Source organism: Hevea brasiliensis, chromosome 5 (assembly GCF_030052815.1).
Source record: "Hevea brasiliensis isolate MT/VB/25A 57/8 chromosome 5, ASM3005281v1, whole genome shotgun sequence".
Taxonomy (NCBI): domain Eukaryota; kingdom Viridiplantae; phylum Streptophyta; class Magnoliopsida; order Malpighiales; family Euphorbiaceae; genus Hevea; species Hevea brasiliensis.
This window is the reverse complement of record NC_079497.1, coordinates 113,270,799-113,387,631: the sequence shown is the minus strand read 5'-3', so window position 1 is coordinate 113,387,631 and position 116,833 is coordinate 113,270,799. Positions and strand designations below refer to the sequence as shown.

Here is a 116,833-nt window from a genome sequence, read left to right as displayed (position 1 = left end):
TAGGATAAAATGGATATAAAGTTGAAAAAGCCACCAGAGAGAGAGAGAAATCTCAAGTCTCAATCAATTTGCATCTATTTTATAAATATCTAGGAACTGGATGGGAACCACATCATCTTTTATACAATATCTCTGAAGTGATGTTGAATACAATATCTACAATCATCAAAATACAATATCTACAATCATCAAACTACAATATCTACAATGATCAAACTTTCTTCTTCATTTTTTTTTTGTTTTTTCCTTATTGAAACAAATGAGAGTTTCCTTTTTCTAATGGAGAAAAGGTTCTTCCTTACCCATACACCTTGAAACATATATGCAATTTTTTAAATATAATATCAACTTGATGATATGGTTCTCTTATAAAAGATGCATACCTCAAGTTATGTTCTGGGCCTTGTGGTAACAGCTGCTGCCTCTACCTGAACTTTCTTCTCTCTTTTAAGTAAACAATAAAATTTTAACTTTGCCTTTTGAGTAAACAATATTCACTTACCCAAAGCAAAAGACAAAAGAACTCATTCTGTTTTCAAGTTAGTCTCCTGAGAAGTAATGTAAGGCACATTGAATATCCTGAGGTATTAGTGGTTAGGTTCCAAATGACATGAGAATTTCCCACTGGAGGTGTTCTGAATATATTCCTCATGCTCATTATCATGATATGGCGAAATCAGTTCCCCACACATACGTATATAATAAATTAAATAGATATACAAGGATAAATCTCCTGAGTGTTATTGTCAGTTTATTATAATTTGTAATTAGTTTTTCTAAATTATTCGGTTCAGGTTGATTAATGTAAATTTCAGTTGAATTAACAAATTGCACAGCCACAAAGCAAAAAAAGAAAAAAAGAAGCTATTGATATGTAAAATGGTTGTAGCAGAAATTAAGCTGGGAATTAATGTTGCAAGAATTGTTGAAAAACATAATGTACAGTTCCGTTTCCAGCAGAAGCTGATGTTAATTGAAAGAAAGCACAACTTATCGCTTGCTATAACATGGACGTAAGGACTATAATGTGAAAAGAAATCAAGCAGAACAGAGCAATAAAAATGGAAAAAAGACCACTGGCGGAGGGAGGTGACAATGGAGAACTGCTTCCTGAATAGTCATCAAAGTAATCATCGCCGGAATCTTGACCGGCACCACCTCCATTGGCTCCAGTGCTCCACATTCCCAGGTTGTTGTCCCTGCTCATCAATACATATTACTCATTTATATTTCACATAATATCCTCTTCTATCGTAAATACACAATGGTTTTTCTGCATTAGTTCTTTATGATTAACAAATAATAACCCATATTATTCTTGCAATCTTTAAATTTCACCAAATAAAATAAGAAGAATCATTATAAAAAAAATGGTGAAGTGGTCAAGTCCTACTACATATAATACATGAGATCAAGAATTTAAACTATCATGGAATTCACAAATGAAAACCATGGAATGAAAGAACTTGAATAGTATTGTGATTGTTGATGGATTCAAGCTCCTAAAAGAGAGATTGGGCCTTGGGTCTTGAATTAAAACTCATACTGGGAACTTTTCAAGCCTAACAAATGAGACTATTTTAATGCCTAAGGAAATGGCCATCTTGAAGTCCAGCAACACTAGCAAAGCCCAAAATCAAGGTCAAGCCAGTGGAAAATTTTTTAAGTTGACAGAGATGAGTTGGGAACATTGGATACTTGGATTTGATTAATTAATTGGGACCATTGGTGTCAATTAGTAGGGTAGAGAGGGTTCAGAGCAAAAGAAAAGGAGGGTAAAACTAAAGAGAAAAAGGGGAAAGAAGAAAGAGAGAGAGAGAGAGAGAGAGAGAGATATAATATTACCTTCCACCAACACCAAGAGCGCCTGCATGCATGGTGATTAGATCAATAAAAGCAGCAGACTTGGGCTCCACACTGTAGGCCTTCTCATACTTAACCTCTAATCCTTCCCCTGATGCTACAAAGAATGCTCCATTTACCATTATATCTCCTTCTGATCTCCAATTCCAGTCCTTCCAATCCCCTTCTGCTGTGTCCACTCTCTTTGTTACCTCTTTTGCATTGCGATCAGAAGGAGCAGTGTAGCGATTGGCTTGGCTGTTAATTGTAGGTTTCCCACTACCTCCAATAGCATACATTTCCCACCTTGTAAAATCATTATTCACCACATGAATATACCCTCTTCTACACCTTGGCATTCTCTGCACCAATTTCTCTCCAAAATGGTTAAATGCTATGGTCACCTGCATCCCAGAATCAGGCAAATAATCATCACTGTGACCCAGCAGCATCACCTCATTGTGATGGGAGAAATAATTGTTTGATATTGTGATTCCTGTTGATCCCATCACTGCATCAATCAAACCATCCTTGCAGTGAGAGAGTGAGCAGTGATCAATCCATAAATCCTTTGATCCAAATATGGAAATTCCATCACCGTCCGATTTTGTGCGGTACCCATAGTGGGTTGGGCTTGAACGCACATTAGTATTACCTGAGTAGTGAAACATAAAAGGATTAAGGGTAATTTTAGAAACATATAAGTTGTGTTTGGCAGGAAATTAAAAAATTAAGATTAAAGGTTATTTTTATAAGTTTTAATTTTTAATGAGATAGTTATTAATTTAAATTTTTAAAGTTAATATTTAAATATTAATAAATAAAAAATTAATATATTCTCTTTAAAATATTTAAATAATATTAAAATTATAAAAATAATAATTACTCTTTTGATCTCACATCAAATCCATTTTAAAATTTATAAAGTTAAAAAAAAAATTGAAATAATGTGAAATCTTGGACTTTCTTTTGGGATTTTTAAGGACCCCACCCAAGGAAAGCAACAAAAGATAGTGGGATTCTAATCTTATGTTGTGTCTTTTATGATTAATTTTTTTTAATTTATTTTATTCTTTTCATTTAATAGTAATTATTAAAAAAATAAAATTTATTTTATAAGAAAATAAAGTTATAGTAACTATAACATCTCAGCAACAAAATTACTGTTGTAGCTTTGCTTTTCCTTTTTGGGTGGAACTTGTAGCTCTGCTTTTGGACATAAAGCCACAGGCAAGTTTCTCAAACACAATGAGATTTAAGAGGAGATAATTTTTATTTATAAATATAATATTTTCAGTAAATTTTCTTAAATTTAAATTATTATAATAAACTTATTTTTATATCATTATAAGTTTTTAATAAATTATTCAAAAATTATGTCTTCTCAATTTTTTAATTAAAAATTTTAAATTCTTACATTGTAAAATAAATACTCAATAAACTATTTATTTAATGACTTTTAAAATCCCTAAATTTTATTCTATATATTGATAAAAGAGTCCACAATTCATAGAAAAAAATTGTACTCGTTTATTTTTATTTATTGTATTTAGATTTTTTTTAAATTATTTTTCATATTTAAAAAATTAAAAATTATTAATTTTTTTTAATTTTATCTTTATTTCTGTTAAATACAATAAATAAAATAAATAAAATAAAAAAGGCCAAAATCAACAGGATCTTACCTGAAGGAACACAATGGTGGATGTGAATATTGTGAATAATAACATTGCTTATATACTGCAGAGTAATGCAGCCACCACCCACAATGTGCACATTGGCCCCACGTCCATCAAGAGTCTTGTAGCTATTGAAAATGAGCTCCTGTGAGAGCCTAATGAGCATATTACTTGGAAACACAATCCATAAAGGCTCTTCCTGTATCACTGCATATCTTAGAGTGCCTGGTTTTGGGTTAACAGCATCATTGTCAGAGGAATCAGTGACTATGTAGTACTCACCATTCTTGCCTCCCATTGCATACTGGCCGAAACCTATGGCGCAGTCGGCTAGCCTCTGGCGGTTGTTGGCCCAGTCTGGATCACATTTCCAGCAATCGTCTATGGGGTTGCCAGTTAGGCATGTGGCTTGGTCATTTTCAGATATTTGCAACATATCCCTTCTTGACATGGAAGCATTTACTCTTCTGCAGTGTACACATTAGAGGAATAATTGAGAAACACAACAAAATAAAATCACTGTATATATTCACCCAACAACCAGCAAGATCATAAATGGCTGTCTGCTACAGAATGCTAGTAGCTAAGGTTGAATTATGTTGAATTAAAATCAAGAAAAAAAAAAGGAAAAATATAAGCAAGAAGAAATGAAATGCAGAAGAACCAAGATTTTGAAAAAAAAAAAAGCAAACTAAAGAGGATAAAGAAAGGGTAGATCATCTAATGTCTGGACCTCCAAGCGCCTAAATGAAGTAAAATTGTCGCACGCTTGAACTAGAAAACAGAGCATTTTGGAACATGGGGTTGAAATCAACTTATATGCAAGTAAAGAAAGGAAAATGCAGGCAGTTTCCAAGCAGCATTGTACCTTTGAACTTCTTGAGCAACTTCTTCAGGGTTGGGATGAGGAGTGGGAAAAGTGAGGTTGAGCATTGCCAATCCAGGTGGAGAAAATGAGCCCAGAAGAAGAATTAGGACAATACAGTTTATGTGCAGCATTTTTGCTCTAGAGAAGAGAGATGTGGGGTGGTGATTTCTACTCTTTAAGATTGAAGAAAGTGAGACTTTTATTTTCTATTACAGTTCTAAAGATACTGTTTTGTGATTAAGATGCATTTTGGGAGATGTTGAACTGGTGATTATTGAAGAGAAAATGCTAATCTGAATTGTAATTGTGGTTATATGAGTAGAGTAGAGAAGGATATCACTTGATCCTTCTCTCTCCGTCTCTCTCTGTCTCTCACTCACTGTTTTCTCTTAATAGACTTCAGTTCTTCACTATCCCTATTGGTTATTAGTCTCCTCATTTATAATCATGGTACTGGTAACTACAGACCTTTTGGGCTCCACTTCATTGGTGAGGGAGAGAGAGAAAGAGAGAGAGAGAGAGAGAAGTTTGTGTTTTTCACCGAGAGAAGGGAAAGAATCCGGCCCATCTCGAGGAAAAAGGTCTTGCAATTTTCTTTAAGGATGTAATAAGAAGATTTTAGCCATTTTTTTTTTAAAGTTCATTTTAAAAAAATAAAGGTACAGAAGGATCAAGTAATTGAGTTGAGCTTATGTATAGAGATATTCCTATAAACAATTATTTTTACCTATGACTATTGTTAAAGATGGAAATTATGAAACACAACATCCATAAGAGATTTCAAGCTTATCCCATTTGTTAGTACTCAGTATATCAGTGCATTCTCCATTAGCAGGTGAAAGGCCTCAAAAGTCAAATATCTAGAGTGGCAAACAATGGAGCCATGAAATGTCTACTCAGAAGTTCCCCTCATTTCAAGTTATACATTAAACACTCAAGACTCAAGAGTCATTGAATCAACTTTCTACACAGGAGCATACCAACACAAGCAGAAATTTTCTAGCCCTTTTCCATTTTATCCATTTCATTGGTCTTTCCTTTCTTTTCAGGAGCCTCAAACAGAACCTGAGAAGGTGGTGAAAGAAGCATATGAAGCCCCACCTGTAAGTACCGTAGAGCAAGTTAAGCATCAGCTGCCTTATTCCATTCATGAAAAAATCAATTAACTAGTGCAGGCAATATATTCAAAAAGCTACATTAATACAGAAACCATTATTGAGATTATAGCATGAACTGTGCTAGCTAGCCAGCGGCTGCTCTTATTTTCTGTTTTCCTTTCCTGCTTTGGGTCCCCTAATTCATGAATCTCTTTTGGGTTTTTCTGTTTACAGTTTATAACTTTAGTGGGAGGCCTTCATTTCTCTACTCTTTATTGTAACTTCAAAATCCTACATATCATTGCACTTTAAGCTTTATTTTTTTCAGTTCACTAGTTCTCATTTTGCAAAGCCTCTCTCTCTCTCTCTCTCTCTCTCTCTCTCTCTCTCTCTCTATATATATATATATATATATATATGTATGATGCTTTCAGTGGGAGCAAAATGAATCTCCATCTTTGAAATTTTCTTGAAAAGCACCTCTAGTGGGATGTGTATATTCCTTTCCTCTCCAACATGCAAAGCAGAATACTCAACCTTATACAAAAAAATAAAAAGATAAATGTATGTAATTATTTAAAAATACAAATAAATTAAAATAAAATAAAGCAAAAAGTCACTCTCTTTCTCTTTAACTAAACTGGGCCAGGTTTTTGGAACGTCTGCTAAAGGAGAAATTTGCTAGAGACACTGCGGAGGCAGAGCCCCGGCAGCATTTATTTTTAATAAAAACCCAACCAACAAATTATTTACAAGAAAATATTTTAATTAAATTCTCAAATAAAAAAATTTTTTAAGTTTAAAAAATTAAAATTTTTCATTTTAAATATAAAAATTAATAAAAAAATTATTTAAATTAATTTTTTAAAAAAATTTTAACTTTCGAATAAAGTGATAGTGTATTGAAAAATTAAATTGACATAAATTTATATTTGTTTTGTTTAATTAAGTTACTTATGAAATATAGAAATTATTTTCTCTTATTATCTTCTCTTATAGTGCATAAATTTATGTTGTTTTATTATTTTATGCATTATATAATTTCTCCTCTATTTATTATACATTTAACATAAAAAATAAAAAAAAATCAATTTATCATATTTTTTTACAATTCAGATGAATTATTATGAAATTTATAAATTTAGAGTTACAATAAATTTTTCAAAAAATTTAATGTTATGTTTGATTGAGGATTTGACTTTATGAATTTATATTTAAACTGAATATATTATTTAGATATTTTAAAAGACAACATATTTGAATTTATTCAAATTCCATATATTCATAAAGTTTAAAAATTAAAAATTTAAAATAACTATAATTAAAGTTTAAAAATAATTATTTCAAATGCATCACACTACACTGAAATATATCAACTATATATATATTATGTAACAACTTTTAGACAATTTCATGAAAATTTTTGTATTAGTTAAATAAAAAAAAATTTAAATTTATAAATTCATAAATCTATAAATTTTAAATTCTAAATCAAACATTTAAAATCTAAATTTTAAATTTAAATCCTAAAATCCAATCCTAATAGCTAAAGCATATAACTTAGGTGATAAATTCACGTTTGAATTTCACTTTCCCAATCTTCCTTCTAGAAAAAGTAAAAGTGATGTGTGCTCTTAAAGCTCCAATTAAAAGAGAAATGATAGACAATCTTTTATAAAATCGTAAATCAATAAAATTTAAAAACATAAATAAAAGGGAATTTTATAAATATAGAAAAATCACCATAATTATAATTATATTGATGTATATATTGAATTTTGAATGATTTATCATTTCAGATATTATTCTTATAACTATATATTATCTCTCACAAAATAATTTTTATAATAATGTAATTTAAAAAATTATTTACAAATATAGTGTGATTCTAAAATTATTTATCAAAATAATATTTGTTCAAGAAAACATTATTTGAAAAAGTATATTTAAATAATACCACATCACGTCGAAATGCTTAATAAATATCATTTCAAATGGCGTTTTCTGAAACAGTGGCAAATCACGTTATTGCTTAAGAAAATGTCATTTAAAATGATGTTTTCTGAAATATATCACGTCGTCACATTAAATAGTGTAAAAGATTACTCAAGAAAATACCATTTGAAATGATATTTTTTAAAATATTTATGTCAGTTTACTTGAAACTTTGAAAATTTATGAAGTTCAGATATTTTATTTTTTACTCATTGTATATCATTTATTGTGCAATCCAATTTAATTTTTTTTATAAACTTACCATAGACAATGATCTCTCTAATTATTAATAAAAATATTAGTAATATAAATGAAAATAATAATTTTTATTTTATTATTAATATATATTAATTTTTTTAATTATTTGAGAAAAAGTTTTTAATTAGAATTTGCTGTGTTATATATATATATAATAATTATTTTTCACATAAAATAAATATGATAATTTTTTTATATTGTTATTCTTTAAAATGAAAATTAGAAAATTAAAAAATGAAAGGAATAATTTCAAATAAATTTATTGTTTGTTAATTTTAATTATATTAAATTATATTTAAGTAATAAAAATACTAGTTATGTTAAAAAAAGTACTAGGAAGTATTTTTTTTAAGAAATTCATCATGTAAAAATTATATATAAAATTATATATAAAAAAAATTAGGTATATATAAAAATACATATATTAAGGTCTAAATTTTAACTTAGCTAAAATCTACATAAAATAAATTTATTTAGAATTATTCATTTCTTTTTTTAATTTTCATTCTAAGATATAAAAAATATTTTCAAGCTTATTTGATACGATAAATAATTATTAAATTAATAAATATAATACAAAAAATTTTAATTAAATTTTTTCTTAAATAATTAAAAAACTAATTTATAATAATAATAAAAAAATTATTATTTTCATTCATATTACTTACATTTTTATTAGTAGCTAGAGAAGTCATTGCTTATAGTAAATTTATAAAAAAAATAATTGAATTGTATAATAGAAAATCCAATGGGTAAATAATAAATTATTTAAATTTCACACATTCTCAAAATTTTAAATAAATTAAAATAAATACTTTAAAAAATATTACTTCATATGATATTTTCTTAAGTAATTTTTATATTTTCTTAAATGATGACATCATTCAAAAAATATTATTTAAAATAATATTTTTTAAATATTTGTAATGTGATGTTATTTAAAAAAAAATTAAGTGGCATTTTTGTAAATAAATATTATTTTAATAAATAATTTTAAAATTATATTATATTTATAAATAATTTTTTAAATTACATTATTTTAAAAATTAATCCATCTCTCACCCTGAAGAGTGACTTTTGACTCTAGAACAATGAGAGGCCCCACATGTCTGACGATTATACGGCGAAAATCGTGCTGCTGAAGGGTGATGGTAGGGTCACGTTAGCGCTCCTCAGGAGTATCTTAAGTCTCAGCCCTTTTGTCAAAGTTTACATGCCATTCCCAACAACACATAAGAATATACATTGCTCAATGCAAATTCTTTTAAGGGATTATTGGGTGGTGAGCGCATGCTCCCTCAGTATAAAAAAATATATATATTTTTTTTATTTTTTGTAAATAAAAAATTAAATATTTATATCTAAAAGAATATTATTTTTTCAGCCAAGTCAAGATTTCTTGGGTGGAGGTATCATCTTTTTCTCCTCCAAGAACTTATCCACATACCTCAACAACATACCATTGGCCAATATTAATTAATTATTCTCATTTTTTTTTATATAATTCTTCTGATATTTTTAGCTTATTGTGTTATCCTCCCCCAATCCATTTTTATTAAAAAAACAAAAGGGGGTCAGAAAGTCTGAAACTGCACTTGATTTCAAAGGGAGCTTCTTACTCGCAGTGGCCTCAAAAGTCAAGGCTCATAGTCTCCACCTGATCAAGATTAGCAGGACTTCTGCTCTCTTCACAGTAACGCATCACGTTCTTCAATTATGGTCTTCTTTTTCTCACTCCTTTTTTTAAATATTTCCTAATGGTAAATAAAAGAATTAAAGGTTATTGAGAATGTATATGTATTTATGCTATAGAGAATTTGGAGGGAAAAGGTAGTTTTAGTTCTGGCAGCAGTCATATCGTCCTCTATAATTACAAACTAAGGCATGCAATGAATAGCAGAGATTATATGAATAAAAATTTGGAAAAAAAAATAAAAATTAATATTAAATAATTTATAATTTTTTAATATATGTATAATTGATCTCATGTAAGAATCAATGGCAAAAAAAAAAAATTATATAACTGACTACAATTAGTTTGATATTAAATTTTAATTATTATCTTTAACTGAAAAATAAATGATATGCCAATTGAAGGGCTTAATTAGGTGAGAACATAATGGATTGGGCACTTCTAGGCAGCTGGATTGAGTTATCCAATAAATCATGTCACTTCTCCTGGAGTGATTATGGAATTCCAAAGGCACTTCACAACAATTGATTTTTAGCTCAACAAGTTGACATTTCCAGGTTAATTAACTCCAATGGATTGTGAAAGTGGCCATGCAAGATCCGAATGTGTTAGCTCATGAGTTTATTATATGTAAGTTTTCATAAAGACTGTCAAATTTATATTTAGAAAATGTTACGATTTTATATTTTTAAAAATAATTTTTGTAAGAATTTATTATTACAAGTCGATTTTTAAAAGTGATTTCTTATTTTTCATATGCTTCAAACTCAAAAAATTAAATTAATAAATATTGAATTAATATAGGTAAATAGAGTTAAAAATCATTATAAATGGCAAAGTTAAAAGAGTGAAAAAGGATAACAAACTCCCTTAATCAAAGTGTTTTCACCTCCCTCCATTCCGCAAATTATAATTAACTTTCTCATCATTATTATCAATGGTTTAAGCACATCCATCACTCTTCCCTTTTTTTAATCCCATATTTAATGAAAGTATGCTATCACTTTAGACAATATATAATTAATTATAATATGATTTTTTATTATGATTGGAATAATTACTTCAAAGCACGTTTAATTATTATTATTATTATTATTGTTGTTGTTTTTCAGTTTTAATTGAGTTGGCGGGTCATTTCTGTATCATTTAAAGCTTCTTTGTTCCAATAATTTGTTAAAAAAATTGAAAATGTTCACAATGACTTAATGAATTATGTGAATTAAAATATGAGATATGAATATTCAATTCATCTTGTATTTGTAGTGAATTAATAATTCAATGGTTAAGTATCTAACTCAAGTGATAATGGCTTAATATATTTAAGCCTCAATTGAGATATTATATAATTTTATGTGAGCATTTATCATGAAATGATAAATTAATTATGAAATGATAATTAAGTATAAAAAAGTAGTTATTATTTGAAAAAAAATTATGAAATCTATTATAATTTAATTATTACTCTGTTATTGATTTGTCATTCTATATATAATTGCCTATATGAAGTAACCGGTTTTTTTTTTACAATTTCTCCTCAATTACTCTTTTAAAAATTTTAAATAAAAAAATTTAAATATTATTAATTTTCATATGATTCTTTTCTTAACTTCCAATGTTGGCCCAATTTTAATGGGTAAAAGAAAAGTAGGCCCAATTTTTCCACAATATTTTACGGAAGACCAAAATGAAACGGGCTGAACACCCAAATTCATATATGGAGCATTAAGTAAAAGCCCTTAAATTCGACAATCATTCCTTTAATTTTCTTCAATAACCCAAGCCATACATGTAGAATACGAAAAGATTGAAAGATTTTTCTTGCCTATGTTGATCTATTATAAATTCAAAATAAATAAATAAACAAAGAAGTAAAATAAAATTAAAAAAAAAAAGGCAATTCATTATTTTTTCTGTACAATTCGCAGACATTCTTCACTAATACACTTGGCATACTTCCAAAAGGCAAACAAGCTGTACGCATTTACATGGCCTCAAGCATACAAGCCATGCAACCCTATTTTTTGAGGGTTGAATACCCTTATATATATATATATATATATATATATATATATCATACAATTCCTTATTCCTCTCGAAATATATAAACATAAAAGGTCCCCTGTTCAAGGAGTCCCCGGAGGTCCATCCACAAATGATTGCCTTGGAATGTTGTGGTGGTTATTTATTTCAGGATCACCGTCCATCTCTGAATTTTCCTTCACCTCCAAGTAGTTATAGTTTTGCTTGCTATGAATCACAGACGAAGACTTCTCACCTCCAGTCATCACCATCCTTCTGTTGATGGCAAAACTGAAGTCTGCCATGACAAGAAGAAACAAGAAGAAGGCTAAGAACTTCATGGAGAAAGAAAATAAATAAATTAATAAAGAGTCTTGTTCTGGCTGGCCTTTCTTTGAGGCCTAGAAGAAGATGTGGGGATACTTATAGAAGGGAAGACATCGAGTGGAAGGTTGGGAATTGAAGGATAGAAAAATCTGATTATGGACTTTCCAATAAGGTCAAGATCAAAATGATGGCGGCAGTGATATTTTTCTATGACAGTAATGGTGCTCTTACACGTATTTCAGAATAGGAAAAAACCACCTTGCCGCGGATGGAAGGGGGGGCCCACTCCAAAGTTATTGCAAATGTAATTATTATTAAAGCTAGGAGATCACATACATAATTCTTATTTATTTGGATTAAGGAGCACTTCAACAAATTGGCATCGATCGCTGAAACCAATGAGCTTTAGAGGGAGTTGGAAATAAATTAATGGGTTTGATGGACCTTTTAGAAAATGAATTAATTGGCATCATAGCAACGAGAGTTTGCAAAGGCCCTTGTCCTGATGTATCTGCATGGATAAATTTTAATAGTTATTCTTAAATTTATACAGTTATAATAATATAGTCTCTAAATTTAAAAACATAATATAAAATCCTCTCAATCTTAAATTTGTTAACAGTAAAATCCTTTTTACCTACAATCACCAGTTTTTAGGTAACAAGCTGACGTGGACAAAACCAGTTAGCAATGAGTCAGCATTTCTGTATTCTTTATGCCATGTGTGTAATTATTCTCTCCCCTCTTCCTTCACTCATCTGCATTATTTATTTGAAATCCTCTCATCAAATGTACAAACTCTCTAAACCTGCATCTCTCGCTTTCTCATCTTTTTTTCTTCTCCATTATTCCACAAACCAGATCTCCCTTCACTAAAGGCTCATCATGGAATGACAAAGAAGAAACATATTGTGAGTGGCTCTTAAAGGAGTATCAGAGACGAACCAACAAAGGAGCTCAATCGTGTTTGCATTCAAGAAGGTACTTGGCCTTGGCATTTTTTGACCCAGTTGAAGATGTCACATAGAAGGCTGCTCTCACCAAATGGGATTCCGTTGTGTCGTTGTGATGAAGAAGCCAAATTGATGACGTCTTGGACAAATGCTCATCCCGGAAGGAGGTTTTATGAGTGCAATAAGTATGGGGTAAGCATCTCAGAGCTATATGTTTTGATAGTGTTGTATCAAAGCTAGATTTGGACAAATTTGATTTTTTTTTTAAATTTTCCCTCAATGCCTATTGCAGAGAGGTGATTGTTGTAATTACTTTGATTGAACTGATCCAAAGTTCCCAAGCCAAGCTAATGCAGTGATTATTGGGTAGCTAAATCGACTAAGAAGAATGGAGAACGAAAGGGAAGCTGAAAAATTGAAGATGGAGAAAGGATGCAATATTTGGAAATGGCTATTTGTGTTTTTGCTTATTATAGTTGTTGTTAAAAATATGTGTAATTGATGTTTAGGGCAAATATGGTAGATTATTGATAGTGTTTGTGTTTTAGGAATGTGTTTTGATTTCAATGCAATGGAAATGGACTCTGTTTTGATTTGAAGTTCGGGAATATATTTGTTGTTTGAAGATTAGCCGAAAATCAATTTATTGTTGCCATAACAATTGTGTTAAGATTGTGTTATTGATCTACAGTTTAAGGATAATGGTGTTACAAATAATAAATTTTAGGGACTGTGGTGTTACAACTTGTAAAGTTGAAAGATTGTATTTTTAACTATAAACAAAAAAGAAACTGTGGTGATTGATGATACAGGAATGTACTTTTTTAGTTGAGATATATTAGATTTTCTCATTGACCTAAAAACAATGAAAATAATATCATCTTTTAACCTGAGATACATTGAAATAGTTTTTCTTTTTTATTAGATTCAACAAGATTTGTAAAATAAAAGCAATGAAAGATATTAATTTAATTTGAAAATTAAACTAAAATGATATCCTTAAAGTAATTAAAGCAAAACATAAACCTTATTTTAATGCCAGAGTTGCAAGTATATCTAATACCTGTAACAATGCATCTCCAATTTGACCAAACCGCTACTTATTCTTGCTAATAATGTATATCAAATGGAAAGGAGCCAAGAAAACAATATTCATATACAGTAAATCTCATATTATTAGCCACATTAAGATTTTAGTTCAAATTTGATTCATGTCTTTAAATATATTTTTTTCCCTGTTGAAATGCAAAACTTGACAAACCAATAAATCTCCAGGGAAGTTGTAAAACTGGTTTTGATAAATATCCATAAATTATTACAACCTGTCTAAAAAGTACCCGTGCTTAAAATTCATAAGTACAAAATAATACATTACAAATCATATGCCATTAACTGCCTTGTGTCATATTGCTTCAACATTGAATCAAAACAATCATAAATTGATTTAATACCTAAAGCACAAAAAAACTAATTGAATGACTTGAACCTATATAAAATCATAAAGGCCTGTGACAATATTTTCAAAGTCAAAATCATACCTATATCAAGACTATTGCCTTCACAGTAACCAATAATATATCTATCCTAAATACTTAGACATAATTTCAAACTAATACATGTCCAGTATTAACATGGCATATGCATAATAACAAAATCCAAAAGATCTTCAAAATCAAGCTTGGCCTTGTCCATCTCTTACTGACTTTGCAAACCTTCTATTCACCCTTTTGTAAACTGTATTAAACCTTTCTGTATCCTACATTGCAATAAAAAAAAAATTAGCAAACAATATTGGATCAAACCTATTTTGATTTAATACCATTTACGTACACTTTCTGAGTCTCTTGCAATAGATCCTTCAGGTGTTGAGATAGTTGGCACAATTTGACTTGTTCTCTATATACATTTTAGGTTTTCTAAAATTATTTTAAATAACAAGCTTAAAAATAATTGCAACCACAAGTAATATAAAAAAGAAAGCTTACATCCATCATCCATCTAATTGTAACACTACTATGCCCCTGAGATGGAGTTTGCTAGACTAATGCATCAGATGCTATCTCAAATCGTTGTTTTTCTCTGTCGTTATGATTCAACTAAGGAAAGTACATTTATGAAATTTGCATACACATAAACATGATTAGGAAGTAAGTAAACATTTACAATTATATATTAAAATGTATTACCTCTTCATTTCTATTTGTACTGTTATGAGCTTGGCTACTTCCCGCGTGAGTTCTAAATGATGACCCAATATTTCATTTTCCCTATATTAGGCACAAAAATTTTTTTTTTTAAAAAGTAATAATAAATTACATTTTTTTACAACAAATTTACTATGAATAATGTTAAATAATATATTTGAAGGACAATACCTTTCCTGATTGTGTTTGACTAGTTGTAGCATTCCGATGGAACCTTTTGTTATGGCCTGTCTGCCCACAAACACTGCACCTCATTGAAACAATACCTTTTTTACTCATTTTGCCTCTTTCTTGTGCATTTTCAATTTCCTCAGCCTCCTTACGCCTTGCCTTTTGTTTTCTTCCTCTTTTTTTCTGCAATGGTTCAGGAGGCAAAAATCTATTTACTGTGATAGCTTTAGGCCACATTTCCATACCATTTATAAGGTCTATGTAATAATTGTAGACCCTCGCATATGTATCAACATGGTAACATTTATGCACATACTGCTCAGGTTGCTCATTGTTGCCATAAATCACTGAGCAAGCATGAGCACAAGGTATACCATTTGCATCCCATCTCCTGCAACTACATGTTCTGTTTGCAATATTCATAACAAATTGACTACCACATCCAAACACTTGAACATTGGGTTCCCCAGAAAAATTAGGCTGAAACATGCATGCCAAAGCCTTCATTTCATCTAGTTTTTTTTTCTGTATCTTTGTATGACACCCCTTACCCGTCAACAGTGTAGCCGAGTAAGATATGCCACACAGTGTGTCAGAGCACCAATTCATATTTCCATTACAATTTACCCTTTTTAATTCATTTATTTACAATTTTTTATTAATCTGAATTTTTTGCAAATTTTATAGAAAATCCGACAAAGTGCTAGCTGTAAATTGGAAAAACAGTTCTTCTGAATCTGTTAAAAACACTTCCAATATAATCATATTATCAATCTCAGTCAACCGCTAACATCTTTTCAACAATTTATCAAATGACTTCAATATCTCAAATTTCAATTCATTTCATATCATACTCAATTCAATAAGAAATACTCAAATTTATTACTGAACATGGTTCATAAATAATTACATCAAAAGTATAATTACATGAGTTTATAATATACATTACAAAAGTTTACAAAGTACACAAGACCAAAAGTAGCCTAATGTCCTACCAATGCACTGCAAATGTGAGGTGACTCTGAACTCTGTGTGCAGATCTAAAAGTTCATCCAGTGTGAGGTCTGCTAGACTCCCTAGCTATGTCTCCAGTACCTGCGCATGGCAAAAGCGACGCGCTAAGCAATTTTACTTAGTGGTGACAATATAAAATAAAATAACTAAAATAAAGTGAATATGCAGAATGTATGTTTACATCTTTAGTAGACTTACTATCTGGCATTTATTGCAGTATTATTCAATTAAAATTTGGTAAGATTCATTATCATTGCCCGAGTAACCCATACTAGTCGACTAGACTGGATAAATGGGTAAACTGGTACTGTATACTAAGTACCTCGGACCATCACACCATCGGTCACATTGTGTCTCCCGGTGTGCAACAGAACAGCTAATAAGCTGTAATAATTATCAGGGATAAAACCCAAGTATAATAATTTAATCAACATAGCCAAAGGCTATTCTATCACAGAATGGCACGTGAGGGCATAAAACACAGAATGACATGAAGCCATATGCAGTACTGCTAACAGAACCCTATTGGCATGCCAACCTATCCAAACCAATCTTGCTAGGTGTACTAGGGCATGTTACATTCTTAAATTGTACAATTCTTGAAATTGAAGTTTATGTGTTACTATTCATTTCATTAGTCAACAAAAATATTGACTTTTACATAGACAATAGGTACATTAGTTTTAATACTCTCAACATACCACATTTTGCATTTTTAAATTGTTGGTATTAGTTGCTAATACCATTTCTAAGCTTAATGTTGGTTGTTCAAAATTTTTAGATTTCAAGCTTTATATTTACTGTTCCATTAGTCATTTTTGCAGTGGGAATTTGGCCAGGTTGTCAACATGAAAGTTGTTTCTTATTGTGTCTAGTTACATTTCTTTTTTTGAATCACTCCATTTGGAGTTTTGTAGCTCAAGTTATAGTCTAAATACCATAACTGGCCGGATTGCCAACTTCCCAGATTTTCTAGACTGACCAAATCTATAATATTTTTGTGCAGTGATTGCAGGTCACCTTTTGAACATGTTATGGTCACAATTTGGGTTAGGTTTCTTCATGAAAGTTGTAGGTATATGTTTCAGCTATTTACTAGTAAAATTTCAGATCAATTGGACCTTTCTACACTGAGTTATGATCAAATGAATAAATACTGTTTATTTAGTCATTTTGCCCAAACAGAATACAGGTCACCCGAATTAGGGCAATCTTTAGGTCAACTTGGTTTGATTTTCTGGGCATGGTTTCTTCATCAAAGTTGTGTCATTATGTGTCTAGTTTCATGATCAATTGGCTTTGTACCAATTGAACCTCTAAAACTCTAGTTATTGCTGCCCAAACCTGCTGAACTCATGGTCAGCCAAGGCAGCAACACTAACTTCAATTCTCACTACACAAACTACTTCATTTCTCATTCACACATAACCAAATGGTCACTAATTGACCATTAAAACTTACTTTCACCATTGCATGATTAAAGTCTCAATTTCATACCCAAACCCTAACCCATTCCATCTCAAATTATGCATTCACTTACCTTTCACCATCCTAAACAATAGGTTAGTGTTAAGGGCAGCTAGGGTACCATTTTAATTCAAGAAAATCTTCAAAACTCTACCAAGCCCAAGGCTACTGGAATTTTAAGAAAAGCTTATACATGGTATATTTTTAATTTTCATGCAAATTTACATTCCACTCCACTCCTTTAACATGAATCAAAAGAGAATGTGTGAGTTTAGTCACTAACCTTTAATGAAGTAAATTCCAATCTTGCAAGAGCTCTTCTTTTTCACTTCTTTTTGCTCCCAAAAGCTTCATTAAGATGAACTATCAAGTTTTTGTGATGGGAATTTATGGTTTAGTAGAAGAAAAACTAAGGAAACCAAGCTTTGAAAACTTGGCAATGGAGGACAATGGAATGGGTATGGGGCGGCTGATTTTTGGTGAAGGTGATGGCTGCTGAGTTTTTTGAGTTTTTGCTGTATTTTTATCTCATTTTATTTATTTTAAATGGGCTTGATTAATTGTAATTGGTGGTAAGTGTTTAATGACATCATGGTGATGTCATAATTTCAATTTCTTTCATTTTCTTGCCTACTTAATTTCAATTTAATTTTTAACAATATTTGTTCATATTTTGTGTCATAATAATTATTTATGTAATTGGACAAGTCAGCCAAAAATCACCTCTAGAGGCAAAATGACCAAAATGCCCTCCGTTTGGCTTAACAGACCAAAATTGTCTATACCGATTGAAAATTTTTTCTAAGCGTTTTCTTGGCATTCTAATGTCATAGGAACCTCAATGAACCTTCTCTGGAGTCCCAAAAATTATTTTATAAATTTTTCCTCTGGTCTAGGGCTCCTAGTTGCGAGAACCGCAACTTTCCACTGGGTTACCCATCGCTAGAGCACCGGCTCATTTAACTTGGTTGTATTTTATTTCTAAATTTTTTTCTAAATTTTTTTTATTAATATTTGAGTTAATTATGGTTTCTCACTTTAATTTAAATATTTTTTCGGACGTTCTAGCTGTCCGAACCGACATCGATCACCGGAACAATAGAATGTACTGAGTTGCTACAGTAAGGGTGTTACACTTTGGACATAAAGACCCCTTGAATTTGTCCATCTCTTTTTTCTTCCTATACATCCTCTTCATCAATTTGGTTCTAATAATTTCTAACATGGTAATGATGGGCTTATCCCTAGCATCCAATATGTACATGTTTCAGTACTCACACAAATTATTTGTCAGCATATCACATTTTGCTTCAGGTTTAAAACATGCCCGACTCCAATGTTCACATGGTATCTCTCGCATCCATTCCCTTGCTTCTACATTTTTTTCTTCAACATTTCCCAACCAGAAATCTAATTTGGCTATGTAAGAAGCCCTTGCAACATTCCATAAGAGGTCCTTCAATTCTTTACCTCTAAATAAAGCCCTAAAGTTGGTATATAAATGCCTCACACAGAATCAATGCTGTGAATTAGGGAACAAATCCTCAACAGCCCCAATTAAATCCTGTAACACCCCTGATTTTTTATATATTATTATGGGGCTTCGTGTAGGTATCCTCAATTCGCGGAAATTCGACAGTTGTCCGGATCTGTGAATTTCCGGCCAGACAGACCAGCTACCGGAAAAGTCTCCGAATTGGATCGAGGTTTTGGCTACCCCATCATTGTCAAGCATCCCGAGCGCGTTCCCGAAGTCGGAATCGGCAAAGGTAAACCCGAACCTTGCTTTTTCGTAATTTTCTAGTGCTTAAATAGGATTAAAAATCCATAAAATATTCGTGGTAGCTTAGAAAATTACGATTCTTTTTGCAATAGCTTAGTAATATTTCTAAGGACCGCAAGCGAGTTTTATAATTTTTAGAGCTTATTTGAGCAGTTTTTACAAAAATGATCAATTATAAGGACTAAATTGAAATTTTACATATTGTGATGAATGATTGATTTGATGGGCCCAGGAGAGGCTGTGTGATGTGATTGAGTTGTGTATATATGGATTGTGGATATAGAAGTGTGTTTTGAGCCCTTTTGCAGGTTGGGTAGGTCCTAGGTATAGGAGAGACTCTGCCGGATTTTCGGCACGACTTAGGACGTAATGGGTCTTTTCTTGATTTGTATTGGGTCATTTGTATTAAATAATTGTAATATAATTGTCGTGAGTCGATGACCTTCTTCCTCCGCCCAGCCGCCACAGTGATTGCCGTCAAGTCTGTGAGTAAAATATTAATTTTAATTGTAATTTCGGTATTATTATATGTTCAGCATGCCCATGCATCACTTATATGCATATATTTATGTAGTTAAACTCTAGGCACGATTTATGTTGCATTGATAACTGTTAAAGTGCCATGAGTGTTGTTGTGGTAATTTGGAGCAGTGTGCATGCGTGTGATGTGGTGTGGACTATGGATAGGACGGATAGTCACGGCTTGAGTTCTTCGCTGGGAACCGATCCTTCGGGGGGTAGTCACGGCTTGAGTTCTTCGCTGGGACCCCCGATTTGGTTATTAAGTGGAAGTCCGAGCTGAGTTCTTCGCTGGCACCAGGTTGGATTTAAGAGAGCTGTATAGGGGATCAGCTCCCATATATTATGATTGATGTTACAGGGTGCGTGAGTGCTCCAAATTACCTTTTTGATGTTATGATGTGAAAATGTTGTTGATGTTGCATTTCACTCTACAAGGTGCATTAGTTCTAGATAGTTATAGAGATTATGGTTAAAATTGATATTTTACTCTCTGAGTCGAACGCTCACTCCTGTTCAATATTTTTCCAGGCCACAGGAGGATATTTTTGAGGTTAACCTGCTTCCTTTCCTCGCAGGTTGTTTATCAATATTTGTGTAATTTTATTTACTCCTAGAATTTTCGCATGTGTTAGGAATGTTTATTTGATTTGGGTCTGTAAACTAAATTATTATTTTGGACCTGTAAACTTATATTCTATGCATGTTGATGGATTGGATGAGGGAGCTGAGCTCCCATTTATTTTTATGCTGAGGAGTATGTGGAGGGTGAGCTGAGCTCCCCAATTGAGTATTTATTATGTTTACAGGTCGGGTGAGTCGAAAACTCCCCGTTGGAAAGTCCATTTTATGGTCGGACTCTGTCCGTTTGTTTTCTTGATATTGGGCCCAAATGGGCCTTAGAGTTGGGTTAATGAACAGTTAGGCTTACTACGGGCCTCGGGGGCTTTAGGCTGGCCCAGGTCCTAGTGCCGGTCCGGCCCATAGGTTGGGTCGTGACAAACCCTATATTCCATCCACCATAACAAAACATAACAGAATCCGTCCCCAAAAGAAGACAACAAAAAAAAAACACAAACAAATAAAAATTAGGAATAAAAATGAAAGTGATCAAAATATCAAATGAAACAAAAATGTAATGTACAAATTTTACATACCTTTTATCTGTCTGACATAAAGGTCTAGCTATGACTGTTATGCATTTGCATATCATCCTTAAGATGCTCAAGGAACCATTTCCGGTTTTGATCATTTTCTATTTTAACAACTGCATATGCAATTGAAAATATGCAATCATTAGGGTCAATAGTGACAACGGATAATAGTTGACCTCCATATGTGCCTTTGAGCCAACATCCATCCAAGCATATCAAATTCCTACAACCAGCATTAAATGCCTTTTTCAATGGCCCTAAACAAATGTACAATCCCTCAAAAACACCTCTATCAGTGATAAACTCAAATGTAGTGTCTAGGTTGGTTCTGAGTATCTCCTCTCTATAGTCATAAAGTCTACCATATTGTTCTTGCTCATTTCCATTTATTGCTTTTTGTGCCCATTCTCTGGCCCTCCATGCCTTCATCCTATTTATGCTTAAACTCCAATCTTCTTTCACCCTTTGTACTAACCCTGATAAGCTCCAATGTGGATCCATCCTATAAGTCTCCAAATAAGTTTCAGCTAACCATTTGGATGTCACATGAAAGTTACTGAAGTCTTTTCCACAATTATGTGTTAAGTTGGCACTCTTAATCTGCATAGTAGGATCATTTGAGTCTTTGGGATTCTTTTTGCTTGCATAGATCTTCCATCCACATGATTTGTAGCATTTTGCAAGAACCCGTTGATGATCATTCTTAGGGAAGTGAATTTGAAACCTATTCTTAATACCATAGGTTCTACAAGCTTCCTTAAATTCATTCTTATTTTTAAAACGCATACCTACTTTGAAAGTAGGATCTTGCATATTTCTCTCTGAATTAAAATCAGGGTACCTAACCCCACCTTCCTTGTCTAAATCAGAATCTGTCCATAGATCATCAGAAGGTGCATAATCTGATTCCTCATCACTCATTTGCACATTCACATCAGAATTTGTACCCTAACTATGAACCCTTTTACCACTGCCCCTTGGTCTACCCCCAACTGGCCCATCTCCAATCTCTTGTAAGACAGTTTGGACATCTTCATCACCTGTCTCCATGTTATATTCTTCATCAACCAACTCTAACTCTCCATCATTATCAAACCCTACAACTTCTTCTTGCTCCAACCCTCCATCATTATTAACCACATTTTCAACATCTTCATTTTACCTTCCCAAATTATCTCCATCATTATCAACCCCTACAGCTTCTTCTTGCCCCAACCCTCCATCATTATCAACCACATTTTCAACATCTTCATTTTCCCTTCCCAAATTATCATTGAAATATCCAACTTCACTATTACCAAGATTTTCCTGGATATAAGAATCAAAATCATAGTTACAGTAATTTTGATTTCCTTTCTCCAAATTTAATGAATCTAACCCATCAAATGTACCCAACACAGGTTCCTCATTGTCACACTGCCCAACATCAAATTCAGGCTCATTAACTAAGCCATCATCAAGATCTCCCTCATTTTTACCCTGGCCAGCATGTAAATCAATCTGTTTAACTGAATTACTACCCCCATCATTAACTGATTTTATTCTACTTCCATCAACTTTTCTACCTTGATGTGCTTTACGCTTTCTTTTTCCCCTTTCATCCCCTCTCTTTGAAATAGGTTGCGCACCTGTAATACATAATATCACACCAATAGAACAATACATAATTAACAAAGTGTCATAAAATTTCATTTGCAAAACATCACAAAATTATAAATTTATTACATTACTTTAATACCAAAAACTATTAAATTAAAACAACTATTCCATGGTAAGCAATTTGCAATTTTGATAATAGAATATATTTTCTATCATAATGGCAATGATAATAGAAATCAATGCAATTAATGACAGCTGCCTAAAAAATTCTACATGCTATATGGTAGAATTTAAGGTTTTATAATTCTACATGCAAAAGGCCCTTGTAAGGGTTTTTCAAGGAGCCCCATATCTTGACTAGTGACATAAACTCCAAATGATTGCATTGGAATGTTGTGATAGTTATTTATATCAGGCTCAGCAAATCCAGCTTTGAATTTTCCTTCACCTCCAAGTTCAGTTTTTGCTAGCTTTGTATCGCAGACAGCAGAGACAATGAATTGCTGCCCCGGGGAGATCAGTAGATCACCTCCATTTATCACCATTCTCCTGTTCATGGCAAAAGTGAAGCCAGCCAGCCATGATAAGAACAAGAACAGCTTCCTTATTATATTACAATAGACTTTTATTTATTTTTCCCTTCTTAATTAGATCTTAGTTGGAGTCCAGATGGTTCTAAAGTCGGTGGTTAGGATTCTTTGGAAGCTTAGCAAGCAAAACGTGTCTGCTCATGAATTTCTTCCTAATTTAATTGGCCTAGCTAGCTCGCCATCTAATACATGCCTGCTAATTAATCTGATATGCGATTATGAATGACAAATGAACATGACCCAGTTGAAAAATCCTAGTTTTTAGCTCTTTTATCATTAATTTTTTATTATTAATTAAAAATTTAATCATAATTATTGAATTAAATATTCTCCCCAGTTAAAACATCAATGTTGCAATTCTTATATCCTCCACTCTTGGTAAAAGGTGAGGAAATGAAGAATCATAATACATTCATCACTGTTGTCATTCATTTTTTATTTATTATTTTAAAATTTATTTGATCTAAAATTATTATAAATTTATTATAATTTATTTTAAATACAATAATTATTTATACAATTTTTTATAATTCATTATTGTCCGTACAGACAGAAGCTTTAAAATTTTAGAACAGAAGTCAAATTTGTTGGCTAAACTTTTGTGATTTGAACGCACAGTACAAATATGCGCGTAAAATTATTCAACCAAAATCACGTGTCTTTTTTATTTACCGTACCTTCCATTCATTGAATATCTTATATTAAAATATATTTATTTTATAATTTTTATTTTTATTAAATTTTAATATTTTTTAAATAACTAGATAAGGTTGCAAGCAAACATATTTCATTTCTCTTAAAATATTTATACTTTTTTGGTATAAATTTATAGTTGATGATAGCAGAGTTATTTAAATATCTCATTCGCTATGGTGGTTGCAGGCTAATATTATTTTTATAAAAATATATTATTTTAAATTATTTTAAAAAATAACTTGAAGGAAATTATTTTATTATTTTAATACTTTCATAATATAAATAAAAAAAATTTAATTTTAAATATATTTTAATTAATATATTTTAAATTTATTTTTCTAAATTACAATTCTAAAAAAGAATGTAAACATTATCTATATATAAACCTCCATTTATTTTATAAAAAAGAATTTATTTATAAAAAATATATTTTTTTATAGATTTATTATTTAATTGTAATATTAAATTAATATTATATATTTATCTTAGACATATATAAATATTTATATATTTTTATAAAATTATTAAAATTTAAAAAATAAAAAATAATTTTCTTTATTAAAAAAATAATTTAATTTTTATTTTAATAAAAAAATATTTTTCACACATCAATGATTTTAGTATTTAAATATTAAAAAAATTTTAAAAATATTTTTCATAAAACAAATGGGTTTAAAATTTCCCTTCAAGTACTCTTGAAAATTTAAAGAATTCTTCGGAAATTATACTTCCTTGACTATTACAGGTCAAATTAACGAAAATTAAAAGGAAAAAAAATTCTTTTCAATTCCACTTATACGTTGCGTTTGAACTTTTTACTGCTGAATTCAACACTGCCCTTTTAAAAGACGCTGGGAATTTTTTATTTTAAAATAAATAGAAAAAAAGTATTATTTATAAAATTAATTATTTAATTTTTATATTTAAAAATATTATTTATTTATTTTACTTTTATTAAACTATTTAATTTCTCTAATTTTATGTTACACAATAAATTTTAATGTAAATTAATTAAATTATTATTTAATCATTTTTTTTTAATAAAATTAAATATTTAAATCTTATATTTTAAAAATATTATTATTTAGTCTCTCTATTTTAAAGAATTAGTTAATTAACACTTATATTTTGAAAATCATATTTTTGAATGAAAATAAAAATTTTATTATTTATAAATAATTTGAATTTGCATTTTTTTTGAACTTGTTCAAATATTTTTATTCAATTTTCTGAATTTTTTTATATTTTTTCTATTAAAAAATAATTTTCTTGCATTATTGTATTGATTTCTTAGAAATTTAGGGGAATTATTCTTTTTGTGTAAATAATTTATATTTTTTTTATATGAAAAGATAAAAAATAGAGAGAATAAGTGAAAAATTGTGTGACCATAATAGGAAAAGAATAATGAAGAGAGAGTAATACAAACAGAAACAGAAATTCAATCACACACCTAATTCTCCAACTAATTAAAGTCTTCACTTTTCAAACAAATTTAAAATAAGACAATCCAAGACCTATTTTCTTTCTTTATATGTTTACTCGTTTTCTCCATTTTAAGTATAACAACTCCATTTTTAACAAATTTTTTTCAACTTAAAATAAATAAATTATGGTGTCCACAATCCTATTAAGTTATATGGTTGTCATTGATGAATGTAAATCATCTTTTTGCTCTAAAAAAAGTATAGACAACTAGCTGCCAATCCCAATTCGTAGGAGCTTGGTGTCCACAGACGTATTTGTTTATTTATTTTTGATTCTTGACGTTTGCACAGGAACAGTTTGAATCCAAGAATATAATTATAGGTGAAAAAAGAACAAAAGAAGATGAAGGTTCTTGGCAGCTCATCTTCTCTGCATACACGCCTTACGTTATTATTATATATACACATCTCAGGCCAAAACGTCTCCAACAAAAATATTTTCCAATCTTCCTGCTGGTTCTAAATCTCTCTCTTTTTTTATCAAAACATGAAGCAACAGCGATCATACCTGTTCTTTTCTGCTAGTCTAATCTTTGTCCTCCTTTTTTCATATCTAGCATCACTTGCAGCTGAAGATCATCAAGTTGGTAATAATTTATTCAACAACTTAATTACTTTTGTTATTTGTTAAATTATATAGAGATATTAATTATTATGTGATGCAGAGGTGGAGGATGAGAGAGAGTTCGATTATGCTCCAGGAAGTAAGAAAGGACCAGAACACTGGGGAGAGCTTAAAAAAGACTGGGCTTCTTGCAAGTCTGGAAATTTGCAATCTCCCATTGATATGTCTAATCGAAGAGTTAAGGTTATCAGAAATTCTGGAGGACTCAAGAGGAATTACAAGCCTTCTTATTCTATACTCAAGAATCGAGGCCATGATATTTCAGTATGGAAATCAAACTCTTCATTTCTGAAATTTATCACGATATTAATGAAGCTTGCTTTTGTTTAATTTGATTCTGGTAGAGATTTAAATTTGAGACCATATAATCTTAAAAATAAAATGAATGCCTATCCATAAATGCAGCTGCAGTGGGGGGAACACAAGGCTGGATCAATAGAGATAAATGGGAACGAGTATTTTCTCCAACAATGCCATTGGCACTCTCCTTCTGAGCACTCCATCAATGGCAGGAGGTCTGTTGTCTCTCAATAATTAAATTAACAATAATAGTGACGAAGTGGGTCTATTTTCTTTACAACTTTATCAAAATTGTCTTATTTTTGGTAAATTCCTGTTAGGTATGATATGGAACTTCACATGGTTCATATAAACACAGACCCCAATGGGAAATACAACATTACTGTCGTTGGTCAACTATACAAGATTGGTCCACCCGATGCTTTCCTCTCCAAGGTAATATAATATAATATAAATAAATAAACAACCTGTTAGATTGGTTCAGGTCTAATTGGAGTAACTTATAATTTCTTAAATGTTATTCTCCTGTTTCTTCAGTTGCTGAGAGATATTAAGGACATGAATGATCGCAAACAAGAGAGACACATGGGAGTGGTCGATCCAAGCGAGATAAAGTTGGATGTCAAGCAATATTACAGATATTTGGGTTCCCTCACTGTTCCTCCTTGCACTGAAGGTGTTATTTGGACCATAAGCAAGAAGGTATATGTGTATATATGTATATAATATAACCCACAATCACTAACCTAATTTACTTTGATTTCTTGGCTTCAAAATAAAAAATCCTTAATTTTTGAACTTGACCCAGATAAGGACTGTTTCAGAAGGCCAAGTTAAAGCTCTCAGAGATGCCGTCCATGATGTAAGTGATCAGAGCTGGTGAATTTACAAGTGTTTGATTTTTCTTTTTTTCTGTTTTTTTTTTTTAAAACACTGCTATGGATGAAGAGAATGAGCAAAATTTAAGCATCTCTAACCTCTGGTGATCAACTAAATTTGCAGTATGCAGCAAGAAATGCAAGACCAGTTCAACCACTCAATAAACGAGAGATCAAGCTCTATGGAGCAGAGGATTAATCATCAGCAATATGCAATCATTCAATTTTATTTTTTTTTTATGATGGTTTTCTGTGTATACATCTCTTCAATTAAAAATAAACACATTATTTAAAATCATCATGCATCCTATTTAAAAATAGGACAAATTTTATTATTAATTTTTTATTAATTATATGTATAAATTAAATCATACACTCGGTAGGTAGCAGGTAAGAATTTTTCATACTGATGAATAATTTGGTAGGATTGAAGAATAAAAACTCCAGTTCCTCTTCCATGGACTACTGTGAAATCTCCTTTTTTCCATGACATTTTTAATTCTAGAGGATCCTTCAAGAACTAACTGTTAATCAGAAGCTACTCATCTCACCATCTCTTCAAACCCTGATAGACTACATTGAAATCTCCTTATTTCATAACATTTTCAATTGTAAAGGAGATTTCAAGAACTAACTGTTAATCAGAAGCTACTCATCTCACCATCTCTTCAAACCCTGATGAACAAGATGTAGGACCTCCTTGTGTCTGTCTTGTATTGTATGAATTGCACCTTAGACACTTCTGTGCTACAATATGGAAAATCACTTCCGATGTTTCCCCACAGTCATTGCAAAGAATCCAAACCTAACCAATGATTGAGAGGAAACATGACTACTTGAAGAATTAAAATTTGATTTTTGTGAAACTTGTAGAAATGTAAATCCTCATCTTTACCATCTTATTTTGATACATTTGAGGCATAGGCGTTGAAGCAACCTGTATACAAGGCTCCATCAGGAACAAGCACAAAATGATTTATTTAAAATCAAATTCATTTTTACTATAGTAGGCATACCTCTTGATCTAGTTTTTCCCACACACGAGACATAGCGCAATATGATTTTGAGCAAACCAGACATGCATACCTCTAAGAACACTCTCCATATAAAAACCAGGTACCAAAAAAGTTACTGTAATAGTTTGCACAAAATGGCACATGACCATTATCGTTCCCAGAAACTTACTGGAAATGCCGCTTCATCTCTTTAGCGCATTCCAGATGTATCGTGTATCCACAAGGTAAGACAGTAATGTCTTTCGTTGTGTCAAAGAGAAACTGTGCCAGGGAAAAAGGGTAAGTAAAATGTAAAACTGAATTAGCATCAGCCTACTTCTGTTGATGCTCTTTGAATTCTTAAATTTACCTCAAAGCAAACAGGGCAATTGTGATCCATTGCTCTTTCCACACAGTTGTGTGAATCCTTCAACAAGATTGAAGAGCAACATCCTGTTAGGGTTTTGGATCCCTGACAAGAGAAATTAGGAGAATAGAAGAAGTAAGAAAGAGGATCGGAAGAAAGAAGAATTAGGGAGAAAATTAGAGAGAAAAAGAAGAATATTATTTCTGAAATTTCAGTTATGCAATTACAAAGTAACTCCCCAGTTTTATACACTTTAGCAGTTGTAACTGCTTATCTAATCAGTTCCAGCTGTTTACTAATCAATTCCAGCTAATCAATTCCAGCTGTTTATTGACTTCTATAACTGCCATCAGCTACTCTCCTTCAGTTACAACAGCCTTTCCCCCCTTTTTATTCCTAAACTTCTTCCTATAATATGTAACAATACCTCTCCCATTACCACATTCTTGTCCCTAAGAATGTGAAAATTCAGGAAATTGAGAGAGAAGCTTGATCTTCCCAAGTAGCATCTTCAGCAGGTAGATTAGCCCATTTAATGAGGCCTTGAAGCACATGCTGCTTGTCTCTTGTAATAACTCTTGTCTGTAAAACCTTCTCAGGAGCAACAATAACCCTTTCCTCTATCATTGTTGGTAATTCCGTCAAAGGGGTTACTTTATCTCCTAGTTTCCTCTTTAAAAGAGAAACATGGAAGACAGGGTGTATAGAGGAACTAGGTGGCAACTGCAATCTGTAGGCCACTGAGCCAACCCTTTCCAACACTAGATATGGACCATAATACTTGGCAGCAAGCTTCAATGAAGTCCTAAGGGCAATAGAAGATTGCCTGTAAGGCTGAAGTTTCAAATAGACCCAATCTCCCACAGCAAACTCCCTTTCACTTCTCTTTTTATCGGCTTGATGCTTCATTCTCTGTTGTGCAAATGACAAATTTTCCTTAAGAATAGAATTCATATGTTGCCGCTGTTCCAAATATTCAGCTACAGCACCAACAGTAGGCAACTCTGATGGAATTACTGGCAGAAATGGAGAAGAATACCCATAAAGAGCTTCAAAAGGGGACATCTTAATTGCACTATGATGAGAAGAGTTGTACCACCATTCTGCTAACGAAAGCCATTTACTCCAAGAAGAAGGTTGCAAGTGACACATGCATCTCAAATAGGCCTCCAAGCACTGATTTAATCTTTCAGACTGCCCATCAGTTTGAGGGTGATATGCTGTGCTAAAAGCAAGTGTAACCCCCAAAGATTTAAAGAGATCCTTCCAAAAGAGACTAGTGAAAATTTTGTCTCTATCTGAAATAATAGATTGAGGAATGCCGTGATGTTTAAACACAGAATCCATAAAAATTTTGGCTACTGAAGAAGCTGTAAATGGATGTGTTAAGGGAACGAAATGGGCATATTTTGTCAATATGCAAATAACTACTAGAATAGTATCTTTCCAATTTGATTTTGGCAAATACTCTATGAAATCCATAGAAATTTGTTGCCAAGGTTGAGTAGGAATCTCCAATGGTTGCAATAAACCAGGGGAAGCACAATGCTCAAATTTGCACCTAGCACAAGTATCACAAGTGTTGATATACTGCATAACATCAGTCAACATACCAGGCCAAAAAAAATGTTTTTTCAACCTCATGTGAGTAGCATGCACCCTTGAATGTCCCCCAACTGCAGTGCTGTGATAAAGTGCCAATAAATTCTACCTCAAAACTGTAGCAGCCCCCACATACATTCTATCCTTATAATGGATCAGTCCATTTTTCAACCTATAACCAGAATATGCATTAGGATCCAATGAAAGAGTTCTTTGCAACTCTAATGCTTTCTCATCACCCTCATAACTATGAACCAAATTGGACATCCTAGTTGGTGTAACAGAAGAATTGGACAACTGCAATACATTGACTTGCTGAACTGTCCTATCAGGCCTTCTAGATAAGGCATCGGCCACTTTATTTTCAACTCCTTTTCTATAGAGAATTTTATAATCAAGGCCCAATAATTTTGAAATTCCCCTCAGCTGTAATCTAGTATGTAACCTTTGCTCTAAAAGATGCTTGATACTCTCATGGTCAGTTTTTATGAAGAATTGACCTTGCTCCAAGTAATGTCTCCATTTAGAGACAGCAAAGGTAATGGCCAAAAGCTCCTTTTCATACACAGATAGGGTCTGTGATCTAGGTCCAAAAGCTTTAGAAATAAAAGCAATAGGATGATTCTCCTGTTGCAATACTGCACCCATTCCCCAGTTGCTAGCATCAGTCTCAATAACAAAGTTTTTTGCGAAATCCGGCAAAGCAAGAACAGGAGCTTCAGTTATAGCCTGCCTGAGCCTGTTAAAGGCTTCTTGAGCTGCTGGACCCCATTGGAAAGCATCCTTCTTCAATAAATCTGTCAAGGGTTTACTGATGATACCATAGTTCCTTATAAACTTTCGATAGTAGCCAGTGAGCCCCAAAAAACTCCTCAATTCCTTAACAGAAATAGGGGTTGGCCAAGTAATCATGGCCTGCACTTTCTTTGGATCTGTTACTACCCCTTCCCCTGAAATTATATAACCCAAATACTCCACTTCAGTCTTTCCAAAAGAACATTTAGACATTTTTGCATATAATTGCTGCTCTTGAAGAATCTTAAACACCACTTCTAGGTGCTGCAAATGTGTCTCCATATTATGGCTGTAGACTAAAATATCATCAAAAAAAACCAGAACAAACTTTCTCAAATAAGGCTGAAATATGTGGTTCATCAATGCCTAGAAGGTTGCTGGGGCATTGGTAAGCCCAAAAGGCATCATAGTAAACTCATAATGGCCTTGGTGAGTTCTGAATGCAGTTTTGGGTATGTCTGGAATATGCATTCTTGGAAAAAACACAAGCTCCATGCAATTCATCCAGTAGATCATCAATAATAGGAATAGGAAACTTATCCTTGATTGTTTGATCATTCAATTTCCTATAATCAACACAAAATCTCCATGTCCCATCTTTTTTCTTCACTAGAAGGACCGGAGAAGAATATGGGCTAGTACTAGGCTGAATGATATGAGATTGTAGCATATTAGAAACTAACTTTTCAATTTCAGCTTTCTGAAAATGGGGATACCTGTATGGTCTAACATTAATGGCCTGAGAAGTTGAATTCAATGGAATGGCATGATTGTGGCTTCTAAATGGTGGAAGGCCATGAGATTCCTCAAAGATACTATGATACTTTTGCAATAGCTGCTCTAAACCCTCACCCACATGCACTGCTACTGCATTAACAACAGAATCATTTTGCTCACTTTCTGAAACTGAAACACAAAAAATAGGTGTTGCTAAATCAGCCTCTCCTTTTTGAAGTAATTCAGAAATAGTATCACAGGATTTCAGAATAGATCCTGAAGAGTAATCATTCAGCCCTTGTAAAACAATTGGTTTCCCATAACCACTTAATAGAACCCTTGAAGCCTTAAAATCAAACAAAATTGGATTAAAACTTTTAAGCTAATCAACCCCTAAAATCATATCGAAACTTCCCAACTGCAGAATCCTCAAGTCAAAATTGAAATGATGAGACTGCATCTGCCAAGAAAAGTGTTGACATTTGTGTTCACAAGTAATTTTCCTCCCATCAGCAACAGAAATATGGGCAGCTGGTATTTCCACCATTGGCAGCTTCAATTCCTCAGCAACTTTCCTATCCAAGAAGCTATTAGTACTCCCTGTGTCAATAAGAATCACCAGCTGTCTACTTCTATGCTTCCCCAAGGCTTTAATAGTTTCATTCCCTTGCTTCCCTTCCACAGCATATATTGATAGCATAGGTTCTCCCATATTTTCCAACTCCTGTGATTCCTCTAACATATTCAAACCTTCTTCCTCATTTTCCCCTTCTAATTCCTCAATCTGCATATCCATTGCAGTCTTAGGTTTACATAGGTGCCCAAGTACAAACTTCTCCCCACACTTGTAACAAGGTCTTGGGTTGGTTTTAGTAGTTGAATTAGGTTGATTGGAAGGTTTGTTGATTGAAGAATTGGCTGTTACAACAGAGGTAGTACTGCTAGTAATTGTTTTGTTCAAAGATCAGCCCCTCCTTTTTGAAGTAATTCAGAAATAGTATCACAGGATTTCAGAATAGATCCTGAAGAGTAATCATTCAGCCCTTGTAAAACAATTGGTTTCCCATAATCACTTAATAGAACCCTTGAAGCCTTAAAATCAAACAAAATTGGATTAAAACTTTTAAGCTAATCAACCCCTAAAATCATATCGAAACTTCCCAACTGCAGAATCCTCAAGTCAAAATTGAAATGATGAGACTGCATCTGCCAAGAAAAGTGTTGACATTTGTGTTCACAAGTAATTTTCCTCCCATCAGCAACAGAAATATGGGCAGCTGGTATTTCCACCATTGGCAGCTTCAATTCCTCAGCAACTTTCCTATCCAATAAGCTATTAGTACTCCCTGTGTCAATAAGAATCACCAGCTGTCTACTTCTATGCTTCCCCAAGGCTTTAATAGTTTCATTCCCTTGCTTCCCTTCCACAGCATATATTGATAGCATAGGTTCTCCCATATTTTCCAACTCCTGTGATTCCTCTAACATATTCAAACCTTCTTCCTCATTTTCCCCTTCTAATTCCTCAATCTGCATATCCATTGCAGTCTTAGGTTTACATAGGTGCCCAAGTACAAACTTCTCCCCACACTTGTAACAAGGTCTTGGGTTGGTTTTAGTAGTTGAATTAGGTTGATTGGAAGGTTTGTTGATTGAAGAATTGGCTGTTACAACAGAGGTAGTACTGCTAGTAATTGTTTTGTTCAAAGATCAGCCCCTCCTTTTTGAAGTTATTCAGAAATAGTATCACAGGATTTCAGAATAGATCCTGAAGAGTAATCATTCAGCCCTTGTAAAACAATTGGTTTCCCATAACCACTTAATAGGACCCTTGAAGCCTTAAAATCAAACAAAATTGGATTAAAACTTTTAAGCTAATCAACCCCTAAAATCATATCGAAACTTCCCAACTGCAGAATCCTCAAGTCAAAATTGAAATGATGAGACTGCATCTGCCAAGAAAAGTGTTGACATTTGTGTTCACAAGTAATTTTCCTCCCATCAGCAACAGAAATATGGGCAGCTGGTATTTCCACCATTGGTGGCTTCAATTCCTCAGCAACTTTCCTATCCAAGAAGCTATTAGTACTCCCTGTGTCAATAAGAATCACCAGCTGTCTACTTCTATGCTTCCCCAAGGCTTTAATAGTTTCATTCCCTTGCTTCCCTTCCACAGCATATATTGATAGCATAGGTTCTCCCATATTTTCCAACTCCTGTGATTCCTCTAACATATTCAAACCTTCTTCCTCATTTTCCCCTTCTAATTCCTCAATCTGCATATCCATTGCAGTCTTAGGTTTACATAGGTGCCCAAGTACAAACTTCTCCCCACACTTGTAACAAGGTCTTGGGTTGGTTTTAGTAGTTGAATTAGGTTGATTGGAAGGTTTGTTGATTGAAGAATTGGCTGTTACAACAGAGGTAGTACTGCTAGTAATTGTTTTGTTCAAAGAAAAATTTGGCTTAAGAAGAGAATTAACAAGAGGTGGTCTTGGAGGGTAAGAGTATAGCTGACTAGGTCTAGAATTTTGGTTGGGTTGGCTAGCATTTGTAAAACTGAAGTTATTGCCAAAATTGCTATTGTTAGGATTGCTGTAAGAATTAGGTCTAAAACTTGCAGTGGTATAAGAATTCTTAGCAGGACCTTTGTACCTTCAGGTATTATCCAAAAGCTGCTCTTGCAGTCTAGCAACCTCAATTGCTTGAGAAAGAGTGGTTGGTTTCATCATTCTTACCATAAGTCTCACCTCATCCTTCAAACCCCCAATAAATCCTGAAAGAAAATAGGATTCCCCCAAATCTGGCATAACTCTCTACATTCTAATCCTTAGATACTCAAAAGTATCTTGATATTCATCCACAATCCCCTCCTGCCTTAACTTCATAAATTCCTCAATAATATCTTGTAACCCTTGGTCCCCAAACCTCTCACAAATACTCTGCTCAAATTCCTTCCAAGAATGACTCTTTTCCCTATTCCAATTATGAAACCATGCATCTGCCTTATCAGTTAAAAACAGACTAGCAATCCCAATCCTTTTATCCTTTGGCACTCCATACACATCAAAATATTTAACACATTTCCTAATCCAAACCCTAGGATTATTTCCATCAAAAGTCATCAATTCAATCTTAGGCAAATAAGGGTTTGATCCCTCATAACTAAAAGAATTATCAGAGTTTCTAGAATTACCTTGAGAAGGAATGGGTAACAGCCCCCTATTTTCATGCACTCCAGATCTGTCCAACAGCCCCCTGTTTTCATGCACTCCAAGTCTGTCCTCATCATTGCTACAAATTTCCTTTCCTTTTTCTTTGTTTTTATCCTCCATCATAATGCTCATGAAAGCCCGAAATTCCTCCCTGAAAGAATTAAGTTCCATAGAAGTTTTCTTTGCCTCCTCCTTCATTCCTCGAGTCTCCTCTTGGAGATCTCGCATTTTCTCCTCTAGTTCAGCAATCTTGACCATCTCAGAACTCACCACTACAGATCTAGTCATATTTCCAACTCACAAGAATCAACAATTGAATCAATCCCACCACGTACCAGCTCTGATACCAAATGTTAGGGTTTTGGATCCCTAACAAGAGAAATTAGGAGAATAGAAGAAGAAGAAGTAACTGAGAAAGAAGAAGTAAGAAAGAGGATCGGAAGAAAGAAGAATTAGGGAGAAAATTAGAGAGGAAAAGAAGAATATTATTTCTGAAATTTCAGTTATGCAATTACAAAGTAACTCCCCAGTTTTATACACTTTAGCAGTTGTAACTGCTTATCTAATCAGTTCCAGCTATTTACTAATCAATTCCAGCTAATCAATTCTAGCTGTTTATTGACTTCTATAACTGCCATCAGCTACTCTCCTTCAGTTACAACAGCCTTTCCCCTCTTTTTATTCCTAAACTTCTTCCTATAATATGTAACACATCCTAGAATGAAAATAATGCCATTTAGTAATAAAGGTAATGCAGCAACCACCGAAAGAAGGAATTTCTCCAGTATAAATTTCACATGTTGAGAGTCTTCTTACCACATCTCTTACAGTGGAAGAAATTCTCCTCCCCTCCAGTTCTACAATACCAAAATTACAAAAAGATCAATATAAAGCATACAAAATTAGATAATTGAAAGAGAAAAAAAAAAAGGTATTAGTGCAAGGATATAAATCTGCAGATTCCACATTCATTGCAATGGTATTGCTGCTTAGAAACCTAAAACCATTCATTGAATGAGCACAAATAAAGCTAAAATATTCAACAGAAAAACTGTGCTCAGAGGCTTACATCATCATCACAGAAGTTGCATTTGGAGCAAAAGTAATTCCCCATGCAAACCCCGCACTGGATGCAGTGCTGTTGAACCTGAGGAAGCATCAAGAAAAATTAAGACCCCATTCCTGTTACTCAATTTCCTGGCAATATTGCTATTCTAGTTAATTTGTAAGGAGGGAACAAACCTACATCTTGTTCTGTGCCACACAACGAACAGATGACCTGAAATACATAGTAATACAGTAGACCAATGAATTAGTGCTTTATTGGATTATACTGTTTTAAATAAAGAAATCAAAGAACTTCAAAATGAAAAACAACAGGCAAGACCTCAAGGGGGGCAGCCAACAGTAAAAACTTTGAAATTCCATGGGATTTGATAAGGAAAGGAATAACTACTCCATTGTATAGCTTATTCAATGGAAAGAGGGTGGGGAGGAAATAAACAGGCAATGGAAAAGAAAGAAGGGAAAACTCAGATATCCACAATATGCCAATAGAAAAATAAATGATAAGATCTGAGCATTATCCAAAATCATTTTTAAAGAAGAAAAGAACAAAGTTGTATATTGTGATAGAACATGTTACTCTTTTTCATGACACCAAACATTCAAATATCATTTTGAAAGTGAGAAAAATGCAACTATAAGATAATTTATGGTGAACTCCAGTCCAGATCCCAAGAGAAGGACAGCTAAAGAAAAATGAAATAAAATACACCTAAGACTAGACTCCGTTTGTTTCAAAGGAAAATATTTTGCCGATGAAAGGGAAAATAAAGTCTTTTTCAAGAAAAATAGCTTCCTCTTAAAATAAGAAGTCATTTTTCATTTTATAGATTTTGATAATTTTATTAAAATACGAAAACACTTATATATACATAAAAATATAAAATATATATCATTAATTTAATATTATAATTAAATAACAAAAAAATATTTTTTATAATGTTTTAGAAAATGCTTTTTTTCCATTTATTCTCATATTTTCTCCTATCAAAACAGAAGAATATGTGAAATAAATTACCGAAATTCATAATTATTTGATGCTAAAATAAGTTTAAAACAGGAGAGAAATTAATGACTAACCCTTTTCAATTCGTGGCGAGGAACGTCATGACGATCAAGGGATTAACTTCCAGAGAGTTTTATTCAAAACAGCATTGACTTTAAGCTTTAAAACTTATTAAAAAAAAAAAAAACCAAAAAACAAAGAGCCAACCTTTGATTCGTTATGGCAATGCCTGCAATCAAATATCTCATCACAACAGGGTGCTCTGATCTTACATCTCCTTCTATAGTGCGAGCAACTAATTAAAAAAAATTAAATAAATAAATTCCAACTCCAAAGCTAACATGAAGGGAAAACAAGGAAAATTAGAAAGTTCTAAATCTTGACTGATTAAAAGTGAAGAGATTGAAGCATACCCGAAATGCCCAAGTCCCAGATCCAGTGGAGACACATCTTCATGGCGAAAATTTGACATCCCAGGCTCGAAACCATTCTCCATGATCTCCAGCTTCTGCAGAATCTATCTAGATTCCTCAAGTTTTAGTCTTTTAATTTTACCTGAAATCAAACTATTCTTAATTCCCATTCCGATACAAAATAAAAAAATGGACCCAAAGTCGGGTAAATCGAAAGTTGACAGTGGCGTTTGCAGGAGGAGGCCTGATCATGGGGACAAGAGGAAACAAGAAGAAAGCCCACCAAAGAAAAACATCAAGGCCGAAATTTTAATACAATTACACGTTAACCCCTATCCCCTCTCTTTTATCTCCATTAACCATCACTAACAAGTAACATCCATGATCCAAGAGCCCCGGAGATCACCCCATTTTCCTATTGATGATGATGATTCGACAGACCTTGAGATGATGACGATACGACACACCATCTTCATGTGTGTGGAAAGTAAATTAACATTATCCGAATTTTCCTGCGCATATGGTAACTAGCTGTTGCTTCAGAAGCAGCAACCCAGTCCATGGCGTGTTAATGAAAGTGAACTGCTTAATGATCTGTGTTTTGTTGCTAATGTCGAACCAATTCAAACATGTAAACTTTCAATCTGATTATTTTAAGTGGCGTGTAAATTTAAATGATTTTGGAGTGGCCTGGCTGTTCGGATGGTGAATGGCGAGTGACCATCAATCAACCCAACAGGCTTCATAAATTCGTCCATTCCAATTCCAACGAAGCCCAGTACCCACAACAGAAGATTATCTTGGGGTTTGGTTCAAAACTCAAAAAAGCGCGAAGGCCATCCATTGTCTTTATCCGGGCCTATATCAGATAAGCACACAATGAACAATTCCCTTTGATTGAGTCCACTAATAGGCCTTTCAACTGGAGACTTACTCCAACGTAGCCCAACTAATCAACGACACCAAATCATGAATCCTAAGATAGAACCATCAAGTAAAGCCAACAAAATACGTTGGATTGATAAAAAAATTTTATATCATAATTTTGTTTTTTATAAAATTTATTAAAAATATTTTTAAATTTAATTTTAATAAGTGAAAATTAATAAATATATTCAGACAATAAATATTAAAAAAAATTAGTAACTGAGTTTACTTCTGGCAGCTCAAAAATTGTTCATGCTTGCAGCGGCCGTGGCCACACAAACACTTTGCAGCGCCACCGACCAAATCCTTATTGACAGTCAAAAGTCATTGTCATCGACGACATCCCTATCCTTGTCTTCTGTGCTGCAATAAAAGACATTTATTTTGAACCGCCACCTGCAAGCGCTGGCGTATTAGGTGGGTCCTCAAATCCACTTCTCCGAATTGTCCTTTAACGCTATGTTTGGATATGCAATGGAGAGGAAGTAAAATAATGAAAGGAATATATTTTTTATTTTTTTTATATTTGAAAAGAGATAGAAATATGAAGTATTATTTTTACTTTTAAATTATTATTTTATTTCTAGTTTTATCAATTATTTAAAAAAATAAAATAAAAAAATAGGAATATATATATATATATGTATTTTCATCAATTAAAGTATGATTTTTTTTTCTTTAATTAATTTATTTTCTCTCTAAATAAAAAAATAAAAGTAAAATAATTTTTCTTTTTCTTTTTTTCTTTATTTCTAAATAATAAAAAATGATAATTTTTTTTCTTTATTTGTTTTCTTTCTTTTTTTTCTCAATATCTAAATATAGTGTGAAGCGAGATGTTAATTCAGTTATTTTCATATAGAAAAATAAATTAAATACAAATATATCATTTAATAGTTTTTAAAAATTAAAATTTTTATTTTATCATTTTATAATTAAATTATTATTTTATATATTAATTATACATAAAGTAATCCTTCCATGATGAATGACCTCACCTCCAATCCGCTGACAGGTTTCCACGTTGCACATTGATGCATAAAGGAATCAAAGAATCATGCCCTTTTCTTGATGCCAAACAATATATACATACATGCATTCACCATGCGATGTTAAATTTATAATGAAATGGAAGGAATGATGATATTTACATATTTTTTTTATATAATACATAGAATTTACTTTTTAAAATTGAGAAAAAAAATAGTTTTTATATTTATAGAGAGCATTATTTTAATAATTAAGGATATATGTATTTACCCACTTATTTTATCGATGTGTACACTTTTTAAAATTTATTAAAATTTTAAATTTGACATCAAATCTATTATATATAAATTTAGTTTTTTCTGATTATTTTATTTATGGAATGATTCAAAACAATCAATGGTATATTCTTTTAATATATTATTTTTATATTATAAAGTGAACATCAAATTATTAAGCTATTAATTCATATCGATAAGGTTCGGTCAATATTAAAAAATTTTTTTTTGACTAAATTCATGAAAATTTAATATTTTTAATATTTTGAATAAATAAAGAAATTTTTAATATTTTTTTAAGTAAATAACAAGCATCTCTTAACTCATTGAATTAATCCTAATTTTACTTGCATTAAAGAGATCAATTATGGAGATAAAATACTTCTGGAGATTTTCTCTATTCACAAAATTATATGTATACTCGATGTTACTTAAAAGATATAAAATTTTTTATTACCCTATCTATTCTGTTAGTAAATTTTTAAAAACTTTTTAATAAAATATAAAATTTCATATGAATCATTTAATCCGAATAAATTACTAATTCTTTACATTTGAAACTTGAAACTCAATGTTAGGTATTATGATGAGCACAAGGATGAATGATGCAAATCCTTTTACCAGCAATGATTGATTTAGCAGTGAGAGCCACAAAATCTTTCCTCTTTAGAGAGCACAAGCAAAGTTTTTCAATGGATTTGTACAAAAAGCAGTGTGTCCCTTTGAGCTCTGCTTTTGGAGGAGGAAAGGAAAGGTCTGAAAAGGACAAAGAGAGGTTGTGTCCACTGAGTAAAAAAGTAGTGAGAATTCAGAAATTGGACCCAAAGTTTCACGTGCTGTGCTCCATGTTCTGTAGAACGAATCATGATTGAGGGGGAAGGGAAGGAATCTCTAGGTACAAAGCAGCCCAAGCCAAAGAAAATCACATTCCCTGATTTCCCTCTTGTGCTCTATTAAGCAAATCACTCATTTTTTGGGTGAGTCAGCTTCAGTTCATGCTTGAACGTGATAAGACTTTAACTATTGAATGGTTATTTATTTAAAATTATAATTATACCATTGAAAATTAAAAGTTTTAATTATATATATTTAACTGCTTGTCGATAACTAAACAGCGATGCATCACCAAATAAATGTGTAGCCAATTACAGACAGAAATTATGATGATGACCATTATTGGAGATTACTGGTGTGTAGTATACTCAAGCTGGTTCGAGTAAAATCTTGAAAGAAAAAAGAGTTGGATGCATGACAGAAATGGTCCCATTTGATTTGATGTTTAAATTATGCATTAAAGATACTGTTCGAACTTAGTCGTCTTTGCATGATTAAATTAGTAAGTAGTAACCATAATCCTCTGTAGCAAAAATCAATCATCAATTGTTTTTCATACCCAAAATGCACAACAAAGCAGCGTCAAATTGCGAGAAATTTGACTTATGAAGCTTCTAGCCAGAGATAGGCACCATCTGAATTTTATTTTTTAAATTTAACAATTTATTAATGAGAAAATATAATATTTTTATAAAAAAAATATATAAATAATTAAAATTTTTTATTCAAAATATGATATATATAGAATAAAATAATCTTTTAATTAGTAACTAATTATTTTTTTATTTTATATAAAAAAAGAAATTAAACTATTAAATATGAAATAAATTTGTTTAAATACTGTAATAAAATAAATAAAATCCCATTCAATAATAGAAAAATAAAACTCTAATATCGGGGATAATACCTTATATATGTTTTTATGATATATAAATTTACAGAGAAAAACTTAAATATATTTCAAACATATACAAGTTTAAGAGTTTATTAAAAAAATTTTAAAAATAAAATTAAAAAATGATATAAAAGTAGTCATCAATGGAAAAACTCATTAGGGATCCTAAGGAAAGAGATTTAAAAGAGAGAGAAAAAAAATTATGATTCTATATTTTTGTAATGAAATGTTTATTGTGAGGAGAGGCAGCCACCATGTCTGTAATGAAATCTATATTTTTATAACGAAATCTTTATCTTGAGTAACGTATTACTGAAAAAATAAAATATTAGTTTTCGATTAATACATTACTCAAAATAAAGAATTCGAATATAGCCTCTTTTCTTTACATAATTAGATTTTCTTCCCCTTTTTAACATAGCATAATATATTCATTATTGAACATTATCATAAATTTAAAAAGCTCAATTAGGGAAGGCTTTTCAATTTTTTTTAAAATATAATTTTATATTAATACATTAACATTATTTTTATTTAATTTAAATTAAAATTCAACTCAAGATTTCATCAATTTTGGGGAAAAAAATTTTTTTCCTAATTAGTAAAACAATGAAAGAATTATTTAAGGAAAAAGATGTGAAATTTGGAATTGAGATTAGGAAAAAAAAAAAAAAAAAAAAAAGGCAAGATGACTACAAATGGAATCATACAACCGAAGCAGAATACACAAATCACACCCTTGGATGATTGTGACAAAAAAAAAAAAAAAAGATCAACGATCACAATTTAAACAAAGGATAAATAATTACCCTCAAAAGATAAAATTGAATACACCAGAGAAAGAAAAGAAAAGCCGAGCCACCCGATCATCCATGCACCACCACCATCAGCAGCGCTGGTTCAGTAGTCGGTGGTGGGGAGCTGCTCGTGGGTGTTGTGGCCGATGAAGAAGAATTCGTAGATGAGCCCGGCAAGCCCACCACCGATCAGAGGCCCAGCCCAGTACACCCAGTGATTGTCCCAGCTCCAGCTCACCAAAGCTGGTCCAAACGACACTGCTGGGTTCATGGAGGCTCCATCGAAAGCCCCTCCCGCCAAAATGTTAGCTCCTACGATGAAACCAATTGCGATGGGTGCAATAATTCCCAAATTGCCCTTCTTTGGATCAATGGCTGTGGCGTATACTGTGTACACAAGCCCGAAGGTCATCACGATCTCCAAAACGAAAGCGTTCCATACACCAACACCAGAAGAAAGAGCGAAAGCTGAGGTGGTCTGCGTAGCACCATATCAAAACTCACAATCAGTTACTACTGTATATACAACGGTTACTGTAATTATGCATGAATTATTATAGGCTTAATTACCAGGCCACCGGTGCTGAACTTGAGAAGCAAGCAAGCGACGGTGGATCCGAGGAGCTGAGCGATCCAGTAGAGGATACCACGGAGGAGAGTGATGTTCCCACCAACGAAAGCACCGAAGGTAACAGCAGGGTTGACATGGCCACCGGAGATGTTGGCGCCAACGGAAACAGCAACGAATAGGGCAAAAGCGTGGGCGATGGATGCAGCAACGAGACCGGCAGGGGTGTTTGCAGCGTTGTCTGTGAGCTTGCTAAAGGCCATACCAGAACCTTCTCCGGCGAAGACGAAAATAAGAGTGGAGATGAACTCAGCCAGAGCTGCCCTCAAGGCGTCTGGGTGAGTCGCCTCCTGGGGATGACCTACGGCTATGTTTCTGATCGGCATCTTCCTCGTGTGATGATGAAGATCAAACGGTGGAAACCAAACGATGATCTCTCTCTTACACTGGGTGTAGAGCTTGCTAGTGCGAGTACTGGTCTCCCCATTCTCAACTTATATCGAAAGAGTGGTCCTGGGGAACCCGCAGTAACCGGTTTCCGGTTGAAATATTGGGGACGAAAAATAATATTTTAGAAGCCGATTGGCGGACATCGTGTAAAAAGCGATTTAAGGAATTTATTTTGAAATTGTAAAATTCAGTCAAGGTCCATCTACCAGTCACCGGTGTTGATACAGCTAGGCAAGGGGGCAATGAGGCAATAGCCGGTTCAATTATTGACACGTAGCACGTAACGTTCGGCTGATGTGGATTATTTTGTCTGTATGGTTGGTCTCTGGAAAGATCCAACAGTGTATATAGAAATTAAAAAAAAAAAAGTCCAAAAAAAGGGAAATATTTAAATTAGAAATACAAGATAATAACGAGGGGGTATTTAGTGTGGTAGAGAACGGCAATGTTGCCTTCTGCATGATTGACACGTTGTAATTCTTTTTGAAATAAAAGAAGTATTTATATATCTTAATTAATTTTAATATAAATTTGAATGAAAAAATTATAAATATTTAATTTAAATATATTAATAAATTTAGTACAATAATAATAAAATTATTTTTAAAAATTTAAAATATTGAATTAAAGTTATAATTAAAATTAAAATAAAAAATTATAAATTATTAATAATTTTACTTTATAGAAAAAACAAGATATGAAAAATTAAATAATTTAAATTGTAGAAACTATGTGGGTTTTGTCATGTGATAAATTAATAAAGAAAATGATAGGCTTCTTCATTCACTTTTTATGAGTGAAAGGAATCTTGGATGGATAAATACAAACTGAGAATTGAACCAACTTGAATTAATCAAATTTAAAAGCGATCCATTGTTTGATGACATCCACCAACAGAAAATTATTTTATGTGTGTGGTTTTGATTAAATTAAAAAAAAAAATCAATTTGTTAACTAATAGTGTTGTCATTTGTTTTAAATTTTTAATGTGAAAATATAAATTAAAGAACTTGATTTCTCATGCTTTTGTGAGAGCAATAATGGAAGGTTTGTTTGTGTACATATAAAATAACAAAAAAAATGTAGAGAATATAAGTAAGAGAAAGTTAAATAAAATTGGTTTAAATCATTTTAGTGGAGGTAATCCTAACTGTAATAATCAAACCATACTAATAGTATTCAATGCTCTTTAGGTCAGAGATAATTTCTAAAGGTATTAAAACATGTTACAATTTGAGACTCGAAAAAATTATGATGGATAATGTCACAAAAAAATATGCTAAACTCTATATGAGTGATTGCATACAATCAAATGACAATTGAACTTTTAAATTTAGTTTTATTTCAATTACATTTGAGGAGAGAGTATTGTTGTCCTACATTAAAAAATAATAATAAATAAAGATAATATAAAGTAAGGGGAAGCCAAACCAAATTACATATAACCCATTTTAATGGAGATAACCTCATGTTTAACAACCAAATCATGCCAATAATTTTCACACTATCTGAAGAATTTCTCAAGGTGGGACAATTGGGTTAGAACTTGGAATTGTTTATTTTATCACAATAACTTATGGTTAAATATTAGAAATTGAGGAATGTATATAACATATTTATTGCAGTTGTATGTGGTATGGAATTTATATATTTAAAATAAATAATTTTAAAATGCTAATTTAATAGTATTCAATAGTTTTTCTTTTCTGTTTCTTATAATACAATAACGTAAAGTAGCTTTCATTTATTTGAAAAACCAACTCATTAATAATGATATTTTCCTTAGCCATATTACAAATAATATAACTCTAACAATTACCGTTATCAATTTAAAATTTTGTAGTTTTAAAAAATAATTATAATACTATTAAATTTATAAATCACATTTTATTAATTTGATTAAAAATGGATAAATATTAATGAGTCATTATGGTTTGGAAACCCCCATATTAAAGATTAAGGCTAATAAAGAAAGTGAATTCCTCTTTAAAAAAAAAATAAAGTAAATTAGCTTTACATGTCCATTCAATTAATTATCTTGAATGCTTAGATGGGAAAATATATCAATACATATGCTCCATTTATTTCAGGAAATTATTTTTTTTAGAAAATATTTTTTGTATTTTTTGATATTTAAGACACTAAAAAAAATTAATTAATAAAAAAAATTATTATAATTCACATGTTAGGTTCTGTTTACAAATAAGTTTAAGATTAAATTTTAGATAAAATAGATCTATTTACTTTCAAATAAGTTAACATTTAATAAAATATTATTTTTTTATAATATTAAAAATTATTTATTATTTTTAATTAAAATAAAATTAAAATTTTGGAAAATTAAATAATTGAAAAACACAGGAACAAAAATTGTTTAATATTAAAATGATTATTTTTAATATTTTATTATTTAAAATAAAAAATATATTTTATTAAGTGTTAACTTAATTAGCCTTAATTAAAAAGTATATGAATTTATTTATCACAAAATTTAATTTTAGACTTATTTGACCTCAATTGAAAGTATATGAGCTTATTTGATTATATATATATATATATATATATATATATATATATATATATATATATAACATGTACTTTAAAATTAGAAAAAATTCAAAATTTTTTTATTTATCAAGATACTTATCATTTTATAAAGAGCATATGTATTATTATTTATAATTGAAATAATAAAAGATCATCATCATCTTGAGAGACAAATAAATGTAAAAAGTTCATTAAAGATAATTATTTTATTAAATTTTAATTATATAGAATTTTTATTATTGTATAATTGTATTATCTAATTTTAAATTACCATTTTGCCTCATGTGTATAAATAAATAAAAAGAGCTTTAATTAATAATTTATTTTTTTTAATAACAGCAGATGATGATATTTTAAAATTATGGCTTGGGGTATAACGTGGTTGGCATTATTTTTGGCTTTATTATAATTATATTAAAAATGGTCCCCTCATGCTTTCAAAAGGACGCATTAAATCTTATAATAGAATTATACAGTATAAATTATTTAAATCTTATTTAAGTCTACTTCTTTCTTATTTATATGAAAATTGAAAGTCCATTTAATATTCCTCATATTTTTTATAATGGATTGACAAATTAAAAAAGTTTAAAGTTCATAATTAATAATTAAGGGCATTAGTTATTTTATTTTTATATATTTACTTATAAATTATTATTTTTTATAATTAATTTTCATTATTTTTTTTAAACAAATGATTTTCATTATGTTTTTAGCTTATAAATAAATTAAATAAAGTATTTATATTTAATTGAAAATTTTAAAAAATAGAGAGGGGCACGTGACAAATAAGTGTTCTGTTATACGGAAATAGAAGGTGGGGACACGAAAAGCATTGAGCACGTTACGTAGCCAGGCTGGAGGTGTTGATTGGTTTAGTCATTATAAGAGGCAAACCACTAATTGACAGCTGCATCATTTCACTTTTGGCCTAGTGGTGGCATGCCACCACATGACTAATGGGACCCATTCCTCTAAAATTGCTTGCGGGATTGATCCTATCGCCATGTTCATTGACATGCATTGGAATCAAACTATTTTAATTTTCAGATAAAAATGGATATCATTATTATAAACTCATTATTATATAAAATTAAAATTAATAATTTTAAATTAAATTTATATAAAATTAATTAAAATATAAATATAATTAAAATATGTCTTAATATAAAATTAATTTATACATTATCAGACTCGAATCAAATTTTTATACATTCCACAAAAGTTCTCAATCAACAATATAATGTAGACACCATTCTCAGATAATCCACTCATCTTGTCTTTGGCTTTTTTTTTTTTTTTTTTTTTTTTTCTAGGGTTTAACTTTTTCAATTAACGCTCAATTGGTATTCCCCTACTCTTCCGAACAGGGAAGGCTTCCCTTCCCTTAACCTAGATGCAGGTTTTATCCCTGCCTCCTATGTTGGAGTGTAGATATTATGTTTTACTTTGATTTGCAGTTGTCTAGTTAATTTTGAGGGTTTCTTTGAGTTGCTACTTCTGAGTTTTCTTTTCCTTGTGATGCTTGGTTGTTGCAAGTTCCAGGAAGCTTTAAGCATCGGCTTTTGATTTTGTCGTGGTTGGCGAGAGGAAATACATCTGTGATGTTGGTGGTATCTCGCTAGGTTGAGATGGCCCATATGGTGCAAGTGATCGCCAATTAGCTCTATCACCACCATTCTCTGCTGTTTCAATGACACTTTAATATTTTTTTAACCTTTTCTAGGCTTACGGTTGCTTTTCACTGTCCAAAGATTTGAAGATTTGGGAGATTACACCATTTTAAGGATTCTCCTTTAAGCTAACATTTGTTTTTGATAGTCCTGGCTTTTATAAGTGGTCTTCGACGATTGATGTGTGCATCTGAGTTTGCGACGTTCAGCGCTGCCTCTTCTCTTCATTGTCGGGTCAAGGTTTCGAATTGAATACCTAGTGTTAACTTAGGGTTCTTTTCTTGTGGGCTTGATCTACCTCATGGGTGGGTTTGGCTAGGTAGGTGTAATTGTATTTGAATCCTTTGCTTGTATTAAGCTCCATCCCTTTTTATCCTATTTAATGATTTTCTATCTATTGATAAAAAAAAAATTAATTACAATAATTTCTAAATATATTAAGTTTTCATTCAAAAATCATTTTAGACTTTATTAAAAATATTAATTTTAAATATATTTAATTATTATAAAATTCATATGATTAAAATTTATTAAATTTAATTTTAAATCGAATTTTAATACCCTATCATTAATATTTTAAGGATTTTTTTTTTCAGTTTAAAAAATAATTTTAATAAAAATCTTAAGTTAATAAGGAAGAATATATTTTTGAAATTATTAAAATAAAAAATTAATATTAATGTATATAAATTGATTGCAAGATTATATGATTATAAATAAAAAAATAAATTATATTAATACACATGAATATTTACTTGACTAACATAAAAATACCATTAATCATGTTAATCATAGCTAAAAAAAAGAAAAATAAATTTTTTTATTAATAAGTACACAAATAATTTAATAATAAAAATAAATATTTAATAAAATTATGATAATTTTAATAAAATTTTTTATCGCCATACAAACTATTTATGTACTTATCCACAAATTCGGAAGGACTAATTATTGGGCAAGCACTACTAGTCTGAAGTTCAATGACAAAAGAGGATGAAATCCTGACACCATACTTCTTGAATTCGAAAAGCACAATCTAATTTCTAAAAATTATATTAAAATTTTTTTTTCAATTTAACTTTATTTTTAGTGGACCGACCAATTCTTTAAATATCTTGTCAGGCCCATACTTATGAATATCCATACAACAATTGGGCCCATCTGCCCATAGAGAAGAGTGTGACCCCTCTGATTTCTTTGGCATTGTCCTCCTCCTCTTTTTCATTTTTTTTTAAATTTTTTTTATTAATAAAATATTTAAATAAATTTTATTTATAAGAAAATTTAATTTCCAAATTTGATTTTAAAATTAATAAGTGTTGGATATAACTATAAGGCCAACTACATTATTAGAAAGAATAGCTATGAACTCTAAAGAGATTAACTAAAATTTATTAATTTAAAATAAATAATTAAATATTAATTTAAAAAACAAAAAAATAAAAAATTTATGGGCTTGGATTGATATACCATGTAATAAATTAGTCAAAAGAATATTTGAAGAAGTATCTAAGGGTTCTTGATGGACAAGAGTCCAAAAGGATAATTAAAAACTATCTACTTATAATATATAAGAGCATGAAAAGGAGTCTTAAACGACTTGAAATGTTGAATATTTTTGAGATGTGATAAGAATAAAATAAATGCAGGGGAAAGGGACCTCTTGCTGCTATAGCCACACAAGTGTCCATCAAGACCCCATTGCTTGCGGCTGCTGGGCCTGGGTTGCCAAAAAGACAGTTTCATTGGCTAGCAGTAGCAGCATGACATGAGATCTCGGAATATGACTTCAAATTGATGGTCCTTCAAACCAGCATCGCACACCTACTAACGCCGGCCTGGTGTAATTCGAACAGAGGAAAATGACACCCATAAGATTGTTTTAGATTTAATGGAAGTCAAATTCACCGAATAATAATTAATGGATTACATATTAGAAAGTAATCATCTCCATTTACTCACTGTAAAGATAAATTATTTTATAATAGATAAATTATTTTACTCACTTGGGAGCCAATACCAATGAAGCCGAGGGGTTAAAGGAATGTGTTGTGTTGGATCTAACCATCCCACTTGGAGTCACAACCTAACCCATATCACTGTCAGATCAGCAGACCATCCATTTGAATTAAGTCCAGAAGCCCAGTTAATTATTGATAATAGTGGAGTTGGGCCAAGGACCATATTCAAAGCAAGCCTATACCCACACCCCAATTTGGACCAGCATATTCCGAACTCTTTAACTTAACCCAAAATTATATACCTTATTAAAATTTGTTTGGCTCAATTGAATTGAAACTTCAAGTCAACATCTCACAATTTTGAAGACGATTGTAGTATAATATGCGCTTATTCGGCTTAAATATACTTGTACCACCTAATCATTGAAACTAATAACAAACAAGAACATGATTAACTATTTGTATACAATTTCAAATGGTGCATTAGAAGACAAGTTATTGGAGTAGTAGTAGTAGTGGAAGAATACTTGAAGGAAACAAATTATAAAGAGAGAGTAGAGGAAGCAAGGAACAATATTTTAATATTAAGAGAAGGAAACCTTGTTTAAGTTCCCTACGTCAAGAATCTCCCTATCCTTCATACATTCTTTTCCAATTCTATTCAGAGCATGTTACTCTTACTTCACCTTATACGTAGGTAGAATTCTTCTTGTCAATTATATGCCCACCGTCCTTTATTCCTTTATAATTTTATTTCTTTACCATAGCATGAAAATTCAAAGCAACCCCCTTTAAAAATAAAAATAAATTCTTTTATTCTAAATATAAAAATTAATTAAGGAAATAAAATTTTTGTAAAATTTCAAACTGATGATCAAATCAGAAGCAAACAAAGGTTAGCAAGACGTTAATAACAGAAACAATAGGCAAGAAAAGCAAACAAAAGGAGAAAAATAAAGGGGAGAGAAGCGCAAATTATGTGGTTCCAGGCTTGCAAACAAATCCTCCAGAGAGGAATCGTTTAGAAAAAGTAATGGGTTTGCTTCAAAGCCAACCGAATCTCACTCGTTTCCTCGCCTCCTCATACTTGCCATTGCATCTTTCTCCTTCCTTTCTCTTCTCTTTCTTTGTCCATCTGTATCTTCTCCTTATTTATATACTCTTAGTCTACTTCCAAGATTATAAAATCAAGACTGCCCGCCAAGAAAATTTAGGCAAACAAACATTATTTTCATGGATGCTCAACAAGTAATGGCTTCTGAAGACCTTTCACATACCAATATCATCAAAGGCAAGCGCACCAAGCGTCAACGCCTGCCCTCTCCTCTCGGGTTACCCGTCACTTCTAGCTCTTCTAGTGGCGGAGATAGCGGTGCAGAACCACTTGAAAGAATTGACAGTAACATGTCTTCTGCAACGACGATGACTTGTCCTGTCACCTCGATTGAATTCGCGGAAAGCACTGGTGGGGAAGAAGAGGACATGGCTAATTGCTTGATTCTTTTAGCTCAAGGTAGCAGCCTCCATAACCAGACTCGAAAATTATCTGAGCCTGCAGCTATGGCTACGAGTACTACTGCTGTTAATAAGGAATCAGGGTCGTGGCAGCTTTACCAGTGCAAGACTTGTAACCGGTTCTTTCCGTCGTTTCAAGCTCTTGGTGGACACAGAACGAGTCACAAGAAGCCCCACAATAAGACTAACAACGAAGAGAATAGAGTGATAGAAGAAGAGGAAGATCAACTGCTTAAAAATATGAGCACAGCCCTTTCATTGCAGATGCCAAATAGAGCTTTATATGGCAGTAGTAATATCAAATCTAACAAGGTTCATGAGTGTTCTATATGCGGGGCAGAATTCTCCTCTGGCCAGGCCTTAGGCGGTCATATGAGGCGGCACAGAGCGGCGTTCGCTACTACTTCAACCACGACAACGACAACGAGAATGAATATGAGCTTGGTTACAAGTAGTTGTGAGTCGCAAGAATCCAAGAAGCCAAGAAATAGTCTAGAGTTAGACCTTAATCTTCCTGCACCAGAAGATGATCTCCAAGAATTGAATTTTCACTTTGGGTCCAAGGAACAAGTTCTTGTCTTCTCGGCTTCTTCTTTGGTTGATTGCCATTACTGATAACATTGCAGTGACAACTGCCCCTTTTTTTTTTTCCTTGTTATTTTTGATGTGGAATTATTTTACCCCAAACTCTTTGTGAATTCATTATCAACTTCATTTTCACTTAAGTAATTCAATTAATTGTTATTTTTTCAATTTTAGAATACATTTCGATCAAAATTGTTGCATTTCAATCCTATGAATTGTAACGTAACACACCATGATCAATAATCATAACATAATTTTCGTACTTTGAAATTTTCTGAGAAAAATTAGTGAGAAATATAGTGAGAAGGAAAATAAAGATTGGGATGAGTTTGTAACCACCAATTGCAGAACCGAAAGTGGTGGATTAGGTTCTCCTGTTTCATATGCAAGAAAGCTAAAAAAGCTCCATCTCTGTCAGTGAGTCTGTTTCAGTAATAATATGACCAAAAATAAATTAATAAATAAACGGATGGCAAGCAAATGCCAGAAGTGCAGGGTGCTGGATCCGGTGGCTAACTGCCTTCTTTTATGAGTGTCCACTTAGACTCATTGAAGTAAGTTACACGTCAACGCACGTTTCAAATCATCCGTTATGGGAAATTTTGGAATATTTTTAATAGTATTCTCTCATTTATAAAAATATAAAATTTTTATTAAAAAAATATTTTTTTACATAATTATTAATGAGTATATATATATTAAAAATATTGAATAATTCCTCTTGAGAAAAGACAAAAGAATGGTGGATGAGGTTCATGATCCTCTTGAGCAATTGCTCTTTGTTTTTGCCATGTTTATCGATTCAGCTTTCTTTCTACTTATTATCTTTGAAAGAAAAAAAAAAATTCATGGGTCAAAAGTAAGTGGTTGAGATATAGATTCATGAAGGTACCTGAAATTCCAAAGTGTAAAGTATGTCAACTTTAGGAAATGGCCTTTTAAGTGACAACCAAGCACATTTATGTGATCATATCCCCAACTCATCGAATCAAACATAACGCCATAATTCATGGCCACACCATAGATGGAAGACAAAAGTGGCACAGTGTGAAGATTTCAAGCTTTCACAGTCAGATATATCGTTATCTCTAATTAATTATTTATTTTACTTAGTTCTTATAAAAGTTATCCAAATCAACTCGCTCAATATTTTTTTTCTTGTTATATAAATTTATGCCTATAGGAAAAATTCATGAACAGGGCAAACTCAAAATAATTTAAATATATTAAATTAAAATTTATTAACATTGTATACATGTTTCTTAGCATCTATATAAATAAAAGGTTAAGTTAGTCCTAGTACCATACTAATATTAATCCACAAGATTAACCTTTTAAGTTTTGATTACCAAGCCATCTTTTATGAAACACAAAGCCTAGCTTAGTGAATAAGCAGGTCAAGTTAGACCAAGTTATGGTTTTAGTTTGAAATTTAATTAGTCCAATTTAAAATTAAAAGTCTAAAATTAATTAAAATCGAGAGTATTTCACTTAACTTATGAAAGTTGATTTATAAGCATTTTAATTTTTAAGTAATTATGTGTTTGATTAAAATGTTTATGTGTAGTTGATAAATTGCTATCAAATTTAATAAAAAATAATTTATAAATATATTTATTGTTAAAATTACTAAAAATTATATTAAATAAGATATGGGATAAAATTTTAAAAGTTATATGAGAGTAACATAATAAAATATTTTATTAAACTAACTTATAATCATAAGATTTATAAGCACAAAAATTAAAAAAAAAAACTAGTCCTCCATTTTATTTATTTATTTTTAACTTTAAAGTTAAGTTTATAAGAAAAAAAAAAGTTATAAACAAACATATAAATTTATTTTTAGAACTTATAAATTGGTTTGAATAGATTATAAGTGACAATTGGTATTGGAGTTAGAATGTCAAAATTGTTTTTCAGAGAAAAAAATATCATTTTAAATACGATTGAAAAAAGTAATTTGAAAAAAATTTATTTTATTATTTTAATATTTTTATAATTAAAATTTATTAAATTTAATTTTAAATTATTTTTAATACTCTAATTAATATATTTAAAAGAAATATAATAATAACTTTTATAGTAATGCCAAAATCAGCCTAATTAAAATAAGACAAACCCTTTATTAAAAATTAGTTTCAACTTAATTAAATTGGATGGTTCAATTTTAGAACAAAATTAAAAACTTTAATTTTAAAAATAAAAACATTTTCAACGGTGAGATTTGATTAAAATCAAATGAAATTGAAATTAAAATCAAAATTGAGTAATCTGCAATTAAGTTTTAATCTCCTTAAATCTTAAATTAAAGTTAGATGTTAATTTTGTAAACTAATTTAACAAACCTTCACAAACAAAATAATGCTATATTTTATTTAAGTTTTTTTTTATTAAACTCTTATTTATATAATTAATTATTTTTTTATCACGATTACTCTTTTAAAATTTGTAAAACTAATATTTAACTTTCAATTTTTTACCTTTTTACTAAACATCTTTAAAAAAAAAATATTAATAATATTATTAAAAAATTAAAAGTTATAAAATAATAAAAAAAACCAAATCCTTTTCTAAGTTTAGGCCAGACCCGAGCCGAGGGGTTTTAAGCTCGATAGTCGATACGAGTTGTACAGAACGCAAAAATGGCCGTGCACCGCAATGGTCTAATAGACGGGGAAGATAACGAAGAAGAAAATGCTCTCTTCGAGGAGGACGCCCTTGATACCGATACTCCTCCTCACCTCCGGGACCTTGCCCTCGCTGCTCAAGTCGGTGATGTCGACGCCCTTCGCCGAGCTCTAGGTCTGTAGTCTGTGCCTTCCTCTACTTCTTCGCTGACTATTCTTTTTTCTCTTTACAGCATTATAACTTTAGGTTTTGGTTTAATTGGTTGGTTGATTTGTTTGTTTCTGCTGCTATTGGTACTTTTAGCATGTGAAAACTAAAACCCTACGGTTCATAACGATCCAAGTAATTTTAGCTGAATTGGACCAAATTTTCTGTGGTTTGAGAGACTGTCAATTTATAGAATTACAATACACGCAATTTTGTGGAATTCAATTGAATTTCATGTGTTGTGTGTTTGGTTTGAAAAAAAAAATTTTTCAATTTTAGGAATTGATTATAACTAAAACCAATTCCTATCAAATTTTATGAAATTTGAAATGAGTTTTTAACAATATTTTTTGGATTAAAATACCACAAACTCCATTGGCTAAAGAAGCAGATAGCAACCACAAATTAACTTTTTATCTGTATACTATTAATATGTTTGGACAATTATATAAGATATTTTATATTTGTTATAAGATATTTTATATTTGTCCTAACTTTTTAATATTTAAGCTTATTATGACACTATTTATGTTATATAAATTTATTATTTTTTGAGACATGTGAATTTATTTTATATTTATTATTATGTTGTTAGTTGGTTTATATATTAGTTACTTGTTATAAATTTATTAGATATAAGATTTTTTTTGAATTATGTAGAAAATTATAATATTTTAATTTTACTCTTGAGGGTAGTTTAGAAAATGAGGACAATTGAATTTCAATTTTGAAATTATATCAAATATGAATTATATGGAATTCAATTGAATTGTGCATTGTAAATTGCGTCATACCAAACAATGGAAGTGATTTCAAATGAATTATAGCAAGAATTCATTTCAAATGAATTCCAAAATTTGTGGTATAATTCAACCAAATACTATGGTAGTGCAAGCTACCTTCAGTAGAAGCTACCTTCTTGTTCTTGTTTTATGTGTTTAAGTTGCACTGTCAGAATTGTATGGCCTTCTTAGTTCTGATTCGCGAGTGTATGGATATATTGAAGTAATTGGTTATATGTAGGAGGATTCTAGTGAAGCAGACTACAATGTTTGATACTGCAATTATTTTTTTCTGTTTCTGTTTTGAATTTATTGCTTTTTATGGTTTAATTTTTAGTATTCTCTGTTGGTGATGACTGATGAGTCGGACTTAATTTTCATCAGTTAAGAGTCTGGTTGTCCCACTTAGTGGAATTTAAGTAATGCAATAAATAAATGCCTACATATGTCAATGATATTGGAGGATAAGGGTCACTCTGTAGCGCTGTATTGAATTTGTAGAAGTCTGAAGCGTGCTGCCAAAATGTTGCATATTTGAGGCTTTGTGGTTGCTACTTTACGCAAAAATGCTGTAGGTGGGATCGCCTTTATGTTTCTTTTCTCTAGAATACACTTTGATGGAATATAACTCTGTCATGGTCTTTAAATGATATAGGCGGACTGAAATTGCATGTTCTCAAATATATGTACCTGTTCAATCATCATTCTTTATTGGCACATATACATAAATTTTATCTCCTCAATCAAAGAGAAATAAAAACTCTCTGAAAACAAATGCTTTCTTGTTAGCTGCTGGCTTGGGTTGTCATTGTTTGAAATTTAAATGCCTTCCTCGTTATAAGTAATTAAGTATACCTTTTAGCTGATGCTTTTCTTTCTGGTGCAGATAACTTGAATGGAAGCATCGATGAACCTGTAGAGGATGGGGACACAGCTCTTCATCTGGTCTGTCTCTATGGTTATTTACCCTGTGTCCAGGTAAGTCGACCTGTGGTATTCTCTACTGCACTGCCTTTGTTATTATTTCTTTATAATATTAAAGAACATGTAATTTATTTACAATCTTTTAATGCAGCTACTTCTGGAAAGGGGAGCAAACTTGGAGGCTAAGGATGAGGATGGGGCAATACCTTTGCATGATGCTTGTGCAGGAGGTGAGCAGCAACCTCTAACTATTGCATATTGATCAAAATTTTTTGACATGAAATCCTTTAATTTGGTTAATCTTTCAGTTTGTTCTTCCTACTGCAGGTTTTACTGAGATAGTCCAATTGCTGTTGAACAGTGCTAATAGTACGGAATGTGTTAGAAGGATGCTAGAAACAGTTGATGCTGAGGGTGATACTGTGAGTACCGATGAATACTCTCTTTGTTTTTTCAATAATTTTTGGAAGTGGAGATTGCATTTTTTTTTTTATTTGACTAAAACATTAGTTGAGGGAAAGAAGGCAAAAAAAAAAAAAAAAGATCAGGTGATTCCTGTTTGGTTGGTTCTCATTGAATTTTTTCCCTATCTTTTATGCCTCTGGGATCTGTGGTGTTGGGTTGATTAGCTAATGATGTCCCTTTTGCTTTCCCAAACCCAATCTCCAGTTGGGGCAAGGGGCTGATATGAGGTGAAAATGATAGACTCTGGAATTAGCTGTGCTTAAACATTTTTCATTTACTTTGGCAGCCTCTTCACCACGCAGCAAGAGGTGAGCATGCAGATGTTATAAGATTGCTGCTGGCTTCTGGTGCTTCTGCTACAAAAACGAACGCATATGGAAAGGTTAGCATCATCTGAAGGGTTTTGGCAATTATACCTCTATGCATTCTGCAGTACTAATCAATTAGTTTTTGCAGAAGCCAAGCGAGTTACCAGATCCAGACACGGAAGCTAGGAGAATTTTGGAATCTGCTGCTATTGCTGTTTCATGTCAGTAGGCTCTGACCATACTTGGATAAAAGAGCAGGCTTTATCTTATCATTGTTGGGAGCCACTTTGTTTTCACTACCGCTGGTGATTTTGTGGTTATCTCTAGTTACGCAGCATTGTGGAAACAAAATGTTTTTCTGGAGGATTCTTAAATAGAAACAGAGAATGAGGATATAATCCTGTTATTATTGTTATCCAGTTTTAGCTGAAGGAGAAGAAAACACTTCTCATTTAGTTATGTTTAATGCTGCTGGGAGTATACATATGGGCGTTGTGGGTTAAAATCCTGTTATTTTCTTTGATAATTTGAAGTGGAGACATTGGAGTTATTTAGAGGATTACTCTTATGTTTCGGCAACTGGAGAGTTTTACCTTGAATTTATATGCATTTTAAAAAATTGCTTAGACCTGGTGATAAAGCTATGGTAAATTACTAATCAAGGTTTGTAATAACATGGTTGCCATGGTTTCCACTCCAGTTCGCAGGTAGTGAAGATAGAAGAGATGAGGATATGATAAAACTCGCATTAACTTGATTACAGTACATTTAATTTTCATGTTCTGACAACAAAAACCGAGGCGTTAGTATGCGCAAAGCTTTTAGCATATTTGTTTCGTGATCAGAGACACTAGTTAGCGGTGGTCGCAGAACTGCCCTGTGGTGGCTAGTGAAGTACATTTTTTCTGTGGCATATGTGCTGTGTATTAAACTTATATATTACACTTCGTGCAAAGAAATCCCTTACAAGTATGTTCATAAATGACAACAGTAGCAGTTAAGACAATTTAATGTACAACCATATAGTTTCTGGGGCGGATTATATCATTAGTCCCTCAATTTAGCAGCTACATGCCTTCTTACAGGAAGACATGAAAACCAAGCAGCTGGGCGTCCTCTGTTTTCGTTTTTTCTTTTTCTTCGTCTCTGCGGAACCAAGTCTGACTTCTTGTCTCTCGGTGGCTTCTCCTGTCCCAAGGGGACAGGGGACGACAAGTTCTTGACTAGAGAAGTGGGTTTTTTTCCCTCTTCACCCCCGGATTGTGGTTTTTGTGTATAAATAATGTTGGTTTTGAGACAGATCTAGGCTAAAAAGAGAGGGATTTTGGCGGTTTGCATGCAAGTGTTGGGTTATGCTATCTGCTTCTACAAGGTTATGCTTCATGTGGGTTGTTATGGGGAAGAGAGAACCCAGGGCTTACGAGTTTGGCTCACCACTATGTGGAACGTGGCCTCTGCAAATCAAGGGTCTAAGGGTCTATGCTGCAGAAATTTTCTATTGTATTTTATTTTTACAAGCTCTCAAATGATGGCATTCTATTGAAAAAAATTAATTTTTTAAATATATTAATTAAAGAGTGTTAAAAAAAAAATTAAAAACTAAATTTAATCAGTTTTAATCATAAGAACACTAAAATAATAAAACAGCTTTTTTCAAACTGCTTTTCTCAGCAATATCTAAAATACAACTTTTTTTAAACTGTGTTTCTTAACAACATATAAAATGGAGCTTTTATTTAGAAAAACAGTTTCAGGTTCTGAAACTTAATACCAAACAAGACTAAAGTAAATTTTTAATTTGAGCATCGGAGTTGTTGATAATTAAGTCATCAATCTTATCTTGTCTTTGTGTTACAGGCTGATTTGACACTAAGATTGATCAAAGAGACTCGCACCGACATTATGTATCAACAATGATTCCCTGGGCATCTCTATAATAATTTGGTACTATTGCTTTGAATCTCTCCTCTACAGCTCCAATACTGATCAATATTATCACTTTGCACAAAATCAATCACGCAGTGCAAAATAAATCTCTTTCATATATATATATATATATATATATATATATATATATATATATATATAAAGAAAAGTATAAAGCTTGCTATAATTAACGTAAAAAGTAATTGTAACTTTAAAAGATCAGCGTGGAGGCTAATCTATTCAAGCAATACAAGAATTTATCTACTTCTCAAGCTAGCATGGTTGAGCGATCAATCTCAAGTGTGAAGTGAGTAGTCACTACAGCGAAAAAACACACAAAATTACTTAGAAAGATTTTAAGGACGAACTTCTTTAGAATACTTTTCAATGAAATTAAATCATAATAAAAAAAAATTATTTTTATAAAAATTATTTTCTATATATAAATTATTTTTCACGAGTTAAACTGAATTTAAGTGTGCATATAAAATATAAAACGAAGTTATAAAAATGAAGTACCAATGGTGCTAGGTAGATCCTTATTGACAACACCAAAAACGAAACTGAGAAGAAGGGTGCATTTGCCAACTGCAATATCACCTGTCCACACGATCTTGAATTCAGTAGGAGATCCCATATATCCAATTCAAGAATCAAAGAAAGATAAAAAGAACTTATATGATCTCACTCTTTCTTTGTTTTCCTTACTCCAACACAAGATGTGTCATGATGTTTATATACAGAGATGACAAAACTTAGAAAAGGTAATAATGGCATCAATGCTTCTCTTTTCACACCAGCTTTAACTTGTTCTCTACTTTTTTTTTTCTCTGCGTTTTTCTACCACCAGATATAATAAATTAATTATTAGACATTCTTGGATTAGGTTTACTGATGTTAGATTAGCTTACGGACTTTGTTTTTGTTAATTTTTTTTTATTTCACCATTAATAAATTTGATTTGCTTTATAAAAAAATACAGATTTTTTTTTGAAAATTATTTATATATATACACAAATTCAATGAATTTATTATTTAAATATCTTCCAAAATCGATTAAAATTCATTTGTTACATATACTTGTTTCAAATATAGGTATTTTATTATCTAAATAATGCCAAAATTAACTTGCTTAAAACCTGTTTAAGTTTTATATGTATTTAATTAGTAATTACATTTTTTATAATATTTAACTAATTATATTTTACAAATATATTAACAGTCTTCTCAAAATATATATTAATGTCACTAATGCATGGATTCTGATCTCGCAGTTCATCATCATCAGCTAAAATGGTATATGATTCGCTGGAATATATAGTTGGCTAATTATTATTCTTTTTATTAATTTAATTTTGATTAAATTTAAATTTAAAATTTTTTTTATTGATAATTTCAGTATCTTTAAATTAATTAAAGGTGAGTCATATAATAATTAATTGATTATTTTGATTCATTATCAGCATTCTGAGAAAGTTGGTAGTCATTTCCTTTGCTGGTGTATGCACGCCTTCTTCTTCTTCTCCTTCTTCTTCTTCTTCTTTAATGGAACTGATTCCATTCCTTCCATAACAAGAAGTCCTTTTCCATGAGAGATTATGAAACATAAAGATATAAACAGGGGGATCAGATCACTGTCCAAAAGTTGTGAACACAGAAGAAATGAGGGATATAGAAAACTCAAGTTAACTTTGCCATTAAACACAAGTATATAACAGTAGCTTTCTTTTTCACTTATTTAGAAAAAGAATTTTCCTGCTGTATTTCTGTTGAAGAAAATTTTACTGCTTTATATATATATATATATATTGGTTTCAAAACCCAAATTCTAAGGATGAGAAACCTCTTAAATGTAAACTTCATTATCATTACATGCATGTAAACAATAAGTGAATAAAAAGAAAATTACATTTATCATTAGATTAAAATTTTTTTGTAGCATTAGATTACATAATTACATTATATTATATATAATTTTATTTATTTATATGAAAATTTCTAACTTTGCAACCAATTAAGGACAAGAGCCCCCTCCGCACCCGCCTCCTCTGCCTCTACCTCTACCTCTACCTCCACCTCCACCAGGCGGTCCTGGATATGTAGGTCGTTTTATCTCCACATTTGGCGGTTCAGGTTTTGTCTCTGCTCTTTGTGGTTGAGGTTTACTCTTTAGTTCCTCCTGTCGTTTCTTTTCTAATTCCTCTTGTCGTTTCTTTTCCGATTCCTCCTGTCGTTTCTTCTCTAAATCCTGCAGCATCTGCAAGACAAATAATAAAGATTTGAGTAATATTATCCAATTTAATAATTCCAAATCAATCTACTGATTAATAATGGTTTGGTTGTATTAGAGTACTTTGAGTGCCAAATCTTGAAAACATTTCTCCACATTTTCTCTAGTTTTAGCACTGGCTTCAAGAAACAAAAATCCATGTTGTTTTGCCAATTCCATTCCTTCTTCACTACTTACAACCCTTTCGGACTCCTGAAATCATTTGCAAACACCAACAGAGGAGAGGAAAGCTTAACATATGAACTTAGATTTGCAAGGCTGAATTCTAACATTGTGTTTGATATAAATGAATATTGAATTCATTCATAGGTGAGCAGACGATTGGTTTGATTTCGTACTGAATTGAAAAAATTTAAATTCTTGTAAAATTTAAAAAATAGAGAGATTTGGTTTGAAAATTCGACTCAAACATAACCATCAAAATATTGAATGTTAAGAAATTTTGATTCGATTCAATTTTTCTCAATTTTCCTTTAAAAATCAAATTGAATTGAATAAACTGGACTTTTGTAAAATTCAAACCAAATTGACTTTTTAAAATAATACAGTTTGGTTCAAAAATTTAATTTAAATTGAAATTTACTAATCTTAATTATATTATTCAATATAGAATTTCAAATAAATTTTTAGTGCATATTTATAAAGTCGATAAATAAATTTCATAAAATTTTATCTATAACATCCTCCATGGAAGAAAAGAAAACTTACTTTATCAACTTTATTTCCAACCAGAAGCTTCACACAGTCCTTGTTTGTGGAGTAAAGTTCCACTTCTTTAGCCCACAAGTTTGCTAAGTTGGTAAAGGTTTGTCTCTGTGTCACATCATAAACTGTAATAACAACAAATACTAATGTGAAAACATGATCATACTGTCAAATTTAATATTTTAATCTCTTTTAACTAACATATTCAAGATATCGCTAGCTTTTCTCAGCAATTATTCAAACAGCAATGCAAATAAAGTATTAATTTTCAGACAAAGATAATGTTAGATCCCATTGCAAGGCAACTTATTTCCCACATTGAAAATATAGGATTTCAATATGAGATACTCCAATCTCAACGGCTAACTTTTGAGATTTGATTCTCCTAAGTTCGTATCACATATTGTTTATATTGTTTATGGTCAACATAAAAGATTTTCCACATTATATACAAGTATATTATTAAATATAGCTAATGGTCTTTATTATTATTATTATTATTATTATTGTTTTATTAATTTAGGTATTGTTTCAAATTTACAATACAAGGAGGTTAAAAAAAGGACTAGCTAGGGCTAATTAGAAAGCTTAAATTGGGCACACCAAAGTCATTCTCAACAAGCTAAATCACGTAAATTTGTAGTATTAGAAGCATATATACCAAGAATGATCCCATGGGCATCTCTATAATAAGTGCTTGTTAATGTTCTGTATCTCTCTTGTCCAGCTGCAAGAAGCATACATGACTTTACAAAATCAATCAAGCAGTGCAAATTAAAATAAATTAGAAAGATCTAGGCAGTAGTCTGAGCAACAAAGAATTACTATAATTAATATAAAAAAGAATTGTTAAGTTTAAAAGAGTGCAGACTTGCTGTAATCAAATGAATTTTTAATTTACCTTTTTATAGAATTTTTATTTCATTATATTCCATTTACGTTCAATATCCTAGAAAAAATGCTGTAAATACACACGAATTCAATTGAAAATCATATACAAACCAGTGTCCCAAATTGTAAGCTTCAGGTTCTTCCCGCCTACTTTTATATGCTTCATCTTCATATCCACCCCTTGGAACAAAACAAAAGACAAATATAATGTAAGACACCTCAACAGATTATCATATGAGTATGCAACATCCAGGACTGACGAGTTTTAGCTAAATGATACCGAAGTCATCTTTAAAATTATAAATTCTTGAATTTAAGCCAAATAATAATAATAATAATAAACATCCAAGAAAGTGTAAAAAAGAACAATACCAATGGTGTTAGGAAGATCCGTCACAGCACCAGTAATGAAACTGAGAAGAAGAGTGCTTTTGCCAACTCCAGAATCACCTATCATCACGATCTTGAAGGAGTAATCATACTTAATGCTTTGGTCTGAAGGTGTTCCCATTATTAATTTTCAATCCAAGAAAAAAAAAAAAAAGCTTAAGCTCTCTCTTTCTTGGGATGCAAATATATATTATCCTTACTCCAATACAGAAGTTGTTGTCATGTTTATAAGAGAGGAAAAGGTAATGGCATCAATGCTTCACACCAGCTTTGTTCTCCACTTTTGTGTGCGTTTTCCCACCAGCATCAGATTCTTATTACACTGATGCGGCGCCGTTTTCCACGAAGTCCCACCTTGGCCCCCCTTGCCGCGCGCTCTGATCTTTAAGGCGAGGGAATGCCCGGTTCTGTTTCAAAATGACATTGGAATTGATCCGGCTACATTTATCATAAGAATTGATCAACGGTTTATCGGATCCCAACCGGACTGAAACTATTTCTCTCCACATGAATCAGATATAATCAAACAGTTTTGATTTGTTCAAATCGATTTTTTTTTTCTCTTAAAAAATTAAATCATTAAATTAATTTAAACTGAATTAAATTAGAACTAAAATCAAAATCAAAATGGAATTTTTAAACCAAAATCAAAACCGAATTTTACTATCCAATTTAAGGCCTTCAATTCCACATATCAAAACCGTCTATTCTAACTCAAAACCAGCTTGTTGCTGAACTTAATACCAGTTATGATTAATATAATTAAAACTAACTCAAAACCTATCAATGGAATACTCAAAACCTATCAATGGGATAATGGGATTGGTACGAGTTGTTGAAGACTTTATATCTCTTAAATGAGGAATAAAGAAAATCTCCGATAGAGCCCTTTACCCTCGTAATGCAACTCTTAATGCACGAAAGATTAGGCTTAACTCGTTGAATTAGGAGATACCAATACTTTACTAAAAAAACTTAACTCAAAATCTGTTTAATTACATATATTTATATTTTTCATTAATAATTATTATTTTTTAAATATAATAGTCGTATCAATTAAAATTTTTAAATCATTAGGTGGAAAAAGAAAATTATCCACAGTTAATTTGTCAAATTTCAATTTTTGATTTATCTTTGAGGTGATTCTTGAAAGGTCCAAAGTCCAAACATTAAATCTTTGATCAGTTTCCCTTCAATAATAATAGAATCTTGGATTAGTTGTGCATACAGAGATGGCCAAAGCTTTATTAGAGATATATTTTAGAAATCTGATGAAGCTTAAATATTACACAAACTACTCATACCAAGGAATTCGAGAAAGAAAGTAAAGAGGCATTATCATCATGAACCTGTGAAGACTTAAAAAGAACAAATGTCTGTTTGAGTTTGAATTTCTGATTTTTTAAATTATAAGATAAAGATTAGACTACTAAAGAAATGGCATAGGATTCCCCGGCATCAAAGTCGTTTTCATATTAGATGGCTAATTATTCTGATTCGCTTTCCAGCATCCTGAAAAAGTTGGTGATCACTTCCATGGTGATTTGAAGATAATTTTTTAAATTCTCCAGAATTTTTCTTTGCATTTTCCTCTTGTATGGACCTTGTTCACACATGATCAATTACATTAACATATATTTATATACAGGCATCCACCATGAGATATATGAGAAGGGCTTTTCCATGAAATATATGAAATTCTGCAAAATAAATAAGAACCGGTGGGGTGGGTTGTGGGGGCGGGCGGGGGAGGGGGGGGGTGGGGGGCGGAGCACAGGTATGAAGAATTATGGTTGCCACTTGAAAGTAGTGAACACAGGAGATATGAGGATAGAAAATTCACATTAACTTAACCAATAGAATAGAATAAAATAAATTATGTTCTTGCAACATGAGTGAATATTGGCCAGCAAAAACAAAGGCAAACAAATATACACAAGCTAATACATGTTATTTAAATACCTGTATTTCCGGAATGATGATGATACAAGTGAGCAAGTCAACTCTGCGACTGCAACAATAGTAGCAGTAAAAGAACACAGTAAGAAACAAGGAAAGCAATTATCATATACATGATCTGTTCATGATGTGTTGTTAAGTGGGAACTCATTGTACATGCCATCTGCAGTGCTATTTGAGGCCTTCTATTGATATGTAGTCATTCTTTCATAATAAAAGGCCTCCTTCTAGCAGCTTACGAAGAGCAACAACCACCATTAGATCTGGAAGGAGGTGCTTGGTTTTCCTGTTTCTGCTTCAAAATATTTCTCTTCACTGCAGTAGATCCTTCTTCCAAAAGACTAGGAACTTCCATTATCTGCAAGATAAGATCCTGGAATGTCAGAACTGTGAATTATGTTCTGTCAAATTAATTCAGCAATATCAGAAATAATTTGGTTAATATTCTACAGTCATCAATGCAAGGTTTCGGTACTCGACATCTGCCAATCCCATATTGAAAGTACTCCAATCAAGGAACTGGGACATGTGCCAGACAATCCACTGAGAAAAACTTACATGAGAACTCCAATTGCATATGCAAATGGATATGGGTTTACTCACATTGCAAGAGGGTGGTTGCTTTGTGGTTAGAGCTTGCAAATTCCAGGTTAAAATGCAGCATACATTTTAAATTAGTTGAGATTTTAATATAAAAATTCCTTGCATTCCATATGTAAATATTTTAGCATGCATTTTATGTAGGTAAAAAGAGTACCTTGAGTGCTAGTTCTTCAAAGCATTTTTCCACATTTTGTCTAGTTTTAGCACTACATTCAAGAAATGTACATCCATGCTCTTTTGCAAGAGCCATTCCCTCTTCTCTACTTACAACCCCTTCAGACTCCTGAAATCATGCACAAATAGAACAAGAATGCCATTAAATAAGAATAATTAGGAGTCAGTTTTCACTCTTTTCTTTTCCCTTCTCAAGTAATTTTATGGCATTAAAAAAAGGAGGAAAAAATAGAAGAAATAAAACAAGCAAGTTTGCAACTTAACAATTTGTGTGTCTAAAACAGCTAGGGAAAGAAGTTTTTTCCAAATATACATTTGTACATGCAAATTATCATGCCTGTTACTGATTCAATATACCAGAAAGAGACATCAAAGATGCAATATGAAGACATCAAAGATCAGTTAGCACTTAGCAGAGTAGAATATAAAATAAATTTCTGTCATCCCCAGGAGAGCTAGTAGTAAAGAGGATGCATAAGACAAATTCAAATTTGTAAACCTTCTAAATTTCTTAGTAATTTCCAATGATTACTGAATGACTCGATTACCAAATTTTTGAGTTCACATGGTGATTACAGACAGGATATGGAACCACAAATTAGACATCCAAATATCCAAGCACTAGTTGTTGTAGTCCAAAATAGGGGCAATAATGCTAGAGAGTATGCAGAGTTGTGGGGCACCAATTACAGTGCAGTAGGACATTGCCAAAGTAAGATCATTAAAAGAGAGTTCAATTGGATTCCAGGTGAACTCTTCATTAAGTGATTTTAGTCTTTCATGCATACATACACTCACGAAGAAAGAATTAGAACTTACTATATCGACTTTATTTCCAACAAGCATCTTCACACAGTCCTTATTTGTGCGGTAAAGGTCAACTTCTTTAGCCCATACATCTGACAAGTTTGTAAAGGTTTCTCTCCGTGTCACATCATAAACTGCAATAACAGCAAACTGCTGATTATACTTTGGGTATTCATACATATTTCAAAATATGTTACAAACATAATCCAACAACGATTGGCAGAATAACAGTGAAAATTTTGGCCAATAGCACATCCGTGACCAGAATAATCAAACATCAGTTTCATGTCAGTTAAAAATGCACTAACTAGTCAACCACAACAATATGCAAGTGTAAGCAATCAGATGCTCATAAATGAGTAAAAAAAAAAAAGAATAGAATAATAGTTCCCTGTTTACTGCAAGATGCATATCCTGAAACTGATTTGACATTTTGAGATAATATAGTGAAAAAAACTGTCAATTTCCCTGGTGATGCTACTTTAAAAAGATTAAAATGGACCTCCAACCCCACTCACCCACGCATGTTCCCTCCCCTCCAACCCCCCCCCCCTCCCCCCCCCCCCCAACCTACCCAAAAATTAAAAAAAAAAAAAATCAATTTTTTTGAAAAACCTTGATGCCAATATGCTCAGATAAGAATCATATCTATAAGAATTGTTTTAAATGAATATGGAATATTGAAAAGTAGAATAACCAACTATATGCAGAAGCATTCTCCGTATCTGACATGGAAACATCATTATTTATATTAAACATAACATATGCCAACATACAATATTTTCACATTAATGAATAGGCATCATCTCAAAAATCAAGTTGACACTGAAGCTAAGTTCCAATATTGTTACTTCATGCTTCAGTGACCCTACAAGGAATTAGTGCTAATACCAAGTCATGATTACTTGTGAGTTGTAACAAATGCCATATTCACCACCTGAAACTATAAAGCTGGCAGCTTACCAAGAATGATTCCTTGGGCATTTCTATAGTAAGAGCTTGTTAGTGCTCTGAATCTCTCTTGCCCAGCTGCAAAAGACATAATGATTTCCCAAATCAGTCATACATTTCAAATGAATTTCTGGTCTCAAATAAAGCAGGACAAAAAAGAAGGAAAGAAGCAGGCACCAGAGTGAATGACAAGATTATTGCTATTAACATAAATAGGAACTAACATAACCTTCCAAGAATGTGCAGGTTAATGTATTCAGGCTAAAAAGTCTCTAATTTATTAACCAAGTAAATAGTTACCTGAACCGGGATTTTGAGCATAAAGATTCCACCGGCCTATAAAAAGCGGGCCTAACCTTCGAGATGTGGTAATACATCTAAGAAATTATATGAGCCAAACTAACTAGCATATTTAAGTGGATCTGACATGTTAAAGTCGAAACGATTGTCTATAAAGGAGTTGGCAAAAGCGAAGTGGTCACTTGCCACCTTCTGACTTCTTTTGAGTGAATAGTTCTTCTCACGTTTTTGTTTTACTTTGAATGTCACACTGTTGCATTAATGTCAAACTTAAATACTGGTAAAAAAAATATTTGAAAATCTTTTGATTCAGCACTTACTCATGAGGATAAATAGTAGAAACACAAAAATCAAATATTCAATAAATTAACAGATAACATACCAGTATCCCAAATTGTAAGCTTCAATCGCTTCCCACCTACTGTTAGCTGCTTGATCTTAAAATCAACACCTTAACACAATGTATAATCATATTAGAGAATTCAACAACATTTCAGCTGTATCAATTAATCCAAATCAATTAATACAAAGTTCACAGACAAAGACGTTTGCTCACTGATACACACATCTCATTATGAATAAAAAATCAAGAGCAACTAAAATAATCTGAACCCACGAAGCAGTGTCATGTTTTATAACCAGTCAGATACTTTTCAGCTGAAAAAGATCCAGAAGCATTACACCTAGCTTACAAACTAAGAATCCATGGAAAAGTACAACGACAACAAAAAGAGAAATGGATAAGAATTGAAGTACCAATGGTGGGAGAAAGATCCTCTACAGAACTGGAAATGAAACTGACGAGGAGACTGCTTTTGCCAACCCCAGAATCACCGATCAACAAGATCTTGAATGAGAGATCAAAGCCACTACCCTGCCCCGAAGATGATCCCATTGTTCAATCTCAAACCAAAAAAAAAAAGAAACAGGGTCCCTCCTTTTTTATATTCCTTTTCTGGTTTTTCAAAGAAAATTCAAATAAAAATTCTTTTGCTCTCAAATCTGTGTATGTGTTGTCTCTAATGATGATCAAGACTTCTGCATCTTCTTTTCTCTCTCCTAAAAGTACAGTGAAAAAGAAATGTATGTTATTATGTATATAAATAGAGAGAGAGAGAGAGAGAGAGAGAGAGAGAGAGGAAAGGTAATAGCATAAACGTTGGTTTTTCGAGAGAGAGAAGCAAAAGAAAACGGCTAGCCGCGGAGGAACACCCGACACAAACGTTATTCTCTAGTTCTCTGTACACTTCTGTACACAAGATGCGATGCCGTTTTTGCACATCACCCATGTTTGTGTCCAACGGGTCCCACCTTGGACTAGTCTTCATGCGAGGGTTAATTGCGCGTGGATGCGCGCTCCGAGTAACAGGTAAGCGGCCGCTGTCAATGGAGGTTAGGCAACCAGTTAGAGTCACTGGGGACTAATGGGTTCCATTTTAATGTTCTGGAACCATAAGTGGCTACATCTTGTTTACTGATTTGAGCTAACCAAATTTCAATCCTGAAAAGAATTAGATTATTTATTTATGGCAAAACCCATTTTCAAGTTTTTTTTTAATTATTTTTAAATATAAATAAAAAAGTGAAAATTTCACTAACAATAACTAAAAAATAAAAAAAGTTTTTCCCCCTATTTTTAAACAAAAAACTAAATTGAAATTATATATTAATAGCATAAAAAAGAAATATATCAATCAAGAATGGTGAAGAAAGCCAATCTATTCATTCACATTAACTACATAAACAGTCACTCCAACTAAAATATGAGCCGATTAATTTACTCTTTCACATTAGTTACAGAAATAGCCACTCAAACTAAGATAACAGCCACTCATTCACATAAGAAACAATGCCACCAAAATAAGAATTACCTAAATGAGCGTTATTGATGGGATGAACAAGAGATAAAGAATCAGATTCCAGCATCACCCTCATATGACCATGCTATTTGAGCCACTTTAAAGCTTCACTAGCCAAAATGGCCTCTGACATTGAGCCAAATATCTACCTGGAAGGGAGTACAGAACCACCCAAAAAATTACAGTGGGCATCTCGTCGTAGCCAGCCAACACCTGCTGAAACAATAGCCAAATCCACCGCTGCGTCCAGATTGCACTTGAACACCATTTCTATTATTCCAGATTCCCCAAGATACCACGAACACAGTTTCATTAAGTGATGTTCATTTCTGCTAAACAAATTATCAAACAATCGAACAACAGATTCTATTTGATCCCACTGCCCGACATTGGAAGCACTCTAGGCAAGCCTCGCTGCAGTGCATTGCAACAAGCAAGGCAAAATAGTCTCCAAAAATGTAAATTTTTATATTCAGATTTAAGAAATATCAATTAAGTTGTGTATAATTAAAATACTAAATATAAAAATTTCTATATATATAATTTTAAAATTATTAAATTTATTTTCGTATAAAATTAAGTTTCTAGTAATTAGAGCTCAGAGAATGGATTATTTATCTTTGATTTAGTGGCTGCAAAACTCCATAAATGTCAAATTAACAATTTGATTTGCTGATTGGATCATGCTGATTCAAATTATGAGAAGGGAATAACTTTTGTAGGTGTAATAAGTTTAAATAATACACACATTCAGTTATTTTTAAAAATATATAAAAAAAATTGAATATATCATTTTACACTTTAATTTTATAAAAAATTTCATAAAACCTTAAATTTTTAAAATGTATAAAGATAAATCTCAATTTCTATAAAATAAAATTAAAATATTCTTAAAATTAAATTTAAATTTCAATCATATTGATGTAAATATTTATTAACTAAAATTTAAAAATTCGAAAGATATCTTAATCTCACTTTTATAATAATTAAAATATATTATGAGATATATATAAAAATTTAAATATATATAAAATATTTTAAAAATTTACAATGCCATAAAATTTATTTTTTTATATATAAATTTTAAAAATCAACCTATATATTCAGCAAAAAAAACAATGAGACATTATGATTAGCATGTGGAATTTTTTTTTTTCTACTTTAAAATGCATGGTAATCATCAGAGGAGTCCCCACCAGTCCACAGCTTGTTTACCAATGAAGGCTTTTTTTTTTTTTAAAGAAAACCAATAAAGGAAAAATTAATTAAATATTGGTGTGACATTTAGCAAAACCAATAATAGGAGAGTCCATTTGGTAAAGTTTGTTAAGGTCACCTGTCAATATAGCTTCATAGGTTATCCTTGATAAAGAAACCTTTTTTTTTAATATAAATTAAAAGACAATATACATCTTTATATCCAAAGCCAATTGATTTAAATAATGCAGATTGATATATTGTTCAATTTTTTTTTGGGAAAAAATTTATATTAATTTAAAATTTTGTTTAACTATTTTATAATTTTTGTGACTATATTAATATATTAAATTTAACTTAAAATTAAGTTTTACTATCATCTAATTAATATATTTAAAGTGAAGTTTTATCAATAGTGACTCAAATAATAATAATAATAATAATAATATCAAATAAATCTTTATTTTAATGACTCACTTACTCATGGCTTATTGTCTCTTTTGCCTAATAACACATGCTCAATATGAGAGTATATATATGAACAAGAAGAGCAAATATATATTGAATTAAAAGAGATGATAGAAAAGGAGGAGGAAATGGTTTTGTAAAGAAAGAATTAGCATTGGCCACCTTTGGTAGCTTTATTTGGTTGAGTTTGTTGTGTGTCCCTTTCTATCACATTGACATTCATATATTGGCTAGTATTCATAATATTTGCATTATTATTTTTGAAATAATCAATAAAAGATCATAATTGAAGAGCAATTAAGATGGGAATCCAAGAATTGTATGATACACAAAGTAATTAATTTGCTTGGTTCAGCCATCAGAGACATATTATTGCCAATATTAATGTTGTCAATAAAAATAGATATTTAGGTTATCAAATGAATAATGATTGTGGGCTTGGGTTTGGATTAGATTAGGCTGAGATGAGGTTGAAATTGGGCTCTTTTGAGATCCATTCAACAAACTCTTTAAATATTTGCGACAATTCAGTATTCACAGGGAGAGAGGCAAGAGACTTAGATCATGGATAGAGAATGGGGTTCCAAGCCGGGCAGCGGTGGCGCCGCCTCGGCCCAGAACGAGGCCATTGACCGCCGCGAGCGTCTCCGCCGGCTCGCACTTGAGACCATCGATCTAGCCAAGGATCCATATTTCATGCGCAACCACCTTGGGAGGTACATATGCGGGCCTAATCTATATGTATATTGTCGTTTGCTGGTGATTGTTGTTATTAACGCCATTTTTGTTGGGAGTTTTGTATTTTTGTAGTTATGAGTGTAAGCTGTGTCTGACTTTGCACAACAATGAAGGGAACTATTTGGCTCACACTCAAGGGAAGAGACACCAGACCAATTTGGCCAAGAGAGCTGCTCGCGAGGCTAAGGAGGCTCCTGCTCTCCCCCAGCCCAACAAGCGCAAGGTTAACATTCGCAAGACAGGCAAGCTGGCCCCTTTGTGTTTTGTTTGTATCTGTTTTCTGCTGTTTCACTTCATCAATTAGGGTTTTTGATAATTGGGCATACCTGGTTTTTCTGAAGTTGTTAATATATTTGCTCAAATTTATGTGATACTGATTTTATTTTTCAAGCTAGCATGGGCTGTGAGAAGTTCTGTATGGGATTTTTGTTAACCGGGAAGGTGATTTTCTGTTTGGATGATGAAAATTAGAAATTATTGACGTGAATAGTGAAAGATTGTTGTCTAGTGAGATATAGTGAACCCCAGAAGCCAAGATATAAGTGTCAAGGGTTTACTAAAGGATTATAGCCACGCCATTGTATGAGTAGAAACGAAATATCCATGTAGATCGTAGCCCCTACTAGGTTTGTTGTTTTACCTCCTTGGTTTTTGCTTGAAAAAACTTAGTGCTGGAATGCGAATTTGTGTAGGGCTGGCATAGAAAATCAGGATAGACTTTTCTTTGTGGATATGAATGTTATGAATTTTTGCGTTGCCCCCAAAGTCAAACTGTTCACTTGTGGCGGCTTTGTCATGAAGTCCTTACTCTTTAGCCCAAATATGGTAGATATGAACTTCACAGTAGGAATGCTTAGAGCTTTTCACCTATTTCTGAATTTGAGCATTAACCACACTTGATTTCTTCATATATTTTATTGATTTATTTGATTTACATTATTGATATATTAAAGATCATATATGGTTGATTGGAGAACTTAGATTGCTCCTTAATGTCTGAACTAGCAAGTGTGTATATGTGACTTAATTTAGAACCAAGCTAGGAGATTTCTGCTCTGAATCCGAAATATTGTGCATGTGTACTTGGAAATGACAAATAACTTGCATTTGTTAGTGTTGACTGCATCTAATTCTTTTGTATTTTATCCTTCATTTTTAAAGAAAATTTAACCACTTAATGCAAGAGGCATGGCAGTGATGTGGTTATCAGATCATAAACTAAAGAGTGTGTGTGTTTTTGGTCTTGGTGCAGTTAAAATTGGAAGGCCTGGGTACCGAGTTACAAAGCAATTTGATCCAGAGACAAAGCAGAGATCTCTTCTCTTCCAGGTAGGTGGTCATCTCTTTCTCTTTCGGGCTATTGAATTGTAAGCACCAGGTGATAATAATTTGTTATGCCATGTACAGATTGAATATCCTGAGATAGAAGACAATACAAAACCAAGACATCGATTTATGTCATCTTTTGAGCAGGTATACTCCTTCACTTTCTTTCTTGAAACTCATTGACTAAAATTTTATATCATGCATGCAGTGACTTGCAATTAAATTTCCTCTCATGATGCTTTTTTTAATAAAAAGATTCCAGTGCTTCTCTCTCTCTCTCTCTCTCTCTCTCTCTCTCTCTCTCTTTAATCTATATTTATTTTTATTTTTTTTAGGTAAAAATCTTATTGAAATATTTCTAATGTGGTTTAAATTGATGTGGATGCAGAAAGTGCAACCCTATGACAAGAGATACCAGTATCTTTTATTTGCTGCAGAACCTTATGAGATCATTGCTTTCAAGGTACATTTATGGAAGCCACATGCTGGCTTTGATTTTACTTTTATGGTGAGTTTAAGAAATATTTTACCATTCATGCTGAACTATTTTCATTCCAGGTTCCTAGCACAGAAATTGATAAATCCACTCCGAAGTTCTTCTCACATTGGGATCCTGACTCAAAGATGTTCACGGTTAGTCTTTTCATTTTGCACAGCTAGTTCAATGTGTTTTGTTTTGATTGTTGTGCCTTGGGAGTTGGGACCCTTTTCATGTTAGAGAAGTATCAGCTCATTTAATGTGGTTTATAACCTGTTGTGGATTGCTAAACGTGGGGGCAACGTGGGATAGCCCTTATTGTGTTTCTAACCATGTTTGTATTCTCTTTTTGATTACTACGGTTTGGTACTTGCCATGCCTTGGGGTATGAGCTGAATACATTTGGACTAATCTTACTCATTGATTGAGTTACTCATTTGGGTGAGGGTTATTTCTGAATATTATCTAATTTACTGAGTTCTTACTTGATATGTTCATTATGCATTTGCAGTTGCAGTTATATTTCAAATCCAAGCCAGCAGAAGCAAACAAACCTCAATCTGCCCCTGCGGCAAATGGCATATCTGCTCCTGGTGTCCCACCAAGGTCTTTGCCGCCCCCTCCCCAAGCTCCACCACCTCCACCACAAGGACTACCAGCAGGATCTAGACCACCTCCACCACCAATTCCTGGATCATTACCTCCTCCACCTCCAATGGCAAATGGTCCCAGGCCGATGCCTCCTGGTGGCACTCCACCCGCCCCACCTCCTCCTCCTGGTGGTAGTGGTGCAATGGCAAATTTCACTCCTGGTGCTCAGGTGGGCAGGCCTCCAATGCCTCCAAGTTTTTCTAGCCAACAGATGTAGGACCAGGTTGTCGATGTCTGGCTTCACTCCCAACAAGGGATAGGTCTATTATCCTTCTGAGTGTTTGCAAAGCATATTGTTCCTGAGTTTAAGCCGCTCTTGCAGGGTTGATGGATTTTGAACATGAATGTATCACCTATCCAAATAGACTTTTAGCAATTTCCCTCTAGCTTAATGCCCAATGTTCTTTGATATCGTGTATTTTTTTTCTTAAAATATTTTGTAGATCAAACTTGTATGATCTTTTTATTCTTTCAAAGCTAAACGTCAACTTTTGAGAAATGAAAAACCAAATAAAATAAATTAAAACTACGATATGATCTGATAATTTCAAACAGATTAAAGAAATTGCCAATGTAAAATTGGTGATTTTATAGTTTAATATAAATAAAATAAATGGCCCGTGGTTCAGATATTCATTCTGGGACTATACCTAATATAGGATTTTCATACGCTGTTTTGCCACCTAGTCGTCTCTTCTACTTGGTCTGCTCGCTAACATTCTCCTCTACGACAACAATGGAACAAGAAATAAAGCAACGATATTGTAAAAGCTGCCGTAGACATTTGTACAAGAATTTCTCGTAATAAATCATGAGATATTTGAAAAATAGTTCTAAAGCATCCAAGCACGTGGAAATCTCATAACATAAAAGGCTTACAAGGTGTTGTGAATGTATCAAAATAAAAATTATTATTATCATTTTTTTTTTAACCTGCCAAGGCATTAGGGGGAAACACCCCATGGATGAACTCAAGGAAACGGCTGGAGTAAAATGTAGGATCCACAGCGGAGATGGACAAGGAATCGAACTGAAGAGATTTGTATGCATGTTCTATCTTCTTACTCATATTGTACTCCTGAAGTATATCAATTATGCCAAGATAAAGAACAACGTCGTATACTTCGTGAAATGTCTGTTTTTCCTCTTTCCCTGGAATCTGCTCTGCCCTTGCAGGCATGTTCACACCAAGCTGGATTTGAAGCCTGCCAGGAAGTTTCGGATAACACATAGGCTTAATACATGGCACCAGAGGATAGTAAATCAATTCTAATGGAACATTAATGAAATATAACTGAGTGCAGACTTCGAGTATAGATGTCATACCTTGCTGTACCAGGAAGAAGGAGATCCACTTCCTCATCACCAGCAGATGATGCTCGCAATCGGCTACCTCTAATGTGAGAACCCACAACAACACTATTATCATCTGTTCCACGGGGGACCAAAACAAGACCTTGTGGGTAGTGTTCATCTTCTATGGTATCTGCCAGTAAAACATCAGCAACAAATATTCAAAATTAGAATACAATCATGATAATTGTTGCCAGCTTTGAAAAGGAGAGATTTGTAAGGTCAGGTCAGATTACTGCTCAGAAAAAATTGAATAAATTTCACGCGTAAGGTGTGATATATTTTGTTCATTGTTGACCCATGATATGAAAAACAACAACATAAAGCGAAAAAACCACATACCAGATGATGTAAGCTTTAAAAAGGGGAGATTGGTAAGGTCAGGTCAGATTAACACTCAGATCAAATGCAACCAATTTCATGCATAAGGTGCCATAAATTTGGTTCATTGTTGACAATGATATGATAAACAACTACATAAAGCAAAAAAACCACATAGAAAACACAGAAAGCAGCCCAACGTGACCTACCGACAGAAATAATATATCAAATAAGACACCCACCGTCCTCTGCCAACACTCCCAGCCCTTCAGCTCTTATGCTTCGATTGTAGGACATTAGAGATCGCAGGCGTTGGGGGGCTCGATAATGCACACCCAGCAAAAGGCTGTAATCCATGATGTGTTGTGCTTCCAAAAATTTACTGTCAGTCTCAATCTGCCTGCAGAAAGATAAATATATGTGAACAAGAAAAAAACAAATTGTGTTACCATATTAGGATGGCCCTATTAGCGCGGAGACAAACTTGACTACAACTTAAAATGCTAGACATGCATGTTTTCGCAAAAGGACTTGGCACATAATTTTGTAGTTGCAAAGAAATATCATAACCATTTGCAAACATAAATGTTATGAAATACTGTTGAGTATGCCTTGACTTTACCAGTTTAAGAGAGTGGAAAGGTCTTTTCCTAAAATGAAGTGAAGCAGGAGTGTTCTTATTACCGCACAAATATTTAACTTCATCATACACACACAAATACATGTACACTTTAATGGTTCGAAAGAGATGGTTGAATACATTCTAGAGAGATTTGGTTGTACAAGGAGATCAGGTTTAAGAGAAAAATAAACTCTGTGGATGCAAGTCGATTGATTGAAATCATGGCAACTCTTTCACACATAGTTTTACATCAACGTATCAATTTATTCATCTTATCATACAAGTAAATAGGTTGACCACAAATGTAAGAATACCTAATCGATGAACAAATGCTATGTGAACTAAAAAAATTAGACAACAACAATAATATAATAGCTCACTAAGCATCACTTACTTTAATAAAGCTTCACGCCATGAAGGTTCCAAATAGAAGCAATAGTTTAGATCCAAATCCTTCAGTGTCGTGTTTTCATCAATTTCAATTTTGTCTGTAGATCGACCTAGTGATGAACCTTTCAAATCGAATCTTCGGTGGATCCTCAATTCTGTGCAGAACATATTTCCCATTACTACAAAGCGAAACTGCAGTGTAGGAAGTAGCTCACAAATTTTAGCATCTGAAAGCATGTTACAATAAAATAAGCTCTAGAACACTGACACATTGCAAAATTTAATTAAGCAATTGTTTCTCAAACTAATTGCACATAACATGTAGAAATTAACTTACGGCTGGTTACAGAATTATCATTCATTTAAAAGGCTACTGACATGGATAAAATTCATTATCCATAATGTTAATTACCTTTTGACCACTTGAAGGTTTGATCCTATGAAGACCAAAAAATTTTGTTATGAGTGTATTTTCATACGACCTCACATGATGGTGATAGTCTGGAAGCATTTTCAGGAGTACCTGTAGTAACTCTGGTGAGTAGAACTTCATGTTATAAAAAATAATAAATATAACAGTTTGAGAAAGAAAAGCAATTATATGTTCTAACACGAGAAATCTATTTAGAAAAACAAAAGAATCAACAAATATTGTCAATCACTTAACAGAATGTAGGAGACCTAAACCAGCTATTTACAAGAGCAAAAGGGGCTTTTCCTCTCATTTTAATGTTCTCCTATGTAACATGATACCCTTCCAAGCCCATAGATCATCCTAGAAATACCACACAATTTACTAGCATCTTCCAGTTCTCTCTCTCTCTCTCTCTCTCTCTCTCTCTCTCTCTCTCTCTCTCTTTTGTTTTTTTTTTCCCCTTCTATTTTGAGATTGTCCACTTTCAAAGTCCTTTCTCAAGTAGCCTGCTCCAAGACAAAATGAAAAGCAACATTTGAAGTTTCAATATGTCCACCACCTGCCTCCAATAAAAATTTTGCTTACCTCCTTCCTAGGCATCTAACAATGTTACTATTATCCTGTTCCTATTCACTTCCATCTTATATAATGTCAAGAGAGAGAGAGAGAGAGAGAGCTCTAATTCCCAATGACAAGTATTACTCTCAAGTGGCACATCTGAATTCAACATTCTTGATTAATATTGCAAATAATATCTCGCTATTCAATTCCAAGCAAACACGAAGAGGTCAACGAAAATGTCTTTTAGAGAGGAACACCAAGAATTGCACAAAGAAAGAAGTTTTCCCACCCTTTTCTAATATAAAAAGCCCTCCATAAACTTCCCTCACTACTTCACAGTCAAACCATTGTGATCCATTCGAAAAGTGAGAATTATATTATGACTAACACATGCTAAACTAGTTGATTGAAAAAACGTTATTGATATTGTCTACTCAAAATGTTTTCACAATATCCACATGAAAAATATTGGAAAATAAGTTGTAATTATTTTCTAGCTAGCCCTCTCAGTCATACTAGGATGATTAAGGAAATAAAAAAAAAAAAAAATCCATGCTATGGCACGAATCCTGCAATCCAGAGGATTTGATTTAAAAGCAATCGATGATTTCAATAAATATAAGAATACCCCCCACTAGTATCAAAGTATCTCATGAGCGAGGCAGTATTGAATGATGAGTGCATGAACTTAAGCAGGAGTAGCGATCTAACATTTATGGTCCTTTGGTTAACTACCAATTAATTCTAAAGGCACACAAAATCCATTTCCTTGGAATTTGCAAACAAAAAATGGGACCATTTATTAGCCACACTATCTCTTCTTTACACATTATCTTGGATTTCAAATTAATTGTTCAACTTTTAATTGGTAGGAATTTTTTGTAGAATCCCAGATCATAAACTTTCCACCAACCTGGAATTCAGTTGCCTTTTCAATTAGCAGATTGAGGGGAAAATTTTCTGACAGAAGATACATGACTTATTTAACATACTCAAACAATAAAATTGGTATCAATGTCATACATAGCACCAATACATGGGACCTGGGAGAGAGTATATATCTTTAGTAAAAATACCATCTTGACTAAAATATACCTATTAATTGTATATTTTACCAATACATACGAGGTATCTATGGAGTTAGGCTCAAGCTTCAAAGTTTCCTTCATAATTTCACCCACTCAAAAACAGATAAAGGAAAGGGTAAATGACGAAGACAAGTTTGGCACTTAATATTCTTTCAGCAAACTCCACAAACCTGTACTTCAGACTTCCGGAGCGTCTTAATCATGAAGCGATCATCTTGAGACAAGAAAAAGATGCTACCACTTTTCCCAGGAGAGGAAAGTTCCCTAAGTGCATCATTTCCACAAATGGACATCATGTAGTCAGCAGCATCTATCTTGAACATCTCCCTCAAATTCCTACAATGAGAGTGAAGAAGGGTATATGTATCAATAAGAAAGAAAAAGCAAGCTCAAGGACCACAGGTATATTGAACCAACCTGTAATTTTAAGGCAAAGAATAAAAGACAATTTTAGCCATTTCCTTTAGAAGAAAGGCATAAAAAAGCAATGCACAATTATGATCCCAATAATACAGCCTGTAGAGCATAACAAATGAGTGATCATACAGAGTCTCCACAGGCAAAAGTATACTACACACACCAGTAGATTAAAATTTCACATTTTCAAAAAGTAGAACTCGAATGTGTGTATCTCACTCAGTGCATGGGTACTCCACTTTTTGTTGGTTTGCAATATAATTTCACACAAAAAAGTGAGGGAGAAACTGTAGCTACATAAATAACATAAAATTAGTCTGTTTGACACTGCTAATTGAAGAAAACAGCAAAATTTAATTGAATTTATGAGAATGTGAGATAATGTATCAAACAAATCAAATCAGATGCTTGGAAATTCTCAAAATTTTAATTACTCAGCGGTGAACAAACCAACCTGAAGACCATTGGGCAGTAGTCTTTCCACTTAAAATCATCTGATTGATGGGGCGGGGTTAACTGTGATCCATCTTTTGGAAAATTCATCCAAAAGCTTGCTCTTGGACCAAAATCTGATGAGCGAACTTCTCGCCTCTGTACAGGTGTAATTTTTCCAACAGTATACCTGATCACATTCTAACATGTATCCATCATTGGTGTTACAGAGAACATAATAGGATATCAGAAAACAACTGATGTGATATTAAGATTCCTAGCATAAGATGCAAGCAGTGAACTGAATCTCAACTCTCATGTATTGTTGACAATTAATCCACAATATCAAATATCAAATAAGTAAAACAGATTGATAATTTGTAGGCACATGTCAGAACCAAATATTCAATTACAACACTGAATGAGAGTTTAGAAAGCATTGGATATTTGGAACATTCACCTAAAGTCATAAACTTTCTACAATTCAAAATTTAGGAAAAAGGAAGAGAGTGCAGCCTCATCAGGAAACACAGCAACACATTTATATTAACAGGAACAACTGGGACATTATATATATATATATATATATATATATATATATATATATATATATAACCAGTTTGAATCAATGAACATGATACAGTTGCAAAATTGCCTATACCTGATTCCAAGCTGCAAACTGAGCATCAAATCGTAACTCCTGTGCCCTTTAATGATTGTTTCACCAGGCCTCTTAACCTCCTTTGCCAGTCTCTTTTGTCGACGTTTGGCTCTTCTAGACGTTGATGAAAAGTTATTATTTAATACAAGTTCATTAATTAGAACACCTTGCATATATTCACGTTCCAAGATTGGCGCTGCATTGGTTTCAAACTCTTTCTCCATGCCTTCTAAGGCAGATTCTGATAACTCTAATGATGAATCATGTCCTATCACTTTTTCAATTGATACCTCAAGACTCCAACGCCTTTCCAGGGAAACATTCTTGTTGCGAGACTGCTCTAAAGTTAGTAAGTTTCCCTTGGATAGTTTATCGGATGAATTACGATGAGATCCCTGGTTCCCACCAATCTTGACATTTGCCATATCCACTGACGAAGCATGATGAATATGTGCATGGTTCTGCTTTCTCAAATCTGGCAGTAATCCTCGTTTTCTTAAAGCATTGAGATATCGTTCTTGTACAGCTGGAAACCGGCTTCCTTTTGGATAAAATGATCCTTTGCCATCCTTGAGACCGTGTGTCCAAGTTCCAACATAGCAACCACCATCATTCCATGTATATACTCCAAATCCATGCATCATACCATTTAACCAGCTTCCCTCAAACGAGTCACCGTTTATCCATGTAAGAGTCCCTTTACCTGTCATTTTACCTCCTTTCATATTCCCAAGATAAACATTCCCATTAGCCCAGGTATACTTGCCTGGTCCTTCTGGTGTTCCTTGGATCCAGGAGCCCTCAAAGATATCTCCGTTAGAATAAACTTGATATCCTAACCCATGTTTGAGATTCAACCGCCATCTTCCCTTATAGGTCAAATTATTGGAACCAATATAGGTCCCCGTACCATGCATATAACCACCTGAAAATTCACCCTCATAAGCAGCTCCAGAAGGCCATTGAATTTTTCCATTTCCATGCCTCATCCCCCGTCTCCATTCTCCCTCATAAATGCAACCATCTGACCACACGTACTTCCCATGGCCCTCAGGTACATTGCTGAGCAACGACCCAGAATATGATTCCCCATTGGGAAGACTGAGCTCCCCAACTCTAAAGGAAGCAGCTTCAGAGGAAGCATGGGTAGTTTCACCGTTGATTGATATAGACAAGCGGTCTCTATCAGAGATGGCATCAACAGATTTTGTTCTGTCTGCAGAAGTTAGTACTCTTTCAACATTATCAGCAATGGCCACAAGACCAGACATGCATAATGCCCAAAGGTTACGTCACAATTCTTCGCAATATTACAAGTGAATAAAATTTCTCATGGGTATACAACAATCTTAAATGCCATAGAAAGATCTTATGATGAGATTGTGACGATGTCTTTAATCTCCTTGTCCTTTGATCTACACAAAGAAGAGATGATGAAACTTATCATTGACAGCAGAACAATTAATTCCAGTACCAGAAAAATTTCAAAAGCACAGGTGAAAGCAGCTATGGAACCTTAAGAAACAAAAGCATCACGGTTCAGAAAAGATACAAAAACATAAAAGAACAGATACACCAAAGATACCACAAGAAACAGGAGCACGGATGTGCCAATGTAATTAATAGTATCCGCACTCCTAGCAGGCAGAAGTAAGAGCAAAATTAGACTACACCGTCAAAAACTAGATAGTAAATACATAAATGAAAATAAAACTAAGATCAATGAACAAGGAGAAGTCAACTAACTGTTAACAGAAGAAGAAGAAAGCCTCCTGTTTGTTAAACTACCTTCAGCAATTCCATTAACATTAGAGGAAAAAAAAAACTGATTTTCTAATTAAATCGGAAATATTAGTAACCAGAGCACGTTGTCCCCATCATTTCATTCTCTTCTTTCCAGCAAAAGAAAGGGAAAATTAGAAAAAAAAAAAGGATCCAAACATGTGCTTAATTTTGATAGAATATGCGGGACCGCTGGTTTAAATTATCAACTTTTCATCATTTTGACTTATTTGCTTTGCTTTAAGTACCTATAATCAATCACAAAGCCACAAAATCTCAGCTACCAAACACATTAGAAATCAATTCATTCAAACCAAAAAAAGAAATAAATCCAATCACAAATCCACCCTGCTTTATTAAAAACGAGAGAGAGAGAGAGAGAGAGAGAGAGACCAAAAAAACACTAACAGAAGAAGTAAAATCTCTACAGACTGATCCTACAAGGTTTGCAAATTGCAATACAAATTACATAGAACGACGAATACTAGAGTACCTTCAAAGGCTAAAGGATCAAAGAACAAACAAGTTCAGTAGAGGAGTAGTAGTTAGGCGCTGAGAGAGAGCGGCTCCGTAAACAAAAGGTTTCCACTTTCCGCTCTCCTGTTTGTGTCTGTTTTCACTCGGCTTTTGGAAGATCAATCTTTTCGATGATGTTGACGAATATGGAACGAATCCCAAAGCTAAAAGCTGAAGACCCAACCCAGCAGCTTACTCTTCTTTCTTCTCAATCTCCACCTAAAATAACCACAAATCACGCTCATTTTCACCACTATTTATATATGGCGTTTTCTCGAAATGACGATCCTACCCCTGACTGGGGTCAACTTTTATCTTTTCAGTACTCTTATTTTTTGACAGTTGGTGGTAATAATTAGGGAGATTGTCTAACTATTAATTAATTTACTTAGAAACGAGATTAAACGTCGCTTAGTGATCCTTTGTTTATGGAAGACGACGTGCCGTTTTTTAAGCCGTGGGTCTGGTTTGACCCATGGCTGTTGCACTAGATTGTGACCATTGGGTCCCGCTATTTTTAAATAATACAATAGTAATAAAGAAAATCGCAAAAGGGACATCATTTTTTGGGTTGACGCATTAAGGTGGTAGGAGAAGGTGTGGTATAACCTACTCTATTACTATGCTACACCTTTCAAAACAATTTTTTTTTATGGGGTTGATCGGTTTAGTTTGATTTTGAGTTTAAATTATAATTTTAAATTTATTAATTAAATATATAAAATTTTTAATTTTTTAAATATATATTTTTAAATTAGACTACATCAATTTGATCTATATTTGATTCAATAAAAAAATATTTTGAATTGATTTTAATTTAATTTTAAATTTAAATCAGACTGTGACAGGTCCGTATTTAAAATTTGATTTAATAATATAAAAACAAAATTTGTGGGTCCAATAGTGTGCTTAAATTAAGCAACATTACATTGTAGTCCAAAGTGGAACTTATTGAAAGCATATCTCTACAGGCTTCAAACTATAACTTAGGTTCCACTTTTTTATTTTAAAATGTATGGGTCTTTTTCTACTCTTGTGATATTTTTTTTTTTAAATTATTTGAATATATGTAGTTTATTGGTGGATTATTAAAAGAGCATGATTAGCCTCTCATTACCACGCTAATGCTCTTGTTTAATGCTTTGTTGTGTTAAATAGATAATTAAGTGGATAATCAGACATTTGTATTTTATCCAATCCTTATCAACAGCAGTATTTGTGCCATTAGTTTAAGAGAAGGCTGCGACAACTATTTTATTTTATTTATAAGTGAAATTTTATTAAAAATTATATATATATGTAAAACTTAGCAAAGCATCATCTAATTAAATTCAAAGTAATAGTTAGGGGTGAGCATTCTGTTCAAACTGAATTGAACCGAACAGAATCGAATTACATATTTTAAAAATCGAATCGAATCGAAATTGATGAAAAATTGAATCGAAACGAACAACTCTATTTCGGTAAGGTTCGGTTAGGTTCAAACCGATTGATTTTGATTTTTTATTGATTTTTTAATTTAGACTTGATTTTTAAGTTATTTGGTTTAATTTTAACTTTGGTTTGAACCTAATAACTATTAATCAATGAAATTAAACAATTTATATATATATAATTAAATATAATTCATAAATTCCTCATAAAAATAAATCAATTCAAAAATTAATTCGGTTCGATTTGGTTTGATTTGAATATATAAAATTACTATTTAGTTTAGTTCGGTTTAATCGATTTTTTCTCTTCAAAACCGAACCGAACCGAAATAACTGAAATTTTTATAATATAAAATAGAATCAAACCGATTAAATTTTAAAATCGAACCGATTGAATCAAATTGATTCGATTCGATTCAATTTTTTGATTTGAACCGAAATCCGCTCACCCCTAACAATAGTTCTCTCTAATACATCTAATAACTATTCTATTATCTTTATTCATTTTTATTTATTGCATTTAGGTTTTATATAATAATTAAGAAAATAATTGAATAATTTTATTTTTATAAAAATATACCAGACTTGATATCACAACCATTAAAGTAATGTTAAGAAATGAAAAATGAATAATTGAGTAATGGGTAATGAACAATTCGAACACTCAAATAGAAAGTTACTCATCTAACCATACTTATGATATGTGGATTACTAATGGTAAAAGATCTCGAGATAAGTCACATTTGTATAATGACACAACCAACAAAGTATACTCGTAATTCTACTCAACCTTAGACTTTTAATCTTAAAATGAATCTATATTAAAATCTATATGAGAGCCATCAGGTATACATACTAATTAGTTTTACCTATTCTATCATAAACCAGTTCTCATTATTAGACATCGGAATATTGCTCAACTAACTCACCCGATACTATTTTTCCTTGAGATTCAATACTTAAACTCAATATTCATAATCGTTAAAAGAGGAGAACAATATAAGGACAAAATTATCATTTATCTCACTAAAAAATTATATAAATACTTTTTATATATTTAATAGAGGTAAGAGTAAAATTTTAAAAAAATAATTAATACTCCTTAATTTTCTAGATATGAGTATAACTATCAATTATTAAATTTTATCATATAATTAGCTTTTCGCAACCTATTATTATTAATATCATGCTAAATTCTAAACCATAAATATTAATTTGATATCAATGAATCATAGAGAATTCAATTTCTCTTAATATGTAATAAAACCAAACAATTAATGATAATCAATCTTAAAAATTTAAATTAATTTAAAGTATTCATCTCATGCAGGCCAATTTCGCGGGTGTTGGGATTCCATTTTTCTATCGGAGTATAAAGTACTTGGCTGTCCAAATGTAAAGTGTTTTATTGGATACGTTTAGTTAATTAATGTTAATTATTCAACTTAATATATAGCATTAATAAGCGAATATACTTTGACAGGTTTGTGATTGTACGTAATTGGTTTATAAAACTGGTAAATGTACTTTTTTAGGTGTTGTTCAAAAATTATTTTTTTAAAAAGTGATTAATTTATATTTTTACTATTTTTTTACTCTCTTTTTAATTAATGAAAATATTTTTTTTTTCATTTCCATATAAAAAAAATATCCATGATAAAAGATAATAAAATCTCACAATTGATAGATATATGAAAAATTCAAACTTAAAATCTTTCGATTCATTTCTTAAAGTAGAGGAGGAATTGAATTTGAAATTTTATTAATTCATCTACTAGGAAGATCATAAGGTGCGTGCAACCTGTTATGTACCTACAAATAGAGGAAGGTATATATATATATATATAATAAAGTGATGGATGGATGCAGTCATCCAGATACTGCTGAAAAGCAACCACATGCACCAGCAAGTTTGGTTTATATATATTGTATGCAGGTGGCCAGAGGGCAAATAAGTTGATGACCAAACTTAATATAGAGCTTTTTTTTAAATGGTGTGCACGTTTGGAGGTTAATAATTAATTTGTTCAGTTATGAAAAAGGAGTAGTCTATAGGATTTGTTTGGTATTGTTGCTGTTGGAAAAAAAAATATTTTTTTAATATTTTAATTAAATACTATTAAAAAATAATTTAAAATTAAATTGATAAATTTAATTATAAGAATATTAAAATAATAAAATTATTTTTTAATTTATTTTTTTTAACAGCATTTATTTTTTTTTTTCTGAAAAAGCTACAATAAGAAAAAAAGGAAAAAAGCTATCTGCACATGGTAATACTGTTCTTATCATAAAGATATTTCCCTTTTAAATAAAGCTAAAAACATATATATAATATTAAAATTTATAATAATTAACATTTGAAGAATTAATTAACTATCATGAATGTTAATCGAATATGTCTGAGCAAGAAGGCCAACTATTCTGCACAATAATTGATTTCTCTGTGAATATGAATGATCTCCATAGCTACAATGCTATAATCATTATAGCTTTTGATATGTTTACCACTATGTTGAAATGATTATCTGCTGTATGCGCATGGGAACATGGTAAAATTGTGTGGTATAGATTTTGATTAGGACATGCAGCCGACAATAGCCATCCCAGCAGCTTCCACTTTCTTCTTTGTGATTGTGAATTATGCATTATCCTTAAGGATAAGATTTAACTCCACTATTGCATGTGGAGAGCTTAAAACAAGTAACTATCTATTTTATAAGCATTATACAACAATTGTACATACAATTATTGATTATTAATTATAATTGATATAATTATAACTACTATTAAAGTATTTATTATATATACTATTAAATTTATTATTTAAAATTTTAGTTGATTTAGAAGACATTTTCCTAATAATTTGAGTTGAGAAATATTTCTCAATAAAATTTCTATTTTAATGTTATTCATAAAATGAGTGAGATTTTTAATTAGATTAGAATAAGAATGACTAACATTATAAATATGACGAGAAAATATTATTTGACTTTCAACTCTTGTTGTAGGGTTGTCGCCCATTATAAATAAGAGTTTTATCAATTGCTTAGAATTTGATTCTGCCCATTAATGAGGAATTGTAGTCCTGTGAAGGAAAAGAGATTTTGACTTAAGGTGGAGAAAGAACGCGATCTAAAAGAAAGAAATTATAGCTCATTATAATTGAAGACACTCTCTGTGGTGTAATAGTTAAAGTAATAAATATATTAAATTATTTTTAGAGAAAACTGATAAGACTAACTAATATATTTGCTATAAGTAGTTTGATAAAAGAATTCTGTCAGATGTAATAAATTAATAAGTAATATAACTTAAACTTGTAATGATAATTTATTTATATTAATAGTACATAATGACATTATGATAATGCAGCTCTACGCACAGCATATACAACGATTACTGGTGACATGTATCATACAAAAATATGAAGTAAGGAAGATATATTCTCTCCTTCATTAATGTAGACTAAAGTATTGTCGTTATCAAAGAAATATATAAAAGCTATAAATGAGCCATATATGTACTATGGTCGGTAAATAACTAAATATATATAAACCAAAGTGGACAAAAGGCATCTTGTCCCTTACGACTTCTCCATTTACAACATGATAACTTCAACTTGCTCTATGCCGGCAACCGCCCATTTCCACCGCCGATTACTATATTTATATACTTCATGTTATTGGCTATATTATAAATTTTCCATGCATGACAAGTAATTAATTTATTATATTCCATAGTAGTATGTATATATCTAGTGCTATTAGGTGATCTCATCCTCAGAAAAATATCATGGATCACTAGCCACCTTTCAGTTTCATTGCCCCACGTACAGTAGCCATTTCTTTCTGTGGCACTGTTTGATGTTTGTTGTTAAGTTTCATTGTCGTTTTGGCACATTTAGAGAATGCAGAGTTGCTATTTTTTTATAAATAGATCCCTCCCTCTTGTGACTGTCCTTGGACCAAACTAATTTTAATTTATGTGCATTATTTTAACTATAATATAATGGTGAACAAATTAGCAAATGAACTTATTCTATTTATGTTTCTGTTGGCTTTGAAGTTTCAGTTTTGCCATTTTGCTTAGTATTAGAAAATTTTATTTAAAGGTGAAGCAACATCAATTAGTCTACTATTATTGATTGGTTGAATTTAATTTTTTTTAATATATTAATTTTAAAATTTATTATTTTTATAATAAAAGTTATCTTTTTTTATAATTCATCGATTATTATTTTATTATTAGATTTTTATTGAATAATAAATAATAAAAAAATATATGCATGATTAAAATTCATTATCACTCATAGCCCAAAATATCTCCTTTGCTTAATGTTTAATTTTCTTAAAAATCAATGTGCTAGCCCACCTAGAATGATGATAACTTGCTAGCAAATTAATGAAAATGACTTGAGGAAATCTTCCAACACATAAATATTGTGGAAACAATAAATCAAAAGAAAACTTTATGGTCTAACAAGCCATTGATTTTTTTTTTTTTGGAAAACATGCTATTGTTAATTATAATGAAATGTTCATTGATTTTCTTAGAAATGCATCTGAATATCATTTAATAATTTTTAATAATATTTTTTAATTGATTAACATTAAATTAAGTTATTGTACGTGGTAGAAAAACACAATAGATTGACATAGTGAAAAGTAGCACTCCCTTTTATATTTCTTCATCCATCATAATTCACAAGTGGGTATGAGAATTAAGAATTTAATGGGTAGATATTGACTAATTAAGCCTTATGATAAGGGACAATGATAAGGACTTACATATATATGTGTATTTTTTAAAATTTTTGACTTAAGTTTTTAACATAATCACCTCATGTAACATGACATAATCTTATTTTTTAATTTAATTTAACTTATATATGCATATGATGATACTCAAAGAAATGGTCAAAATATTTCCCTTAAATTTCATTTGTTTTCAATCCAATAAAAAAACAATCCTTCAATGAGATTGTTCAGAAAGCACTCAAGCACATATGCATGGTTCCTATAAACCATTTAGTAATAATTTATTAGTGTTTTTAGGGATATGGTCAACTTCATTGTGAGATAGCACCCAATATTTATACTGTAGTTTCTTTACCAAATATATTATATACTGTGGTAAAATCTCTCATTAGCCTTATATGAGCAGATTACTAGGTTGGTATACAATTGGCCTGGCCTCATATTAAAAATTACATAAAGAAAGTGAGATTAGCAACTAGCTCTATAGTTCTTAATTTCTATTTCTTTTTCTGCTGAATTTGAGCAATATAGCCTCTGAGTCTGGATAGTGAATGTGGGCTTGGGTATAAATCATGGACTTTGGATGGACTCCTTTTTTGGGTCATTTTTATCTTAAGGCCCTTTTTACAAATAAACGACGTGTCGTATAAAAAACAACCACGTCGGCCTGTCCGCTCCTCAAAGGCCGGGAAAAAAAAAAGAAAGAAAAACGGCATGTCGTTTGTCCAAGCTAAAACTACGCCAATGAACGAAAAGGAAATAATCTTCCCTTAAAACCTCAACATACTGGTTGGCACTTGGCACAGGCGGGGCAGCAAAGCAAAGGCAAGAGCAAGAGCAACAATGGTGAAGGCGTACCTAAGGTACGAGCCGGCGGCGTCATTTGGTGTAATAGCATCGGTAGGGTCGAATATCAAATACGACACCTCCGGGAAGCACCTTCTAGCTCCTGCACCCAAGGTTGGAGTTTGGGCCAAGGCATCTGCACCAGAAGCCTAGTCCGTTCTACCTCCTCTCTCTAAGGTCCCTCCCTCGCAGTCACCTCTATTGGTTCTTCTCCTTCCTCTCTGGTAATTATTCAATTGGTCTCTTTCTCTTCTGTTTAGTTGCCAACCACATGAGACAAGAAAGCAAATTGAACTAAGAATATAGAATTTAAATAGTTAAATTTGTCCTTGATCGAGCAACACTTGCTAGATCAGATGCAATCTTTAAAGATGCAAAAACAAAACTGTTAGAAATCTGTTTGCAGCAGTCTAAACCAGTGCAAGCAAGGACAGATACAGAAGAGGAGAAACGGAAAAAGAAAAAAGAGAAGAAACGACATGCATATGCATGGACATGACTAATTTAGCAAGACAAGTTCTAGGGAATGGAATAGTTGAGCAGTAGAATCATAGGCTATACACTTTGAAGCAGCACGAAAATCTCATATCGCTGTTTAATCAAAGCCATAACCACAGTCCACGAAGTCGAAAAGAAATTTGTTGCCAGATAGGGGAATAGGGATGTTAAATGTTATTTTTTTGTGGATTTAAACTGGCAGTTTTGGCACTAGTACCATGGCTACCCTTACTTGAGCCGAAGGAATTTCATTTTCCTTTATTAGTGAGGATGTCTATGTGACCATATCATCCAATGAAGCATCAACATATACCTTTCTGTTTTCATTTTTGGAAGTCTCTTCTTCTTCTTTTAAATCCACATCAGTATATTTATGCATTTCACAGTGAAGTGTCATCACATCCATTTTCTTTTATTTCCTAGTGTACAATTTCATTTCAGAATGATATCAGATACATCACATTGTTTAAGGTGGTAAAAAAAAGGCCAGAAATTTGGAACTAGAGCATAAGATTTATGGTTTTATAATAGAAAATTACAGAGAACCAAAAGCAATTATTGAAAAAGGAAAAAGAAAAAGTGAAGTTGATGAATGTACTAAACATGATTCTAATGGTAACACTTGTAAATATGCGCCTACTACATCCACTATCCAATTCTATAAGTTGAATGCCTAAGCATGAACATCAAAGCTTGCCCTGATTTCTTGTTGTGTTCTACTTGAAGTTCTTGCCCTCAAAGGTCTGACCAAATTGCCAATTCTTGGGGGCAATATGCCATGAAGTTGAGTATCTGCTATCACTTGCTCTAACCCTGAAGGTCAATGACTCCCCAACCATATGAGCACTCGTTTTCCAAGTGGAACCCCAATCTCTTTCTAGTTGGGTCCACTTAAGCTTGTCATTACCCTTCACTTGAACACTAACAACATCTCCAGCTCCACCAACGTTCCATACTATGACCTGGTTGAACCATGGATTCCCCATTATTGTGAATTTGATTCCTCCTTTCTTCTGGCACGGAACCCTGTATTTTTGACACTGGGTTAGCCTGTGCAGGTTTGTAATGTTGCAAGAAAATATCATTGTTCATTGTCATCTAACCTGCGGTATTGTATAGGAATAATTCCAGCACTGTAGTCAGAGATTTGGTTGAAGACGGGCTTGGCTATATCGAAATGCTCAAGTGGGGAATTGCACCAGCCTCCATTTTCACTAGACTGAGATGGATTTGGTGGACAAAGATCGGTTCCTGTAACAAAGAGAGATGGTTGCCCTGGCTTGCACCATTTTGGGTCATCGGTACATTTAATTTCATAACAAGCACCGCAGGTCTGCCCTTTCTTGAACAAAGCTTCGCTTAGAGCTGCAGTGTTCAGGCCGTAGCCTTCCGCTACAACGTCTTTATAGTTACACGCTCCACCTGCAATTGTCCACCCCGCAAGTTATCAGTCCAGGAAGAATAATGGGAGAAAGAAATCTCTTTTCTATTTGTCTATATAGCCCTGATGAAATTTTTAGCAAGGCTTGATAAAGTTTCTTTATCCGAATTGTTGGAAATCATGGGCTCAGGGAGTGAATCATAAAAACAGGCCAGCCTCCTTCACGAATTGGGCTGGATTTGGCTCTCCAATTTGATTTGGTTTTGTCTCATTAATAAACCATCCATTTTTTTTCAAGCTGACAGACCTCTATGAGTGCAACCGGATCCATGATCAAGCTTAAGGCTCAATTGTTATTTGACTAATATGAGGTGACTCTTTTACTTAGATTAGGCTCCTCATGGCCCTATCCGCAGGATGTAACTCTCTTAGATTAGTCCATAGATCCAACTGAGTCCGATCCTCCTCTAACCCAGCTCGCGAGTTTGGCTTCTTGAAATTCAGCTTACCATGCTTTTGAGTCCCAGATTGAGTCGCACCGTTTTATTACCATGTTGAAATCATCGATCCGAGGAGTATATTACGAAGGAATTTTTTTTTTATTTAAACTCAATTTATCATAAAATTTATATGGTGTGATTCACATATTATATATATGTGTGTGTGGATATCTTAAATTCGTAATGAAACAGATCTAAATGAGAATTGGACTAGATTTGAGCTTCCTATGAACCGTTTTGGTTTAGTTTTGCCCCATTTAAAAAACTCTTTCATATTTTTGACGTGAGTTGACGGGAGACTTGTGTCTCTCGCGCTATATTCTAACAGGAATCTTGCAAGATCTATGAACCATCAATATACAATAAAAGAAAAAAAATTTCATAGAGAGTGAAAGAGTGGGATGGGTTATGTACATGGTTGCTAGATTAATGATTGCATTGTCTGGTAGAACAGGTGGTCGGAGTTTATCATGTGAGGAAAGGAAATATCTAACCGGCGGCTAGCCATGAGTCAGCAATAACTAATGGCAACTAATTCAAATACATCAGAAAAAAGCAGAATAAGATATAAATATATTACCAAATGATCCTGTGCCACCTTCATAAAAGGTGGCATGACCTTTGGTCCATGGCCCTGGCTTGAACTTCGGTTTATGTTCTTTGACAGGTTGAACATTTTGGCCGACTCGTCCAACTGCATGGTAAGCAGATAGCTTTGCTTCGCAACTAGCCAATGCAATAACTAAGAGCAATAACGTGGCAGAGACTGAGAGGGCTCTCAAAGGCGATGCCATGCTGCTAGGCACAATTACAACTTTTGGCACTTCGCCTTTGGTTCTTCTTTATTTTCTTTTTATTAATGTGTTAGATTTTTTTTTTTTATTCTTTTCTGCCAATCTTTGCGGAGTCTATGGACATATATATGTTGAATTTTGCCAATCTTTGCTTGTGTTTGTTATGGGTTTCTATTGTTAAGGCAATATTTTGAGAGGATATAAGTGAATTTAGGCAGTTGCATTGGACAAGCTAACCTTTCGCTGCTTATAATTGCCTTTTCTTCAATTAGAGTTTAGCACAACAGCATGTCTGGCGTAGAGGGAATCAAGGAAAGTGATACTAAATCATTGTTACATTTTCACCAAGCCATGGCTAGACACGGTAGCTTGTGCTTTGATAAAGAAAAGCTAATGCTCAATATTGCCAAATAATTACTCTTAACATTTTGCTTGAAACCAAATAAATATGAAATTCATTTAATTTGCAAAACAATCATAACAAAATTCAAGTAGGATAATGAAAAAAAAAACTTTTTAAAACTGCTTGCTTAAATTTTATTGGCTTAATTTCACTTACTACTTTAAGTCTCTTAATTTAATTTGTATCATAAAAATTATCTAATTTTAATTTGATATTGCCCAAAATTCTTGTGGCTAAATTCCATTAGAAATTCTTGCCAAAAATTGAACTAAAAATGTATTGGCATTTAAAATATATATATATATATATATATATATATTCTCAACAAGAGAGGGAGAGAAAAAGAGTTCAGGTGGTGAGAGAATATTTTTTTATATTATTAAAATGCCAAAGTGTCACATTTCCAACTCAACTTTTGATAGAAGCTCTCAACAGAATTTAACCAGAAATAGTGAGTGATATCAAATGAAAATTAAATAATTTTTGTGATATAAATAAAAATTAAAATGAACAAATGTAACGCAGAGAGTTTCAACAAAATCACACAATTTTTTTAGCGTCGTTTTCCATTGTGGGTTGTATGGGTCAACAATGAAGCTTGACGTTCAGCAACACAATGAACATATTATCGGAATAAAAGTTAATTTGTTTCTTAATAGCCTATTTGATAGAATTATATGGAGATGTTTTAAAGGTAAAATAATGAAAAATAAATTATTAGAACTTTCCAAATTCATCAATTTAATGAGTTAAAAAAAGTTAAAATTTTAAAGATTTTGAAACTTGAAAACATCTGATGTTCCTTAAAAAATCTTGCTCTCAAACAATGAACTCGCATTATTTTTACTTTAAAAACTTGTATCTTACTTCTAAGAACTTTCTTGTATTCATTGATATAACATTAATGAATGATATACCAAAGCATTATATTGTGTTCATTGATTGAAAATAAGAAAAAATAAAGCAAAATCCATTAATAAATCAACCATGAAAGATTGAAAAGCCTTTAGTATTCGTCCTAAAGAAAAAGAGATTGGAAACAGTATAAAACCCAGCCTGTTCGTGCACGAGCTTGCCCCTAAAAATACTGCCTGTGATAAATAGTGAAACATTCAAAATATAATTACAGAGAGGGAGAGAGAGCAACTGGATAGGGAGAGATATGGGCGTATAACAGCCATTGATAAAACTGTGGGATACAATCGCAACAGTCAAAATTCATCCCCTAGAAATTTCCATTTGTCACAATTCTAATGGTTTAATACAATCATCAAAAGCTACTGCTGCTTCTAGAATTAGTTCCAAGAATCAGTTACAATCTTTATTGAACCACAGTAGCTCTACTTTTGGTTCTCTGCTAAACTCCCATCTGAACCATATCATTCAAGACACAAATCTGCTATAGCTTTCTAATAAGATGGTCGAAGCCTTTATAAAAAAACTTGCAAATATGGCAATATGTAGAGCAGTTCTTTATTTACCCCTGACTTTAACTGTAAGAGTCCAGTTAACCTTCCCCTCTAGCAAAGGGATAGACTTTGGCAAGCGTAGTTGAACTTCATGTTCCCCAAAAGTGGTCAAAGGTGATGGAAGATGAATATTATCCCGCTCAATTAGCACATTAAGCTGCCTTGCCACCTGAAAAATATACAGTAACCCTATCAGAATTAAGAACTACAAACAAAATAATAAGAATGATTTTCATTAACAGAATTATTAGTCTCCAAGCCTAATCCCAAATTTGCATAGACCTGCACCTGCACAAACCGAGTATGATGAATAACCAACATAGACACCTCCATGAAACTGAACACAAACTTCACTAGAAAATCTCTAAATCTTAGAAGTTATAGCTCAAGACTCTACAAGCATCTCATTTGTGACCAAGAGGCATATGTTGCAGTTACAAAGTTGAAACCAAAAAAATAATGTTGTGCCTTAGTATTTGCGTGATGATTGATTGGCACAAATAATCATCTAGAGATCATTTTTTTCCTAAATCCAGGCCCAGAACAGTAGTAGCTCTTGGCAGAAGCCTTCATATGGAAATTGTTTATATAGCCAATTGCCAGCAGAAGAACTATCTCCCACTCCACCTTGGCAAACACAACCATGTCAGTTTTCCAGTCAAAGAATATGCAGGTGAAAGCCATCTTTTCAGTGTATTAAGCATATGGCCATATGACACTGTTCTAACTTGTTTCACCAACATGAAGTCGTGGAATGTGAATGTGTTGCATATAACCTCCATAAACAACTGGTGCTTACTTACAAAAGCCTCTTTCAATATTCCTTTTTACAATTTCCATGCATAATAAAAAAAAATGACACCATCATTAATAAAATTTTACAGTGAAATAGATATAAAAAATGAATAAAAATTGAAGAATGCTATACCTCCTTCACAATGTCATCCTCTGTTACTGGTGAACGAATTTCAATGGCCTCATCTTTCGAGGCACGAGCACGGAATTTTTCGGTATTGATGCTTGCCCTAATTGTCTGTAAGATACCATATAATTATCATATGCGTCAGAGCCACAGTATACTAGTTCTAATGCATAACGGTATTGAAGAATAAAATCAACAAGAAAGAATTAAGAACTTCAAAGATAAGCTACAAACCAGCTTGGCATTAGCTAAACGTTTTGCTGCCGTTTCATATTCTTTCATCTTATCTTCTGCAGTCTCTTTAACTACTTTAACTTCTTCTTCTTCCTCACGCTGGTAAATCTGATGCAAAAGAGGTCAAAGAATCATAATTAATGAGTTATTGTCAAATGTAAAAAATAAATGGGCCTGTTTAATTGTGGGAAATAATACCTATTTTCCAGATTTGGATTTGCACTGAATTAAAATTTTTTTTTTCAATTTTCTTTAAATTATATATACAATGAATTTTTTGACATGTTAGGTTAGATGACTTTATAATAATTGTATTATTTTTAAAAAATAATATAACAACTCAACTCAACTCAACTAAGATTTTATCCCAAAAAATTTAGGGTCGGCTATATGGATTTGTTTTCTCTACTCTAAACGATTTTGGATTAAATCCTCAGAAATGTGTAATGCTTCTAGATCATATTGTACTACTCTCCTCCAAGTCAATTTAGGTCTACCCCTTTTTTTCTTTCTATCCTCTAACCTAATGTGCTCTACTTGTCTAACTGGAGCCTCCGTATGTCTACGCTTCACATGATCAAACCACCTCAATCTCCCTTCTCTCAACTTATCTTCAATTGGCACCACTCCTACCTTTTCTCTAATACTCTCATTACGGACTTTATCTAGTCTAGTATGGCCACTCATCCACTTTAACATTCTCATCTCTGCAACTCTTATCTTAGACGCATACCACTCTTTCAGTGCCCAACACTCATTACCATATAACATAGCCGGTCGTATAGTTGTACGGTAAAATTTTTCTATCAACTTATTGGGAATCTTACAATCACATAAAACTCCCATGGCACGTCTCCACTTCAACCATCTGGCTTTAATCCTATGACTACCATACTCCTCACATCCCCCATCTACTTGAAAGACTGAGCCTAGATACTTAAACTGATTACTTTGGGACAGTACCACCCCATTCAAACTAACTCCTTCCCTATCATCAGTTTGGCCTTCACTGAACTTGCAATGCATATATTCTGTCTTCGTTCTACATTTTTTAGATGCTTTTATTCATGATACTATAATATAATGAATGCATAATATTTGTTGACTTTTTTTATTATGTAATCATGTTTAAATAAACATTATTTTTATGATAATATGGAATTCAAATAATCATTATTTATTTTCAATGCTCTAGCAATAAAAATCTAGTGTATCAATTTAAAAAAAAAAGATAATAAAATATCTTAGAAAGGGAAATTTGAAATGGAGAATTGGATAAGTGAAAACGCGTTTTAGTTTTCTAATCATTTGGAAAATGGAGAAGTGGAAAGCTTGGAAATAGAAAAAAAAAATTGCAAAATGAATATTTTCCATAACTAAACAAGGCCTTAATATTTCCTGATATGAAACTAAACCACATTGACAGATGAATGCAGGAATTTCCATTAGCAAACTTATTCAGCAACAGTGGAACAAATATATTTATTTTGTGGTTAATCAAAATCAAGATCTGAAAAACCTTGCGCTGCTCCCTGATGAGACGAGAAAACTTGTCAATATTAGGAACAGCAAGCAATTTGGGCATGAGATGGTTGCGAAAATGCCCAGGAGCAACCTTCACTGTCTGACCAGCTTTTCCAAGCTTTTCTACGTTCTGCAAGAGTTCGAAATCAATATCAATAGATTATTATACCATTACATAAATGTTTTCAACTAAAATAACATTGTAGCTATACAATGTCTTTTACATAAGTGGATATGAGCAAGGCTTTCCCGAATATTATCTGGTAAATAGTATCGTTTTAAATCATCATCATGTGCATATCTAGGTGGAAACCTTCCATCCAAAAAAGTAGACACTTTCACAAAATCAATATCAATGTCACCCCTATACCCAGTTAAATTATAAAAGCATAAAAGCGTCAAAAGAAAAACATTCGTGGTAACTCTCCTATCTTTTCTTTGTGCTATATTTGGTAGAGAAGAATGAGAGACGGAAAGAAATCATATCTAATAAGAAATGTGGAATAGATATAGCATAGCTACTTTGTTAAGCTCTGATTAACAAAATGACTTCATCATAAGTGTTCCAAAAGGCACATTGGCCAAGTATGTGATTCCCTCTTCTGTCTTCATACTCTCTTACTAAAGTATTCTCTCTTTTCGCTATGTAACTCTGTCCTATGTCACCAATTATCTCTTCTCAAGCCAAGATGACGATATCTCTTCCAACAGCAGCCATCAGTACTGCACTTTCTAGGAACTAAACAGACTGACAGACAATCCAACAAGAGAGAGAAAACTAGTAAACTTGAGCCGATTCTCCAGTTAAATAAAAATAGAATGATTCACAGGTTCAAATCAATCTAACAAAACATACCGTTGTAAGAATAACTTCTAACTTTCTGAATCGAGCCCCTTGGCAAGCATAGAGAAGTGGATGTATAGCACCATCAGACCTCTTAAAGCTAGTTTCTTTAATAATATGCCGTAAGGCATTTCTACCATATTGAATATAAGCTATCATTGGAATGCAGCCTGTTTCAAATGAACTGAATTTCCATCACCATAGATTCTAACAAATAATAGAAAGCTGTAATTCATCATTGTTAGTTTTCAAAGTCCAAAACAAGATCTTATATTGTTCTTTTTATTATTTGAAATCACAAATTTAATTTGCTCCAAAAGTAAATTAGAGATGGAGAAGAGTAATAAAGTAAACCAACCTCTTGGAGACTCGACGAACAACAAGATATGGAATCGATGGGAGAGATCGAGAGGTAGTGATTGCCACTTGGGTCTTGGGCTGAGAAAGGGACTGAGGCCAAGCCGAAAGAGGTGGTGACGAGCTGAGTAGTAAGCGAGTAGCGAGGTGAGGCAGAGAGGGAACGAGGGGAAGAATCGAGTCTCAGAGAGTAAGACGACTGGGCGGCATAGGGGCTAGGTTTAGTTTAGACTCTAAAACGCAGCGTTTTAACATTTAGGTTCGATTACCCCAGTCTTTCACCCTGAAAACCGAAATAAATCGAATCTCCAAAATCAAAACGAACCGAATTAAAATTTTTTAATAACAAGAACCGATTTTCTATGTTATGGCAGTTTCAGCTCAAGTACAATAGTGCTAATCCTAAAGTTTTATTTGACAAAAATGAAGGTAAAATAAAATTTTTTAAAACAAAGTTTAAAGAAATAAGATATTTTATTTGAAAGGAAGGGATGATAAATGATAAAATGTTTAATTTAGCATTTATGTTTATTAGAAAAGTTTAATTTAATTTATTTTTAATTTTTTGTTTAAATTAATTTAAAATTTTTTATTTAAATTTAATTTAGTTAAAAAATTAAAATTTATGGACTAATTTTCTGATTTCTTATTTAAATAAAAATTAAAAAGTTTAATTTCTTAATTTTAGAACTAAATTTATTATTTTTTGATTTAAGCCTAAAAATTAAAATACTTAAATTCTGTTTATTTCATGAAAAATAATATATATATATATATGTGTGTGTGCACGCGCGCGCTTATATTTTAATAAAATTATCAAAATTTAGAAAGCACAAAAAAATTTTATTTTTTTTAAAATAAAAGTTATTTTCTTTAAAAATGACTTAATTTTCCCTTTAATTAAGAAAATATTTTTCGTTAATTAATTTTTTTAATTTCTCTAAATACCAAAAAATATGAAAAATATTTTTCTATTTTTTGTGAAATAAATAAAGTCTTAATTTTTTTTATTTTCTTAAATTTTAATTAAATTAAATTTAAATTTAAAATTTTAACTAAATTAAATAAAAAATTAAAAATAAATTAAATTAAATTTCTGAAATAAATATAAAATTTTAATTAAATTTTAAGCCGATGATAAATAGAAGGTGAGTATTCCATTATTCTCATATTGTTTAGTTAGAAGTGCTAGGTTTATATATAAAAAAATAATTTTACATAAAAAAATATTTATATTTAATTACAGGCGTCTTTATTTGATTATAATTCGATTATTATAACAGAAAAATATTCGTTTTCCAATTTTATTTAATTAATAATCTTTTAAATTTTTTTTGTTATAGATTTGAATATTTTTAATTTAATATATAAATTCATAATTTTATAAATAATATGTCATTCTATCAAAAAAAAAATAATGTCATTTATAATTATTATTTTAATAATTTTTCATAAGTATTGTTTGATTTATAATTACTGTTTTATTCAGATGTACTATACTATTGTTTTCATAAATAAAATATAATTTTAAATATTAATAAATTATATATTATTTTTTATTGGTTCAATTATAATTAATAATGAATTAAATATTTTTATTTTAATTACATTTATTTTTTAATTTTGATTTGATTATTATTTTAAAACTATTAAATATTTCTTTCAATTAATTGAAAATTTAGTTTAAGTAAATTTGATTAAATTATTGCCCATCCCTAATTTTATTAACCATATTTGACTAAATCTATGGGTTGAAATTTGAGAGATTTTGAAGTTTATCAAAACATTTCAAAATCTTATTTCTAAAAAAAAAAAATCTCCCATTTTACTTTATAAAATTATGAGTTCCCTCAAAAACCTCAAATCAAACACATCGTAAGTAATAGCACCGAAGAAATTTTTATGATATCTTGAGGGTATTCATGCCCTCAAAAGTTTATTGTTATAACAAAATTTTCTTCTATAAACCTATTATAGTAATTTAGAAATTATTTAAGTATTTTTTATTATCAACTAACTAAACTGATGATTTTTAATTTTAAATTTATTTCATTAATTTAATTTTAAAAGAGACAATAAATTTTTATTTTTTTTACTTTCATTAGTACTTTTCTTTTCTATCAATGATTAATTGTTTAAAATGTTGGGCATTTTCATAGTAGTTTACTAGTTTTTCATTATTTTCATTATTCATTTTAAAAAATTTATATATATAATTATATATTAAATTAAGGAATTAAAAAAATAAAAAATTAAATAATAAAAACAAGAAAGAAGAAGAAAATTGCAAGAAAAAGAATGAAGGCGGTGTTTACCTTCAGAAAATAGTAGTCGAAGACTCGCCCATGTAGAATTGCAGAGAAAGAAAAAGAGAGAATGAAGCCCACATGCCAAGCGGCAAAATGAGTCACTTTCACGCAGCAACGCATAGTTTTTCATTTCTCGATGCACAGTTGCACACGCCATCAATGTCACCACAACAACCGCGCAACACATGGCATTTCAAGGCTCCAGGAATTTGTAATTAGATCAGCAAACCTAAATATTCGAACTTTGGAGGATTAATGATATATTTCAATCTTTTTGTGAGTCAAATTAATCGGAACCGATCCAAACAGTATTAGTTTTGCCATTAGATCAGGTGAGCGTCTCTGACATTAAAGATCGATTGAATCAACAAAGAAAAGTCATTCTCAACATTAACGGTTAAGAGATCGGTTATAAAATCGGTGTTACATATATGAGTTCGGAATGACGTGGCTACTAAACAAATGTCATTGATTAAAAAAATCTCAAAAATTATGCTAGATTGTCTCTTAACACGGTATAAACAGGTGGCTAGTGTCTACTCAGACACCTTTTTCACATATTCTCACAATATTACTATTTCATTACTATATCAAATACATTCATTGACTTGAGGCTGTCAAATGGTCACTGTCCTCACTCTTTCTGGTATTTTCAGGTAACTTAAGATTCGATTAATCTGACAATCCAAGGAACCATGGCAGCATCAATACCTTTCTCAGATAGATATTAATAAAACGTCTAATTTATTACTGGACAAATAAACTTTATTTTTTAACAAAAAACCAGCAATAAACTTAAAAATCTGAAAAACAATTTCGACAATTATATGTAGGAATGATCTAGCTAGAGACTTGCCATTAGAACATCTGAAGATAAAATGTACCAAGTCTCAGTTATTTTTTCCTCCAGTAATGACCCATCATTGAACAAGCATTAGAAGCGTTTCTAACCGGTAAGAGATCGTTAAAAACATTATTTTCAAGCCAAGAGTAGTATATTTAATAACGGTGTATCAATTGCTTGTACGAGTCCTTGTTCTTTGAGTCGTATTCAATCTCCGCCTGCAAACAAGAAATGCTCATCATCATAATTTGCGTTGAGGAAGGTAGTCCTGGCCAGGAACTGGACCAAAACAGACTTGAACCAGCCTGGAACCATCCGAGACGGTTTCAGATCAAAATAAGGTTTTTTCTTTGAAAAATTGAAAAACAATTTGATTATTAGATTTAATCAAAACCAGACCAAACTAAGACTGAAGGGACTATAAATGTCCGATATTGATCCCCCTAAACTGCTGAACTGGGACCGGACCGCAGTCACCCCTAGAGAAAGGTTTATATTAACATTGTTTACTGATGAACACAAAAACATAGTTACCAAAAACAGACCAATTGCCGGTTGGACTGGTTGAACCATGGTGTTAAAAGAAAGTCCAATTTACCTAAAAAAAAATGAACAAGCAAAATAAGCCAGACAAATTCAATTGTGCAATTTTTAATCAAACTGTACTATATATTGTTTTTACTTTACTTTTTTATACATCTAACTTCACATAAGTAATCATTGAATTGTAAACATAACTAAGCCTGCTTAAGGTTCTGGTGCTCTAAATTACTAGAGATTAGCGGGTCTAACTGTCTAAGTCTTAACACTTAACCCTGGCTCAAGCTTCAATTAGTTGATAAAATATGGCAAAAGCTACTTGCTCTAATCTTTGGAGAAACTTGATGGACTACAAATGAGACTGAGAATCACTTAAACAGAAAAATATGAACAGGCTTTAGCAGATTCGATGTCATCGAAATTGCTTAAGAACCATAGAAGCAACGCTAATCCCAAACTTGAAGAATAATTACTAAGTTAATGAAAATCATTTAAAAGCATATTTTGAACATACCTTGCGAACACCTTTTATAGCAATCATAAGCTTTTTCCCAATTAGATCCTCCAAGACATCGTCTTTCTTCAGAGCTTCTAGAGACTCAGAAAGGGATTTGGGCAATCTTTTTAGTTTTGCATCTAGATAAGAAGGATTGGTATCTGTTTCAAAATTAAAAATGATTCATCAGGCTGAAAGGAAAAATGGAACAATATAACTTTGCAGCATTAACTATCAAAAGAACTTGGAAGTTGAGCTGCAAAGTCAGTTAAGGGAACATGTAGAGAACAGCACATTCAAAATCAAAAGTTTTCTTATGCCTTCAATTTGACAGAATCATGTAATTTTCTGTTTTGTCACAAAGGTAAAAGGGCCTATAAAGAGAGGATTCTGAGCATTAAAATGACTAACAAGTGGCATAGATAAATTCAAATGCCAAAAGGACGGAGAATCACTGAAACTGATGGGCTAAGTGATACGGAAAAAAAAACTGATGGCCTATAATCAATTAAATACATTGTAAATTTAGCATGATGATATAACAAAATTCATTGGTAAACCTAAGCTGTATTGAGAAACAAATCCAAGAAAGCACCATATGAAAGGTAAATAATACAGATATAGATTTTAATTCTAAATAATCCCTCAAATGCTATTGAAGTGCAAAACTGTTAGGCGTGTAGAACACACAAACTATACTCCTGTCCATTGTTGCATTAGCCATTAGTTATCAGCCTAGATGCATGAATTTCACATGTTGAAAGAAGGCCTTGTTACAGTACGCCTCATACAGAATGAAACCGAACACAACACTCTAATTGCATGGTGAAACTATGAATCATAACCTCAAATAAAGCATACTAATGATGTACCAAAAATTTTGAATAAATTTCCAACACACTAAATCATCAAATGATATAATCTTACCAACAGGTTCAGGCAGAGAAAGATGCCTTCTAAGGCCATCAATGCCAGCTGCAAGAATAGCCGCCAATCCCAAGTATGGATTTGCACATCCATCGAAAGATTTAATTTCAAAGTTGCTAACAAGACCATCTTTTATCCCAGGTGGGCAAGCAGTTCTTATTGGAGCTTCCCTGTTTTCTTTTCCCCAGCACTGGTATGCTCCACTCCATGTGTTGGGTTGTATTCTATCATAGCTACAAAAATGACAATTGGATGTGAACATTAACAGTGATAGTTTGCAAAAGCAAATTTCCATCAAGTATGCAGGCAATGTCTCGAACAACCTATTTAGAGTAGTGTCCACTAAGCAAGTGTTTCTACAATTTGTATATCCAAGAAAGTTCAGAAATATAATCATGTGCATCCATTTACTTTAGCAACTGTCCTGTAGAATCTTACTCGAGTAGAGCCCAATTACGTGAAAATACTTATGCAAGGCAAAAAGTTTTACAAAAGACTATAAGCCCTGAACCCCAGCCAACTAATTCTTCGTAATCGTGTATTTATGAAGATAATGAAAAAAAAAAAAAAAGGTAATAATCAGCAATAGCTACAAAGAATTGACACTATCATCAGAATGAAAGGAAACCTATTTGGAACTGGTGCTGTGAAGGCCAAAATTGAAGGGAGATGATGTAGAACTCCTGCCATGAACTCCTCCCCAACAGTTGAAATTCCATGCCTATAGGAACTACCAGATGCCATAAAAACATTTTCTCCATTCTGCCACAAGCTGATATGAACATGGGATCCAGAACCAATGTCATCCAGCGCATACCTAGGCAAAAAGCTGAGTTCAGTGTTCCATACAGAACAATTCTTACCTGGTACACAGGAGGATAAACCTCACTAGGCACTTTCTTCATCAGCATACTTATTTATCTCACAAATAAGGGGAAAACAATTTCTAAAAGCAAACTAGTGAACTAACACTTTAACAATACAAGGGTAGCTAAATGATTAGAAAAACTTACAATATCAATTGAATATTCACATTTACCAGGAAGATTTTTTTATTAAATGATAGAAGCCAGTTTTGCACAAAACATGATGTAGCTTATCAACAAATTAGGCATATAAAGACCATCTAAAATCAACTGTGATAACCAAATCTATGTAATAAAAAATGCAGTAGAATAAAATATTCATCCATAATTGGGCATGGGATTAAGCTGGAGTTATCATTTTTAAATCCACAATTATCTCTCTATAAGCATCTTCTCCCAAAATTCCAAGAACTGGATATATATTTTTCTCATTTTATTTTTATAACATTACAATAAAGAAAAAATAAAACTATCAATATTAAGACAAAATCATGAACCTACTTCGGTACAAAAGTTGCCAATAGTCCATGTTTCCTTGCAATAGCCCTAATAACCTCTCTGGCAAAAACGAGGTTGTCAGCGGAGCATGTACATGCTGTGTGCCCCAAGGCCATTTCAAACTGGCCTTTCCCAGCTTCTGCATGTAACTGCAACAGTTTTGAAAGCCAAAGAATCAACAAAAGCAGCAAATATATTCAAATTAAAATGCAAAGCACGTACACATGAGAGAGAGAAAGAGAGAACTTGAAAACAAATACTTAAAACCAGAGAATCTTTTATTCTTCTTTGGATCAATAAGTCAAGACAAAAACATATTAAGATTTTCAGTTTTGATCACTTTTTCAATTCAGAAAAAGAGGTATGTTGTTAGAAGTTACCCTGCTAATTAAATATGGAAAACTAACCTATTGTAGCTCTTGGTTTACCAGTATGCATAATTGAGGAAAAACATTTATATAATACTTGAATGTATAACAAATGTGACTATCCACAAATCATGAACCAAAAGCCAACACCATTAATGGAGTTATGGTCTTGAAGATACCAATTTGAACAAGACATTATTCATAAATATGTTTGATGCTAAGCTACATGAAAAATGCACCATTGTTTCCGCTAATCTCGACTAAAAACTCTTTTGGGTTTTGAAAGCATGCATATCTAAAACAACATAAGACTACGAAATGACGTGTGCTAACACATCTCTCTCTCTCTCAACCAATCAATCAAAATACCCTGTAATTGAGAATCCGAGACAATCCAAGCAACCACATTATTTTTACTCAGCAATAAGCTTATTATCAGGAAATAACTCCTAAAATTTAAATCTAATATCAACAGTATTTTGAGTTTTCTATTGCACCTGCTCCACGATAATATTTAGCAATTGAAGAGCAGCAACAACTTCATGAAATATGGGGGCAGCAGAGTCATATCCTGATGCAGAGCAATAGGGTGCTGAGTCAATTGGCAACCATTCTTCCTTCCCTTCCCTGCAAACACATATGGCTTTCGTTATATTTGTCATTGCCCAATTTAATGCTTGAAGGACATTAGGTGCATACTTTGCCACACTCTTTAAGAGCACAAACTCATTTTCAAATCCTGCATTCATTACCTGAAAATATAACATTAGAAATTCAGACAAATAACATAAAAACATGAATCTACATATTAACAATTCCAAGAGTATTAAAATATAAAATATCTGACTTACCAAGTTAAATTCATCTTTTAGAACTTTTGAAACCCTTCGTAAGGCCTCCCTTGGGCAATACTCCCATGCTTCACCAGGTCTAAGATGCATGTCAGCCAAAACCATCTCCTCTACTTCCATCCTATTGTAAAAGATATGCCATCAATTCAATTAGGTGGACTTACAAACATATATAGATATCCTAAAATAGACAACAAATTAACAAAAACTGAACATTCTAATGCAAGTGAACCAATAACAACCAATGAAGGATCTATGAAGGTTAATTGCACATGTAGAATGTAGATAACAGCTAACTAGGGATAATGGCAATGTTGTAGGTGCGGGGTAACCCTCGCTCAAAATTTTCCATTTTTATTTTTCCTACTCTTTTAGCTGCTCTCCTTTTGATCAATGAATCAAAATAAAAAACAAAATGCTAGGCCCACAAAAGCAAAAGCCCTTTCCTGACTACAAAAAATACCTGGCAAGTCCTTATTTGACATATACTCCTGGCTTCAAAGGAATGGAACACAATATCTTGAGATATCTCCTTTTTCCTTACAAAGAAGTTACAGTACAAACACAACAGCCAGCAAAGGCTATATTTTTCTCCGATAAGCATTTGGTTTTGACATTTAGCCAGATTGTAATTTGGGAAGAATAAAGCTTCCTTGATACTCCTATATGCCATTCTGGGACTCAGTTTTCACTTGCAGACCAATCTAATGTAGTTGAATAAACAAAAAACAGAAACTGATCGAGCACACAACATGGTTCAAGAATGAGGCAAGTTCTGGTGCTTTTTAATCAAGATTACAAAACATTAATGGGGTATTTGGTACGAGATTAACAAGAAGTAGTTGTTACCATAGTAACTTTTAACCTCTCATTAATGTTATTTGGATACTTAAAGAGACTAGGTTAACTTTTCACCTCATTAATATTTATGCTTTCTTGAGGGGTTAAATGTTTAACCTTAGAGGGCCTAAATTAATTATTACCCTCTTTAAAGGTTAAAACTTATAAGGGTAACATTTAACGCTTGATTTTTTAATCTTCTACCAAACACACCCTAAGGCATTAGTTTGCTTCCCTAAGGCCAACTTCATATCATTTAAATCTTTTATGTTTCTAGTTATTGTCCATATTACACCTAGGTTACTGATTTAGTTAATAATCAGTTGAATGTAAGAACCACATCTAAGCTAGCCAAGTCTGACCTACTAGCTTCCCAAACCTATGCTTTATATAACAACTTTAAGTCATTTCGACCAAAAAAAATAAAATAAAATAAAAAAACTGACGTCATGGTTGATTGTAACCATATGGTCCAGATTGGAACTCTTGATTGTTAAACTTTTTACAAGTAGAGCATTTTAATCAGAAGATTATAGAACCTGGTGTTTCCCATTTTTATTGCAGTAAAGCCTTGATCTCTTCAGTCAGTTACACCAACTCCTAGGCCTATTTTGAGAGAGGCTGTGTATGAAGTACAAATCCCTTTTTTTTTTTTTTTTGAGGCTGTGAATGAAGTACAAATCTATAAGACGATTAACATCAGAATACTTCAAGTTGGAAATGCTAACGAAACTAAAATGTGGAGCTATAATTGACTTTTTGGAAGGCTTCAATCAAAGGTATGATCTGGTCTATGTTCAGGTTTTGAGCACAGATATATATGACTTCTTTTTATTTCAATACAATATATTCATTAGACAGTGAAATGTAGAACATCAACAAGTCATATAGCCACAATTTAAAATTTTTTTTAAAAAAAGAAGTGAACAACAGGCAGAAATACTTGATAGTGTAAGAGGACATTGAAAGTCCTTGAGCTAGAAATAATACCATGGGATTCTCCTTATAGTTGTTAAATCAGGCATCAGCCTGATCTCACCCACTCCAGTCAGATTAGTCTCATCTGCTGGACCATCAACAGATGAAGTCATTGCCATACTTGCAAAAGTCAAACCAATACCATTCTTCTTCACAACATCATTGAAGCGTTTTATAGGAACAACCTGAAAAGATAAATCACATTGAAAAAAAAAAGAATCAAATGAAATGGAGCAAACTTAGGGACCACAAACAAATTGCAAGCATCTAGAATGATCTCAAGTTTCCACATATATGAGACCAAAATAATCCTCAACAATTTTTTCCTGATGAAGTACTTCTCCAATGGAATCAAAAATGGAAAAATCAAGCTAAGGAAAAAAAAAAAAAAAAGAAGAAGTTCAAATAAACAAATGCTTACACGGCATCTGTGTTGTCCTGATGCATCTACCCAGAGGATACGAACAAGTGAAACACCATTGTCTGAAGCACTATTCCCAATGTTCACAGAGTTAGCAGATACAATATCCTTTGAGTTAAACACTTTTGCACCTATATTAATCTTGTATAACTTAATTGCATTTCGTGCTAGGATGTCTTTAGCTGCTTCAATAGCTTCATCAACTGTGACGTCACCATCACAGCATGCATCATGTAGCACAGAAAAAATGATTTCGCGTGTTTTTTTTGCACCTGTAAAAACAAGAACTAAAAGTTTGAAAAAAATCTTCTTCATAGCTAATGGTCTTCTAGGAAATATAAGAAAATAATAAGTTTGTAAAACTAAATGTCCGTCTGTCTATTGACTTCATATCTTTATCAAACAAGTAATACGGATACTTCTCCAAGCTTCCACATGTTCATTTTTCTAAGAATTATTTTAACAGTAGCAATAGGGAGCAACAATAGGTATATTAAAATAGTTTTGTTGTATGCAATGGAGCATGTCAGCATGAGCATGTAGAAAAACAGAAAGATAAACAGAAGACTCCATACAGGATTAAGTGTTCTCATCCCTTTTTTATGGTAAGAACCAATGGGCATGTGCAAAGCACTCAGAAAATCAAATACAAAAGTAAGAAAATCAAGTACAGATTTTGAGAGCAATAAAAGCATTATCAAGATTGAATGTCATATTGTATCAGTTGACAAGAACTTGAAGTCTTGAACAAACCTAAGTAATATGTTTCAGGAAATGCATAGCCATCAGTGCTGAACATAACCTGCAAGTTTTTTATGTTTAGCATCAAATATTGCTAGTAGAAACAAAACAAATATGCCAACACAAAAACACAAAGCACTGTACAACTTTGTATAAATTAATTACAGAATCGAGAGATCACTTCTAGAAATACACACACTCACACACATATATAAAAGCTAATTAATAGTCCCTCTGCCCCACAAAGGTTGTCCACTATTTCTTTTTGGGATGTTCCAAAATATATGTCCATTTTCATAAAGTCAAAAAGATTTTAGAGTGGTTTTCCTGTTCTAACACTCATTATTTAACTTCATAGTAAAATGAGAAATTAATTGTAACTTATTCATATTCAAGGCAATTACTCTAAATAAAGAGAAAGATGCCAATTTTTTAGAATACAATGAGGGGCATAGGAGGAAGAATGGAGTGAAAAATGTGAGTTGGCAAAGCATTAATTATGTTTTCTTAAACAATGTAAAAATGGAACGCGACAACCTTTTTGGGACTTCGGGAGTACTAAAAGTCACAGAGGCCTGCAGTTCGCTTCCATTGACACACACATGTCCATATAGACACAAACACTAGAAGAAAATAACATGGCATTTATCAGAATATCAGAATATCAGAAAAAGAAGTTTAATTATGCTATGGTTTCTTTAGAAGAAAATCTCGCAAGAACTTCCTCAAAACAAGTTGACAAGAAAATCTTCTCTTGCAAATCTTTCAATTGAGACTGCAATCACCTTATTCATTGGAGCTAGCTCCAAAAGTTCTTTGAGTGAAGATATCATCCCGTGGACACTAAGTTTAGGAACTGCCAAGCCAAAATCAAGGTACACCTGAAAGTAAAAGGATTGAAGTGAATGACAAGACATAAATACATGCATAGAAAGTAAACAACATAATTAGAAGGGATGATAATGTCTTAAGTACATGCATAGAAAGAAGAGTGATTCAATGGACACCAATGATTTCACCTGGGGATAAACTGAGGCCAGATATGATGCTTCCTTTGAAAATGGATATGATGCATGCAAAAGAACGATATGACACTTGGAAAATCTCTCATCCTCAAGAAGCATTCGAAGATGAAGGGGATTAGATAACCTTAGATCCAAATCTTTATCTCCAAAACTAAATGTGAGAGAAAAGAGTAAAGCAAAAAAATAAATTTAAAAAGATTAGGAATACTGAAAAGACACAGATAAATGAATGCTCTCTATGGTAGCTAAATGTAGGAAAAAGAAAGGTAACTTGGATCTTAAGAACTTGTCAGGAAATTCTCAGAGGCAGACCAACTTGAGGCTGGTCCTCCTATCCCTGATATTAGTGCCAAATGTTGAAATTGTTCAACTTCAAACAATTTAAGCACAGTTTCAGTTCACTTGAGCACACTTTCATGAATGAAATCCGTAGCAGACATTAAAAAGTTAAATCCAATTAGCTTCAGCAGAGATGACAGCATCTTCAATCAGCTGTGGAGACACCTTAAGTCCAAGTTTCCGATTCGTTTTCCCACACCTTCCAGCCATTAATCAGGGCATAAAGTGAATTTTAACAATTTCAAAATTTAATTGTACCCTGTGTGTATCTGCATTGGCAAGTCAAACTGTAGAGCAACCTCCAAACTATGTGTGAAAATATAGTCGATAAAGCTTTTATTTGTTATGCGAACAGGCTTGCCAGCTGGAAACAGGAATTGATTAATATATCTGGTGATTGGAACAGAAAATTACCAATCCATATATCATGCTTACCACATAAAACTTCAGCAAGACCTTCCTCAGCATCTTTTGTAGTGACATTTGTATTGATTTCTAGGCCACTGCGGTATGCAGCTACGCTTTTCAAGCCAACTATTTTATCAGCAAATGTAATAGACTGTAAGGAATTAACTAAAACAGGGCAGCACTTCTTATTACAAAGAGAATGCGGGCATCAGAAAACGAGCACAACTAATTGAAAGGATATGACCTCAAGTTCTCCATAAAGGTTTCAGTGAACTTATCCAATGTCCAAGTTGATCCATCTAGCAACTCCTATAAAATACCCAAAAAATCCTTATGAATAAATGAATTGAAAGGTCAGAAAATTGATGGCTGCAATGAGGAATGCTAACATGTCAATAGGAAAAAAAGTTGAATATTTCAAAAATTAGAAATAGAAGAACTCGAGTTTGAAGAGTAGTGAAAATATCAAAATCCACTCAAAAGGGAAAAAGAAGCCAATATGGCTAATTATCAATTTCTACCTTTAGATCATCGGTGAACATGTGAAGTTCCATAAACCTGGTCTGACTAATGCTCCCATACCATTATCATAATGAGGCAAAAATTTTCTTGAAATTCTAAATGCTCAATTTACTAGAGAATTAAATCAGCAAAGGCAAATAGAATTGTGACCTTTTCTCTCCCTCTTGTAGCTGTTAACTGTTAAGGGCAATTGGATATCAAAATGAACTCACAGTACATACAGAAAACTCCAACCAGCTCAACAATAAAGCAAAACCCAGTCATAGTTGCCATTAAAGTTGAGAAGCATACAAGTTTAATCATTTTGATGAAATGAAATGAGATAATAAGCTCAATGTGACACAACACATTTTGCAAAAACATATTGATCATGTTTGTAATACCCATAATCACAAATGGAAAGCAAAAGAAATAAGAAAAACAACTCACTTTATCCAGAATTGATTCAGCCAAGCGTTCAATTCTCAGTATTCGACCAACAAATGGAGTGAAATTCTTATGCCACTCAATATCATGCATCTTATCCAACTTCAATCCATCATCAATGAGAATTGCAGAGATTCTTGCAGCTTTAAAGCATTTAACCGTAATGGATCCCAGACCTGAAGATCTGCGATGCTCTTCAACAACTTGCAAGGAATTCTCACAGCCATATAATTCCGCTACTTCCCTCAAATTCCTCTTCCATAAACAAAACAGTTAAATCAGGATGGAAGCCATAAAGCCAGATTTCCAAAATCACAACACACTTTCACGTATTATCAAAAAAATATTCAAGAACAGCACATCAAAATATTAATTCACTGACAAAATATCCATTTCTTGTGTATACTTTGACAAAATATCATCAAACCCAAAAAGAATTTAAAAAAAAAAAATGAAACGCCTACCAAGCAAATACAGAAATCAAACCAGTGAACAAGATGATCAATTTTATGCATGTAATTGGTGAGAAACAGAAAACCACTAAAGTTTAAAGAAGGAACTATCAAAAACACAAAAATTTCATCCGCGCCAAAAGCAATGTCCGTACATAACAATCAATACAACCACAAACGAATTAAAACCAAAATTAACAAATCGTTAAGCAAATGGAGGCAGCAAACAGAGAAACAAACAAACAATGAGACAAACACGTACAGAAAAATACAAGAACGTAGATACCTTGAAGGAGAGAGAGTGAGGAGCGAAGGACAAAGCATCGCCGGCAGCTTCAGAGAAGCTATTGATGAAAGGGAAGGAGGAATCGAGAGCAACGATGTTGTGAGCATGAGCGTCGACCAGCATCACCTCCTCTATCGCCTGTCTGAGCTCTTCAAAATCCATTTTCACAGCTCTATAAACTTCAACTTTCACTCAAACACAGACTCTGCGGATGGATGGTTCAGTCTTTGGAGATGAAGTTATGACATGCGAGATTGGTTTGGTCAAAGCAGAAAGCGTCAAAGTCTGTGCGCGTCCGTAGTATAGCATTTTTGGAAAGCACAGAGACTGTTTATCACTGCATACCGATAATAACAAAATCTGACACTGTGCGGGATGAAGTAATAAATGAAGGTGCTAGACCCATTTTCTGCGGGAGAGAATTCGAATGGAGCTTTTGAATATATATATATATATATATATATATATATATATATATATATATATATATATATATATATATTATTAATTCATTCATAAATATACAGCACAAAAAATATAAATATAGATAATTTAAAATTTATATTTAAGATATAGAAAAAAAAAATTTAATAGTGGTAGCTATTTTTTTTTAATTTTAATAACAAAACAAAACCATCAATATCGTAAAAAACAAAACCTTGCCAAATGGGGAGATAGAATCCAGTAGTAGGAGAATAAAATCTTACACTCTGATTGGATATAGAGAAAAGGAAGAAGGAAGAAACTAAATGAAAAAAAATAAATTAAGATTGTTATTTTTTATTTTTGAAAATGAAAGAAAATAAAAAAAAGATAAAAAAAATAAATATTATTTTATTTTTATTATTTTCTTTTTAAATTAAAGAGAAAATAAAGTAATTAAAAAAAAAATTTACACTTCAATTGATGAAATTATATATATATTTTTATTTTTTATTTTAATTTTTTAAATAATTTATAAAATTAAAAGTAAAATAGTAATTTAAAAGAAAAAAAAATTATTTTATTTTTTTTCTTATCTCTCCCCAATGTGAGAAAATAAATTTTATTTTTCTTTTCCTCACTATTTTTCTTTTATCTCAAATAAAAAAAGAAAAAATAAATAAAAAAATAAAAAAGTAATTTTTTTTTATTATTTTTCATCCTCCCCCGTTGCATATCCAAACATAACGCTAATATATTGAGAAGAAAATATTAAATTTAAGGAATATATTTCAACCAAACACAAATTTATAAATTTATTAGAAATAAAGATACAAATTTTAAAAAAATAATATGGGGTAATTACCAATAAAAAAACTCAAAGAGAAAAAAATAAATAAATAAAATAAATGAAAAAAAAAATAATTTCTATCAAAACACCCTTAATTTTCAATCGAGTCATTTTCCACTTTCTTCACTTTATCGTATTGAGCAAAGTCAAACTATATATTTAATAGACTATTTTTTAAAAAATAATTTATTTGGGATTTTGAAATAAGATGACAGAGTTACCTAACGTAAATAATAATAATAATAATAATAATAATAATAATAATAATAATAATAATGTTTATTGTGTATTGGCCTAATTTCTCGAAAGGCGGCATTAATTTGCGGGAGTCAAGTTTAAACGGTCAAAACCTATGGTTAGTTTCCGAAATTATTATATTTAATTGTAAAAAATTATTAAAATAGTGTTTCATGGCAATTGGAATGAATGTAGATCGTTTACTTTTTACATAGAAAGTATCTAATAATATAATATTTTTTTTATTTAATGTTAAATGAGGAGATGGCATTGAATAAGCAATTCATTTGAAATGAATGATGAAATAGGAATTGAAAATGAGAGAAATTGAAAGCAATTGTAGCCCTAAGAAAGTGACGTGTGCTTTTTTTTTTTTTAATAAAGTGGTGTGTGCTCAATGAACGAGCTAACATTTTTATACATTTATAACAATGTTTGATTGCAACACTATATCGCATTTATTAGTAGAATTTCCGTATTATGTGTAAATAATTATATCTTTTTTTAAATTAATTTTAAAAAAATACACACAAATATGATAGAGAGAATATTCACTGTAAATACTTACACTTTCAAATAATTATTGACTCAAAATCAGTTATGTACGCACTTATATCTTAGTTAATGTTAAATGAGAGTTGATATTGAATTAGCATATATATATATATATATATATATATATATATATATATATATATATATATATATATATATATATATATGAAGTTAAGCCTTAAAAATAGATTCATAAAAGTGTACCACGTAATTTAATCAGATCACCCAAGATAATGTCATGTGGCATATTATAATTTTTTATTTTTATTTTTAAAAATTTTATATAAAAAAATAAGTTATCATATTAAATATTAAATTTTTATTTAAATATTTTTAATTTTAAAGATTAAAATATTTTTATTAAAAAAATAATTATTATCAAAAATTCATTTTTCTACATCTTAATAAAACTCTATTTTTAAAAAAATTATAATGGGCATATTTTTTAAATAAATAAATGAGAAGATTGTTACTTTCATTTTTTCATATAAAGATAGAAACAATAGATAATAGATAATATAGGCTACTAATATAGAAATCTATTTTAAATTGAATTTAAATAATAATTTTTTATTTATAAAAAAGTTATTTGAGGGTGTTTTAGTCTCCTTATTAATTATTTATTAAATTACTTGTGCAAATAAGTATTCCCATATTCAAATAATTGCTATTTTGACAATATTTACCAATAAAGAAGTGTATCTAGAGTATTGCTAAGGGAAGAAAATTATTATTATTATTATTATTATTATTATTATTATTATTATTAGCTAAACTTTAAAAATGACTATACAATAGTGTGGTGTACTGTAGTTGTAATATTCTGAATTTTTAAATAATTATTTTATGTGTAATTATATAATTTTTTACTGATTTAATGGGCCCAGGAGGGGCCATATGATATTGATGAGATATGAATATGGGAAATGTGTTTTAGAAGTATTATTTGGATCATTTTGCAAGTTGAGTAGGTCTTAGGTATTGGGGAACTCTATCGGATTTTTGGCAAAACTTAGGATGTCCTTTGATTCTTCAAAGTTTTATTTTAAGTAAATATTGATCAGTTTGTAATGTAATTGTTTAAGTGATTCGGGTTAACTCTTCTCCTCTGCCCAGCCACTTCAATGATCTCTGGTTAATCTGTGAGTAAATATTGATTTTACTTATAATTTCAATATTATTATGTATTCAAGGCATATTCGTGCATCACTTGTAGATATATGTATATAGTTATTTGCTAAGCACGCCCTATATTGCAATTGTATTTGATAATGTTGTTGTGATTATTGCTTTATGGCGATCTGGAGCTATGTGTGTTAGTTTGTGTATATGGATATGGATAGGATGGGTAGACGCAGTTGGAGCTTGACTCATTGAGACTCGATCCTTATTATGGAAAAGTCAGGGTAGGCACGGCTTTGAGTTGATCTCACTGGCCCCTACATTTGGATATTAAGAGAAAGTTCGACTTTAAGTTGATCTCGCTGGCAGATGTTGGAATTAAGAGAGCTATATAGGGGATAAACTTCCATATATATATATATATGTGTGTGTGGGTATGGATTGACACACGGGTGTGTAAGTGCTCCAGATTGCCTTTGATGTGATTATGGCTTGACTTATTTAAACTATGTAAAGGTGTTACATTCATTCTTAGGGATGCACTAG

At 32.0% G+C, this 116,833-nt stretch overlaps 14 protein-coding genes across 21 annotated transcripts; 4 read left to right on the top strand and 10 right to left on the bottom strand.

Moving 5' to 3' along the window:
- Positions 1 to 867: 867 nt before the first annotated feature.
- LOC110646706 (probable pectate lyase 12) lies at positions 868 to 4,927 on the bottom strand. Its single transcript, XM_021800235.2, has 4 exons — positions 4,390 to 4,927; positions 3,528 to 3,988; positions 1,846 to 2,497; positions 868 to 1,199 (listed from the first exon to the last, which is right to left on the bottom strand). The coding sequence occupies exons 1-4, from the start codon at positions 4,518 to 4,520 to the stop codon at positions 1,001 to 1,003; spliced, it is 1,443 nt and encodes a 480-aa protein (XP_021655927.2). The 5' UTR covers positions 4,521 to 4,927; the 3' UTR covers positions 868 to 1,000.
- A 16,143-nt stretch (positions 4,928 to 21,070) lies between these two features.
- On the bottom strand, positions 21,071 to 21,964 carry LOC110650636 (uncharacterized). The gene has a single exon (XM_021805698.2). The coding sequence runs from the start codon at positions 21,962 to 21,964 to the stop codon at positions 21,071 to 21,073; it is 894 nt and encodes a 297-aa protein (XP_021661390.2).
- Positions 21,965 to 25,781: 3,817 nt separating this feature from the next.
- Positions 25,782 to 27,674, top strand: LOC110646704 (alpha carbonic anhydrase 7). Its single transcript, XM_021800230.2, has 7 exons — positions 25,782 to 26,002; positions 26,081 to 26,304; positions 26,446 to 26,555; positions 26,661 to 26,775; positions 26,878 to 27,042; positions 27,149 to 27,202; positions 27,343 to 27,674. The coding sequence occupies exons 1-7, from the start codon at positions 25,903 to 25,905 to the stop codon at positions 27,415 to 27,417; spliced, it is 843 nt and encodes a 280-aa protein (XP_021655922.2). The 5' UTR covers positions 25,782 to 25,902; the 3' UTR covers positions 27,418 to 27,674.
- A 233-nt stretch (positions 27,675 to 27,907) lies between these two features.
- On the bottom strand, positions 27,908 to 38,144 carry LOC110646705 (uncharacterized). 3 transcript variants are annotated; one of them, XM_058147473.1, is made up of 9 exons: positions 37,835 to 38,144; positions 37,394 to 37,535; positions 36,156 to 36,188; positions 35,979 to 36,056; positions 35,726 to 35,766; positions 28,584 to 28,685; positions 28,235 to 28,495; positions 28,114 to 28,155; positions 27,927 to 28,023 (listed from the first exon to the last, which is right to left on the bottom strand). In XM_058147473.1, the coding sequence occupies exons 2-6, from the start codon at positions 37,474 to 37,476 to the stop codon at positions 28,585 to 28,587; spliced, it is 336 nt and encodes a 111-aa protein (XP_058003456.1). In that variant the 5' UTR covers positions 37,477 to 37,535; positions 37,835 to 38,144; the 3' UTR covers positions 27,927 to 28,023; positions 28,114 to 28,155; positions 28,235 to 28,495; position 28,584. The 3 variants fall into 3 exon arrangements, with proteins under 3 accessions (XP_058003454.1, XP_058003456.1, XP_058003453.1); XM_058147470.1 differs by adding an exon at positions 37,188 to 37,275 and having other exon boundaries at positions 37,394 to 38,118; XM_058147471.1 differs by adding an exon at positions 37,188 to 37,275 and having other exon boundaries at positions 27,908 to 28,023; positions 28,114 to 28,495; positions 37,394 to 38,118.
- Positions 38,145 to 42,003: 3,859 nt separating this feature from the next.
- Positions 42,004 to 43,162, bottom strand: LOC110646712 (aquaporin TIP1-1). The gene is given in 3 exon segments (XM_021800241.2): positions 42,004 to 42,241; positions 42,244 to 42,589; positions 42,682 to 43,162. Coding segments are annotated over 3 exon segments (771 nt in total). The 5' UTR covers positions 43,066 to 43,162; the 3' UTR covers positions 42,004 to 42,200.
- A 7,100-nt stretch (positions 43,163 to 50,262) lies between these two features.
- Positions 50,263 to 51,578, top strand: LOC110662641 (zinc finger protein ZAT5). The gene has a single exon (XM_021821684.2). It carries the CDS (start codon positions 50,544 to 50,546, stop codon positions 51,438 to 51,440), a length of 897 nt encoding a protein of 298 aa, XP_021677376.2. The 5' UTR covers positions 50,263 to 50,543; the 3' UTR covers positions 51,441 to 51,578.
- Positions 51,579 to 53,977: 2,399 nt separating this feature from the next.
- Positions 53,978 to 57,281, top strand: LOC110662653 (uncharacterized). Of its 2 annotated transcripts, none has more exons than XM_021821693.2 (6): positions 53,978 to 54,215; positions 55,917 to 56,023; positions 56,106 to 56,184; positions 56,282 to 56,376; positions 56,706 to 56,801; positions 56,876 to 57,281. In XM_021821693.2, the coding sequence occupies exons 1-6, from the start codon at positions 54,056 to 54,058 to the stop codon at positions 56,954 to 56,956; spliced, it is 618 nt and encodes a 205-aa protein (XP_021677385.2). In that variant the 5' UTR covers positions 53,978 to 54,055; the 3' UTR covers positions 56,957 to 57,281. The 2 variants fall into 2 exon arrangements, with proteins under 2 accessions (XP_021677385.2, XP_021677386.2); XM_021821694.2 differs by having other exon boundaries at positions 53,980 to 54,215; positions 55,917 to 56,008.
- Positions 57,282 to 60,572: 3,291 nt separating this feature from the next.
- LOC110662654 (ras-related protein RABC2a) lies at positions 60,573 to 63,123 on the bottom strand. Of its 3 annotated transcripts, XM_021821695.2 has the most exons (6): positions 62,912 to 63,111; positions 62,651 to 62,719; positions 62,310 to 62,375; positions 61,652 to 61,773; positions 61,007 to 61,135; positions 60,573 to 60,910 (listed from the first exon to the last, which is right to left on the bottom strand). In XM_021821695.2, exons 1-6 carry the CDS (start codon positions 63,048 to 63,050, stop codon positions 60,668 to 60,670), a joined length of 768 nt encoding a protein of 255 aa, XP_021677387.2. In that variant the 5' UTR covers positions 63,051 to 63,111; the 3' UTR covers positions 60,573 to 60,667. The 3 variants fall into 3 exon arrangements, with proteins under 3 accessions (XP_021677387.2, XP_021677389.2, XP_021677388.2); XM_021821697.2 differs by lacking the exon at positions 61,007 to 61,135 and having other exon boundaries at positions 62,912 to 63,123; XM_021821696.2 differs by lacking the exon at positions 62,310 to 62,375 and having other exon boundaries at positions 62,912 to 63,118.
- Positions 63,124 to 64,767: 1,644 nt separating this feature from the next.
- On the bottom strand, positions 64,768 to 68,868 carry LOC110662655 (ras-related protein RABC2a). The gene is made up of 6 exons (XM_021821698.2): positions 68,480 to 68,868; positions 68,106 to 68,174; positions 67,436 to 67,501; positions 66,485 to 66,606; positions 65,646 to 65,774; positions 64,768 to 65,246 (listed from the first exon to the last, which is right to left on the bottom strand). Exons 1-6 carry the CDS (start codon positions 68,616 to 68,618, stop codon positions 65,124 to 65,126), a joined length of 648 nt encoding a protein of 215 aa, XP_021677390.2. The 5' UTR covers positions 68,619 to 68,868; the 3' UTR covers positions 64,768 to 65,123.
- Positions 68,869 to 71,767: 2,899 nt separating this feature from the next.
- Positions 71,768 to 74,969, top strand: LOC110662658 (uncharacterized). The gene is made up of 7 exons (XM_021821700.2): positions 71,768 to 71,963; positions 72,058 to 72,227; positions 73,238 to 73,314; positions 73,393 to 73,458; positions 73,700 to 73,774; positions 73,870 to 73,944; positions 74,301 to 74,969. The coding sequence occupies exons 1-7, from the start codon at positions 71,812 to 71,814 to the stop codon at positions 74,655 to 74,657; spliced, it is 972 nt and encodes a 323-aa protein (XP_021677392.2). The 5' UTR covers positions 71,768 to 71,811; the 3' UTR covers positions 74,658 to 74,969.
- Positions 74,970 to 75,235: 266 nt separating this feature from the next.
- Positions 75,236 to 83,243, bottom strand: LOC110662656 (phosphatidylinositol 4-phosphate 5-kinase 9). 2 transcript variants are annotated; one of them, XM_021821699.2, is made up of 9 exons: positions 82,976 to 83,242; positions 80,701 to 82,115; positions 80,062 to 80,229; positions 79,361 to 79,526; positions 77,539 to 77,649; positions 77,131 to 77,318; positions 76,357 to 76,514; positions 75,767 to 75,926; positions 75,236 to 75,645 (listed from the first exon to the last, which is right to left on the bottom strand). In XM_021821699.2, exons 2-9 carry the CDS (start codon positions 81,969 to 81,971, stop codon positions 75,369 to 75,371), a joined length of 2,499 nt encoding a protein of 832 aa, XP_021677391.1. In that variant the 5' UTR covers positions 81,972 to 82,115; positions 82,976 to 83,242; the 3' UTR covers positions 75,236 to 75,368. The 2 variants fall into 2 exon arrangements, with proteins under 2 accessions (XP_021677391.1, XP_058003452.1); XM_058147469.1 differs by lacking the exon at positions 75,236 to 75,645 and having other exon boundaries at positions 75,782 to 75,926; positions 76,324 to 76,514; positions 82,976 to 83,243.
- A 7,705-nt stretch (positions 83,244 to 90,948) lies between these two features.
- On the bottom strand, positions 90,949 to 93,285 carry LOC110662642 (expansin-A16-like). Its single transcript, XM_021821685.2, has 3 exons — positions 92,997 to 93,285; positions 91,639 to 91,957; positions 90,949 to 91,561 (listed from the first exon to the last, which is right to left on the bottom strand). Exons 1-3 carry the CDS (start codon positions 93,208 to 93,210, stop codon positions 91,252 to 91,254), a joined length of 843 nt encoding a protein of 280 aa, XP_021677377.2. The 5' UTR covers positions 93,211 to 93,285; the 3' UTR covers positions 90,949 to 91,251.
- Positions 93,286 to 94,781: 1,496 nt separating this feature from the next.
- LOC110662659 (uncharacterized) lies at positions 94,782 to 99,173 on the bottom strand. 2 transcript variants are annotated; one of them, XM_021821702.2, is made up of 6 exons: positions 98,965 to 99,173; positions 98,619 to 98,790; positions 97,758 to 97,892; positions 96,239 to 96,346; positions 96,011 to 96,115; positions 94,782 to 95,251 (listed from the first exon to the last, which is right to left on the bottom strand). In XM_021821702.2, exons 2-6 carry the CDS (start codon positions 98,763 to 98,765, stop codon positions 95,087 to 95,089), a joined length of 660 nt encoding a protein of 219 aa, XP_021677394.2. In that variant the 5' UTR covers positions 98,766 to 98,790; positions 98,965 to 99,173; the 3' UTR covers positions 94,782 to 95,086. The 2 variants fall into 2 exon arrangements, with proteins under 2 accessions (XP_021677394.2, XP_021677393.2); XM_021821701.2 differs by having other exon boundaries at positions 98,619 to 98,776.
- Positions 99,174 to 101,999: 2,826 nt separating this feature from the next.
- On the bottom strand, positions 102,000 to 113,515 carry LOC110662660 (protein fluG). The gene is made up of 18 exons (XM_058147468.1): positions 113,101 to 113,515; positions 112,366 to 112,617; positions 111,657 to 111,723; positions 111,442 to 111,558; positions 111,265 to 111,370; positions 110,662 to 110,818; positions 110,428 to 110,523; positions 109,655 to 109,703; positions 108,902 to 109,173; positions 108,493 to 108,665; positions 106,663 to 106,783; positions 106,511 to 106,563; positions 106,309 to 106,438; positions 105,447 to 105,592; positions 104,708 to 104,896; positions 104,080 to 104,312; positions 103,171 to 103,313; positions 102,000 to 102,334 (listed from the first exon to the last, which is right to left on the bottom strand). Exons 1-18 carry the CDS (start codon positions 113,260 to 113,262, stop codon positions 102,272 to 102,274), a joined length of 2,529 nt encoding a protein of 842 aa, XP_058003451.1. The 5' UTR covers positions 113,263 to 113,515; the 3' UTR covers positions 102,000 to 102,271.
- Between the last annotated feature and the right edge of the window lie 3,318 nt (positions 113,516 to 116,833).

Bases quoted from the DNA above. Each gene is read 5' to 3' on its own strand.
- LOC110646706 (XM_021800235.2), bottom strand. From the start codon at position 4,520: ATGCTGCACATAAACTGTATTGTCCTAATTCTTCTTCTGGGCTCATTT. The intron at 3,989-4,389 runs GTACAATGCTGC...TGTACACTGCAG, and splicing joins GTTGCTCAAGAAGTTCAAAG to AAGAGTAAATGCTTCCATGT. The intron at 2,498-3,527 runs GTAAGATCCTGT...TTCACTACTCAG, and splicing joins CCACCATTGTGTTCCTTCAG to GTAATACTAATGTGCGTTCA.
- LOC110650636 (XM_021805698.2), bottom strand. From the start codon at position 21,964: ATGAGTGATGAGGAATCAGATTATGCACCTTCTGATGATCTATGGACA.
- LOC110646704 (XM_021800230.2), top strand. From the start codon at position 25,903: ATGAAGCAACAGCGATCATACCTGTTCTTTTCTGCTAGTCTAATCTTT. The intron at 26,305-26,445 runs GTATGGAAATCA...CCATAAATGCAG, and splicing joins ATCGAGGCCATGATATTTCA to CTGCAGTGGGGGGAACACAA. The intron at 26,556-26,660 runs GTCTGTTGTCTC...AATTCCTGTTAG, and splicing joins CACTCCATCAATGGCAGGAG to GTATGATATGGAACTTCACA.
- LOC110646705 (XM_058147471.1), bottom strand. From the start codon at position 37,469: ATGGTTTCGAGCCTGGGATGTCAAATTTTCGCCATGAAGATGTGTCTC. The intron at 36,189-37,187 runs GTTGGCTCTTTG...TATGTATTTCAG, and splicing joins ATTGCCATAACGAATCAAAG to GTCATCTGTTCGTTGTGTGG. The intron at 35,767-35,978 runs GTAAGCCTCTGA...TTGGTATTGTAG, and splicing joins GCAACTTCTGTGATGATGAT to AACTGGAGGGGAGGAGAATT.
- LOC110662641 (XM_021821684.2), top strand. From the start codon at position 50,544: ATGGATGCTCAACAAGTAATGGCTTCTGAAGACCTTTCACATACCAAT.
- LOC110662653 (XM_021821693.2), top strand. From the start codon at position 54,056: ATGGCCGTGCACCGCAATGGTCTAATAGACGGGGAAGATAACGAAGAA. The intron at 56,024-56,105 runs GTATTCTCTACT...CTTTTAATGCAG, and splicing joins TCCAGGTAAGTCGACCTGTG to CTACTTCTGGAAAGGGGAGC. The intron at 56,377-56,705 runs GTGAGTACCGAT...TTACTTTGGCAG, and splicing joins TTGATGCTGAGGGTGATACT to CCTCTTCACCACGCAGCAAG.
- LOC110662654 (XM_021821695.2), bottom strand. From the start codon at position 63,050: ATGGGAACACCTTCAGACCAAAGCATTAAGTATGATTACTCCTTCAAG. The intron at 62,720-62,911 runs GTATTGTTCTTT...TTTTGTTCCAAG, and splicing joins GGATCTTCCTAACACCATTG to GGGTGGATATGAAGATGAAG. The intron at 61,136-61,651 runs GTAAGTTTTCTT...AAATGATTTCAG, and splicing joins TTGGAAATAAAGTTGATAAA to GAGTCCGAAAGGGTTGTAAG.
- LOC110662655 (XM_021821698.2), bottom strand. From the start codon at position 68,618: ATGGGATCATCTTCGGGGCAGGGTAGTGGCTTTGATCTCTCATTCAAG. The intron at 68,175-68,479 runs GTACTTCAATTC...CATTGTGTTAAG, and splicing joins GGATCTTTCTCCCACCATTG to GTGTTGATTTTAAGATCAAG. The intron at 67,502-68,105 runs GTATGTTATCTG...TGTCTTTTGCAG, and splicing joins GCTTACAATTTGGGATACTG to CTGGGCAAGAGAGATTCAGA.
- LOC110662658 (XM_021821700.2), top strand. From the start codon at position 71,812: ATGGATAGAGAATGGGGTTCCAAGCCGGGCAGCGGTGGCGCCGCCTCG. The intron at 72,228-73,237 runs GCAAGCTGGCCC...GTCTTGGTGCAG, and splicing joins GGTTAACATTCGCAAGACAG to TTAAAATTGGAAGGCCTGGG. The intron at 73,315-73,392 runs GTAGGTGGTCAT...TGCCATGTACAG, and splicing joins AGAGATCTCTTCTCTTCCAG to ATTGAATATCCTGAGATAGA.
- LOC110662656 (XM_021821699.2), bottom strand. From the start codon at position 81,971: ATGTCTGGTCTTGTGGCCATTGCTGATAATGTTGAAAGAGTACTAACT. The intron at 80,230-80,700 runs GTATAGGCAATT...GAATGTGATCAG, and splicing joins AGTTTGCAGCTTGGAATCAG to GTATACTGTTGGAAAAATTA. The intron at 76,515-77,130 runs GTAAGTGATGCT...ATCTTTCTGCAG, and splicing joins TGGCGTGAAGCTTTATTAAA to GCAGATTGAGACTGACAGTA.
- LOC110662642 (XM_021821685.2), bottom strand. From the start codon at position 93,210: ATGGCATCGCCTTTGAGAGCCCTCTCAGTCTCTGCCACGTTATTGCTC. The intron at 91,958-92,996 runs GTAATATATTTA...GGACAATTGCAG, and splicing joins AGGTGGCACAGGATCATTTG to GTGGAGCGTGTAACTATAAA. The intron at 91,562-91,638 runs GTTAGATGACAA...TCAAAAATACAG, and splicing joins ATTCCTATACAATACCGCAG to GGTTCCGTGCCAGAAGAAAG.
- LOC110662659 (XM_021821702.2), bottom strand. From the start codon at position 98,765: ATGATAGCTTATATTCAATATGGTAGAAATGCCTTACGGCATATTATT. The intron at 96,116-96,238 runs GTTTGTAGCTTA...GGTATCTTACAG, and splicing joins GTTTAGCTAATGCCAAGCTG to ACAATTAGGGCAAGCATCAA. The intron at 95,252-96,010 runs GTATAGCATTCT...TATATTTTTCAG, and splicing joins AGGATGACATTGTGAAGGAG to GTGGCAAGGCAGCTTAATGT.
- LOC110662660 (XM_058147468.1), bottom strand. From the start codon at position 113,262: ATGGATTTTGAAGAGCTCAGACAGGCGATAGAGGAGGTGATGCTGGTC. The intron at 111,559-111,656 runs CATATCCTTTCA...TACAGTCTATTA, and splicing joins CTTTATGGAGAACTTGAGGT to CATTTGCTGATAAAATAGTT. The intron at 109,174-109,654 runs GTTTGTTCAAGA...TTGTTTTTACAG, and splicing joins TCCTGAAACATATTACTTAG to GTGCAAAAAAAACACGCGAA.